The following is a 134,373-nucleotide window of genomic DNA, read 5'->3' as shown; positions in this document are numbered from 1 at the left end:
GTAGAAATTTCTCTTTTCCTTCAGGCTCAGCCCAGGGGAACTTCTCCCTTTCACAAGGCTGCTTAGAGCAAGCTAAAAGTAGAGAGACTACTACCCTGGGAGAACTATTCCACTCTCCCTTTTTGTGTTCTCATTAGACGCAGGAGGCCCTGGAGAAGAGGCCTGAAACATCAGTATCTCCACACAGGGACAAGCCTGGACTCTGAGCAGGAGTCAAGAAACAAAACAATAAAGAGAAAGTGTTCCTGCACCCAGAGTGGGACAGGTAGAACTGTTTGTTTGCTTGTTCATTTCCCTGAGGTAACTAGCAGAACCAAAATGATTTAGGGCCCCAACAGGAGGAGGCACAAGTCTTAAGTCAGTTTGGGGGAGGTTGTCATACCAGAGAAAGCCATAGGTTAATACAGGGAAACAAAACTGTCAGAAACACATAGAAGGACACACACACACACACACACACACACACACACACACACACACACACACACACAAACACACACACTAAAAGCAACCTGGATTGGCCACCACACACTCATACAACTGAACAGACAAAGGGAACCCAGTGTCATCTCACATGGTTACTGGACACTTGACCAGCAGTCATCTCTGATCTCTCTCCTATGAGTCCATACAGAAGTCACCTTAATCGGAATTACCTGCAGAGGTGGCAAACCAAGATACCTTCTAATTAATTTCATTTTGGGTTGAAGGTGTCAGATTCTTCAGATTCCTTAGGCAGAAATTCATCAAAAGACATCCTGGGTACATGGACCTCTGGCTGCAAACCCCCTGTGACTTCCCTGACCCCTGCATTCTTCCTTGCCCTGAGGAGCTCTGAGACACTTTTTGTCCCAAGGTCTTGCTCTGATATCTTGGTGGGCCCTGCAGAAACGTTGTGGCTACTACCATAAAACACTACTTGGATCTGAGTTTAAAGCAAGAGAAAGTCTTTATTAGCTGGCTTACAAATATACTAGGTGCTCAGTATCTCAGGGGAACAACGAGATGTTATCAGGGTGAGTTATTAAGCACAAAAATCATCTTCTGGGTTGATATATTTCGGTTAACAAGACAAGTTAGCCAGAAGCAGAACTACTCAAGTCAAAAGTAAGTTAGTATATTTAGCGACATTCTAGAACTATGGACTTTGATAAATTATGTCTTTGTTTTCATTTTGCGCAAGTGGTGCTTTCTACGTGCTGAGTTTTACAGGCTTAATGGCACCTCCATTAGTGAATCAGTTGTGCTAAGGTCTGAGGGACTACTAAGTTTTGGGCTCCTGTTACAGTAGTTGAACTGTGAAAGTTATCCAGTAGGGATGAAAATTATAGTAAAGTAGCAGCCTGATATCTCCCTATTCTATGACTCAGCTATATATTGTCTTTAGCAATACCATCTTTCCATCAAGTCCTGAAAGAACAAATACCATATTTATGTAAAAATACTTTATTAATACTTGATAATTTTCAAATTATATATCTCAGCCACATTAATCTCTGACTCTTCCAACCAAATCCTTCAAATTCACTCTCTTAGCCCCTCTTCATGTTATCTCTCTTAATTTGAAAAGAATATCTTGCAACATTTGTCCTGGTCCTCTGTCTCATAACAGTCTTATGATCTCTCTCCCACAAAGTTTCCTGATCTTTAAGTTTAGGCATTGTATTGTAAATGTATTAATTTTTAGTAGACACCCTACAGTTGGTTAAACACCATATTTTTACTAGTTATGACATCCTGTAATGATCAGTGTCTACCATATAAAGAAGTATCTTTTATACAGGGAGAGAGCTATACTTATTTGTGGATATAAGGTTAAGTTTAGATTACAGTTAGAGATTATACTAGTTAAGAAAACTGGCAGGAGTAGGTTCTTATCTAGAGTCCATGCCTTCTGCTACAGGTAGTTGTCAAAATGTACAAGCACAGTTACAGGCAAAGCTTCCTTTCTATGCCATCATATTTTAAGTCCAGTTTGGCAACTGTGAGTTATCCAAGGCTATCAGTTTCATCATTATACCTATCAGAATATCTGACTCTGCTTACTATAATTGTCATTCACTCTCCTTAAAGATGGATAGAATTATTGGTAGCTTTTCTTCATTATAAGGTTGTATGACTCCTTCTGTAACATTGGGAGCCAGTACTCAGGAGGGAGGCTTCCTGGTAAATAAAGATTGATCATTTCACCTACTATTTGAAGTGTGTGATGTGATCAGCAATAAGACCTTAACTACTTTTTCTAAAAGGCATGAAAGGCATGGGCAGCAGCCTGTATTTTGGAAGAAGTCTCTTAGACTCCCCTAAAAATTGCAATTCAAAACCAGGTTTTCATTGACTGGCAATGATTTTTAAATTATTATTTTATGGTATTCTAATGAAACCTATATTTCTAACCTTCAGGCATTAACAACAAAATAAGGAATGTCTCAGAAAGTAAAAATGTTTCAGGTACAAGTGAGGTTATCCGAGTCCAATTCCATAAAAAATTCATGAGTAAAATGTGTAATCTAGGGATCATGAGGAGGAGAAGAAACATACACAAGAAACCCTGGAAGTATGCAATAAAAATATTCAAAGAAAAAAAAAAGGCCGGGCGGTGGTGGCACATGCCTTTAATCCCAGCACTCGGGGGGCAGAGGCAGGCAGATCTCTGTGAGTTTGAGGCCAGCCTGGGCTACCAAGCGAGTTCTAGGAAAGGCGCAAAGCTACACAGAGAAACCCTGTCTTGAAAAACCAAAAAAAAAAAAAATTCAGGCATATGCAAGGGGAAGAGTAGAGCCTCTATTATAAAGAAAAGCAAAGCCAGGACTTCTTGTGGAAGTTGTCCTCTGTCTTAGACTCATAATATTAAATTCAAACATTTTCACACACAGTGGCACACACACACACACACACACACACTCACACTCACACATAAATTATACAAAAGTAATATACACTCACACAAAGATAATATTTTCAAAGTATCACAAATATAAAGATGAATCACTAATTCATTGGTATTCTATGATTAAGATATTATTTTGCTCACGTAGATCTCATCCATTTCTCCATCGCTGGGCAATCCATGCACCCTTCCTAGAGTCCTCCTTACTAGTTAGTCTCCCTGGAGCTGTGGGTTGCAATCTGGTTATCATTTGCTTTATATCTAGTATCCTCTTATGAATGAGTACATACTATGTTTGAAAATCTGGGTTATCTCACTCTGGATGATATTGTTTATTTCCATCCATTTGCCTACAAACCTCATGATGTCATTGTTTTTCTCTGCTGAGTAGTACTCCATTGTGTATATGTAGCACATAATGGAAGGCAAGGGTTGGGGGATGAGAGCTTAGAGAAGCAGGAGTTTCGAGCTGGGACGGGAACGGTGTGGGAGAGGAAGGAAAGAGATGCCATGATAAATGAAGACACCATGGGAAAAGGGAGAAGCAGAGTACTAGGGAGGTTCCCAGGAATCCACAAGGATGACTCTACCATAGACAATATTCAAGAGGGTGCCTGAGCTGGCATACTCTGGTAATCAAATGGCTGAATACCCTAACTGTCATGATAGAACCCTCATCGAGTGGCTGATGGAAGCAGATGCACAGATTTACAGCCATGCTCCAGGTGGAGCTCCAGGAGTCCAATCGATGAGAGAGGGGAGGGATTCCATGAGCAAGGAATATTTAGACCATGACTGGAAAAAGTACAGAGACAATTAGCCAAACTAGTGGAAATGTATAAACTGTGAACCCCATGCATAAACTGAGGAGCCCCCATGGTACTAGACTAGGCCCTCTGGATAAGGGAGATAGTCATTTAACTTGAACTGTATAGAGGGACCCCAAGCAGTGGGATCAGGACTTGTCCCTAGTGCATGATCCAGCTTTTTGGAACTTCATGCCTATGGTGCAGGGAGGAGGGGCTTGGACCTGCCTGAACTGAATGTACCAGGCTCTGCTAACTCCCCAAGGGAGACCTTGCCTGGTAGAAGGTGTGAATATGTGATGGGTTTGGGGGCAAGGCTGGGGGCAGGAGGAAGGAGGATGGGGAAATCTGGTTGATATGTAAAATGAATAGAAAATCTTTTAATAAAAAATCTGAAAAAAGATTATTTTGAAGAAGGCATGAGTCTAGTTGAAGAAAGACAAGAGGGATTCTATGAACAAAGGGCATCAAGATCATGATGGAGAAACATACAAAGACAACCAAACCAATCTAGTGGGAACTCATGAAATGTGGACCAATAACTGTGGAGCCTCCATGGGACTAGACTAGGCCCTCTGCATAGGGGAAACAGTTGTGCAGCTTGAGCTACTTAAGCAGCAACACAGCAGTAGGATCAGGATAGATGCCTGGTGCATAGGCAGTCTTTTTGGAGCATAGTGCCTATGGTGGGACACTTTACATAGTATTGGTTCAAGGGAATTGGCTTTAACCTGCCTCAACTGAATGGACCAGGCTCTGCTGACTCCACATGAGAGGACTTGCCTTGGAATAGGTGGGAATGGAGTGGACTTTTGGGGGAGTGGCTGGAGGGGGGCAAAGAAGGGAGGAGAGTGGTAGCTGTGGTTGGTATGTAAAATGAATAGAAAATTTCTCAATAATAAGAAAAGAAAAGAATAATGTTATCTTGGAAAGCTGAGTATCTTAATGGAGGATTATTTTTTTCCTCTAAATGTAGGAGTTAAACAACAAAGAACAATGCAGCAGGAGATACTGTATTTTGTAGATAACTTTTTTTTATATTCATGGGCAGTCAAGGGACTGCCAACTATAGGGGTCATACCTACAGAATCTTATTTATTCCAAGCAGGGTAACATAATGAGTTGAATTCCAGGCATTTAGTGGGAAATTTTTAATGAGGATTTTATATAAACATTAATATTTGCACTAGAAAACAATTGCACAAAATCTGCAGTTCTGTGTGGTCTGTAATTTACTCAGGTATATTTTTATTCAATTTCTGCAGATATAATTTTAAAATACACCAGTTGGTTCTGGCTCTGATATTTGCCATTGAGGAGATCAACAGGAACCCTCATCTTTTACCCAACATATGTCTGGGATTTGATTTCTATAAAGTCCCATATACTGAGAAAAACATTCTTATGAATGCCCTTATTTGGCTCACTGGCCTGAGTAGTCCCTACTGTAATTGTAACTGTGTAAAGGAGAGAAAGTCAGCTGCTGCAATAACAGGACCATCGTGAGCAAAATCTGCTCATATTGGGACACTGCTTCAGCTCTACAAATTTTCAGAGGTGAGGAGTTGTACGGGAGAAGAAACCAGATCTCCTTTGCCCACATTTCGTGGTATGCAAAGAAAAAGTGGGACATTTGGATTAGTTAGCTATTGATGACAAGTGTTCAGACAATTGGAGATGGACCTCTATTTCTAACACTTTGAAAGGAAAGAAAGGGGAGGATGAAGTAGACAAGGAGGATTAATAAAAGTGGAGGATAATCCCATAATATTATGAAAAAATTCTGTCAGATATATTAGCCTTCAAAATCAAGGTGAATCCACCATTGTGCTGACAGTTTCCACCTGTTTCTGCAGAGCATGGATTGTGTATAATGCCATTGTTCTTCCTCTTGTTTCCAATTGTTTTCTCTGCAGCTCACTGTTGGTCCTTTAGATCCTATCTTCAGCGACTGAGGTCAGTTTACTTCTCTCTACCAGATGGCCCCCAAAGGCACATCTCTGTCTCTTGCCATGGTCTCTTTGATGCTTCATTTTGACTGGACCTGGGTTGGTTTGCTTATCCCAGATGACCACAGAGGGACTCAGTTTCTATCAGATATCAGAGAAAATATGCAGAATAATCTAGTCTGCATAGCCTTTGTCGAAATGATCCAAAGCACCTGGAATTAATTTTAATACAAATACTGGAAAAGTCTTGGCATGGTCAAGGAATCATTGGCCAATATCATCATCATTTATGGTAACAATGATTCACTACAAGGTTTAATGAAAAATCTAGGGCAACAGATTTTGACAAGGAATGTCTGGGTTATGACCTCTCAATGAGACGTTACAAATATCGCTGATTTTTTCTTGCTAGACTCTTTCCATGGAAGTCTCATTTTTTCATGACAGCATGAGCAGGTCATTGAATTTAAAAATTTTATCCAAACAGTTAATCCTTATAAATACCCAGAAGACAGTTACCTTCCTAAATTGTGGATTTTGTTCTTCAAGTGCTCATTTTCAGAGCTTGATTGTCATCTTTTGGAGAACTGCCAACCCAATGCTTCCTTGGAATTCCTGCCTAGACACATTTTTGACATGGCAATGAATGAAGACAGCTACAATACATACAAGGCTGTTTATACTGTGGCCCACAGTTTCCATGAGATTAGTCCTCAGCAAGTACAAATCCAACCATTTGGAAATGGGGAAAGAATGGTGTTCTTTCCCTGGCAGGTAATATCCCTTCCTTTGTGATAGAGCATCAACAATGTGTAATTTTGTGACTTTTCAGAGTCACTAACTAGGTATCACATGTTTCAAAATTTTACGTGTGTGTGTGTGTGTGTGTGTGTGTGTATCTCCACAGGAAAATCTCCATTTGTTATCATATCTTCAAGGTCAGTGCAGATCTTTGCATGCATGTTGCTGAGATATAGGGTGCTAGTGGCAAAGAAGGAATGATTTGAGGGAATATAAATTTTTGTCACAAATATCCTTGAAATCTTCTCTTGGTGATATCTTCCATTAGAAAACTAAGAACTCTCTCAGTAAATGAAACAATGACATCTCATTACCAAAAGGTATCAGTACACAAATGATTTTGTCTAACTACCATTTAGTCATCAGTACCCACATTTTACTGACTGAACTTTGTGATACACTCTGTGTGTAAATGGGTATAAATTATTTTAAAGAAACTGAAATTTGCTTCAAACAATACTCACTGATTCCTTTCCTGAGTTTGCTTAGAGGATTTTCTTTTGGCTGACTCTCCTTCACAGGAAGAATAGCATTCCATTAACTTAGGTAACCATTGCTCACCCTCATAATATTGTATCCTACACCAGAGATTATGACCAGTGATAGTCACTTTATAATTCATTTCTGGTCAATCTTTCACAACACCTTTAAAATACGTTATTGTAACACGCTCAGCTTCATCCTTTCTTGAGAAATAGCCATGTGGGAGCCAACACGGCTTTAGAATTGAAGCAGAAGTTACATGATAATAAGTATGATTTTCTTAACTTTTGGAATTTTCCAAAGGGTCTTGGACTAAAAGTGAAAGTAGGAACCTTTCTGCCCAATGCTCCCCATGGTCAACAGCTGTCTTTATCTGAGCAAATGATACAATGGCCAAAAATATATTCAGAGGTGGGTTATGTGTTCTCTCAATGCATTAAACTTATCATAATAACACACACATATTCCCCAGGAATAACAACTACTGATTTTGAAATTAAATCCCACTAGCATAAAACTCCAAGTAGAGAAGGATAAAACGTAACTAATAGAAGATAGTCCTGTCATCCCTGATTCTTAAAAATGGAAGTTCTTAGCTTTCAATGCCTTTTAATATCCACTGATGCATGGGTTAGTTTTGTCAAGTTGACACAAATTAAGTACACCTGAGAAGTGGTACATGCAATCCTCATAATGTCTCACAGGACACATTGTTATAGAAAATCTCTACATTCACATCACAAAAATGAATAAGTTATATCTTCTTGCTGTGGTGAAACACTATCACCAAAAGTGACTTTTGGAATTAAAGAGTTTATCTGATTTATGGTTCTGGAGTTTCAAGTGTCCTTTATACTCAGGAGGCATGCCAGTATGTGCCATCAATGGAGAGATAGGTAGGAACCTAAAAAAAATTCTCAGTCTACATATTGGAATCAGAGAGTGAATACTGGAATTGTATGAGGCCTAGAAATATTCAAACTCCCACCACTGATATAATTCTGCCAATAGTCTGCAACTCTTAAAGTATCAGTAGCACTCAAGATAGCACCACCATTGAGAAAATATGTAGTCACATATCTGTGCTTATAATTGCCACTTTTATATCAAACCACTACACAATGTCTCTGTTAGAATTTCTTCACTGTATCTAAAACTGGAGTAGTTCATTTTAATTCCATGCTTAAAAATTACAGACCATAAACAATTATCATTTCTTTTATCCATCTCTTAAGTGAGAAAATATTATAGTGAGCATGTGTGTATGTTTCTCTCCTGCTCTGCTGCTACAAATACATACATACCCAATATAACTTAAGAGAGTGTTTCTTTTGGCTGACAGTATGAGAATGAAGCTCTTATATTTGGAAATTTATTGCCCCAGGAGCATGAGGTTTCTCATGACATCTTATCTTCAGTCAATACAAAAAAGTAAACATCACAGATCACCTTTTGCTCATTGTCATTCATTCTGAGGTAACAACCTATGGAATGGTGATGTTCACTTTTAGAGTGAACCCTTTAACCTTCCTTTAAGAATACTCACAAAAATACATAACAATTTCTTTACATGGTGATTATAAATCCTGTCAAATTGACAAGTAAGATTCACAATTGTGGTAGAAATAAAACTGTCTCAACACATTAGATAATAATTACAGAGACAAGATCCGTCTGGAAGGCCCACTTGCCTTTCTAGGTCATGGTTTCTATGACCTACCTGCATCAAACTTGTTCCTAACTCATTATGCTCCAAACACTCTAATAATGTGATAATCCTCAGACCAATTTTGTGTAGATCACAGATGCTCAAAATCCTTTTCTAATTTTATAGGAATAAAACTTGCAAATTTATTATGTGATATTAAAGTATTATTGAGACTTTCAAGAAACCATGAGCATTTGTTAACTTTGCTCCAATTTTTCTCAGATTCCTCATTCTGTGTGAAGTGAGAGCTGTGGTCCTGGATTCAGGAAAGTTTCCCTGGAGGGCAAGGCTGTTTGCTGCTATGATTGCACTCCTTGTGCAGACAATGAGATTTCCAATGAGACAGGTAAGCAGAAATCTTACAGATAATAGTTTCACATTTCCACAGGATTCTGCATTATCTTAAAAACTGAAAATATCCAGAGAGAAGTCAGACAAATTTATTCTTTCTCTTATTTAGGATATGAAATGTGCATCACCATGTCTTGAAATAGTGCAGAGTAGGCATTGAAATTTATATTTGATTTAAATTCACGATCAACTACAGATATTGTTTGTTGCAGGAAATCCTTTTGCTCTGTACTGATCAACATGCTTTTATCACACATAATGTAACATAGTAAAAAAAATACCAATATTGGATGTTTTTCCAACTGTATTTCAATAATGATTTTAACTCATCTAAGTGTATGATATGCTATCCTTATAATGATTATTCCCAGCAAGTCTTTCCATACAGAACAGAAGATTAGAAATTTGTGTTTGATATTCCCACTAGATAATTATGGACTGTACAGCATAACTAAAATTTCAAATTTCCTTATTGAATAGGATGATGATTTTTTTTGTTTCAATTTTGAGAAACAGTATATGAAATAGTATCCTCAAGGCAGCTTCAACAGTCTGTTATGGAGAGCTGTACCAAAACTGTAGCTAGAGTTTTCCTGCCTGGCCCACAGCCAGGACAAATGTCTCTCACCTGCCAGTCCCACAGCCGCTCAGACCCGACCAAGTAAACACTGAGACTTATATTAGTCACAAACTGTATGGCCAAGGCAGGATTCTTACTAACTTTTCTTACAGCTTAAATTAATCCATTTCTATAAATCTATACCTTGCCACATGGCTCGTGGCTTACCGGCATCTTCACATGCTGTTTGCCATCGTGGCAGCTGGCAGTGTCTCTCTGACTCAGCCTTCCACTTCCCAGCTTTATTCTCCTCCTTGTCCCACCTACACTTCCTCCTGCCTCACTACTGGCCAATCAGTGTTTTATTTACAAATCAGAGCAACACATTTGCCATACAGAACATCCCACAGCACAAAACCTAAGAGCTGCAATGAAATACAGAATCTCCATTCAGAAGAATATGTCATGAACATATTCATATCATATTTAATTGGGAAGAAAAATGTTTAAAAGCTAGTTGTTTCATATCTAATATTAAATTTGTGACCAGGGTGATACCAATTGTGAAATTTTTAAATAATTCCTTTTCTTTGAGAATTTCATGCTATATATACTCCCAAATCTTCTATTTATCTACCTATCTAACTTTTCTCTCACCTTTAAATAATTAAGAAAAACTCAGTCAATTCAATTTCTGCCTCCCAAATATTCTTTGGTTTAGTCACTCTGGTAGAGTATGAGCTAATTACCAATGGACACACTATTTTTAAGATAATCCACCTCTTTGTTTATTAAGAAAAAAACTTTTATTCATTTTACATACCAATCACAGGTTCCCCTCTTTCCTTCTCTCACCCCCCAGCCCCTCATTTGAGATAAACCCTGAACTTTGGTATTATACACAGACTGGATAACGAAGGATATAGTTACCTTTCCTAGAATTTGACAATTAACCTAAAATTTTTCTTTCAGGATAAAGATACCTTCGCCCATACCCAGCAGGAAGCAATTTCAAGAATACGAGGCCCACATTCCCAAAGAGGTGTTGTGGGATGGGTGTTTTTTTTTTGTCTTTTATTGGGTTTTGTGTCTGGAATAATTTTCATTGATTAGGGGGGTTGTTTACAAGTTGTTGTCAAGGGATAGGAAAAGGGCTAAGCAAAGGAAATTAGATTTAAGGTTCTTATTTAAAAAAAAAGAAAGAAAGAAAAGAAAAGAAAAAATGTAAATACTTCACATTGGATTGGATCATTTTATATTGTATACAAATTATATATATTGAAATTGATATTGTTAGAAAATGTTATATGTATATTTCTAATTGTACCGTTCATCTAACAATGTAATGCAATTTTCTGATCCTTGAATGTTGTTATTACCAACTATTAGGATATAAAGAAATGAAAGTTAGTAGTTAGACATTATAATAGAACTTGTAGTTATATTAGGTATATTTTCAAGATTGAGTAGATATATTTTAGATAGACAGGTTATCTTCAATCCCTTCAGTGATCTACAGAATACGGCATTTAAAATGTTTTAATAACTTAGAAATTTTTTCTTTTTTGTTACAACTATGAGACATGTCAGCTCCTGGCAGTACCAATCTACTTCAGAGAAAATATGGGCATTGAAAAAACTGCATATGGTGTTAACTTTCATTGTGGCAAAAGTTAGCCACTGGACAGCAAAGTATCCTCAAATCAACTGCTGACAAACAGGACAGACAGAACACGAAACAAAGGACTACTGATTCTTGTCAAAACAAGTGTGGTTATGGCTTTATCAAAAGGCATCTTCTGAGGCCAGGACAATATGGCACTATCCCTGAAGTGGTCTTCGCAATCCAGAAAAGGTACAGTGCCCTTTTCTTTGAAGGCAGCTTAACAGGCAGTGGGCCGATGGCTTCTGATGTGCAATGGGAAGGTAGTTGTAACAGTTATTTTTGAAGAGTAATTAAGCACACACCTCTCAACAGTAGAATGACATTTAATAGAGGGATGTGGAGAAGAATGGGATGCTGAGATGAAGCCACATACACACATAGCCAAGAAGAATGGACAGCTGAATTCAAAAAAACATCAACAATTTCCAGAATTTAAAATCCTGAATCATGACATGACACTAGTGGAACTCAGGTGTTTCTGGTATATAGACTGCTCTCACCCAATGTGAGGTTGAACTGTTGACCTTGTGTACATCCTACTTCACAAATGAGTCTGTCAGATACGCTAAGCCTATAGGCTGAAGATGATGCCCCAACACTGCGGAGAAACCTCAGATGATTGTCCAGGCAGCTGGCTGTTTCTGTCAACTCACAATTTTTTGGAAGTTGCTTCCTCTTTTTATTTTTTTTGTTAGCTAATATTATTTCCTTCTTGGGTTTCTGAGGGAGTTGAAGATTAGTTAGTTATAGTTGAAGATTAATTAGGATAGAAAGTGAATTAGATACAATAGAATAGATAATGGAATTATTTTCTCTGAATTTGTCAAATACAAATGAACTAGACATTGTTTAGGTATTTATTACTTGTATATATTGTATATAGTTATTGTACTTTTGTATATAGTTTTTCTTATGTTAGTTATAAGCTTTTTCTTTTTTTCTTTTTTATTAAAATAGAAAAGGGGAAATATGGTGATATTTTATTTGTATTAAAATGTTATTTGTATATTAATAAATAAAGTTGCTCAGGGGTCAGAGATATTAGCAAGCCATAGGAAAACAGGGCAGTGGTGGCATACGCTTGTAATCCCAGCACTTGGTAGGCAGAGCTGGGTAAGTCTCTGTGTATTCAGGGATACAGCCATTATTGGATACATATGCCTTTAATCTCAATACCAATCATGGAAAACCTAGAGGCCTATACAGACAGGCCATGAGGAGGTGGTCATGTGGTTGGGTTTACAACCAATGAGAAGGCAGAACAGGAACTCTATATAAAGACTTTTTTTATTTAATTTTTAAAATTTTTATTTTGCAATACAATTCAGTTCTACATATCAGCCACGGATTCCCTTGTTCTCCCTGCTCCCGCCCCCCTCACGTTCCCCCCAGCCCACCCCCCATTCCCACCTCCTCCAGGGCAAAGCCTTCCCCGCCGAATGAGATCAACCTGGTAGACTCAGTCCAGGTAGGTCCAGTCCCCTCCTCCCAGGCCGAGTCAAGCGATCCTGCACAGGCCCCAGGTTTCAAACAGCCAACTCATGCAATGAGCACAGGACCCGGTCCCACTGCCTGGATGCCTCCCAAACAGATCAAGCCAATCAACTGTCTCACCCATTCAGAGGGTCTGATCCAGTTTGGGACCCCTCAGCCATTGGTTCATAGTTCATGTGTTTCCATTCGTTTGGCTATTTGTCCCTGTGCTTTATCCAACCTTGGTCTCAACAATTCTCGCTCATATAAACCCTTCTTATTCTCGCTAATTGGACTCCCAGAGATCCACCCGGGGCCTAGCCATGGATCTCTGCATCCAGATCCCTCAATAGTTGGATGGGGTTTCTAGCACAATTAGGGTGTTTGGCCATCCCATCACCAGAGTAGGTCAGTTCCGGCTGTATCTCGACCATTTTTCTGACTTTTAAAAAGAACTCATCACCAGACTTTTAATCTTATTCTGTTGATTAATATTATTAACATATTATTAATAAACTTCAGTTGAATAAAATTTATGTCTATATATCTCATAAATATTGCTTCTTTTAGCTATCATGACACATTGTTACATCTATTGTCAGAGTCTAATTTTAAGTTATTGCCTCAGACTCTATTATTTCCTTCCCATTTATGTGGAGATATTTATTTTCTTTTGATTTTCTATTTTTCAATGGATGACTAACATGTGTAACTCCATTCTTTACTAAAGGCACATGATACATGTAAAAACACTACTATATATAGGATAACTATATCTATATCAAGATACTATGATGTTTTATGGATACATTGAATCAATAATCTCACCTCAAGTATTTGACATAACTTAGCTACCAAATTTTTGGATTTACACTTAATAATTATGAATTATGAAGGATTTTTCTTTGGTCAGTGTACCACTCCTAATGTTTATATTATTATATATTATGTATTTATTTACAATATATATTATCATATATATATATATATATGAGTGTGTACATGCTTGCATAGATATTCACTCAAGAAGTATTTTTTTAATAACAGCTTGAGGGTAAAGTATATTATATATCAAGTTGAGAAATCCATGGAAGAAGTTGCAGAAAGATTCTAAAATTCAGAGGTAATGAAATACTTACTGTAAGGGATTGGAAACTTACAGACACAACAGGGGAGTTGAATATATAAATTTTAAGTATGATATCATTCAACATGTGAAATTCAGGGAAGACCACATATCATTGAGTATGTAAGATTGGCAAAAAGTACTACCGTTAACTGAGAAGTTATTTGTCCTCATAGCTAGTCTAAGAGGAAGGCTCATTAATCTTCCCTGGGAAGGGGAAGCAAATGAGATCTCCATGAGTAAATTGGAAATGAGGAGTGGAAAATGGAGGGTAGGGGATGGGAGATGAGAATACAAAGAAACGGGATGGTCAAGCTGGAAGAGGGATGGAGTGGGAGAGCAATGAAAGAGATACCATGATCGAAGGAGACATCATGGAGATAGGAAGAGACAGTGTGCTAGGGAAGTTGCCAGGAATCCGCAAGGATGACACCAGCTTACACTACTGCCAACAGTGGAGAGGGTACCTGAACTGGCTTACCCCAGTAATCAGATTGGTGAAAACCCTAACTGTCATTATAGAGAATTTCTCCAGGAACTGATGAAAGCAGATGCAGAGAGCCACAGCCAAACACTAGTATGAGATCCAGGAGTCCAGTCAAAGAGTGAGAAGAGGGATTCTATGAACAAGGGGCATTAAGATCATGATGAGGATACCTACAGGGACAACCAAAACAAACTAGTGGGTACACATTCAATTTAGACTAACAGCTAAGGATCCTCCATGAAACTGGACTAGGCCCTCTGCATAAGCCAGACAGTTATGCAGCTTGATCTGCTTAAGGGGGCCCCTGGCAGTAGAAACAGGATCCATTCCTGGTGAATGAGCAGACTTTTTGGAGACCACTAACTGTGGTCTGACACCTCACATAGCTTTGAGGCCAGGGGAGGGGCTTGCATCGGCCTCTAATGAATATACCAGACTCTGCTAAGTCCCCATGGGAGGCCTTACCTTCTTGCAGGATGGAATGGGGGGGTCTTGGGGAAGGAGGGGTGTAGATGTAACCAAACTTCTTATTAAATAAGAAACACAGAACCAATGCAAAGAAGAAAGCCAAGAGGTCAGAGCTAAGAGCTAAAACCTTACCCTTCCTCCTGCAGTGGTCCTACCTCTCCGAACCAGAGCTACCCCTGTGTTAAAGTCTTTATATAGGGTGTTTGGCCATCCCATCACCAGAGTATGTCAGTTCAGGCTGTATCTCGACCATTGCCAGCAGTCTTTTGTGGGGGTATCTTTGTGGATTTCTGTGGGCCTCTCTAGCACTTTGCTTCTTCCTTTTCTCGTGTTGCTAGAAACCCCATCCAACTATTGAGGGATCTGGATGCAGAGATCCATGGCTAGGCCCCGGGTGGATCTCTGGGAGTCCAATTAGCGAGAATAAGAAGGGTTTATATGAGCGAGAATTGTTGAGACCAAGGTTGGATAAAGCACAGGGACAAATAGCCAAACGAATGGAAACACATGAACTATGAACCAATGGCTGAGGGGTCCCAAACTGGATCAGGCCCTCTGAATGGGTGAGACAGTTGATTGGCTTGATCTGTTTGGGAGGCATCCAGGCAGTGGGACCGGGTCCTGTGCTCATTGCATGAGTTGGCTGTTTGAAACCTGGGGCCTGTGCAGGATCGCTTGACTCGGCCTGGGAGGAGGGGACTGGACCTACCTGGACTGAGTCTACCAGGTTGATCTCATTCGGCGGGGGAAGGCTTTGCCCTGGAGGAGGTGGGAATGGGGGGTGGGCTGGGGGAAAACGTGAGGGGGGCGGCAGGGGAGAGAACAAGGGAATCCGTGGTTGATATGTAGAACTGAATTGTATTGCAAAATAGAAAAAAATAAATAAAGTCAGAAAAAAATGGCATTGGAAATCTGGAATGCATAAATCAATGTTAATATACTTCAAATACAAGATGAATTTTACAAATTTTCAACAGCAGAATATTGTAGGACTCTTTTATTTCATACTCTAAAACTGTTTCAATAGTTCTGACCTTTCCCCAACTGGAATGACAACTGTTCACTAGTGCAATATTCAATCCTGTAACAATAAAGTAATGCCTATTTACTAAAGCTTCCACAGAGAGAATCAAAATTAGAAAACAGAAAGCATTTTATAATGTTAAGAATTTTGAGAACCTATGTTTATGAAAAGAAATTTATCTTTGAAAAAATTAACAAGATCGACAAGTCCTTAATCCAAACTAACCAAAAGGCAGAGAGAAAGCATCCAAATTAGCAAAATCAGAAATGAACAGGGAGACATAACAAGTAGCATTGAGAAAATCCAGAGAATCATCAGGTCATACTTCAAAAAACTGTACTCCACATAACTGGAAATCTAAAAGAAATGGAAAATTATCTGAATAGGTACCACATACCTAAGTTAAATCAAGACCAGATAAACTATTTAAATGGGCCAATAACCCCTAAGGAAATAGAAACACTCATTAAAAGTCTCCCAATCAAAAAAAAAAATAAAGCCCAGGACCAGATGGTTTCAAAGCAGAATTATACCAGATCTTCAAAAAAGAGATGATACCAATACTCCTTAAATTGTTGCACACAATAGAAACAGAAGGAACTCTACCAAACTCCTTCTATTATGCTACAATTACTCTGATTCCCAAGCCAAACAAAGATGCAGCAAAGAAAGTGAACTAAAGACCAATCTCCCCCATGAACATTGATGCAAAATGCTCAATAAAATACTGGCAAACAGACTTCAAGAACACATCAAAATTATTATCCACCATGATCAAGCAGGCTTCATCCCAGAGGTGCAAGGGTGGTTCAACATACAAAAGTCCATTAATGTAATACACCATATAAACAAACTGAATGTAAAAAACCATATGATCATCTTACTAGATGCAGAAAAGGCATTTGACAAAATCCAACCCACTTCATGATAAAGGTCTTGGAGAGATCAGGAAGCAGGAAATATACCTAAACATAATAAAGGAAATTTACAGCAAGCCAATAGCCAACATCAAAGTAAATGGAGAGAAACTCAAAGCAATTCCACAAAAATCAGGAACAAGACAAGGCTGTTCACTCTCCAATACTTATTCAATATAGTATTTGAACTTCTAGCTAGAGCAATAAGACAACAAATGGAGATCAACTGGGTAGAAATTGGAAAGGAATAAGTCAAGCTTTCACTATTTGTAGATGATATGATAGTAAACATAAGTGATCCTAAAAATTGGACCAAGGAACTAATAGTAATGCTTATAAAAATGTTAAGCAATGTAGCAGGATACAAGATTAACACAAAAAATCAGTAGCCCTCCTAAATACAATTGACAAATGGGCTGAGAAAGAAATCAGAGATACAGCACCCTTTACAATAGCCACAAATGATATAAAATACCTTGAGGTAACTCTAACTAAGCAAGCAAAGGATCTGTATGACATGAAATTTAAGTCCCTAAAAAATGGAATTGAAAAGGATGTCAGAAAATGGAAAGATCTCCCATGCTCATGGATAGGTAGGATTAACACAGTAAAAATGGCAATCTTACCAAAACCATTCCAAAGATTCAATGCAATCCCCATCAAAATCACAACACAATTCTTCACAGACCTGGAAAGAACAATACTCAACTTCATATGGAAAAACCAAAAACCCAGGATAGCCAAAAGAATCCTGTATGATAAAACAACCTCTGGAGGCATCACAATCCCTGACCTCAAACTCTACTATAAAGCTAAAGTAATAAAAACAGCTTGATACTGGCATAAAAACCAAGATGTGGACCAATGGAATCGAATTGAAGACCCTGATATTAATCCACACACCTATGAACATATGATTTTCAACAAAGAAGCCAAACTGTACAATGGAAATAAGAAAACATCTTCAACAAATGGCGCTGACATAACTGGATGTCAATATGTAGAAGACTGCAAATAGATGCATATCTGTAACCGTACACAAAACTTAAGTCCAAGTGGATCAAAGACCTCAACATCAATCCAGTTACTCTGATCCAGATTGAAGAGAAAGTAGGAAGTAGTCTTGAACATATTGGCACCAGTGATGACATCCTAAAGATAACACCAGTAGCACAGACACTAAAAGCAACAATTGATAAATGGAAACTCCTGAAACTGAGAAGCTTTTGTAGGGTAAAGGATATGGGTAATAAGACAAAATGACAGCCTACAGAATGGGAAAAGATCTTCACCAACCCCACATCTGACAGAGGGCTGATATCCAGAATATACAAAGAACTTAAGAAACTAGACATCAGTTACATACTTTTTATGATTTTCAAAAATTATTGTGTTATACTAACTGGTTGAGGCATACAATTCAATTGTTCACTCAAGAATTAACCATTTTGTTTCAAATTTTGCAAGGTGTCTTAGATTTAAACAGTCCAAGACAGTTAATAGCTGAGGCTGAAAAAGAATTACTCCTGGTAGAGTGAAAATTACAAAATGCCTATGTGGATAGATTAGATCAAAGAAGTGTATTTTAATAATTTTACCTTCAAATCATTCCCCTACTGGACACATTATGCAATGAATGGATTTTCTTAGCTCACACAGCAAAAAATTAAAAACCTATGTAGAAAAAAGTTTCTCAACTAATCTTAAAGGGAAGATTAAGACTTCATGAATTATCAGGTATAGATCCAGTTGAGACTGTCATAGCCTATACTGATACTGAAATTAGGCAATTGCGGCAGATTAATGATGACTGGCAAGGAGCTTGCAGTAATTTCTTAGGAAAAATTGACAACAGATATCTAAAAAGCAAGTGAATTCAGTTTATAAAAAGAACTGAATGGATTATTTCCCACATAATAAAAAGGGCATGTATTTTGAAGGCTATTAAATTCTATAATGATGCAAATAAACTAGGAATATCTGGTTATAAGGCAGGGAACATAAGTAAATTTTCAAGGTCCATATGTTGCAGTTCAAAAATCCAGACTCTATGCCTTTCACATGGTTTCATTAGACTTTAAGGAAACTCACCATAAATACTAATTTTTCAATATGATGAAAGGTTTTATTGCATATAGAGACTGCTAAATTTATCCCTGATAATTCAGATTTAGCTTAATTATCTGTACAATTACAACAAGCAATTCAAGAAAGAGATTGACCATTTTATATTACCCATATTTGATCCCATACTGGATTGCCTGCACCATTAGCAGAAGGAAATGTGAAAATTGATCAACTATTGGTAGGATCTGTGCTAGAAGTCTGACAATTTCATAAGAAACACTATGTTAATACTATAGGACTAAAGAAAAAAATTCTATTACTTGGCAACAAGTTAAGGAAAGTATCAAAAAAATTGTCCTGCTTGTATTTTTTATAACCAAGTACCTTTACCTGCAGGAACTAATCCTAAAGGTACACAAAGGAATGAAATTTGGCAAATGGTTGTATTTCATCCAGTAGATTTTGAAAAATTAAAATATGTTCATCATACTATTGACACTTATTCTAGATCCCAACGGGCATCTGTCTTACATTCTGAAAAGGCAGATTCTTTAATTTCACATTTTTTAGAAATAATGACTGTTCCTGGCAGTGGTGGTGCATGCCTTTAATCCAAGCACTCAGGAGGCAAAGGCAGGTGGATCTCTTTGATTTTGAGGCCAGGCCAGCCTGGTCTACAAAGCGAGTTCCAGGAAAGGCACAAAGCTACACAAAGAAACTCTGTCTCAAAAAAAAGAGGAAGAGAGGAAAGAAAGAAAGAAAGAAAGAAAGAAAGAAAGAAAGAAAGAAAGAAAGAAAGAAAGAAAGAAAGAAAGAAAGAAACAATGGCTGTAATGGACTTACCAGCACAGATTAAGACTAATAATGCCCTAGCTTATGTTTCCAGTAAAGTGAAAAACATTTTTTGTGCGTTAAAGCCTTAAAAACATTACAGGGATACCATACAATCTTACAGGGCAAGCAAATGTTGAGTGATCTAATCACACTCTCAAAGAGATGCTTGTTAAACAAAAGGTGGGTATGAGGACTCCCAGAGACAGACTGCATAATACCATACTTACTTTAATTTTTTTTTTGTTTGTTTTTTCGAGACAGGGTTTCTCTGTGTAGCTTTGCGCCTCTCCTGGAACTCACTTGGTAGCCCAGGCTGGCCTCGAACTCACAGAGATCCGCCTGGCTCTGCCTCCCGAGTGCTGGGATTAAAGGCGTGCGCCACCACCGCCCGGCTTTACTTTAAAATTTTTAAACACTGCTGGGCAGTGGTGGTGCACGCCTTTGATCCCAGCACTTAGGAGGCAGAGCCAAGAGGATCTCTGTGAGTTTGCAGTCAGCCTGGGCTACAGAGTGAGTTACAAGAAAGGCACATAGCTACACCGAGAAACCCTATCTCTTAGAAAAAATTAAACACTAATGAAATGGCAACAACATTGAGTTATGGAAAGAATGGCTCAACTGAGTCATGCCATATATTATAAATGTTTTAACATAAAAAAAAGTCCAGGGAAAGTGTCAAGTTAGAGCGGAGGTTATGCTTATGTTTCCACAGGAGATAATAAACCGTGGATTTCATTGAAATTGATAAAAATTAGTCATGAGCAAGAGACATATCCAAAATGCTGCAGATGCAAGGATGCCTCTGCCAAAGCTGAGACTCAAGAGACCTTTGCAACAATGAATCCTCCTATTTAAAGAGTTTGTGTGACAATGGAGGGATGATGCTTTGTATGACTCACAAGCCTCTAAACACTACAAACATTTCTTTCTATGCTTTCCATGGTAATCATATAAAGAAAGGGAATGGATGATAATTACTGGGCTTTTATCCCCAATCCTCTAATTAAATTAGCAGTAAGTAGGGGAGATAATAATATTTCTATAATGGTTAATGAATTTCCTTGGGTACCTGGTCCTTAGGATAACAAGGTCCTGCTCAGCCAATGGAGGAGAGTAAAGTGATTGACAATTACACTTTTGGAGTGTAAGAAATTTCTATTTTCATGGAAAATGGAAATAAATGCCTAAATATAACCTATCAAGTATGGCTATCCATAATCAATACTACCCAAGATTATTTTAATAAATTTTGTATGCATAATTCTTCTGGTTTTAAAGGACTGGAGATTAATGCTACTAGTTTCATAAATATACTGTTCTATGAGTTGAGGGTTACAAACAAGGAATCTGACTGGGTACATTGGCAACAGTGTGAGAGTGAGAAACCTTGAATGTTAATTAATATCTTCAAAGGAGATGTCATTAACTGGAACCCTTCCAGATCTCCTCAATGAAAATATTATCACTCAGAGTTAAGATGGAAATGGCATAATTTTAATGGAACTGTGGAAATCAGTGCTTCAGTTAATGAACCTATTCAGTGGCATGGAGTTGAAATAGCAAGTCCTCTCCTGCAATTTGGCAATTCAATCCAGAATTACTTGTAGAAATTAGCAAGTGCCTTCAATTCTCTTACAGTGTGAGAAGGAAATTAAACATTAAAGATGATACACTCTATCTTTTAGACTAAATCTAAGCCATCCTTCTATGGCATGTTTGCCATTAACTTACTTGATGCTGATAAGGTCTCTACAATAGCACCTGAATAAATACAGTATCATTGTGAATGATGTACCCTTCATACCTTTGTTAATTCTAGTATGCTTTTAAATTTGACCTTTGAAAGTTTATATATTCTTAGGGCAAGGCCAGAAATTTGCATACCAGTGAAGTTGTCAAGGCCATGGCAAGACTGTCCTGTGATTCTATACTCACTGAAAGAATATTAAAAAGAACACATAGAATGGTTGGACTGGTCGTTGCAGTTATTACCGGAATCATTGTATTGATGGCTACAGCAGCAACAGCTGGAGTGGCGCTTCATAAAGAAATCCAAACTGCTGAATTTATTAAGAGACTGGCATAAACATTCAGAACAACTTTGAACTGAACAAAATAAGATTGATAATGAGATAGTAAAGGAATTTGCTGAGTTAAGACAAGCTGTTGTGTTGTTAGGGAATCAAGTAGAAATTTTGAAGGATCAAATAAAATTAAAATTTGATAGGAATGTTTCTCCTAATTATATCACTTCCTTAAAACTTAATGAAAGCAAGTATGATTGAGATAAGGATAAGAAGCATTTCTATTTGGTCACTCTAAATCTCTGATGCTTTATGATTTACAGAAAGAAATTAAAGAAACTTTTGCAAAAAAAGTTACCTGATATGAGAGAAATGGACATTACAGAAAGTCTAGCAGATACCACAGCCTCATTCAGCCTATGAATCACTTTAATATATTTCTCATCCTAGCAGGTGTTGGTCTTGTTTTAGCAATGAAGTCCATCAGTACCATAAGAATGGCATACAGTTCTGCCTTTTGTACAGAGCTGTATGGACTTTGTACCACTTTATTTAAGTCTCCTGATTTATATCCTGCTTTCCCTGATTTATTTGCATCAGTACAGAATTTGAGGACTCCAGAAATTGGCTTTTGTCGTACAATGTAAGGCTGGACCCATTCAGTCTTCTTTATGAATTCTATTCTCTTGCTTTTGGGATAATGGTTGTTAATGTCTCCCAAAAATTTACTGCAGGCTCTCTGCCAGTATTCATTATCTTTTCATAGTGATAACATTTCCTCATTAGTTAAAGGTACTATAATTTCTGCTGGGTCCATTCCTGTCAACTGGAGAAGTCTTACTTTACCTTTTTGAATCAAATCAGAGATCTTTGCTATATAAGTCTTTAATTCTTTATTTGGTTTACATGGTAGGAATATCCATTCCAAAATAATATCTTACCTCTGCATCAAAATACCTGTGGGGTAATGTCTGGAGGGAAATATGACAAGAATGCATTTATGTTTTGGATCCACATGATCCATATGTGCTTCTCGAATTGTCTTTCCTACTAGAGTCAATTCCTTCTCAACTTTGGCTAATAATTCTCTTGGACTATTTAACTCTTTGTTCCCTTCTAGAGCACTAGCCAAATTTTGTAGTCCATCTTTGGGTATTCCCATGATACCCAGTAAGCTGCAAATGCTTTCTAACAACTTTTGAAAATCATTAAGAGTCTTCAAGCGATCTCTCCTTAGTTGTACCTTTTGGGGTCTAATTTTTTGTACCTCTATCTTATATCCTAAGTAATTAATAGAATCTCCTCTTTGTATTTTTTCAGGAGCAATTTGCACTCCCTAGTGAGGTAAATCTTTTTTTACATCTTCAAACATGCTTTCTAATGTGTCTAACTTTGGATCAGCTAATAAGATATCATCCATATAGTGATAAATTATAGATTGTGGAAACTTTACACAAATTATCTCCAACAGTTTTTGCACAAAGTATTGGCACAAGGTAGGGCTGTTTAACATTCCCTGTGGGAGGAAATTCCATTGATATCTCTTGACTGGTTGACAATTGTTATAATTAGGTACTGTGAAGGCAAATTTTTCTCTATCATTTTCTTGTAAGGGTATGGTAAAGAAACCGTCTTTTAGGTCAATAACTATTATAGGCCATTCTTTGGGTAGCAGAGAGGGCAAGGGCATCCCAGTCTGTAGGGAGCGCATTGGCTGAATTACTTTATTAACAGCTCTCAGATCTGTCAGCATTCTCCAATTACCAGACTTTTTTTTAATAACAAATACAGGAGAATTCCAAGGGCTGGTAGATTCTTCAATGTGTTGAGCGTTTAACTGCTCTTGAACCAGCTGTTCTAAAGTGTATAGCTTCTCTTTTGTCAAAGGCCATTGTCCAACCCAGACAGGTTAATTAGTTAGCCATTTTAAAGGTAAGGCAGTTGGTACTTCTGAGAGTTCAACAGCAGTTGTGCTCTGTTTCTGTACAACCTGAATGTTTGGTGACTGTTTTTTATACCATGTCATGATATTATTCCTAAAAACATGCATTGGTCTATATTCCTTTTCTGAGAGTGTAGAAATTTTAATCTGCGTATTCCACTGTTTTAACAGATCTTGGCCCCAAAGATTTACTGCTACATTTACTACATATGGCTTCAGCCTTCCTCTCTGTCCTTCTGTCCCTATGCATTCAACCCAACTCCAGCTACAGTGATGAACCATAACAAAATTTGAAGTCAGTTCTTGTCTCAATAGGAACCTTCACTTCCTCTTATCTTCACTTTCTGTCTTCCTTCCTTGCTTTGTCTTTGCCTCTCTAATGCTATTTTCCCTGGTGTAATATTTGATCTTTTAGAAGCCCATGGAATATGTGACAGCTGTGGCCTTCTCCAGGAGTTATCACTTCTCTGAACACAGACTACATTCTTTGTAAAAATCCTAGGAAGTATAACTGCAGCAATATGTCCTAACACTCCTCTTATCCAGAGATTCTACAAAGAAAAATTCAACCATTCATGGTTCAAAATCAAAAAGTGTATGTCTGTATTAAATGTTGAACATACATGCACACACACACATATCTTGGTAATATTTTACATAATAATTATGATGTAAATATGTAAAAATATTGTTTTAATTTTTTATTAATGATTAACTAGCCACACATGTTTTTCAATTTTGTTTTTTGTACTTGTTTTGTGATAATCTAAAGGTGTTATATACCTATCTACAATCCAAAGTGTTTAGATAATCAAGGCAGAAAATCACAAATCTGAGGTATGCCTGGGTAATAGAGTAATATATCCTTTTCAAAATAGCAAACTCTGTCATGTTGCTATTCTTTCCCTTCATAGTCAGGAGTGTACTGGTGAACTTAGATTGTGATTGGTTTCTTTCTTGTAGTATCTTAGTTTGAGTTTCCACGGACTCTACTGGACATACTGAGAAAAAATATTTGTGCATGATTTATCTGAAAACAATTTTTCTAATCTAAAGAAGGAGATACCTATTAAAGGACAAGAGTCATATAGAACACCAAATAGACAGGGTCAGAAAAGAAACGCTGCATGACATATAAATAATCAAAACACTAAATATACAGAGCAAAAATACACTAAAAATTGCAAAGGAAAAAGACCATACCACATACAAAGGCTGACCCATTAGACTAATGCTTGACTTTTTGATGGATATTCTGAAATACAGAGGTACCGGTGTGGACATTATACAAATTGTCAAAGACCACAGATTCCAGCATAGGCTACTATACACAAAAAACTATCATTCACATCAACAGAAGATGGGAAACTTTTCACAATATAATCAACTTTAAGCAATTTCTGTCAAGAAATCCAGGCTGATAAAAAGAAATCATCAGTCTGAAGATAAGGTTTACTACATTCAAGAGGACAGAAATAATAAATAATCCTATAATAGTTCATCAAAAGAGGATGAAAACACACATCACAAGAACCAAATAATAGGAATCAATAAACACTGCCATTTAATAAATCTCAAGTTTATTGGTGTTACTTATTTATAAAAAGACACTGCCTGCTGGGCAGTGGTGGTACACACATTTATTCCCAGCACCTGAGAAGCAGAGGCAGATGGATCTCTCTGAGTTTGAGGGCAGCCTGGTCTACAAAGTGAGTTTCAGGACAGCTAACGCTGTTAAACAGAGAAATCAGTTTTCAAAAAAAAAGAAAAAAAATGAAATGCTTACTAACAGATTGAATTAGAAAACAAGATGCATTTTTCTGATGCTTCCAAGATATACACTTCACCATTAAGGCCAGTCATTGTATACTTTAAAAAGATTGTAAAATATTACAAGGAATGAACCTAAGAAGAAAGCAGGCATAGCTATTTTTATGTTATATGACAAAATAAGCTTCAAAACAAAACTCAGCAGAATACATTGAGAAGGACATATAAAATAATCAAAAGGAAAATATGGAAAGAACATACGACAGTTCTAAACATGTACACATCAAATACCAGGGAAGAAAAGTTTGTAAAAAAAAAAAACAGTACTACTGACAAAATCACACCATGATCCTATCACAGTGATACTGAGTGACTTCAGTGCCATGATCAAACAAATAGGTTGGTCTTCCAGACAAAATCTAAACAGAGAAACACTGGAGTTAGAAAACATCACAAATCAAATGGGCATGGCACATATGTGTGAAATATAACAACCAAACACTAAACAATATTCTTTTATCCAAGAGTTCATGAAACTTCCTCCAAAATTTACCACATGTAAAGAATAAGCAAGTCGATTGCAACTGTTCCCTGAGACAGAGCCTACCAGCACCCGAATAAGAGGTGATTATTTATCCTCATACACAAACACCCCATCTTCTAGGCTTTGGGCCCAGGGGCACAACCCTGCACCACTACACCACCATTCATTGCAGTTCCGGTTTAAGTTCAGTTGGCAGGCAGACCTCCTGCACACAGGTCAGACTATTACCATCCCCCATCAGACCCTGTAACCCAAGCACCACCTCCCTCAAATCCCACCCACCCTCAGAGACTGCAACTGTTCCCTGAGACAGAGCCATCAGTACCCAATTAGACTAAGAGTCCCAGTTTCAGGGCAGTTGGCAAGTAGACCTCCTGCAGGCAGGTCAGACTACCACCATCTATGACTGCAGCTAATCCCTTAGACAGAGCACACTAGCACCAGCTGAACTAAGAGCTGCTCCGTGAGATGAAGAGTCCATCAACATTGATTAGACCAAGAGCTCCCACTGGATCAAGAGTACCAATCAGACCAAGAGAGGCTCCCTCAGATGCAGACGCCACTTGCACCAAGTAGAAAAAGAGATGGGTAGACGCCAATGCAAAAACACAGTCAATAACATAAAAACCAATATGGCTCCATCAGAACCTACATCAGCAAGACTTGCACATCCCAAAACAGAAGAAACAGAAGATACCAACCATAAAAATGACTTTAAGAAGATATTAGAGATCTTAAAAGAGGAAATGAAAAATTCCCTTAAAGAAATCCAGGAAAAGTCAAACAAAAAATGGGAAGAAATCAGTAAATCCCTTGAAAGCCAAGAGAAAGCAATTAAACAAGTGAGGGGAACAGTTCAAGATTTCAAAAACTGAAGTGGAGACAATAAAGAAGACACAAACTGAGGAAATGCTGGAAGTGGAAAATCTGAGTAAATGAACAGGAACTACAGATGCAAGTAAAATCAACAGAATGCAAGATATGGAAGAGTGGATCTCTGGCATTCAAGACATGGTAGAGGAAAGAATTTCAACAGTCAAAGAAAACACTAAAGTCATGTCCTAAAATGTCCAGGAAATTTGAAACACCATGAAAAGACCAAAATTAAGAATAATAGGGATAGAAGAAGGAGAAGAATACAAACTCAACAAATTCATAGAAGGGAACTTTCCCAACCTGAAGAAGGAAATGCCTATAGAAATACAAGAAGTTTACAGAACACCAAATAGACAGGATCCAAAAAAAGTCTCCTCACCACATAATAATCAAACCACTAAACACACAAAATAAAGAAAAAAAATTAAGAGCTGCAAAGGAAAAATGCCAAGTAAAATATGAAGACAGACCCATTAGAATAACACCTGATTTCTCAATAGAGACTCTAAAAGCCAGAAGGTCCTGGACAGATGTTATGCAGACACTAAGAGACCATGGATGCCAACCCAGACTATTATACCCAGCAAAACTCTCAATCAACATAGACCGAGTAAACAAAATATTCCATGATAAAACCAGATTTAAACAATATCTCTCCACAAATACAGCCCTACAGAAAGAACTTAAAGGAAAAATCCAACCTAAGGAAGTTAGACACACTCATGAAAATGCAGACAATAGATAATCCCATACCAACAAATACCACAGAAGGGATATATACAACACTACCACCAAAAAATAGCAGGAATTAACAATAATTGGTCATTAATAACCATCAATATCAATGGTCTCAACTGACCTATAAAAAAAAACACAGGCTAACAGAATGGGTACAAAAACAAGATCCACCCATTTGCTGCATAGAAGAAACACACCTCAACTTCAAAGACAGATACCACCTCAGAATAGGAGGCTGGGAAAAGACTTTTCAATCAAATGGATTTAAGAAGCAAGTGGGTGTAGCCATCCTAATATCTTAAAATAAATTTCAAACTAAAATCAATTGAAAGAGATCAGGAAGGACACTGCATATTAATCACAGGGAAAATCCAACAACATGAAGTCTCAATTCTGAATATTTATGCCACAAATACAAGGGCACCTACATAAGTAAAATAAATACTACTAAAGCTTAAATTGCACATCAAACCCCATACACTAGTAGTGGGAGAATTCAACACCCCACTCTCACCAATGGACAGGTCTGGCAGACAGAAATTTAAAAGAGAAATAAAGGAATTAACAGACATTATGATTCAAATAGTCTTAATAGATATCTACAGAACATTGCACCCTAACAAAAAAGAATATGCCTTCTTTTCAGCACCCCATGGAACCTTCTCCAAAATCCATCACATGCTTAATCACAAAGCAAATCTCAACAGATACAAAAAATCAAAATAACCTCCTGTATCTTAGCAGACCACCATGCCTTAAAGATAGATTTCAACAACAAAAATTACAGAAAGCCTACAATCTCATGGAAAATGAATAATGCCCAACTGAGTCACCAATGGGTCAAGGAAGAAATAAAGAAAGAAATTAAAGACTTCCTAGAGATCAATGAAAATGAATGTACAACATACTCAAACTTATGGAACACCATGAAAGCAGTGCTAAGAGGAAAATTCATAGCTCTAAGTGCCCACATGAAGAAGTTGAAGAAATCTGACACCAGTGACTTAACAGCACAACTGAAAGCTCTAGAACAAGAAGAAGCAAAGCCGCCCTGGAGAAACAGAAGCCAGGAAATAATTAAATTGAGGGCTGAAATCAATAAAATATAAACAAAGAGAACAATACAAAGAATCAATGAAACAAAGAGTTGGTTCTTTGAGAAAATCAACAAGATAGACAAGCCCTTATCCAAATTAAGAAAAAAGCAGAGAAAGAACATCCAAATTAGCAAAATCAGAAATGAAAAGGGAGACATAACAAGAGACAATGAGGAAATCTAGAAAATCATCAGGTCATACTTCAAAAACATGTAATCCACAAAATTGGAAAATCTGAAAGAAATGGATGATTTTCTGGATAGGTACCCCATACAAAAGTTAAAGCAAGACCAGATAAACTATTTAAATAGATCAATAACCCCTAAGGAAATAGAAACAGTCATTAAAAGTCTCCCAACCAAAAAAAGTCCAGGACCAGATGGTTTCAGCACATAATTCTACCAGAATTTTCAAAGAAGATTTAATAATAATACTCTTTAAATTGTTCCACACAATAGAAACAGAAGAAACATTACCAAATTCTTTCTATGAGGCTACAGTTATCCTGATACACAAAACACAAAGATGCAACAAAGAAAGAGAATTACAGACCAATCTCCCTCATTAACATTGATGCAAAAATGCTCAATAAAATACTGGCTAATCAAATTCAGGAACACATCAAAAAAATTATCCACCATGACCAAGTAGGCTTCATCTCAGGTATGCAAGGATGGTTCAACATACAAAAATCTGTCAGTGTAATACACCATATAAACAAACTGAAAGAAAAAAAACCACATGATCATTTCATTGGATGCTGAGAAAGCCTTTAACAAAATCCAAGATCCCTTCATAATAAATGTTCTAGAGAGATCAGGAACAAAGGAACATACCTAAACATAATAAAGGCAAATTACAGCAAGCTGACAGCCAACATCAAATTAAATGGAGAGAAACTCAAAATGATTCCACTAAAATCAGGAACAAGACAAGGCTGTCCTCTCTCCCCATACTTATTCAATATAGTACTTGAAGTTCTAGCTAGAGAAATAAGACAAAAAAGGAGATCAAGGGGATACAAATTGAAAAGAAAGAAGTCAAACTTTCATTATTTACAGACGATATGATAGTACACATAAGTGACCCCAAAAATTCTACCAGGGAACTCCTACAGCTGATAAACTCCTTCAGTAAGGTGGCAGGATACAAGATTAACTAAAAAAAATCAGTAGCCCCCACAAATACAAATGAAAATGGGGCTGAGAAAGAAATCAGAGAAACATCACCCTTTACAATAGCCAAAAATAACATAAATTACCTTGAGGTAACTCTAACTAAGCAAGTGAAAGACCTGTAGTATAAGACCTTTAATTCTCTGAAGAAAGAAATTAAAGAAGATAACAGAAAATGGAAAGATCTCCCATGCTCATGGATAGGTAGAGTCAACATAGTAAAAATGGCAATCTTACCAAAAGCAATCTACAGATTCAATGCAATACCCATCAAAATACCAACACAATTCTTCACAGACTTGGAAACAACAATGCTTCACTTCATACGGAAAAACAAAAAAACCTAGTATAGCTAAAAGAATCCTTTTTAATAAAGCAATTTCTGGAGGCATCATGATGCATGACCTCAAATTCTACTATAGAGCTATAGCAATAAAAACAGCTCTGTACTGGCATAAAAACCAACATGTGGACCAATGAAATTGAATTGAAGACCCTGACATTAATCCATACACCTATAAAAATATGATTTTTGACAAAGCCAAAACTATACCATGGCAAAAAGAAGGCATGTTCAACAAATGGTGCTGGCATAACTGGATATCAACATGCAGAAGATTGCAAATAGATTCATGTCTGTTGCTATGCACAAAACTCAAGTCCAAGTGGATCAAAGACCTCAACATAAATCCAGTTACACTGAACTTGACAGAAGAGAAAGTAGGAAGTAGTCTTGAATGCATTGGCACAGGGGACTGTTTCATAAATATAACATTAGTAGCACAGACATTGAGAGTGACAATTAATAAATGAGACCTTCTGAAACTGAGAATCTTTTGTAGAGCAAAGGACATGGTCAATAAGACCAAACAACAGCCTACACAATGGGAAAAGATCTTGACCAACCCCACATCTGGCAGAGAGCTCATCTTCAAAATTTATAAAGAACTCAAAAAGCTAGACTTCAAAATACTGAACAGTCCAATTACAAAAATGGGCTACAGAGCTTAACAGAGAATTCTTAACAGAAGAGGCTCACATGGCTGAAAGACATTTAAGGAATTGCTCAACATCTTTAGTCATCAGGGAAACGCAAATCAAAAGAACTCTGAGGTACCATCTTACACCTGTCAGAATGGCTAAGATCAAAAACACTGAAGACAGCTTTTATGTTGGAGAGGATGTGGAGCAAGGGAAACACTCCTAAACTGTTGGTGGGGATGCAAACTTGTACAGCTTCTCTGGAAATCAGTATGACAGTCTCAGAAAATTGGGAATAAGTCTTCCTCAAGACCCAGTTATAGCACTCTTGGGCATATACCCAAGGAATGCTCAATCTTACCACAAGGACACATGCTCAACTATGTTCATATCAGCATTATTTGTAATAGCAAGAACCTGGAAACAACCTAGATGCCCTCAACTGAAGAATGGATAAAGAAAATATGGCACATATGCACAATGGAGTACTACTCAGTAGAGAAAAATGACGATATCATGGAAGTTGCAGACTTGAAGGGTGGGTGGGATTTGTGGGAGGTGGGGCTTGAGTTACAGGGTCTGATGGGGGATGGTGGTAGTCTGTCCTGTGTGCAGGAGTTCTGCCTGCCAACTGGCCTGAAACTGGAATTGCAATGGGTGATGCTGCTAAGACTACAATGCTGCTGCTTTGAACTCTTTTTTGCATCATGTGTTCACAAGAATATAAAGTTCTATTTTCAGGTCAATATAAATTATGAGTGAATATTTCCAGACACTATAATGTGAAAGTAACTTACCCCACAGTGAATCCTTCCCAAATTTGAGTTAATGCCTCTATAACTGTATGGCTTTAGAGAGCTTTTCCTGGATCCATGTGAGGAACATAAGGGTAATATGTTACAGAACTGTTAAAAACCATGTTATTTATTTTGGACAATAAACACAAATACATTTAAATATTGTGTGTTATATAAATAATCCATCATCAGTCTCAGATCAAACACCTAAATCCTGATGAATACCAGCAGAATATAAAAATATTGGATATTAATGTAAGAGTGGAAAAATTCTAATATAAAAGATGTATATGCAACAATGTTGTGAGAAAAAATGAAAATTTGTTGTCTTAACTCAGAATAGTTCAAATGTGGAATTTATTAGACTATTGCTTATGATCACTTCCAGTTTACAGATGAATTTCAGAATGTCAAAATATATATATATATACTATATATCCAGACTCATCAGTTTCAAATTTTTACACCACAATGCTTTAATTTCCATATGATTTCAATATTTTGAAAATTTACTGAAGGACACACCTCTAACAGCTGAATACATTTCATAATTCTCATAATGCTAGTTAAATAGAAGATTATTAACATAATATTGTGTGTCCAAGTGTATTTGTATTGTTACATTTTCTTTTGTATAACTTAAAACATTTAATTAGCAAATACTGCATACAGCAAGGCCATAATGGGAAGATTGGGATATGTGAATTTTTTATGCTAATTACTACATTAACTTTTAGTCATACATTTATCACCACTCTGCAAATGAGGGCTAAGAACAACAAAATATGTACTTTATCATTAAACAATATAGATTATGAACATATTCATCCTCCTTTGTTCTTCTCATTTTCAATCTTCATAACTGAAAGATTAAATCCCTTTAGGAGATTGGGAGACCAACTTAAACCACTGTTTTCTTTACCCCATGAGTTTGTCACTATAGAATGTATTAAATATTTGTAGAATTCAGCAATGTAAAGTATCTAGAACCCCATGTCTCTTTTCTGACTGATCCTCTTCCTCAGGGGTGTCACCCCTTCCTTGATAATTTTGACATACACTCAGGTTCTATCTCCACTCCCCTTTTGATAGAGTCAGTTACTCATTCTCTTGACACATAATTTTCCTTACAAACTCTACTTACACACTGCAATATGAAGCACATACACTAGGTTTTTTCTGAGTTACTGATCTTACTTCCATAGTTTTTCTGCCCAGGACTTGTGCTATATGGAAGCAGCCAATGCCTGAGATATGGCTGTGTGATACCAATGTCCCCACCCCACCTCAGTCCTGCAATTATCATCTCTCGTGTGAGGACAGCAAGTGTGCAGCTATGTGGAGCCAAGTGTTGGGACCAGCTGACCTGTCCAACAGTACCAGAACAGGGGAAAGAGGATTAAGAAAGAAAAGACAAGAGACATAAGACAGAATAAGAAGGGCTCTCAGTGAATACTGCAGCAGCAGCCCCTAATTTATTTCTCAAAGCCATTTTATACCCAAAGCAATAGGGGCAAAAGACCTTTTTTAACACCGTTCAAGGAACAAACAAGTGTAAGCACCTCCTTAGTTCTCAAAACATCTACTAACCACACTTTTGGTCCTCTTATTTGGACTTGAGGAGTAAGACATCTAGTAACCATGCCTTTGGCCAAGCATCCTGCTATTCAGCCTTGAGGAGGAAAACCAAATTGGAACTCTCTGGTCTTCAGATAAGGCAGAATCAAACTGCAAGCTTGAGTCACTGTAAACCCCCACAATTCCACCTTTTTTTATTTTCTAAAGGTTCCCCAACACCTCAGATGACTTTGCCTGTCTTAGGTTGCCTTTTTCAACCAACCAGTCTTACCCATCCTTGGCACAATAATTCCACAATTCATGCCCTGTCTTGGGTTGAAAAGTGGTGAAAAGGACTTAACTCTTTTTTGACTGCCAGGCTCTGCAAAATTTCAAGGGAGGGTGCATAGCTTAATTCCATGTAGTTCTGAACCAACTTTCCACTGAAAGTTCACAAGTAACTTGATAATAGGCAAGCAAATTATGCCTAGCAAATTATGCCTAGCAATACACATGCTCCTATGGCTGCAATACCTCATAATAAGGGGGTAAAGGATGACCAAGATGGAATAGCCATTTATATTGGTTAAGGATGTCTTCATCAGTTTTAGCTGCATCAAAACACAACTTTGCCTTTTTAACCTCATTAAATCTAAGGACACATTAGCACCATGTCAAATTCCTCTCAGATGATCTCTAACCTTTTCCCATTTAGTAGCAGTTTCATTGTCAACAGAAGAGGATACAAATATTATCAAGTTAGCATCATAACTAGTATGATCATTAACAGTGAACACATTATTGATTACATTACAATTCTCATAACTTACCTTAAAAAGAGGGTGCATTAACAAAAGCTAACACCTACACATTCAAGAGACAAGAAAATGTTCTTGTGGTGGGTGTGGTAGGATTAACTCCATGGTTATGAACCTACATTTTCCACTCTCCTAAAATTCAATGCATTGCTGTCACCAATTTGCAAAGGTACCTTTGATCTGTGCTTGTCCCTAAGTACCAAATATCAGCAGCAACACCTTTATCCCACCCTTCCGCATCAGTTTGGAGGATCTCTTCAGTACCTTCAATTTGGTTTCCTGACCAGTTTAGCACATATCTCTGAATTCCAGTTATATTTTACTGAAGAGTGTCTTTAGCCACCCATTGCCACAATAATAGTGAGCAATTGCTCCAATGAATCTCTTTCCCACAGAGGGGAAATCTCTGAGGCACCTGTTGTCCAGACCTTCTATTTCCTCTGGGCAACAGCAGGTGGACACTATACTAGAAAAAGCAACCTCTGCTTTCCAAGATATAGTGTGGATAAATGGACAAAGATCCAGTCACAGGTTCATTTTTGAAAATACAGATAGATGTTCTTCAGCCATACACAGAATAATTAAAACTCATGGAGGTCTGCAAAATTTATGTAGCAAGTTTGTCAAGAAGCAAAGAGTCATAACCACCACCACAATGTGGTGTTGTCTTGTGTCCCTTAATATGATGTGTCTCCCAGTAAAATAAAATTTGCCTGGAGATCAGAGGAAAAAAGCAGCCACTATATAGAACTCAGACAATAGAAGCACACACCTTTAATCCTATCACTTGGGAAGCAGGGATCTGTCTGAATCTATGTGAGCTCAAGGCCTCACTGGGAAGAGAGCCAGGCATGGTGGCACATGCCTTAAATTCAAACACTAATTAACCATGGAGGTTTGGAAGTCTGTAAATACAGTCAGGAAGTGACAGAGCTGATCAGGAAGAGGAAGGGGTGTAGCTGGACAGAGAGAGCAAATCAGTTTGCAGAACAGCAAGGCATATAGGCATGGGTAGATAGGAAGTCTCAACTTTTGGAAGCTGCACAGTTGATGAGATAAGAAAAATGTGGCTTTCTCTATTTCCCTGACCTCTCAAGATTTTACCCATATATCTGGCTCTGAGTTTTTTCTTTATTAAGACTGTGTAGAAATTCATCTACAGTAATCTGCTTTCTTTTTTCAGAATACAGGATATAATATGGGTGGAACAGGAACATAGGTTTAGTAAATCTCACTCCAATTCCTCTCGGGGAGCATCATCAGCCAACTTCAACTGTGACAGCATTCCTCTGTTCCACACACCACAACAAATGCTCAGGCAACCAATAAGCTTCATTTTTCTTCCTGTGAAAAACCGTAAACATGCCCTCGGCTCCATATCAAAACAGGGTCAGGGCCCTTCCATAACTCAGTGCAAGGATCCTTCCATTTCACCTGAGCAAAAGTTGCTTGAGTTCCATCATGCCAAAACCTATACATGACAGATGGCTCAAGGGAATCCACATTGAAAAAACTTAAAGAGGGTATGATTCAGTGCATTATGTGGTGACTGAGACTATAACTCCCCTCCCCAGTTTTAATTTTTTGAAGTTGTATCTTAAGCCTGTCGTGGGCTTATTGAACAATACCTTGTTCTTGAGGATTATAAGGAATGCCTGTTTATGCTAAATTTTCCATTGGTAACAAAATTTTTGAAATGTTATACTGGTATATCCCAAACCATTATCCATTTTATAATTATAGAAATCTGCATATATGAAAAACATTTTAAGCTATGAGTTATCACATGCTTGGTGCCCCAATTTGTCCAATGGTCATCAAAAACCTTGAATACGTATTGACTGCCACATGGACATATTTTAATTTGACAAATTCTGTAACATTAGTAACATCCATTTGCCATAAATAATTGGGAAGGAGGCTTTGAGGATTTATCCATATAGGTGGTACAGGAAAATATTGTGAGAAAACATCACATTGCTTAACAATCTGAGAAGCATTTTCCTTGGTAGGGACAAACAGTTTTCTTAAACTTCTCCTATTCTGATGATAAAGGGTATGTGACTGTTGAGCCAATTCTACCAGAGACAAGGCAATCATCTGTGTTAATTTATAAGCTGATGCATTACCATCAGCTAGTGAATCAAGAATATTGGAATGAGCCCTAATATGACTCACAAAGTATGGTAAGTTTCTTTTACTAATACTATCTTGTATTTGCTGAAACAGCATCCTAACCTGACCATTAGTAGTCCCAAAGCAGTGAACAGTCTCTATAACTTCAAGGGCTCTAGAAATAATGACTATCAGTATACAAATTAAATGAGCTATTTACAAAAAGCTGGAAACCATAGCTACAGCTCACAATTCTACTATCTGAGCTGAAACTGGAGCTGCTTATACTACATAAACTTTGCCATTAATAACACAAGCAGCTCTTTAATTGGAGTTTTTTCTCTTCCAAAATATCACCTAGAATCTATCTAGCTTTTCTGTACTAAATAAGCTACTGCTTCATAATAAGAGTACAACACTTGGGCTGGTGAAACAGCTAGATGCAACCACAAAAATGGCCTAATTTGCTGTAACACAGATGTTGAAGTATGTTGTGTAGGAAGCACACAGGTTTCCTATAGTTTCCCACAGTCAACACAGCATACTTGCTGGTGTTGAATGGCATGCTCCATCTGAGCCAGCACTTGTCTAGCAGCATCCATAAGGTATCTAGGGGAATTAGGATTGCTTTCCCATTAAGAATCTCATGGACGGGCTCAAGATCTCCCATAGGCAACTTCAAATAGGACATAGCATTTAAATATCCCATAATAATTTTTAAAAATCTTTCAAAGTTTGCAAGCTATTTTTCCTAATTTTTAATCTCTGTGGATTAATTTCCTTAGGATACAATATATGTCGCACATACTGAAAAGGCAGTTGTCTTTGCACTTTCTCTGGGACATTTAATAACCCTTCAGGGACAACGCCTTGCTGACACTGTAGATATGTTACAAGCTAAACTCTTTCATTTTTATGGGCAAGCAAAAAACTATCTTTAGAATGTAGTGGATTCCCCTGGGCATCCTTCTTTGATTTACACTCATTAGCCCAATGCTTCCCTCTCTTGAATCCGCAGCAGGTAATCCCCTCCTGTCAGGTAAACTTTGGCCATCTGTTTCTAATTCCTGGATGGCAAAGATTCTATCAATTATGGTGATGTTTTATTAGTACTGAAATATGATTTTATTTGTATGTTAATAAATAAAGTTGCCTGGTGCTTAAAGCTAATAGCAAGCCACAGCAGAAGCCAGGTGGTGGTGGTGGTGCACACCTTTAATCCAGATCACATGACAGACAGATCTCTCTGCATTCAAGGATACAGCCAGCATGGAGACACACGCTTTTAATCTCAATACCAACCATAGAAGACATGGAGGTTTGTATAGACAGGCAGTGATGAGGAGGTCATGTGGTTGGGTTTACAACCAATGAGAAGGCAGAACAGAAAGTCAATAAAAAGACTGATACACAGGAAGTAGGTTTCTTGCTGAGAGTAAGGACAGCAGTGGCAGGAAGGGTAAGAAGGCAGTTTTAAGTGTCAGCTCTTACTACTGCTCTGACCTCTTGGGCATTTAACTTTGCATTTGGCTCTATGTTTCTTATTTAATAATAAGACTGTTACATCTACAATCAATCATTGGTAACATTTGAAATCCTGTGTTTGGGAGTTTTCCTGTGTTCCTGCTGTTCTGCAACCACTGGGACAAGTGAACAGACAGAGGCTTATATTAATTATAACTGCTTGGCTCTTTGCTCAGGCATATTACTGACTAGCTGTTACACATAAATTGACCAATAATTCTTATTTATATTTAGCCAAGTGGCTTAGTACCTTTTCTCAGTTCTGCCTTGCCATCTTGTTTCCTCTGTGTCTGGCTGGTGACTCCCGACAGCCTTCCTCTTCACAGAATTCTCCTCATCTGATCACCCTGCCTATACTTCCTGCCTGGCTACTGGTCAATCAGCATTTTATTTATCAGCCAATCAGATAAACACATATTCACAACATACAGAACAATATCCCACAGCAAAATCCTTGCACATCTTCCCCTCTGCTAGCTGCTTCTTTAACACTAGCTTGCAGAGCAGATGCATGACTAAGGGTGAGGGTTTACCTTGTTTTGGAAGGCATTTGTGCCATAGCAGACAAAGGCACAACTTTTATACTCTGATTAATGGCCCCGAGGCAGTAGAAAGAGAAGTGCTCTGCTGAACAAAACAGACCTGCAGAGTCTCCATTTTTTTATGAAAGGAAAACTCCTAAATTTCTCAAGCCCTTCAGCTCCTTCTTAGTCTCATCACAAAATCTCTGCTTCTCAACATATGTGGTCAAAAGCAGAGGATATGAAAACTCATTATGCTAGGTAGTGGCTTCTTCCTCAAGCTCAGCTTCATCACCAGGATTGAATTGATCACCATCAAACAATTTTGTAAAGTAGTCTGAGTCTGGTGGATCCTCTGTTGCCATGGAGCATTTTGTTTCACTTTTAACCATTTCAGAGGGAAATACCTTCTGCTGTTTATGGCACAAATTAAAAGTGTCCCTGATAAGTGCCAACAGAATAAGTGCATCCATTGTGACATTCCCAGGCCCATGCCTATTATAATACTGTTGGATTTTGACTACAATTATCCCCCATGTGTCTGTGTCCAAGGTCTCATGCTTGGGAAACCAAGGGCACACTTGCTCTACAGACTATAAATTTCTCTACTGTCTGATGCCCTACTTTAGCTCCTCTGACTTTAAATTATCTTTAAGCAAATGTATAAACAGTTGTCTACTATTACCCTGCCCCATATTTACAATTTCACTCCTAAGTTACTCACTGCACTTCCACTTTAATAATATCTGAGTGCTCCATTCACCTGAGTGCCTTCATGGAGCTCCCCATTTTCAGATCCCCTGTTTGGGCACCACATGTCAGGACCAACTGACCTGTCCAACAGTACCTGAAAGGGGGAGTGTAGATTAAGAAAAAAAAGACAAGAGACAGAAGATAGAATTGGGAGTGCTCTCAATGAATACAGCAGTAGCCCCAAATTTATTTTGCAAAGCATTTTTTATACACAAAGGAGTGGGGGGGACAAAAGACCTCCTCATCATGGTTCAAGGAACAAACAAGCATAAACATCTGCTTATTATCAAAACATCTAGTAACCATGCCTTTGTCCAAACATCCTGTTATTCAGCCTTGAGGAGCAAAGACAAGCTTGAACTATCTGACCTTAAGTCAAGATGGAATCAAGCCACAAGGTGGAGTCAGTGTGGGCTCCCACAATTTCTCTCAATTTCCTCAGGATTTGTTGTAAAGTCATCTCTTTCATATCTAGCTTCATTAATTTAGATATCTCTCATTTTGTTGACTAATTTGTCTAAGGCCTTGTCATCTTCTTGATTTCTTTGAGGAAACAACCTTTCATTTCTTTTATTCTCCATTTGGTTTATGCTGTTGCTGTTTGTTTCTATCTCATTGATTTCATCCTTGATTTTCACAGCCCTGATTTGTAGTCCTCTTATTTCTTTTTACCTACCATTTTCAAGTATTATTTTTCTAGTGATTTCAAGTGTGTAATGAAGTTATTAATAAGAAATCACTCCAGTATTTTTATGTAGGGATTCAGTGCTTTGAACTTGCCTCTTAAAACTACCTTATTTTTTCCCATACTTTGGATATTCTGTGTTTTCATTTTCATTCTTGGTTTCTGTTTTGACCCACTGTTCATTCAGTAGTGAGTTGTTCAGCTTACATGAGTTTGTATATTTCCTGTTGGTATTGTTGCTATCCAACTTTAATTCATAGAGGTGGGACAGAGTCCAGGGTTTCACTTTTCTTATAACTGTGGAGACTTGTTTATTCCTTATTTGTGGTCAATTTTGGAGGAAGCTTTGTGAATTCTTGAAAAAAGGAATATTTGTTTGTGTTTGGTTGTTATATTCCATAGATATCTATCACATCTATTTTATTCATGATGTTATCTAACTCCAGTATTTCTTTGTTTAGATTATGTCTGGAAGACCAGGCTATTTGTGTGATTATGTTATTGAAGTCACCTACTTTCACTGTGTTCAGGTCAATATGTGATTTTAGCAAAAGTACTGTTCCTTTTACAAACTCTTGTGCCTGGCATTTGGTGCATACATGCTTAGAATTGTTAGATGTTTTCACTACATTTTCCCTTTGATTATTTTTTTGTTTTTGTTTTTAGAGACAGGGTTTCTCTGCATAGCTTTGCGCCTTTCCTGGGACTCACTTGGTAGCCCAGGCTAGCCTCTAACTCACAGAGATTCGCCTGCCTCTGCTTCCCGAGTGCTGGGATTAAAGGCGTGCACCACCACCGCCTGGCCCCCTTTGATTATTATGTAATATCTTTCTCAACCTATTCTGTTTAGTTTGGGTTTTAAATGTATTTTATCATATAATATAAAAATAGCTATGCCTGCTTTCGCCTTAGATTCATTTCCTTGTAATATTTTTATAATATTTTTAAAGTATGCAATGATTGACCTTGAATGTGAAGTGTGTATCTTGGGAGCAACAGAAAAATGCACCTTGTTTTTTACTCAATCTGTTAGTCAAAATAGGATTTTAGTAGAATTTTAGGCTCACCTGCCCCATAGTTAAAATGAATAAATTATTATTTTCAACATGTTTCTAGAACAGAAAATGTCTATAATGTGAGAAATTTTAGTCCCATTTTTTTACTATTATGTAGCTGGATAATTTTTCTCCAGCTCCCACCGCCAAGTCCAACCAGTTCCAGAGCCCACTTATAAAATAAACACACAGACTCTTACATTATTTAAACTGCTTGGCCATTAGCTCAGGCCTATCATTGTCTAGCTCTTACTCTTATATTCAGCCCATTTCTATTAATCTTTACTTTGCCACGTGGCTCGTGGCTTACTGGTCCTTTACATCTTCCTTGTCTTGGCGGTGGCTCCAGCAGGTCTCTCTTTCCTTCCTCCTTCCTCAATTCTCTTCTCTCCTTGTCCCGCCTATACTTCCTGCCTGGTCACTGGAAATCAGTGCTTTATTTATATAGAGCGATATCCACAGCACTTTTAGATTAAAGCTGAGAGTAAGAACAATTATCTTCATGCATTCATTGTCATTCAACTATAAATTAATGTATTCCATAGTTTTTATTAGAAGACAATCTTTTTTTTTCTCTCTATTGATTTTATTGTCCAGATTCACCTTTTCTCAAGCATCTTTACATTATGTTAAGGCCTAGCCTTAACACACATTCCCTTGGCTAATATATTTGGTGTAATCTCTCTCTTTTTTTATTCATTTTACATACCAACCACAGACCCCCCCTCTTCCCTCCTTCTGCTCCACCCCTGCCTTCCCCCCTCCCTAACCTACCTTGAACATGGTAAGTTCTTCCTCTTCTCCAACAATGTAAGTTCTCCCATGGGAGGACAGCTAAGTCTGGTACATTTGATTAAGGCAGGAATAAGCTGTTCCTGGCCACATCAAGGGTGAGCAGGGTGTCCTACCACAGGTAATGGGATCCAGAAAGCCAATTCCTGCACCAGGGATAGATCCTGATCACACTGCCAGGGTCCCCTCAAACAGACCCAGCTACACAATCATCTCCCATATGCAGAAGGTCTACTCTGGTTCCATACGGTATCCATACCTGTAAAGGAAAACTCTTTAAGAAAAAGTTTGTTGTGAATTGAAGGATAATTAATTTCATAACATATTTAATTACTTAGTAAGGAAAGCTAAAGAACAACATTAAAAATATAGGAGATACAAATCAACTTTTAATGCCAATTAATAGAACTGCATTGTTACTTTTCATACTATAGTGAAATTACATCATTTTTCCCTTCACTTCTCTCTGACTAAATGATACTGAATACCTATTTTTTCTCTATTGCAAACTCATGGACTCATTTTTTAAGTTGTTATTACATATATACATTCAAATATCTGTCAGTATATATTAGGAATATTAATTTATGCATAATTCCTATATATAATACATACCATATATAACATATAACCTATACATATACTTTCAATTATAACATATAAATTATGTAATATATGATTCATGTATATGAATACATATAAATGTATAATCCTAAATTGTATATGAATACCATTTTGTCTTACAAATCATTTAGTGTGTTCTGTGTAATGGAAGACTTTTTCTTCCTCTGTCAGCTTTACTTTGTTCCCTGTAATCCTTGTATGGTTGAGGTCTATTGAGGTTTGCCATTCACATCTGCATTCCCATTGTTGTGTTACTAGTTCAGCTAATATTTATGAAGTCATGTTGATCAGACATTATGTCTTTATGGATAATGTATAACATTCCTAAGAGACATAATCTCACAGCAAACTCGCAGGTCCTCAGGCACTTAGATTCTTTCTGTCTCACCTTCATCAATGAAACATGAACCTTAGGGGAGTATTTACTGTAAATGTATCAATTGGAACTGGGATCCAGAATTATTCATTTTGATCGCTTGTGGCCTTGTATAATTGTATGCATCTGTTTCAATATGACATATCTTTAAAAAGATCTGAAGAATAGACTTAATTGTATATAAGAACAAATATTTAGAATGTTTAGGGACTATGCTACTTTAGTAAAGTGAAGTTGTAGCTTCTCATCTGAGATCCAAGTCTTCACTAGTTGTTGGTTGTTGCTTTGGTTTCCATAACTAGGGTTAGTTTCCCTCGTGACAAGCAGAAATTATGTTCAATTACAGCTAACAATAGCATTTGTGAAACCTCCTAGCCTAGTATATACACATAAGAGCAAAAGAGTCACCACAGGTAAGACAAAACTCACAGTAGTAAAAGTCTAACAATTTTATAAAATTTTGATTTTATTTAATGATGTGGAAAGAGAAAATATTTTACTTCATATATTGTATGTATTTGTATGAAATGGTGATGAATTATGGAAAAAATATGTAATAATAAAATGGCACGTTGTAACCTATTCATGATTTTAAATGAACAGTATAAAGTAATTCAAGGAAAAGCAGTTAATTGGAAGAAGCATTCAGATAAATGATGTGCAAATGCCTAAATTAAAAGGGAACTGGTGGTAGCCAGCTAGACTTAAAACAGGTAGAAATGTGACATACGTCACATGAGGTCAAATAAGGGATCAATGTAGTTAGACCTAGTTAGTTCTGATTGACTGACATTTGACATAGGGTAATAAAATATAATTCATTGTAAGTCTACATTCTAACTTAGCATGCAACATATTATTCAATGACTGATGAAATATTATGTTCAAGAAGATCACATTTATATTTTGAAAATTCCATATTCTTCAGTATAATTATATAAACATGAATGAAAGCATGATAATTTAGTGAAGGGTCTTGAGACCTTCAGAAACAGATGGATGTTCTTGTACAAATCTGGTATATTAAAAGTTGAATATAAAATAAAATTTTGATCTATATATTTTACCACAGTTATTGAAAGACAAGATGAAACATTACTAGGAAACACTTTCAAAGTTTAAAACATGTGATTAGTACAATTGGAAAAGAGAATATACTTGATGCTTTCAAGCAATTTAAATCAGTAACATGAATCTTAGCAGTCTATATTATAGAAGAACATGGTGGAGTGGTGGGACTGGTCATCTTTAATCCCAGAAGAGGTGTTGTGAGGCTGTTCATCTAAGAAGAGCAGAGGCAGATGTAGGTAGATCTCTATTCATTCAAAACACCATGATATTCACAGAAGGTTTCAGACAAGGCCAGATACATACTGAGGTCCTGCTCTTATGAAAATACAACCTGTATTTCAAGTGTGGATAACTCCAAGAGCTCCAGTATAAAGAGGCTGTAGTACAATTGGATGACTCTAGACAAAAATTTTGCTGTAAGCAGATGACCATGTAAAAGCACAAAGAAGTGATCTCCTATGCCAATATGTTCAAGACCACTTCCTACTTCCTCTTTTATCAGGTTCAGAGTTACTGGATTTATGTTAAGGTGTTTCATCCACATGGACTTAAGTTTTGTGCATGGTGACAGATGTGGATCTATTTGTAGTCTTCTATACATTGATATCTAGTTATGCCAGCACCATTTCTTGAAGATGCTTTCTTTTTTCCATTGTACAGTTTTGGCTTCCTTGTCAAAAATTATATGTTCATAAGTGTGTGGATTAATGTCAGGCTCCTCAACTCAATTCCATTGGTCCACAAGTCGGTGTTTATGCCAGTACCAAGCTGTTTTTATTACTGTAGCTCTGTAGTAGAGCTTGAGGTCAGGTATTGTGATGCCTCCGAAGGTTGTTTTATTGTACAGGATTCTTTTGACTATCCTGGGTTTTTTGTTTTTCCATAAGAAATTGAGTATTATTCTTTCTAGGTCTGTGAAGATCTGTGTTGGAATTTTGATGAGGATTGCATTAAATCTATAGATTGCTTTTGGTAAGACTGCCATTTTTATTATGTTAATCCTGCCTATCCATGAGCATGGGAGATCTTTCCATTTTCTGACATCTTCAATTTCTACTTTCAGGGACTTAAAGTTCTTGACATATAGGTCCTTGATTGCTTAGTTAGTATTACCCCAAGGTATTTTATATCATTTATGGATATTGTAAAGGGTGATGTATCTCTGATTTCCTTCTCAGCCTGTTTGTGAATTGTATATAGGAGGGCTACTGATTTTTTTGAGTTGATCTTGTATCTTGCTATGCTGCTGAAGGCGTTTATAAAGCTGTATGAGTTCCTTGGTTGAATCTTTGGAGTCACTCAAGTACACTATCATGTACTCACTCACAAGAGGATACTAGATGCAAAGCAAAGATGACTAGACTGCTACTCACAACTCCAGGGAGGCTACCTAGAAAACAGAACCCTAAGAAAGACACAGGGGTTGCCCAGTGACAGAGAAATGGATAAGATCTACATGAGCAACCTGGACTTGAGTGGGGGTAATGAAGGGAAAGGTTGAAGGGAAAGAGAGTTTAGGGGAGCGGGAGATCCCAGCTGGATCAAGAACAGAGAGGGAGAACAAGAAGTAAGAGACCATGATAAATGAAGACCACATGAGAATAGGAAGAAGCCAAGTGCTAGAGAGGTCCACAGAAATCCACAAAGATACTTTCACAATAGACTACTGGCAATGGGAGAGAAAAAGCTTGAACTAACCTACTCTGGTGATAGGATGGTCAAGACTGTAATTGTCATGCTAGATATCTCATCCAATGACTGAGGGAACAATGACAGAAATCCACGGCCATGCCCCAGGTGAGCTCCAGGAGTCCAGTTGGCAAGAAAGAGGAGAGTTTGTATGAGGGAGAATTGTTGATACCAAGATAGGAAAAACCACAGGGACAAATAGCAAAACGAATGGAAATGCATGAACTATGAACCAATAGCTGAGTAGCCCCCAACTGGATCAGGTCCTCTGGATAAGTGAGACAGTTGATTAGCTTGAACTGTTTGGGAGGCATCCAGGCAGTGGAACCTGGACCTGTCCTCAATGCATAAGCTGGCTGCTTGGAACATGGGGCTTATGCAGGAACACTTAGCTCAGCCTAGGAAGAGGGGACAGGACCAGCCTGAACTGAATCTACCAGGTTGAACTCAATGCTCAGGGGAGTCTTTGCCCTGAAGGAGATGGGAATGGGGGTGGGCTGGGGAGAAAGCGGGGTTGGAGGTTTGAGGGGGGGGGGACAGGGGAATCCTTGTCTGATATGTAAAATTAAATTAAATTATAAAATAAAATTAAAGAAAAATAAAATAAAATAAAAAAGCACAAAGAATCAAACCCATACTCTAATTGCATAACACATATCTGCAGTAGAGATCAACTGGACTTCGTCTTTGAAATTCATGTCTTAATATGCGAACTATGTTGAGTTTTGAAATAGGTTTTGATTCCTTCCAGAATTTGGCCTTTTCCTGATGTGATGAACTGAGTTCTTATCTGGCCTTATTAAGATAATATAGCACTTAGGGACAAAAATGAAGCCAAGGAGGGCTGCACTAGAAGCCAAGATAGAGAAGATTTCCATAGCCACCATGACCTTCCCCTTGGTGCTGTGGTAGACAGGGAGGAATGTGATCCACACACAGAAGAACACCAGCATGCTGAAAGACAGGAACTTGGCTTCATTGAATGTATCTGGAAGATTCCGTGACATGAATGCCATAGTAAAACTCCCAAGTGCCAAGGAGCAGAGATATGCCAGTATACCATGAAAGGCAAAATCTGAGCCTTTGTTACACACAAGGATGATATGTCCATGTTCAGCATGAACATCTTGGTCAAGAAAGGGAGGAGAGGTCCCTAGCCAGATTCCACAGAGGACAAGGTGGATCAGAGTACATATGGGGATTATAAGGTTTGGAGCCTTTGATATTATTAACCACCTCACCACTCTCCTTGGAAAAGTAACCTTGAAGGCAATAACCACAGTGATAGCTTTGGCCAACACAGTGGCAAGAGCCACAGTGAAAGCACCTCCAAATGTGATCTGCTGCAGGATACAGGTTGTGGTGTTGGGACGGCCAATGAAGAGCAAGGAACATAGGAAACAGACAGTGAGTGTGATAAGCAATGTGTAACTAAGGGTCCTATTATTAGCTTTGACAATTGGAGTGTCTCTGTGCTTCACAAAGATTCCAAGAACCACAGTTGTGAGTACAGAGAAGCACAGAGCTATGGTTGTGAGAGACATCCCCAAGGGGTCCTCATGGTTAAGAAAACTCACAGCTTTCTGGAGGCAGTGTTTCTTCTCTGTCTCTGCATAATGACTCTCTGGACACTTCATGCAATTTTCCATATCTGATCATAAATGAAGGTGAGATTTAATTCAAGCTGAAGTTATCCCTTATATTCTAAGCCATTTTTCTATACTTTTTGACAGAACTGCTATCTACATCAGTTTCCTTTTTCTCAGGGAGAAAGAAACAAAAACTCTGTAGTGAACATTTTCATATTTATACCACCCGACTTCCTTATCTGATATTTCAGTTATTATTTATGTGAGCTTATAAAGTGTGTTGATCCAACTCAGCCCTCTTTCCTCTTGCTCCATTGCTCAACATCTCCCACTTTTACTTCCCAACTTATTGTGCTCTCTTATCTCCTCTTTTACATTTTAATACTCACTGAGTCTATTCAGTGATGCTAGTATTTACATATTATGGGGGCAACACCTGGAATATGGGCAATGTTTCAGAGTCCACACCCTTAAAGAAAAAGTGGTGTTCCTCTTTTGGTAGTAGTTATCAATTACTAGTAGCTTCTCATACAACCCATCTTCTTTATAGTGATATAAATTAAGTACACCTTACACTTTTCTCTCTTATATGCCATCAAGTCTCTTGTGCTATTGGTATATCTCTTTTGGAAGTTATTAGAATACCGAATTAAAATACATAACCATACTTTATTTCTGAAACCATATCATAAGTCATACCACATTATTAATTTAAATAGTGCAAAAGAGGGAGTATGCTCTTGAAATTATTTTCATAAAATACACTTTTTAAACATAGGGTCTCAATTTTCTTATCATTATAAAATGCTACCTGTTTTCTAGTATTGACTCTTCTCTGTGGAAGATTTAGTGAACAGGCAATACTATGTTGTAACAGGCTTGAGTAGTGCACTAGTGAATAGTTGTCATTCAAACTGGGGAAAGGTTAGAACTATTGAGACAGATTACGGTATGAAATAAAACAGTGTTATAATATTATGGTCTTGAAAATTCATAATATTCCTCTTGTATTTGAAGTACAAGAACAGTGATTTATGCATGCCAGATTTCCACTGTCTTTTTTTTCCATGATTTTAAAAAGAAACTCATCACCTGATTTTCAATTTTATTTTGTTGACAAATTTTATTAACATATTTTTGAATTCACTTTAGTAGAATAAAACTTATTTCTTTATACCTTGTAAATAATGTTTCCTTCAGCTCTTGTGACACATTGTTTTATCTGTTCGTCAGACCTACTCTCAAGGTTTATCCTCAGGCTCTGTTATTTCCTTCTCTTTTATATGTAGGTGTTCATTTTGTTTCAGTTTTCTAAGTTTTAATAGATGACTCAGTTCTATAACTCCATTCCTTACTAAAGGCACATGATACATGTAATAAAAACTACTGTGTGTGTGTGTGTGTGTGTGTGTGTGTGAATATGTGCATGCATATTCACTAAAACTCTGTTTCTTTTGAATAACAGCTTGAGGGCACAGTCTTTTACATCTCAATGTGAGAAGTGCATGAAAGAAGTTGCAGAAAGAATGTAAAAGTCAGAGGTCATGAAATACTTCAAGGGAATAGAAACTTCCAGACACAGCTGGGCAGTTCAATATATAAATTTGAGGTTTGATATCATGCATATAACTTGTGAAAGCTCAGGGAAGACCAAATATCATTATGTATGGAGAGTTGGCATAAAGTACTACACTGAACTGAGAAGCTATTTGACCTCGTAGCTGCTCTAAGGGGAAGACACTTTGAACTTTAAGAATGTGGCAGTATGAATTAGTCTTATTCTGTCAGGCACTACACTCCAAAGACATTTGGGTAGCAGAAACTGAATTCAATGAGTTTGTCTTAATTTTTTTAACAAGAGATAAAAGAAGATAGGTAGGAAAGTGGAAGTTTTAGGAGGATATTAATCTGATCAAAATACAAAGTACGAAATTATCAAAGAATAGAAAACATTTCAAAATTTCAAAATTTAAATAAACTTGGTCACAAATTTAGTAATAGGTATGGAAATACTAGCTTTTAAAGATTTTTCTTCCCAATGAAACATGCTGTGAATATGTTTATGACCTATTCTTCTAAATGGAGATTCCATTTTCCATTGCAGCTCTTAGGTCTTGGTACAACTCTCAGTAACAGACGGTTGGAACTGATTTGAGGATATTGTTTTATATACTGTTTCTCAGAATTGGAGCATAAAAATGGACATAATCCTATTCATTAAGGAAATCTGAAATTTTAGTTATGCTATACAGTCAATAGTTATATAGTGGGGATATCAAATACAAACTGCAAATTTTCTGTTCTTGCTGGGAAGAATCATTATAAAAATAACCTATCCTACATTTAGGTGAGTTATAATCATTATGAAAATAGAGTTAGGAAAACATCCAATTTGTGCACTTTATTACTATGTGTTAAATTATGTGGGGAAATAAAGCATATTGATTAGTACAGAGAAAAGGGGCTTCTGGAAGGAAACAATAGCTGAAGTTGATCATAAATGTAAATCAATTATAAATTTCAGTGCCTACTCTGCACTATTTCAAGACATGGTGATGAACATTTCATATCTTAAATAAGAGAAGGAATAAATTTTTCTGACTTCTCTCTAGATATTTTTCAGTTTTTAAGATAATGCAGAATCCTGTAGAAATGTGGAACCATTTCTGTAAGATTGATTCTTACCTGTCTCATTGGAAATCTCATTGTCTGCACAAGGAGTGCAATCATAGCAGCAAACAGCCTTGCCCTCCAGAGAAACTTTCCTGAATCCAGGACCACAGCTCTCACTGCACACAGAATGAGGAATCTGAAAAAAATGTGAGCAATATTAACAAATGCTCATGGTTTATTGAAAGTCTCAATAATATTTTAATAACACATAATTAATTTGCAAGTTTTATTCCTGTAAGAGTAGAAAAGGAATTTGAACATCTGTGATGTATACAAAATTAGTCTGAGGATTATCCCATTATAAGACAGTTTGAATCATAATAAAGTAGGGACAAGTTTGATGCAGGGAGGTCATAGAAGCCATGACCTAGAAGGTCAAGTGTTCCTTCCAAATGGATCTTGTCCCTGTGCTTGCTTTCTAATGTGTTGAGAGACATTTATTTCCACCATGATTGCAAATCTTGCATGTCAACTTGGCAGGACTTATAATCACCATGTAAACAAATTGTTGGGCATCCCTGTGAGTGTTTATAAAGAGAAGTTTAAAGGGTTCACTCTAAGAGTGAGCATTATCATTCTGTAGGCTGTTGTCTCAGAATTGAGAATGAGAAAAAGGTGATTCATGTTATTTTTTTCTTTTGACTGAGATTATAAAGTCATCAAGAACCTCATGCTCCTAGAGCAATAAATTTCCAAAGATAGGGGTTGAAGGCTCATACTGTCAGTCAAAGGAAACACTTGCTTAAGTTACATTAGGTACGTATGTGTCTTCAGTAGCAGAAAAGGAGATAACATACACACATGCACAGAATAGTATTTCAATTCAAGGTGTGGATAAAAGAAATGATAACTGTTTATCTTCTGTAATGTTAAGCATGGAATCAAGATGAACTACTCAAATTTTAGATACAGTGAAGGAATTCTAATACAGACATTTTGTATTGGTTTGAATTAAAGGTGGCAATTATAAACACAGATATGTGACTATATATTTCCTCAGTGGTGGTGCTATCTTGAGAAATATTGCAACTTTAAGAGTTGCAGACTTATTGGCAGAATTATTTCAGTGGTTGGGGATTTTGAAAATTTATGACCCTCACCTAATTCCAGTATTCACTCTCTGCTTCCAGTGTGTGGACTGAGACATTTTGTTTCAGGTCCCTGCCCATCTGTCCACAGATGCCACACACTAACATTCCTCCTGAGTATAAAGGACACTTGTAACTCCAGAACCATTAGTCAGATAAACTCTTTTTTTCCAAAAGTGAGTTCTGGTGATGGTGTTTGATCATAGCAAGAAAATATAACTTCTTCAGTTTTCTGTTGTGAATGTAGAGATTTTCTACATTTCTTTACATAATGTGAGACATTATGAGGATTGCATATACCGCTTCTCAGGTGTACTTAATTTGTGTCAAATTGACAAAATTTAACACATGTACCACTGAATATTAGCATGCATTAAAAGCTTAAAAACATCCTTTTATAAATTCAGGGGATGATAAAAAAACTGTCTTCTAGTAGTTATTTACTGTCTTTGTTTATTGGGAATGTTATATTACTGGGATTTAATTTTAAAAGTAGAAGTTGTTATACTGGGGGATATATTTGTAGTATTATGATAAGTTTAATGCATTGAGATAATATATAACCCACCTCTGAATATCTTTCTGGCCATTGTATCATCTTCTCAGATAAAGTCAACTGTTGACTTTTGGGAGCATTAGGCAAAAAATTTCCTACTTTCACTTTTAGTCCAAGACCCTTTGGAAAGTTCCAAAAGTTGAGAATATCATACTTATCAGCATCTAACTTCTGTTTCCATTCTAAAGCCATGTTGGCTCCCTCATGGATATTCCTCAAGTAAGGATGAAGCTGTAAGTGATGCAAGAATATGTTTTAATGTAGGTCTGAGAGTTTGACCACCAATGGATTATAGAATAACTCTCAATATTCATTATCTGTGGTGTAGGACATGATCATAATGTAGATATCATGGAAGTCAGCACTGGTGACCTAAGTTAATGGAATACAATTCCGTATCTGAGGAACAGTCAGCCTCAAGAACATCTTCTATACAAACTTAGGAATGGAATTGGTGAGTATTGATTGAAGCAAATCTCAATTTCTTTAAAGAAAGCTATCCCCATTTACACACAGAGTTAAACCCATAGTTCATTGAGTAAAATGTGGGTACTTATGACTAAATAGTAGTTAAAAGAAATTATTTATGTACTAACAACTTGGGATAAGGAGCTTTTATTGTTTCACTATAAAAATTCTTATGTTTCTGGTGTAATCATTACAATGACAAAAAATGTTCAGCTATTTGTGACACAATTTTTATATTCGTTAATATCATTTCCTCCTTGCCACAAGCACCTTATTCCTCAGCAACATTAACACAAAGATCTGCACTGACATGGAAGATAGGATAACACATGAAGAATCTTTTATGGATGGGCACAAACACACACACACACACAAACACACAAACACACATACACACTCACATACACACACATACACACACACATGCATACATGTATGTATATATACATATACTATATGTAAAACACTGAAATATGTAATAACTAGTTAGTGCCTCTGAAGACTCTCAAAGTTTCACATTGTTAATGCTCTAATAAAATGGAAGGAATATTACCTGCCAGGGCAAGAACACCATTCTTTCCTCATTTTCAGATTGTTGTATGTGTACTTGCTGAAGTCTCATCTCATGGAGACTGTGGGCCACAGTATAGACAGCATTGTATATATTGTAGCTGTCGTCATTCATTACCATGTCAAACATATGTCTAGGCAGTAATTCCAAGGAAGCATTGGGTTGGCAGTTCTCCAAAAGATGACAATCCAGCTCTGAAAATGAGCACTTGAAGAACAAAAACCACAATTTAGGAAGGTAATTGTCTTCTGGGTATTTATAAGGATTAACTGTTTGGATAAAATTTTTAAATTCAGCCACCTGCTCATGGTGTTGTGAAAAAATGAGACTTCCATGGAAAGAATCCAGCAAGAAATAATCAGCGATATTAGTAACATCCCACTCAGAGGTCATGATCCAGACTTTACTCGTCAAAATCTGTTGCCCTAGATTGCTCATTAAACCTTGTAGTGAATCATTGTCACCATAAATGATGATAATATTGGCCAATGTTTCCTGGATGGTGCCAAGACTTTTCCAGTATTTATATGAAAATGAATTCCAGGTGCTTTGGATCATTTCAACAAAAGCTATGCAGACTTGATTTTTCTCCATATTTTCTCTGATATCTGCTAGAAACTGAGTCCCTCTGTGATCATCTGGGATAATCAGACCAACCCAAGTCCAGCCAAAATGAAGCATCAAAGAGACCATGGCAAGAGACAGAGTTGTGCCTTGGGGGGCCATCTGGTAGAGAGAAGTAAACTGACCTCGGTCACTGAAGATAGGCTCAAAAGGACCAACAGTGAGCTGAAGAGAAAAAAATAGAAACAAGAGAAAGAACAATGGCATTATGCACAATCCTTGTTCTGCAGAAACAGATGGAAATGGTTAGTGCAATGATGGATTCACCCTGATTTTAAAGGCATATTTCTGTGAAAGAAATTTTGAGAAAACTATTGGCCTATTTTCTATTTTTATTAATCCTCCTTATCTACTCCAACCTCTCCTTTTTTTCCCAGGGACTGAAATAGAGGTTCACCTCCAATTGTCTTGACAACTGTCATTGATATCTAACTAATCCAACTGTAACATTTTACCTATGGACACACCTGAAATGTGAGCAAAGGAGATCTGCATTTTTATCCCATACAACTCCTCACCTGTGGAAATTTGTAGAGCTGAAGCAGTGTCGCAATGTGGGCAGATTTTGCCCACGATGGTCCTGTTATTGCAGCAGTTGACTTTCTCTCCTTTACACAATTATAATTACAGTGAAGCCTGTGAAGATTACTCAGGCCTGTGAGCCAAATAAGAGCATTCATAAGAATGTTTTTCTCACTGTATGGGACATTGTAGAAGTCAAATCCCAGAGATATGTTTGGTAAAAGATGAGGGTTCCTGTTGATCTCCTCAATGGCAAACACCAGGGACAGAACCAACTGGTGTATTTTAAAATCATACCTGCAGAGATTGAAAAAAAAAACATACCTGAGGAAATTACAGAGTACACAGAACTGCAGATTCCAACTACAAGACTAAAGCACAGATTCCAGAATTCCTAGGTGTAGCTGGGTATTTCAGTGTCTGTGGAAACTGCAATGATAATACATAAGCACAAAGTTGGAGAACTAAGCCCCTATTCTTGACTGAGGCTAAATGAAATACATTCAAGGTTTAAAATATATCTCTGAATTTGTCTCCAGCCCTAGAACACCCAGATGCCTCAAAACCTTTTCATTGTCAATGCATGACACAAAAGACAAAGGGGTTTTACCCAAATGTTGGGACCATGGAAATTCCCTGTGATACATCAGTTCAAATGATTGGACCCTGTAGCCATAGATTGACCTGTCTGTCAAATATGTGTGGAAAGTACTGCTAGCTTAATAAAATAATGCATTCGAGTTAAATGTGTTAAGATCTGATACTCCTAGTATCTAGGAAAAATGAGGTGTTCTACTGAGCAAAAAAAAAAAAAAAACCATCAACTGTTTAATGACTGTTTGGCCCAGTACAAGACTTTACTCTGGTTCAGTTTGTCATCAATCCAGCTATCCCTCTTGCCTGATGATAACCTACAGGTGCTCATACAAGACTGTTACAGATGAAAGATGAAACCAGGAACATGGGAGATGCAATACTTACTTTTAATAAAATTGTTTGTGCCTAAACCAGTAGCATCATTCCAGGTAGAGGAACTGATTGATCTTGCCAAGTATCTCATATAGGGAAAAGGAAACTCCACTACTATATACATGGACCATCAGTTGATAGAATTTTACAAGTGGGTGTGTCAACTGTGTGATCTTTAGAGATAGATGGCTTCTCACTGCTGGAATAAAAGGACATTAAAAAATCTTGGCCCTCCTAGGGGGTATGTGGCTTTCCCTAGAAATTGCTGTCCTTCATGGGCACACAGTTTAACTCACTGTCTGACAGCTGACACTAAAACTTATTGATGTTCTGATGACACATACCACAAACCTTGCTACATGAGACTACAGGGTAAAGAAAAATGGTCAGTACAAAACTATATGTAGTCAGGAGATTTCCTATGTCCTGGCCTGATGGCAGTTGGGACAAATCTCTCCCACTTGTATCCCCCAAGTAAACACACAGAGGCTTACATTAATTATAACTGCATGGCCATGGCTCAAGGATTTTGCTAGCTAGCTCTTATATCTTAAATTAGCCCATAACTATTAATCTATGTATCATCACATATTCTTTGGCTTTCCCTGCATCCCATTAAATTTGCTCCTTGAGTGGCTCGCTAGTGTCTCTCCCTGCCTTCTTCCTGTCTTTCTCTTTGAATTTCCTGTTGCCTCTAAGCTGCTTTGCCATAAGCCAAATGTCTTTATTTATCAATCAATCAGAACAACACATATTTGCAGTATAGAGAAAAGCATTCCTCCATCACCTATGTGTTGATGGAAGGTACCAGAGGAAAAGTTCATTCTCTCAGAAATAACTGGCTGGATTCTAGTAACAAACCTTCACCAGGCTATTCCCCTGGGTACCACAAAACTTTCTGAGTTGTTCAGACCAAGGTATGTTATAGCTATACTTGACACACTAGCATGGCATATCTCAGCGATATGCAAGGTTTGTCTTAAAATAAATTGAAAACAGAGTCATTACCCAGGATGCAATCTAAATGAAATACCAACACCCTGTCAAATGTTGGAAAAACTGACTTCAACCAAGATCTGCCTTGCTGGGGATGGGAAAAATACGTGCAACTTTCTTAAAGATACCATTTTTGAGTGCTTAGAAGTGTTCCTCACATAGACTAAAAGTATGCAAAGAGTAGCTAAAAAGCTCAGGTATAAATGGGTGCTCCAATTTTGCTTCCTTCTAGCAATATGGTCCAACAATATCCTGATTTTCATAACCCAAACCCACTTAATGAATAGCTATGGCTTTAGACATAGAGCAGAAACTAAACTGTGTATCTAGACTTCAGAGTTCTGAGCTGGCAGAAAGAATGAACAGGACATCAAATTATGGTGATATTTTATTTGTATTAAAATGTTATTTGTATGTTAATAAATAAAGTTGCCCAGGGTTCAGAGCTATTAGCAAGCCATAGGAAAGCAGGGGAGTGGTGGCGTATGCTTGTAATCCCAGCACTTGGTAGGCAGAGCTGGGTAAGTCTCTGTGTGTTCAGGGATACAGCCATTATTGGATACACATGCCTTTAATCTCAATACCAATCATGGAAAACCTGGAGGCATATACAGACAGGCCGTGAGGAGGCGGTCATATGGTTGGGTTTACAACCAATGAGAAGGCAGGTCAGGAACTCTATATAAAGACTTTAACACAGGGGTAGCTTTGGTTCAGAGAGGTAGGACCACTGCAGGAGGAACGGTAAGGTTTTAGCTCTTAGCTCTGAACTCTTGGCTTTCTTCTTTGCCTGGTTATGTGTTTCTTATTTAATAAGAAGGTTGGTTACATCTACATTTGGTGTCCAACGTGGTGGCAAGAGTTTCCACCTAAAAACTGAGAAAAAAGATTCTAAAACGGAGCTAAAAACAGTTCCTAATTGTCTCTCTCAAATGAGCGGCAGCTGCTGGTATGAGCTACTTGTGGGTTCCTGGTGTGCACGCTTGACCTGCAGTATGGCAGGAATGAGGCCTCTGCAAGTGGCACATTAAGCTGCAGGGTGGATTTAGCCTTTGCTAGTACAAAACAAAAAAGAAAGGTTTCTGGGCAACACACTGCTTGGATAAAAGCATAGAGACCCACGATAGCTCCCAGAGCTCGTGGAAAATGCCATGTTGGGAGGCTGAGGTGGCCAGAGCCAGCAGCCACAGCTGCTGCAGTTTAAAGCAATAGATTCACAATAAGACAGATTCAGATGTAATAGTTTAAAATGTGTGTAAAATATACGTAGGCTTGAAAGAGACAAAAAAAGTTGATATATACAGTTATATAAACAAACACATAGTTTTTTTTTTTTTTTCGTAGTTAAAGGGAGATTTATTTAATGGCATAACTTACAAATTAAGGGATAGGTAGGTCGCGGAGTCTGGGGAAGGTGTATCACAGTCCAGCGGTGTCCTCTGGAGCTCTGCTTGGTCCACCTCCACTATCCAGGGTCCCGCAACAGAGAGAGCACCCACCGATCCAGATCTCGGGTCCCCAGGCGCCTCCCTTGGCCCCGCCTTGTAGGCATGACATTTGCCGAAGACTCAATGTGGGTTGGAACTTCCAGATCAAAGCTGGAATGGCTACCCACTACATCTCCCCCTTTTTGTCTAAATAAGAAAATTCTAATCTAATACAAGACTATATACAAAGGAATGGTTATCAAATATTGTCCAGGAATAATGAGGGATAATGACCTAGATAAGATGGAAGTACAACCAATGCAAACAATATCAAGCAAGAAGCACATACTAAAACCTAGAGAAGTATAGAGCATAGGTAAATGGCATGTTACAAAGATCATTCCAAAAGGTGTCCTATCCTAAAGAACCTGAATCTAATACTTAATATGTTCTATCTACTAAGTTGTAACTATAACTGCTAGTCTTCAATCCCATCAAAGACCTGAGAAGGAATATAATGGTACCCGAGAAATGGTAGATGGATGCAAGCAACTTTCGGGAATCTTGCGAGAGTAGACCAAGACAGCTGGCAGCCTGGACAGTCACCTAATGTTTCTCAGCATTGTTGGTGCATTCAAATTGGCTACAGGCCTAAAGTATCTGACAGACCATTTTCAGAAGCAGGAATTCTGAAAGACCATCTTACCCTGTCTTGGCAGAGTACAGTGGTCGCTTTCCTGGTGTCCCGCTTGTCCAGAAAGGATAGCATTGCATTTGTACTGTCAGCCGTCGAGGCAAGGGCAGTTCTTTGCCCAGTAGGCCATTTTGTGCCAAGAAGACAAATTTCCAAATGGAAATGTTTTAGAAGCCCACCATTCTCTCGGGATCAAATTGGTGTAGCCAGGAGCAATTGTGTCTCACATCAACAGAATTCTAAGTTATTAAATGCCATATTCTCTAGGTCTATGAAGTGTTTGAAGATTACCTGTCCATCTGACCTATGTATCTGTAAATCTGGATAACCTAACTAACGTAACTATAGAGATGACAAGCATAGGTGACTATAAATCTATAAGTCTTATCTACCGAAATAACCTAAGGACTAAGGCTTTACGTAAGCAAGGTAAACAGTCTATAAGCAAGTACAAACACATAGTTTTAAATAATAAAGTCTTTAAAGAGACAAATAAAGTTAATATAAAAAATAAGCCACGTGAAGATGAATATTACACAGAGAATCTGGATTATGTTGTCTTTGGGAATTTTAACTGCAGAAAAACATTTGATTGTAAAAGCTGTTGAGTTATGCCAAGATGTATATTTTAAAGGTACCTTGACTTCAAAATTTGGATATAAGGATATGTTGCTTTGGAAAGTTGACCCTGCTTTTGTTCCCACAGAAAGCCAAAGGCAATGGATTTGTTCCAGATTAAGATACACCAGGTTTGACCAGCCAAGACCCCCTGAAGTGTCTCCGATGAAACCATGGCCCAGATGATCCAACATCCAGAATGGTTTCAAGGCAACTGGCTCAGATGATACAGCCTCACAGACTACTCCATGATCCTAAAATTTTCTTTGTGTCCCCATAAAATACAGCGCCCCCCTCCAGCAGGAAGTAGTAAGAGAAGATACACATAAAATTCCCAATATATATGTAATTTTACTTTGTTAAGGTTAAAACCTTCCTTTTCTGAAAAAAAAGGGGAAGTGCTATGGGATGTTCTGTATGGCAAATGTGTTGCTGATTAGTCAATACATAAAACACTGATTGGCCATTGGCTAGGCAGGAAGTATAGGCGTGACAAGGAGGAGAATAAACCTGGGAAGTAGAAGGCTGAGTCAGAGAGACACTGTCAGCTGCCATGATGAGAAACAGCATGTGAAGATGCCGGTAAGCCACGAGCGATGTGGCAAGGTATAGATTAATGGAAATGGTTTAATTTAAGCTATAAGAACAGTTAGCAAGAAGCCAGCCACGGCCATACAGTTTGTAACCAATATAAGTCTCTGTGTTTACTTTGTCATGTCCGAGCTGCTGTGGGACTGGTGGGTGACAGAGATTTGTCCTGACTGTGGGCCAGGCAGGAAAACTCTAGCTATATCAAATGAAACTCCAACAACATTCTCATTAGAGTCCAGAAAAAGATGGTTAGTTTTCCTCCTTACTGTGCCTCAGTTTACTGTTCCCTATATAGGGAGGAATTAACTACCCATGAGATTATATTTGTAAGAATTCCCCATCTGCTTCCCAGGCTCAGAAACAAGCAGTTGACAAAACTCTTTAATCATTCCCTTATCAAGTCATTAAAGGCCTTCCAGGTCTTCACACAGGCTAATCATTGAATTATCTGAGATATGCAGCCATCTTCTGAGTCCACCACCAATTTCACCTTGCTTAAATAGAGTGATATCACTCTGTGTCAAGTGAGTAGCCAAAGGGACACTGGAACTAATCTGTTAAGGACCCTACAAGTCAATCTCCCTACTCCTCTGGTGGTGAATGTAGGTGCTCTTACATCACAGACCCACCACACACAGATAAAGGAAGTGGAAGCCACAGATGCTATTCTCAAATGGAATGTCTCTGAACTATGGGCCCATTAATAATAAGGTTTCATTGGACCCCAGGTTCTTGCACTCCCTGCTCTTATACCTCTTACTGAATCTTGTGTTTTTCACTATATGTATGAACACAGGGTCACGGTCCAAGGCTCACTGCTCTCAGGGCTGGACCGGAGATTGAAGATGACAGTTATATGGAAGGTATTATCTAATGTGACTACAGACCAGCAGCCTTTATCTCATCTTGACCTTTACTTGCTGATGCCTACTTTAAGTGTTTGGCTGTACTGGAGAAATGAAGGACATGAGAGTTTATCTTTTCAGATAGTAATACAGAGTTTACGATTCCATGCATTCCCCAGGGCTTTGTCCCCTAGTTGTCAGCATCAAGGAGGTTTCCATTGTAAAACTGGAGAGTTCTAGAAATATGGATTTGCAAAGATTCTGGTCTTTGGGAAATAGGAATAACCTAAGAAGTCAGACTCTATTCTGCAGGTGGGACCTTAGGGATAGAGTTATATCATTCCCAGCCAAACTCAGCCAGAATTGCTGGTCATGCTTATACCATGCCCTCATACTACATAGGGATATGAATTAAACAGATTGTCAGTCCATTGACTGACATACTAAAGTGACTGGGGGTAGCCTTAATTAACATTAGGAGACTTACAAGGAACAAAGAAATCTAATATCCCAAATTTTTAACCTACACACTTTTCCTTATTAGGGTAGTTAATGGGATGATTATATATATATATATATATATATATATATATATATATATATATATATATATATATATATATATAATATTACTGGGCCTCTGAAACTATTTGGTGGACATATACAAATGGTTTGACTCAATTCCTCTTCTATTTATTTCCAAACTAAGTAGATATGTTGATCATAACTTCGAGGCATTAAAATTTCCTGTTTCTGAATTATAAAACAGATTTATTTGCAGAAATGTTACAAAATTGGAGAGGCTTAGAGTTCTCATGAAATATAGGAAAACATGTATGGATTTGGGAGAAACCCGGTTTCTCTTTACTAACTAATCAGGAGCAATTAGAAAAGTTTTTGGCATGGTTGTGAAAATATTTGCTCCCCCTGGAAACTACTCTGCTATCAGCACTGGGTGGGCATCTAACTCTCATTCTGATTGGATCATAAAATAAGTAGTCATGATTTGGTTCATTCCCTAAGAACAGTGGTGAATGTAGCAGTGACCCAGTCCTTAGTAGGCCTCCAGAGCTTAGCACAACTGACTGAATAGTGGAAGTGCCATTCAGCTTGTAAAGCTCAGCCTATGGACAGCACCACCTGATGAAAATGAAAACAACACACATAGTTTTCAGAAAGACTCTAAATGTATTAAACTTGCTTTTTGCTTCTGTAGTTCCAATTCTAGCTACCTGTTCTTGTTAACTGATGTATTTTAATACAGAACATTTTTTTGTACTTAAAAGCTCATCCTGAGAATATCTCCATGCTAGTGCCCTGGGATTCTGATCACCCAGTATAGTTGCAGGCCGGCTAAGAAAGATTTTCTATTGTGTTAAATCATGTTCCATAATTATTCTCTGGTGAATACCCTAAACACTAAATTGTATAAATGAAACCAGGAATAAAAATTAGTTGACATCCTCCAGTTATGAGCCCTGCAAGATACAAAAATAACTGCCTAATAAGACATGTCCTCTGATGCAATAGCAAAAGAAATATTACACGAATATTCAAATAATTTTCTATTTGCATCAAGGGCATGTTCCATGAGAAGAAATTCATTCATAGCATGGTTATTTGGAACACAAAAGAGACCATAAGCCCAAGGAGAGAATATAATAATATTATTATGCTAAATGGACATATAATTAGTGTGATTCTCAATAATATATTTTTCAAACCATAGATGAGAACATTGATCCATTTTTGTCATAGAAGCCTCTCCTTGTAGGTGTAAATTAACAGAGACCTTCAACTGATCATTTTGGAGAAAATGAAGCACTGGATAATGCTCAGCTTCAGATGAGGAACACACACTATTCTCAGACACAGAAATCTCAGTGATCTTTCAGAGGTTGTAGATAATTAAAAGAAAATTATTTTCCAGAAAAAAACAGAGTAATTGTAGATACAAATGCATAGTATCAGTGGCACCAGAGCTGCATATGTCATGCTAGGAAAAAAAACCCTCAAGAATAGAGAAGAGAGTTTTGTGTGAAATAACATCACTATCCTTGGGGATTTTGTACTTGATAGGTTTTATGATAGTCAGTTATTATTAAAGTTTTGAACTCCAGTAGGTTTACCACAGTCCACAGAAGGCTCCAGTTTTATGAGTAATACAACAACATAGACATGACTCTTTGGGGAAAAAGAAGAAATGTCAAATTTTGTGAACAGGAGGTTAGTATAAAAAAGCACATACTGAAGGAGTTAGGGGAGAAATGAATGTAATCAAAACACACTGTACTTAAGTTCTCAATTAATTCATGAAAGCATTTAAAAACCAACAAAAAAGCAGCCAGACACAAAAAAATGATAAAGAACGGCATGTACTGGAAGGGAATTGCGCACAACAGTCCTTTATAATGGAAACCAAGAAAAATAGTGGAAACCAAGAAAAATAGTGGAAACCCAGGTTTCTTTCTTAACAGAAAGATATGAAGGTATATATATATATATATACATATATATACATATATATATGTATGTATATATATATATGTCCACACATACAATGCATGCATTTTGAGAATTTCTTACATGTATGTCATCTTCTAAGCACATTATATTCATAATCCCTGTTATATTTTCCATGAAAAGACAGCAGAGATGCTCAAAGCCTCCAACCACTATGCAATGATAAGGGGATGAAAACTTTAATCACAAAATCTGATCAGTATTTGTTATATCTCTGCTTTTTTTCTATATATAGAACATCAAAAATTAAGTCAAGTTCATATATATTACTAAAATGTGGGTTTTTTGCAGCATGAATGCTTTATTATTAGGTTTTTAAAATGAAAAAGCACCAAGATAGGTGTGGAGAACATCATACCCATTTCTTGGAAGAGGACAATGGGAGAGAGAAGAAAGACAGCCACGCTTAAGTACGTGAGTTCCACAAACATGCAGGTCAGACAGAGATGAAGAAGCCACATTGCAGGAAAAAATGGCTTCAGAGAAAGAGAAAGGGAGCCCAAGATATCACTGAAGCATAGTGAGGATCTGTCCAGAATCCAAAAGAAAGAAATAGAAAGAAAAAAATGAAATTAGGATTTTCTGAATGAGCTCTCAGCTGTGTTCAAAACCAAGGAAAGTTATGACATACTCAAGTACATAAATGTTGTGATCTGGATATTCACTATTGTTATACATAAGAAAGTTTAGTCCTGTCTCCTATGTACTAGTTAAAATTGATTCTGGATTTTAATATATTTCATGGACATTAATTTTTAACAATTTTGACTAAAGTGAAAAACTTAAGAAATTGGCAAAAATGTTGAGAAATAAAAATAGAAGATTCTGTCTCTTCATAAATGTATATTAGTAACCTATGATGTGTAATATTGTCACTGGATGATAGCTGTAGAAGATGGACAGACATATTGAAAGTTTTAGAAATCTGAGAATATGTTGTAGGAATTATTGTCCCTGCATTGCATAATTTCAACTGGAAATCATAGATGTCATTATTTATTAATTCAATTACATTAGGTATGAGAGTTACATTGGATAATCTAATATTAATTTTATTAGACAAAATCAGTCTAAAATGGTCAAAATTATTACTGAATGTGAATATAGTGATAGATAGACACATATATTTCTGTAAGTGACACATTCAGGTAAATATTAAAAGAATTCCCATAGTGCTAACAATGACAGCCATCAGTACTCACTTCTGTGAAAACCCAAAATACATTCTTACACCACGTAGGCTGGTATGTCTCTGATTAGCTGTATGTGTGTTTCTTGCTGTGTTGTAAGATACCATGGCAGATTACACATTCTTTGTGAAACACCCTAAGAAAAGGGGAGCTAGCAAATAAGATCTCCATGCTAATGAAAAGTACCAAGTGAGGATAAACAAAGCACAGTGGATACAGCAGAATGGACACGAAAGAAGGGCTTTCATATAAACTAATGCAGTCCACATAGACCTTCATACAAGGATGTAGAGAGCATTCAAAGTTCACTGTGCCCATATGAAGAGAAAAGGCCACAGAGCTTCAATTCATGGAAAGAAGAGATCGATTATGATGCCACAGGCAGCAATAGAGGTAAGAGCTCAGAATCATGATATAGATAGTCATCAAGATACTTTCACTGCTAATACACAAAAGGAAGACAGATTGGTGGGAAACATGAAAGCTGACGTTACTGAGTTATGCTTCAGAAAATTTATAGATATATCTCTTTATTGCTTTTTTTCATTTTTCCAAGAATACAATGTACATATAGTTATGTGTATGTGATTTACTCTTAACTATTTGTCTTGAAAAGATAATAAAATCATTTATTGCTATTATTAAAAAGCAATGTTGATAAATCTTGGTCATTCCGAGTTAGGTTATTTGTTTGATTTTTTACATTTTATAATAAAAGTCTTATCCTGAAAGTTTCATGAACATGACTGCCTAAACATGATATGAATTAAGAAGACAATAATAGATATACCAAAGTGGCTGGGAGAAAAATCATAAGGTCTTATTTCTAGAAAAAGAACTAGAAGCAACTAAGGATTATCAAAAGTCAGAGAAATAGTCTTCTACAGAGAAAAGCAAAGCCATTGAATATCCAATATCAAATGGTCATCCTCAAAGCTATGCATAGGAGTATATTTATGTAGACTGATATGTTTGTAGTTAGGAACATGTACATATATGTACACATGTATGTTTATGTATTAATAAATTTTTAAACAGTCCATAAGTTTGGAAGGGAGGAAGAAGAGATTTGTGACAAAAATTGGAGGTAAGGAAGGAAAAGATAAATACTCCAAATATATTAAAATTTCAAAAATAAATGAAGTAATAAAAATTTTTAAAGGAAGCATCCCACAGCAAACTATTTTTGAATAAGCTGCAAGGATATGCTTTTTGATATGGTTGTGTGAAACTGCTCACAAAAGGGCATATATTTATAATAGAGGAGAAAAACTTCTAACATCCAAATTGTAAAAGATAATAATCAAATCATACATGGATTTTTGTCACATTATTAACATAAGAAATGTTTCGAGATTTGGGGTACTCTACTTTGACATATCTCATCAAAAACAATTTAAAGTCAATGGGAAAGATATGTTCTTCATCTCATACATTTCTAGAGACAGTACCAATTTAAATTGGAAGGATAACAGGCACCATGTATAACAGGGTGTGACATATGGAAAACAATATAGTTCACCTAGGGCCAAAACCTACCACTAAGTATGGGTTGAGTTTGATGTCAACACACACATGGTGGGAGGTTAAGTTGTCCTTCCACAGATGATCTTTCACCTACATGTGAGACCTGAGGCATGAGTTTGGACACACACAAAAATTGTGGTAAAATGCCTTGTAAAGTCTGTGTCATGTTGTCTCAAAAGGAAACTTATATTGATCTGCAAATTGATATATAATTTTATGTTTGTATATCATATCAATTGAATAGTTGTAATAGCCCTAATATAAAATCTGTTTAAAAATTTAGACCACAAAAAAACCAATGTAGTGAAGCAAAATTCCTGCCCACAGCTAAGATGTTTTGTAATCTTGATAATTAAGATGATTATTTCTAGGCATGTAAAAATTCTATGCATGAAAACAAACAAAGAAACTTAGAGAGCAGACATTCCCTCTCCGAAAACATATATGAACTCCCAAAGTGTAATAAAGAATGTAATCAAAAGTCTTACAAAATCATTTTATCTTTGAGATACACACACTTCTTGTTCCCCAACTTGTATGAAAAAATTAGGAAAGGTATTGTACAATAGATGATTTTGAGGGAAGAATGGAAAGGGAGAAAGACACACATATTACTCTTTGTAGTAACAAAAATATTTCCCTACCACAAACTTAATTTTATTTCTGACTTAGCAAGAAACAACCCTAATGGCCACAATTTTGTCATTGTGTCTTATGACCACATCCATGAAAATGAGATTAAAAACTTGTTAGAAATGCATGGGAAGACATGAAAAAGAGAAAAATGCTTCTGGTAGTAAAATATTAGTAAATAATTAATTTAACTAAAAAACTTTGAAGACAGGCATAGCTGTTTTGAAAACAAGAAACTATTGCCAACTTCTAAATCTGACACCCTTACTGCTAAATCAGTGGTATTTAGCTGATGCAAACTTGTTACTGTACCATCTCATCCCTCTAAAGTAACAACTTTTGGTGGCATCACCTCTTTTTACACGAGTACATAGACTTCTAGACTGTCCTGAAGAGCCAGGTTAACTTTGATAAAACCATCTTCCCTCTGATACCTAATATGAGAAACATGTGGCTGTAAAGGCATGGCCAAGGGTGATCCAATATTTCAATCGTCATATTTGGAAACAAAAATCAATAAACAAACAAGCAACCTTATTGCATCATCTTTGAGGACAGAAAATAAATGAAGAATAACATACAATTAAATAAGGAATTTTTGGATGGGAAGAGGGTTTTTCATGATAAAAATAAGAAGCATAGGAGCTTGAATACACATATCACCTGGGTCATTTGTAACATGAAATCTGAAACAGCATAAATGAACAACACTTACTGTATGTGAAAGTCGGTGTAAATGTTTGGTAGATAACGATGTGGAACTTTGTTGGCTGTGTACACAGTATGAACTGGGAGAAAAACACCAATGGTTACATCTCCTTCATGGTGAAAATCTTCTTTGATTCTGAAATAACACTCAGAGGAGTTATAGGCATATGCATGACTGTGATTAAACAAGATCCTGATAATAGCAACAAAAAGAAAACATCCCACCAACACACATGTTTGCTCAGACATAAGTTTGGTGAATCCAGATCTCACAGTGTCCAGCAGGTTTATCCTTAACTCAAGTGTTTGTGACCATATGCGCTTCTAACTTTGTTGATGGGTGAGGTTGTCACAGTAATGCAGAGAGCTGTCACACTCTGAGCACTTTCTTATACCTCCTCCACTGTCACTGAGAATTCTCGAACTCTTTCTTCCCTTGGGCTCTGCATCTGAGGTCCTGTGTTCAGGTGAAAAACAAGCTGGAAAATATGTTTATAGATTTTCTTCTGCACCTGTAGGCACCATGACTTCATCTAAAACAACAGGCAGTAAGAGCTCAGGGATGAACTCCTCATTGGATAATTTGGTCACAAGAATGAAGCAAGGAACTTTTTATATGGAAACAACTGAGATTGGTGTTAACAATCTACATAAGAGGATGACATTCCAAGTGTAGTGGGTAGAGAAAGGCCCAAAATCACATGATGGATGGAACCCAGCCAATTGATTGAGACATCATGATTTTCCTAACCAAAGGAACTCAGTGGATTCTACCTTGCTTAGTGTCCATGTCTCAGACATTCTTTGCTTCTATGAAACATCTATGTATGCATATTAATATAATGTCCACATCCAGTAAAATCCGTTTATTTATCACTTTGTGAAAATTAATAATCTTACTAAATTATTCAGTTCCGAATGGACCAACTATCTGAGACATGAAGTTTCCTGTTTAGATTCTATACTTTGAGCTACTGCACCTCTGCTGTCCTAGTTAATCTTCAGTAAATAATTGGGTAGATGTGTTGTTCTGATAAACACGTGTACCTAGTGCAGTGGGTTTACCAGCTACTTACCTTGTTGTGAGAACATGAGGATGATAGGAAATTCTTCTCTTTTATCTACAAAGCATAATAATTTAATAGCCTCTAAATGTACCCTTCACCTAATAAACCAAATGAAGCAGTTATGATCAGTGTTCTATTTCCTAGTTCACAGGATAAGGTAACACAGTGAAAGTCTTTTGTATTATGTTGTATAAATGAGTGGATGCTCCAACACATGAATAAGTTCTCTAAAGAAAGGATGGAAGAGTGGAGTGAATGAAAACCCACAGACACTTGTCTGAGGATTGATAATCATTATTATTTCTTTTTCAGTCATGTGCATTAGAAGACAAACTGAAACATCTCAAATAGTCCAGTTGGCAGTGAAATTAGTAAATCCCTCCATCACTTGTGCTTCAGGAACATAGAAAGCAGGAGGAACAGAATTAACCAAAAACAGAATATCTAGATGCTGTGTGAATGTCTTCCAAGGGATTGCTATTTATGCACAACACTATTTGGACTTTGTCACTTAGATCCTATGATATGTTGGTTTTGTTTTAGCATACTATATCTTCTTTTATATTTTGTTGTTACCTCTTAGAATCTCATACTTTTTAAATGAGAAACAGAAATCAAGTGGATCTCGATATGATGGAAGAGTGGGAGGGACTGGTAGGAGTAGAGGGAAGGAAAATTGATCAGGATATATTGTATGAGAAAAGTATCTGTTTTTAATAAAAGGAAGAAAACTAAAAAAGAAGAAAGCAAAATGCTTTCACCTTAATGGACTAGATACTTATTCTTGTTATGAATTTGCTTATCCAGAGCCTAATGCACATGTCAAAACTAACATTGAGTGCTTTCATAAGTATCTTTCACACCAGCATGGTATGTCAGACAGCATTGTCTGTGTGTGTGTGTGGGGGGGTTATGTGTGTGTTTTTTATCAATCTGTTTCCCCTCCCTCACCCCTTCACAGGTTCTCCTCTCATCCCTGTTCACCCAACAGACCCATCCATTTCTCCTTCCTTGTTTCTCTCCAGATACATGTGGGCCTCCTTTGGATCTCAGTTAGCCATGGTGTATAAAGTATCCATAAGACTGGGCACTTCTATCAATGCTAGAAGAGGCAATCAGAAGGTGGAACCAGGTAACAAGAGTCAGACACAGCCCCTCATCTCATTGTTAGGATTCACACAAGAAGACTAAGCTATACCACTGTATATATGCACAGGGTTTAGGTCAGTCCCATGCTAGAGAGATAATAGGAATCTTGGGGCATTTATTCAATGAGCTAGAAACCTAGAGAAATGGAAACTCCCAGGAATAGATGAGGGTGACCCTAGCCAAGTCTCTTAGCAAATCAGGATATGGAGACTAAACCAGTCACCTCCAGTAACAAGACACATCTTTCAGTGGAGGGACTAGGACACTAATAGAGCATTATTTGTTACAAAGGAAGTCTTTTCACTGGAAGAGAATTACAACATTAGGCCCATATTCATGGAAACCACTAGTTTAATATGTCCTCCACCATCCTTTATTAACAAGCATGGTATAATGGTAACATAGCTTTTCAAATTTAAGATACCATTTATGTGATGTTTGCACAAAGGGCTGTGACAGTGCTTTCTGGAAGGTGGTATATACAGGACGCAGTGTATTGTATGCTGTCTTTCTTAGCCATCAGTTATGGGTCAAGGAATTCTACTGTGGAAATTGCAATGTTTCCACTCAACGTTACCCAGGAAAAACATGCTTACTGCTGCAGTGACTTTTTTGTTTGCTATCCTAGAAAAGTGCTTTCAGGAGCTGGAGTACTTCTACCTGGAGACACAGTAAATATTTCTTCAAATTAGAACCTGGTATTTCACCCTGGTCAACTTGAGCTTTCAATGCTCTGATGTGAACGTGTTACTAAAAGATTAACAGAGCTAGGAGATGTGATTAGTCCACACTCCTGGGGAAAAACTTGGTTGTTTTTCTACAATGAAGGAGTAGAAGCTTATGTCTGATTTAAAGAAGAACCTTGTTCTGCTCATTCACACTCTTCATAATTGAAAGATTAAATCCTTTTAGGATATTGGGAGTTCACCTTAAACCACTGTTTTCTTTACCCCATAAGTCCTGTCACTATAGAGTATATTAAATATTTGCAGAATTCAGCTGTGTTAAATGTCCAGAACCACATGTATCTTTGCTGACTAACCCTATTCCTCAGTGGTGTCTCTCCTTCCTTTACAATTCTGATATACACACAGGTTCAATCCACACTCCCATTATGATAGGACCACTTACCCACAATCTTGACACAGGATGTCCTTTATGAACTTTCATTGTGGGCTATCTTTCTGTATGCTGTGAATAAGTGTTGCTCCCATTGGTTAATAAATAAAGCTGCATTGGCCTAAGGCAGGGTAGAATGGAGCCAGGTGTGAAATCCAAGAGAGATAGAGAAGAAAAGCAGGGGGAGGGCAGGTGCTGTGAGCTACTGCCAAGAGAATCAACACATGAGAAAACAGGTAGTGCCCCAAAGCCATGTGGCAACATATAGATAAATAGGAATGGATTGAGTTGAAGGAGCTAGCTAATATAAGCTAAAGCCATAAGCCATACAGTTTGTAATTAATATAAACCTCTGAATGATTATTTTATAAGTGACTGTGGGACCATGGGTAGTGCTGTGAGATGTTCTGTATGGCAAATGTGTTGCTGATTAGTCAATAAATAAAACACTGATTGGCCATTGGCTAGGCAGGAAGTGTAGGCAGGACAAGGAGGAGAATAAAGCTGGGAAGTGGAAGGCTGAGTCAGAGAGACACTGTCAGCTGCCAGGATGACAAACAGCATGTGAAGATGCCAGTAAGCCACGAGCCATGTGGCAAGGTATAGATTAATGGAAATGGATTAATTTAAGCTGTAAGAACAGTTAACAAGAAGCCTGCCACGGTCATACAATTTGTAACTAATATAAGTCTCTGTGTTTACTTGGTCAGGTTTGAGCGGCTGTGGGACTGTCAGGTGATAGAGATTTGTCCTGACTGTGGGCCAGGCAGGAAAACTTTACCTACAAATGGCGTCCAACGTGGTGGCAAGAGTTTCCACCTAAAAACTGAGAAAAAAGATTCTAAAACAGAGCTAAAAACAGTTCTTAATTGTCTCTCTCAAATGAACGGCAGCTGCCGATTTGAGCTACTTGTGGGTTTCTGGTGTGCACGCTCGACCTGCAGTATGCCTGGAATGAGGCCTCTGCAAGTGGCACATTAAGCTGAATGGTGGATTTAGACTTTGCTAGTACAAAATTAAAAAAAAAAAGGTTTCTGGGCTGCACACTGCTTGGCTAAAAGCATAGACCCATGATAGCTACCAGAGCTGACTGTAAACTACCACCACCATGTTGGGAAGCTGAGGTGGGCAGAGCCAGCAGCCACAGCTGCTGCAGTTTAAAGCAATAGATTCACAATAAGACAGATTCAGATATAATAGTTTACAATGTGTGTAAAATATACATAGGCTTGAAAGACAAAAAAAGGTGATATATACAGTTATATAAACAAATACATAGTTTTAAAAAATAAAGTCTTAAAGAGACAATAAAATTAATATAAAAAATAAGCCACGTGAAGATGAATATTACACAGAGAATCTGGATTGTGTTGTCTTTGGGATTTTTAACTGCAGAAAAACATTTGATTGTAAAAGCTGTTGAGTTATGCCAAAATGTATATTTTAAAGGTACCTTGGCTTCAAAATTTGGATATAAGGATATGTTGCTTTGGAAAGGAGACTCTGCTTTTGTTCCCACAGAAAGCCAAAGGCAATGGATTTGTTCCAGATTAAGATACATCAGGTTTGACCAGCCAAGACCCCCTGAAATGTCTCCGATGAAACCATGGCCCAGATGATCCAACATCCAGAATGGTTTGAAGGCAACTGGCTCAGATAATACAGCCTCATGGACTACTCCATAATCCTAAAATATTCTTTGTGTCCCCATAAAATACAGCGCCCCCCTTCAGCAGGAAGTAGTAAGAGAAGATACGCCCAAATTCCCAAATTATATGTAATTTTACTGTGTTAAGGTTAAAACCTTCCTTTTTGAAAAAAAAGGGGGGAGGAAGTGCTGTGGGATGCTCTGTATGGCAAATGTGTTGCTGATTAGTCAATAAATAAAACACTGATTGGCCATTGGCTATGCAGGAAGTGTAGGCGGGACAAGGAGGAGAACAAAGCTGGGAAGTGGAAGGCTGAGTCAGAGAGACACTGCCAGCCACCACAATGACAAACAGCATGTGAAGATGCCAGTAAGCCATGAGCCATGTGGCAAGGTATAGATTAATGGAAATGGATTAATTTCAGCTGTAAGAACAGTTAGCAAGAAGCCTGCCATGGCCATACAGTTTGTAACCCATATAAGTCTCTGTGTTTACTTGGTTGGGTCTGAGTGGCTGTGGGACTGGCAGGTGAGAGAGATTTGTCCTGACTGTAGGCCAGGCAGGAAAACTCTAGCTACAATTTCCAGTTGTCCATGTCTAATAATATTTCATAGCATTAAACTAGATGTGGCTCTCACGATGTACAAATACTGACACAGAATAGAATCATAGTAAGGAGAAATAAGTTTTATTTAACAAGCTACTCACCAAACATATCAAGAAAACATGAACATAATTGCTCTTGTTAGTGTATCATGATCTAGTATTTTTTTCAGAAATCTAAATTTTACACATGTATTTTTATTTAGCTTTGTAGATTGCAATGTGTTACCAAAACCTTGACAAACATATTGCATGAAGTAGGATAAACAGAACCTGAGTGAGTGTTTTTATGTACTTGACTAAACATAGATGCATTAAGGCACATACACAAATTAGAACACAAAAATTTATACATGCACACCAATGTTCTTCTGTGATGGTTGACCACAATGTACATATCATTCTCAGGCATGAGGGATTAATCAATAACCATGTATTGTGCTTCAGTCTATGTTTTTAATCATATAAGGTTCTTACAAATTTTTCATCCAGAGAACAGAGTGTCTGGATGCCATAGAATAGTGGACATGATCAGACAGGGACTCACAACTGGGAAACACCCAGAGATGACTATGGATGTGTTTACCAGGAGCTAGCTAGGATTATTCAAGAACACCAGAAACAGTTGAAAGAGACAAGCAATTACATAAAAGAAAACAAATGTAGTTTCTTCAAGAAGGATGGTCTTGATAGCCCTGGACTCAGTGCAAGATTTTGGGGAAGTTTTGTATAAACTGGGAAGAGTTCAAAAGTAGATTTTTTAGACTATTGCTTACTATCACTTAGTTCACAGATGAATTTTAGGATGTCAACAATTTTCCCTATCCATCTTATACATATCCAAACTCTTTTTTTATTTTTATTTTTTTTTTTGGTTTTCGAGACAGGGTTTCTCTGTGTAGCTTTGCGCCTTTCCTGGGACTCACTTGGTAGCCCAGGCTGGCCTCGAACTCACAGAGATCCGCCTGACTCTGCCTCCCGAGTGCTGGGATTAAAGGCATGTGCCACCACCGCCCGGCTCATCACTTTCAAACTCTTACACCATGGTGTGTTAAATTCCCTGTGATTTCAATATTTTGTAAACTGACTGCAGGGCACACCTCTAACAGCTGGCATCAGATGGACAGCATTTCCTTAACTCTCCTTACCTACATTTATAGAGAAAATGACCCAAGGGCCCCCACACTATGCACATTTGTTGAAGAGATTCAAACATTTTCTCAATTTATTTTGTTTTACATAAATTTATGTAAAGACATTTTTCCATCAACATATGGACAGTCCTTCTGGGAATAATTCCATTAATCTTAGAAATTAGTGCTAGTTTTTATTCTAAGTCCAAAACCATCATGCACACTACCAACACCAATATTAGTATATTTCATGTGCCTTATAATGCTAGTTAAAGAGCAGATTATTAACATAATATTGTGTTTCCAAGTGTACTTTTTTGTTTCAATTTTCTTTAAAACATTTAATTAGCAAATACTGCACATAACAAGTGAACAATGGAAAGATTTGGGATGTGTGAATTTGATATTTTAATCACTACAATTACATTCAGTAATACATCTATCACCAACTACAGTGACCTCTTTGCAAATGAGCACTAAGATCAACAAAATACATACTTTATCATGGTTCAGTAAAGAATGCTGATTATTGCTGTGGGATGGTCTGTATGTCAAATTGCTCTGATTGCTCAATAAATAAAGCACTGATTGGCCAGTGGCTAGGCAGGAAGTATAGGCGGGACTAACATAGGAGAAAAGAAAGAACAGGAAGGCAGGAGTCACTGCCAGCTGCCACCAGGACAAGCAGCATGTGAAGATGCCAGTAAGCCTCGAGCCACGTGGCAAGGTATAGATTTATGGAAATGGATTAATTTGAGATATAAGAACTAGATAGCAAGAAGCCTGCCACAGCCATACAGTTTGTAAGCAATATAAGTCTCTGTGTTTACTTCGTTGGGTCTGAGAGGCTGTGGGACTGGCGGGTGAGAGAGATTTGTCCTGACTGTGGGCCAGGCAGGAAAACTCTAGCTACAGATTATTGACTGCATTCATCCTCCTTTGTTCTGCTCATTCATGTTCTTCATAACTGAAAGATTAAGTCCTTTTAGGAGATTTGGAGATCACCTTAAACCACTGTTTTCTTTACTCCATAAGTCTTGTCACTATAGAATATATTACATATTTGCAGAATTCAGCAGTGTTAATTGTCCAGAACCACATGTATCTTTGCTGACTGAACCTATTCATCAGTGGTGTCTCTCTTTCCTTACACTTTTGATGTACACACAGGTTCAATTCACACTCCCACTTTGATAGGGCCACTGACCCACACTCTTGACACAGGATGTCCTTTATGAACTTTCATTGTGGGCTATCTTTCTGTATGCTGTGAATAAGTGTTTCTCCCATTGGTTAATAAATAAAGCTGCTTTGGCCTATGGCAGGGCAAGGGGGCCAGCTGTGAAATCCAAGAGAGACAGAGAAGAAAAGCAGGGGGAGGGCAGGTGCTGTGAGCCACTGCCAAGAGAATCAACACATGAGAGAACAGGTAGTTCCCCAAAGCCATGTGGCACCATATAGATGAATAGGAATGGGTTGAGTTAAGTTGAAGGAGCTAGCTAATATAAGCTAAAGCCATAAGCTATACAGTTTGTAATTAATAAAAGCCTCTGAATGATTATTCTATAAGTGACTGTGGGACTATGGGTAGGACAGATTCATCCCCACATTAGGGCTGGAGAAGACCAGAGAAACTTCTGGCTGCATTTGTTCCCCAACATTTTAGCAAGAATTTCCACCCAAAACCTGAGAAAAATTTTAAAAAGGGTTCTAAAATGGAGTGAAGAGCAGCTTCCTAGTTGTGTCTCTCAGGCAAGCCATAATACAAAGATGCCTCAGCATGGAGGCTTGAGCTACAGTATGGTGTGTTCAGAGTATGTGGACTTGACCTACAGCATGGCAGATTCCCACCACTGTACACGGAGATGTCTCCAAGCCATTCAGTGCACTGCGTGGTGGATTTAGCTTTTGCTAGTACAGACAAAGAAAAGGGGTTTCTGGGCTGCACACTGCTTGATGGAGGCATAGACCCACTGCTTCCTAGAGTTGGTGGTAAACGTAGCTCTGCCATGTTAAGAAGCCAGGAGGAGTGGAGTCAGCACCAAAGTCTGCTGCTTTGGTCCTAGCCACACTGCAGTTTAAAACAATGGCCCGAAGGTATAGAAAATCATAAAATGTATGATACACACACACACACACACACACACACACACACACATATATATATATATATATATATATATATATATATATATATATATATATATATATGATAAAATAAATTCCCTAAAAAGGAGAATAAAGTAATATAAAAATTAAGCCACACAAAGATGGAAATTACACAACTAGTCTGGATTGTGTTGTCTTTGGGATTTTTAAATGGGGAGAAATTTGATTATAAAGGCTCCTCAGTTAAACTGATATGTATATTTTAAAGATACCTTGACTTTAAAATTTGTGTCTAGGAATATGTTGCATTGGAAAAGAGGTTCTGCTTTTGATTCCACAGAAGATTAGAACCTGTAGATTGCTTCTAGTCTAACATGGTTTGATCAACCAAGAACCACTGAGGGTCGATAACGCGTCAAACACTACTACAGCCATATTTTAATTATAACTCTTAATTTTCACAGGATCGCCATAAGATTGCCAGAACTCCCAACCAACAGGAAGTAGTATTAGAAGCTATGCCCAAATTTCCAAATATTGTTTATAAATGTTTATTTTTATTTAAAAGTGGTTGATTATAAATGCAATCTCTTTCTAAAAAGAATAGGGGATACAGATATGATAGGATAAAAGGATAGATTATTGAACCTACATTTGAAGAGCAACAATTTGTTTGAAATGTTTTACATTGCTATGGATTTTGGTTTATTGATACAAATTTAAAGTTAATTTTGTTACACTGTATATATATATATATATATATATATATATATATATATATATATATATATTCCTGTTGAAGGTAATATGTTTATGTACCTCATTTAAAAATGTAATATGGCCGGGCAGTGCTGGCGCACGCTTTTAATCCCAGCACTCAGGAGGCAGAGCCAGGTGGATCTCTGTGAGTTCGAGGCCAACCTGGACTACCAAGTGAGTTCCAGGAAAGGCGCAAAGCTACACAGAGAAACTCTGTCTCGAAAAACCAAAAAAAATGTAATATATAGTTAAGAAATATGAATTATTAGACAATTGCTTTTTGGTTTTTCGAGATGGGTTTCTATGCATAGTTTTGGTGACTGCCCTGGATCTCACTCTATAGACCAGGCTAGCCTCAAACTCATAGAGATTCACCTGGCTCTGCCTCCAGATTGCTGGGATTAAACGTATGCTCCACCACTACCCAGCTAGTAGTCTAATTTATAGTCATGTTAGTTAAGTTTTTTTTAGATATACAAAGATATATTTCAAGTGAGTAGGTAATCTTCAAGCACTTCAAAGACCTACAAAATATGGCATTTGAAGTGTTTTAAGAACTTAGACTTTTCTGGACATTGAGATATATCTGCTCCTGGCAGCACCAATCTACTTCAGAGAAGATGATGGGCATTGAAGAAACTTCATATGGAGCTTGCTTTCTTTATGGCAAAGGTTAGCCCTTTGGGAAAAAAAACTGCACTTGCCTGGATTGCTTGATAGTACCTTGTATAACTTGGACATGCAGAACCCATTGGAAAATGAACACTGAATTTTGCAAAAACAAGGCAAGGTGGTTCTATAAGTTCTTGCTTTGCAGAGGGACTGCCTGACATTGTTCAGGAAACAGGAAGAAGTGACTGAGAAACTATAGGCCTATAGGCTGAAGATAGATGCCCAAACATTAAGGAGGAACTTTGAATGACTTTCCAGGCAGCCAGATGTCTCTGTCATTTATAGAATTTTGGATATTGCTTACAATGTACTTCCTGTTTCCTTAGGTAATATTATATCTTTTTGGGGTCTTTGATGGAGTTGGACTAGATAGTTATAATTATAGTTTTTCCTTAGTTATGATAAAAGGTAAATTAGATATAAAACTTTAGATTCACAAATATAGAATAAATGATGGAATATTTTCTTTAATTTTATGAAATACCAATAGATTAGATACTGTAACTGTAACTCTTGCTTGATAACTTTTGTTATATAAAACTTTACTGTTAAAGTTAAAACTCTCCTTCTTGATTAGACAGAAAAGCAGAAGTGCTGTGGGATGTCTTTCTGTATGCTGTGCATATTTGTTGCTCCCATTTGTTAATAAATAAATAGGTATTGGCCTATGGCAGGGCAGAATGGAACCAGGTGGGAAATCCAATTGAGGGAGAAAAGAAAATTGGGGTCAGGGCAGATGCTGTGAGCTGCTACCAGGAGAAGCAAGATGTGAAAGAATAAGTAATTCCACAAAGGCATGAAGCCACATGTGGATTAATAGGAATGGGTTGAGTTAAGTTGAAAGAGCTAGCTACTATAAGCTAAAGCCATAGGCCATAAGACTGTAATTAAAATAAGACTGAGTGATTATTTTATAAGTAGCTGCAGGACCATGGGTGGGAGAAATTCATCCCAACTGCAGGGCCAGGCAGGAAGAGAGAAACTTCCACCTGCAAACTCTACTTGCACAATGCAATATGAAGCATAGATCTTTTCTAAGTTACTGATCCCACTTCCAAAGTCTCTTTATCTGGGACATATGCTATAGGGAGGCAGCCAATGCCTGAGATATGGCTGTGTGATTCCATGTGTTTCCCCCCAATTATCATCTCACCTGTGAAGACAGCAAATATGCAGCTATGTGGAGCATATTGTAGGGACCAGCTGACATGTCCAAGAGTACCTGAATAGGGGAGTGAGGATTAACAAAGAAAAAGACAAAAGACAGAATATAGAATCAGGAGGTCTCTTAGTGAATACTGCAGCAGCCCTGAATTTATTTCTCATAGCCATTTTATACCCAAAACAAGGGGGGAGGACAAAAGAACTTCTTACCATGGTTCAAGGAACAAACAAGCATAAACACCTCCTTAATTATCAAAACATTTAGTAACCACACCTTTGACCAAACACCGTTACTTGACCTTGATGAGCAAGACATCTAGTAACCATTCCATTGACCAAACATCCGGCTATTCAGCCTTGAGGAGCAAAGCCAAACTTGAACTCTGGAACTTTAAGTCAATATGGAATCAAGTCACAAGCTGGAGTCACTGTGGGGGTCTCAAAATTCCCCCCTTTATTTTCTAAGTTTGCCCCAAACCAAGAAGATGACTGTGCCTGAATTAGGTTGCCTTTTTCAACTAACCAGTCTTATTCATCTTAGTCTTATGAATTCTATCATTTATTCACTGCTTAGGTAGAAAAATGGTAAAAAAGAACCTATCTGTCTTTAACTACCAGCCTCTGGAAAATTTCAAGGGAGGGTGCAGAGCTTAATTTCATGTAGCTCTGAACCAACTTTCCACCAAGAGTTCACAAATAACTTGATAGCAATAGACAAGCAAATAATGCCTAACAATACACAGGTTCCAATGGCTACAATACACTCTAATAAGGAAGGTTGAAGATGACCAAGTTGTAATGACCTTTTAAAATTGACCAAAGATTTCTTTAGCAGTTTTAGCTGCATCAAAATCCAACATTGCCTTTATAACCACATCAAATCTAAGGACTCAAAAGCATAACACCAAATTCCTCTCAGGTGAGCTATAACCTTTTTCCATCCCGTAACACTCTCATTGTGAAAAGAAGAGGTTACAAACAGTAATGGGTTAACACCATAATTCCAGTATGATTATTAAAAATGAATACACAATTGGTTAAATTACAATTCTCATAACTTACATTAAAAAGAGTGTGCATTAAGCCGGGCGGTGGTGGCGCACGCCTTTAATCCCAGCCCTCGGGAGGCAGAGCCAGGCGGATCTCTATGAGTTTGAGGCCAGCCTGGGCTACCAAGTGAGTTCCAGGAAAAGGAGCAAAGCTACACAGAGAAACCCTGTCTCGAAAAACCAAAAAAAAAGAGTGTGCATTAACACAAGCTAATACTGATCTGTTCAAGAGACAAGAAAAATGTGTTTTTTGTTGTGAGTGTGGTAGGAGTAACTCCATAATTCTGAACGTCTTATTTTACCTCTCCTAAAATCCAATGCATCACTGCCTCTGACTTCCAAAGATAACTTTGAGCTGCTCCAGTCCCCGAATACCAAATACCAGCAGCAAAACTTTCATCCTACTCCTCCTCATCATATTAGACAGCCTCTTCAGTACCTTCAGATTTGGTTTCCTGACCAGTCTAGGACATATCTCTGAAATCCAGTGATACTATACTGAAGAGGGGCTTCAGCCACACATTGCTTTCATAATAGTGTAGGATTGCTCCAACAGGTCTCTTTCCCATGGAGGGAAAATCTCTGAGGCACTTGTTTTCAGGCTTTCTATTTCCTTTTGGCAAAAAAAGATAAACACTATAATAGCAAAAGTGACCTCCTTGTCCCAAGATATAGTGTGGATAAGTGGCCAAACACCCAGTCACAGGTTTATTTTGGAAAAACAGATAGGCATTTCTCAACTGGATCCAGAATAATTAATACTCACAGAGGTCTGGAAAATTGTGTAGCATGTCTATCAAGAAGCTGAGAATCATTAACCATAACCATAATTTCCTTGCTTTTCCACACTAGAGAATGAAATATTGGGGGATCAGGAACATGGGTTCAGTAAATCTCACTCCAACCCCTCTGGGAAAGCATCCTCAACCACAATATCATCTGGATTGGCATTCTTTCTTCTGTAACACCACACCAAATGCTGAGGCAGCCATCTAGCTTCATTTTCTTCCTGTGAAAAAACACAAACATGCCCTCGACCCCATATCAAAAGAAGGTTGTGGCCCTTCCATAACCCAATGCAAAGGTCCTTCCATTTCACCTGAGCAAAAGTTGTTCGAGTGCCATCATGCCAAAATCTATATGTGGCAGATTGCTCATGGGCATTGAATTTCAAAATTAATAAAGAGGGAATAATTGAATGCATTATATAGTGACTAAGGATATAAGTCCCTCTTTTTATTTTTTGAAGATGGATCTTGAGACTGCCATGGGCTCATTCAACAATACCTTGTTCTTTAGGATTTTCCACTGGGAACAAAATTGCTGAAAAGCTTTACTAATATATCCAAAACCATTATCTGTTTTTATAATTTTATGAATCTCCATATATGAAAAACATTTTAAGAAATGAACTATCCCATGCTTGGTAGCTTCCCCAATTTCCCCAAAAGCCATAAAAAAACCTGAATAGGTATTGACTGTCAAATGCACAGATCTTAATTTGCCAAATTCTGCAACATGAGTAGCATCCATTTCCCATAAATGACTGGGAAGACGGACTCAAGGATTTACCTAAGGAAGGCTCAGGCAAATACTGTGGACACACATCACGTTGTTTAACAATCTGACTAGCAACTTCCCTGGTAACGCCAAATTGTTTTCTTAAGCTTCTGCTATTCTGATAATGAAGGGCATGTGACTGTTAAGCCTGTTCTATCTGGGACAAGGTGACCATCTGTGTTAATTTATCAGGTGATGTATTATCATCAGCTAGAGGGGATAGACGATTGTAATGAACCCTAATATAAACCACAAAGCATGACAGCTTTCTTTGATAAATGGCATCTTGAATTTGATGAAATAACATCCTAATATGATCATTAGTAGTCCCAATGCAGGTAAATGTCTCTATGAATTGAAGGGCTCAAAAATATAATGACTATCAGTATACAAATTAAATGAGCTATTTACAAAAAAACTGGAAAACCATAGCCACAGCTCAAAATTCTACTACCTGAGCTAAAGCTGGAGCTGCTTGTACTGCATAACCTTTACCATTAATGACATAAAAAACTCTCCCATTGACGGAACCATCAGTAAAAAACAGCATAGCATCTTTTATGGGATCTTTTATCACAACTTTAGGAAATATAAATGAATGCATTTGGGCAAATTGAAACAATCAATCAGCTGGAAAATGATTATCAAATTGGCCCCAAAACTGAGCAGAAGCATTTGCCCAAAAATCATTATATTAAAAGAAACAATCAGGTTGTTGTTTAGTAAACGGAATGTTGATCACACTGAGTTCTCTACCAAAATATCACTTAGAATCTATCAGGTTTTCTGTGTTAAACATGATACTGCTTCATAATAAGTGTTCAACAATCAGGCTGGTGAAACAGATAGATTCAAACACAATAACAGTCCATTTTGCAATAACACAGCTGTTGGAGTACGTCGTATAAGAAGCACATAGATTCCCCATGATTTTGCATAGCCAACACAGCATACTTGCTGATGTTGAATGGCATGCTCCACCAGAGCCAGTACTTGTCTTGCATCATCTGTAAGATAACTAGGGGAATTAGGATCACTATTTACTATAAGACCCACACTGAGGGTCTCCAGATCTCCCACAGACAACTTCAAATAGGGCCATAGCTATTGAATATCCCCAATAATTTTTGAAAACCATTCAGATTTTTCAAGGTATGTTTCCTAATTTCCATTTTCTGAAGTTTAAATTTCTATAAAATACAATATATGACCCAAATACTGAAAAGGCAGCTGTCTTTACACTTTCCTGGAGCAATTAACAACCGTGCAAGAACAAGAGTTGCTGAAGCTGTATAGATGCGGCAAGCAAAACACCTTCATTTTTATGGGTAAGCAAAATATCACTGATATAACACAGTGGGTTCGCCTGGCTATCCTTCTTTGACTTACATTTATTAGCACAATGCTTCCCTCTCTTGAATCCACAATAGGTAATCCTCTCACGACAGGCAAGCTTTGGCCATCTGTTCCAATCTCTGGGAGGCAAGGCTTCTATGAATCCCTGGGAAAAATTGAAATCCTTGCACATCCTTCCCTCTGCCAGCTGCCTCTCTAACACTAGCTTGCAGGGGAGATGCATGACTAAGGGTGAGGGTTTGCCATGTTCCTGGAGGACTTTGCACCATAGCAATCATAGACAAATTTTCTACACTGATAGACGGTCCCCCAGGTAGATCTAATTCTGCCACTACAGTAAAAAGAGGAGTGCTCTTCCAAGCAGAGGAGACCTGCAGAGTCTCCCATTTTGTGAAAGGGAAACTAGTAAATCTCTCAAGCCCTTCAGCTCCTCCTTTGTTTCATTACAAAATTTGTGCTTCTCAACATTCATGGTCAGAAGCAGAGCAGGTGAAAACTCCTGATTATGATATTTAGTGGCTTCTTCCTTGAGCTCAGCTTCATCACCAGGATTGAACTGATCACCATCAAACAATTTTTTAAAGAAGTCTGTGTCTACTGGCTCCCCTGGAGTCCTGGAGTGTTTTGTTTCACTTTTAACCATTTCAGGGGGAAATACCTTCTGCTGTTCATGGCACAAATTAAAAGTGTCCCTGATAGATGCCCACAGAATAAGTGCATCCATTGTGACCTTCCCAGGCCCAGGCTCATTATAAAGTTGTTGGATTTTGACTACAATTATCCCCCATGTGTCTGTGTCCAAGGTCTCATGCTTGGGAACCCAAGGACACACTTGCTGTACAAACTAAAATTTCTATACTGGCTGCTGCCGTACTTTAGCTCCTATGACTTTTAAATCTTTAAGCAATGTATAAACAGTTGTCTACTATTACCCTGCCCCATATTTATAATTTCACTCCCAAGTTACTCACTACACTTCAACTTTAATAATATCTGAGTGCTCCATTCACCTGAATGTCCTTCATGAAGCCTCCCTCCACCCCACCCCCTCTTTTTAAGTTCCCCTCTTTGGGCACCACCTGCCAGGACCAACTGACCTGTCCAACAGTACCTGAAAGGGGGAGTGTAGATTAAAAAAAAAAGACAAGAGACAGAATATAGAATTGGGAGGGCTCTCAATGAATACAGCAGTATCCCCAAATTTATTTTGCAAAGAATTTATTATACACAAAGCAAGGGGGGCAAAAGACCTTATCATCATGGTTCAAGGAACAAACAAGCATAAACATCTCTTATTATCAAAACATCTAGTAACCACGCCTTTAACCAAACATCCTGTTATTCAGCCTTGAGGAGCAAAGACAAGCTTGAACTATCTGACCTTAAGTCAAGATGGAATCAAGCCACAATCTGGAGTCAGTGTGGCTCCTACAAGTATATCATTATGTTTCTCTCAATTTCCTCAGGATCTGTTGTAAAGTCATCTCTTTCATATCTAGCTTCAATAATTTAGATATTCTCTCTCATTTTGTTGACTAATTTGGCTAAGGCCTTGTCATCTTCTTGATTTCATTGAGGCAACAACCTTTCATTTCTTTTATCCTCCATTTGGTTTGTGCTATTGCTGTTTGTTTCTATCTCAATGATTTCATCCTTTATTTTCATAGCTCTGATTTTTCAGTCTTCTTATTTCTTTTTATCTACTATTTTCAGGTATTATTTTCCTATAAATTTCAAGTGTGTATTATAATTATTAATAAGAAATCACTCCAGTATTTTTATGTAGTCATTCAGTGCTTTGTACTTGCTTCTTAGAACTGCCTTCATTGTGTCTCATACTTTGGATATGCTGTGTTTTCATTTTCAATCTTGGTTTCAGTCTTGACCCATTGTTCATTCAGTAGTGAGTTGTTCAGCTTACATGAGTTTGTACATTTCATGTTGGTATTGTTGATATCCAACTATAATTCATGGTGTAGGATATAGTCTATGGTATTATTTCAATTTTCTTATAACTGTTGAGACCTGTTTATTCCTTATTTGTGGTCAATTTTGGAGGAAGCTTTGTAAATTCTTGGAAAAAGAAATATTCTTTTGTGTTTGGTGGTTATATTCCATAGATATCTGTCATGTCTATTTGATTCATGATGTTATCTAACTCCGGGGTTTCTTAGTATTGATTATGTCTAGAAGACCAGCTTATTTGTGAGATTAGGGTATTGAAGTCACCTAGTATCACTGTGTTCGGATCAATATGTGATTCTAGCAGCAGTACTGTTTCTTTTACAAACTTTTGTGCCTGGCATTTGTTGCAATGCTTAGAATTGTTTTATGTTTTCACTATATTTTCCCTTTGATTACTATCTAATATCCTTCTCAACCTATTCTGTTTAGTTTGGGTTTGAAATTTATTTTATCATATAATATAAAAATAGCTATGCCTGCTTTCATCTTAGATTCATTTCCTTGTAATATTTTATAATCTTTTTTAAGTATGCAATGACAGACCTTGATTGTGAAGTGTGTATCTTGGAAGCATCAGAAAAATGCACTTTGTTTTTTACTCGAGTTGTTGGTCTGTACAGGATGTTAATAGAATGTTAGGCTCTCCTGTCCCATAGTTAAAATGAATAAATTATTATTTTCAACATGTTTCTAAAAAAAGTCTATACTGTGAGAAATTTTAGTCTCATTTTTTTACTATTAGATTAAAGCTGAGAGTAAGAAGAATTATCTCCATGAATTCATTGTCATTCAAGTATAAATTAATTTATTCCATTGTTTTTATTAGAGGACAACTTTTTTTACTCTCTATTGAATTTATTGTCCAGATTCACCTTTGCTCAAGCATCTTTATTCTTTGGAGGGGGCTACCCTTAACACATGTTCCCTTGGCAAGCATATTTGGTGTACTCTCTTTTTTTTTACTCATTTTACATACCAACCACAGACCCCTCTCTTTCCTCCTCCTTCTCTGCCTCTGCCTTCCTCCCTCCCCAACCCACCTCCAACAGGGTAAGTTCATCCTCTCCTCCAACAATGTAAGTTCTCCCATGGGAGGAGAGCTAAGTTTGGTACATTTGGTTAAGGCAGGAATAAGCTGTTCCTGGCCACATCAAGGGTGAGCAGGGTGTCCCACCACAGGTAATGGGATCCAGATAGCCAGTTCCTGCACCAGGGATAGATCCTGATCACACAGGGTCCCTCAAACAGATCCAGCTACACAATCATCTCCCATATGTAGAAGGTCTACTCTGGTTCCATGCAGAATCCACAGCTGTAGAGGACAGCTCTTTAAGAAAGAGTTTGATGTGAATTGAAGGATAATTATTTTCACAACATATTTAATTACTTAGCAAGGGAATATAAAGAACAACATTAAAAAATATATAGAAGATATAAATCCACTTTAAATGCCAGTTAATAGAACTGCATTGTTATTTTTCATATTATAGTGAAATTACATCATTTTCTCTTCACTTCTCTTTGACTAAATGATCCTGAATACCTATTCTTTCTTGATTACAAAATCATGGATACATTTTTTAAGTTGTTACTACATATATATATTGAAATATCTGCGAGTAAATATTAGGAATATAAATGTATGTATAATTCCTATATATGATATATACCTTATATAATATATAATCTCTACATATAATTTCCATTATAATATATAAATTATGTATTATATGATTCATGTATATGAATACATATAAATACATAATTCTAAATTGTATATGAATACTATTTTGTCTTACAAATCATTTAGTGTGCTTTGTCTCATGGAATACTTTTTCTTCCTCTGTCAGCTTTACTTTGTTCCCTGTAATCTTAGTGTGGTTGAGGTCTAATGAGGTTTGCCATTCACATCTGTATGCCTATTGTTGTGTTCTTAGTTCAGCTCATATTTATGAAGTCATGTTGATCAGACATTATGTGTCTTTATGGATAATGTATAAAATTCCTAAGAGACATAATCTCACAGCAAACTCGCAGGTCCTCAGGCATTTAGATTACTTCTGTCCCATCTTCACCAATGAACCCTGAACTTTAGGGGAGAATTTACTGTAAATGTATCAATTGGAAGTGGGATCCACAATTATTCAATTTGATTGCTTGTGGCCTTGTATAATTGTATGCATCTGTTTCAATATGACACATCTTTAAAGAGATCTGAAGAATAGACTTAATTGTATGTATGAGAACAAATATTTAGAATGTTTAGGGACTAAGCTATTTTAGTAAAGCGGCAGTTGTAGCTTCTCCTCCGAGATCCAAGACTTCACTAATTCTTGGTTATTGCTTTGGTTCCCATAACTAGGGTTGGTTTCCCTCTTCACAAACAGTAATTATGTTCAATTACAGCTAACAATAGCATTTGTGAAACCTCCTAGCCAAGTATATAGACATAAAAGCAAAAGAGTCACCACAGCTAGGACAAAACTCACAGTAGTAAAAGTCTAACAATTTTATAAAATTTTGCTTTTATTTAATGATGTGGAAATAGAAAATATTTTACTTCATATATTGTATGTATTTGTATGAAATGGTGATGAATTCTGGAGAAATATGTAATAATAAAGTGGCATGTTGTAAGCTGTTTATGATGTTAAATGAGGAGTATATACTCAATCAAGGATAAGCTTATAATTGGAAGAAGCATTCACATAAATGATGTGCAAATGCCCATATTGAAGGCAACTGAGGGTAGTCAACTAGAAGTAAAACAGGTGGAAAAATGACACACGTCATATGAGGGCAAATAAGGGATGCAGGTAGTTAGACCTAGTTACTTGTTCTGGTTGACTGACATTAGACATTGGGTAATAAAATATAATTCGTTGTAAGTCTACATTCTAACTTAGAATGCAACATATTATTTAATGACTGATGAAATATTATGTTCATAAAAGATTACATTTACCTTTGGAAATCCCATATTCTTCAGTATAATTACATTAACTTGAACGAAAAAATAATATAGTGAAGGGCCTTGAGACCTTAAGAAACAGATGGATGTTCTTGTACAAATCTGGTATAATAAAAGTTGAATATAAAAAAAAATTTGGATCTACATATTTTACCACAAATTTTGCAGGAAAACACTTTCAAAATTTAAAACAACATGTAATGAGTACAATTGGAAAAGAAAATATACTTGATGCTTTGAAGCAATTTAAATCAATAACATAATTCTTAGCCGTCTATATTATAGAAGAATATGGTGGGGTTGTGAACTGGCCATCTTTAATCCCAGAAGGGGTGGTATGAGGCTGTCTATCTCAGAAGAGCAGAGGCAGATGTAGGTAGATCCCTATGCGTTCAAAATATCATGATATTCACAGAAGGTTTCAGAAAAGCCCAGATATATACTGAGGTCCTGCTCTTATGAAAATACAAACTGGATTTCAAGTGTGGATGACTCCAATAGCTCCAGTATAAAGAGGCTCTTGTACAATTGGATGACTGTAGACAGAAATTTAACTGTAAGGAGATGACCATGTAAAAGCACAAAGAATCAAACCCATACTGTAAATGAATAACACATATTTTAAGTAGAGATCAACTGGACTTCATCTTCAAAATTCATGTCTTAATATGAGAACTATATTGAGTTTTGAACTAGGTTTTGAGAGGGTTATTCCTTCTAGAATGCGGCCTGTTCCTGATATGATGAACTGAGTTCTTATCTGGCCTTATTAAGATAATATAGCACTTAGGGGCAAAAATGAAGCCAAGGAGGGCTGCACTAGAAGCCAAGATAGAGAAGACTTCCATAGCCACCATGACCTTCCCCTTGGTGCTGTGGTAGACAGGGAGGAATGTGACCCAGACACAGAAGAACACCAGCATGCTGAATGATAGGAACTTGGCTTCATTGAATGTGTCTGGAAGATTTCGTGACATGAAAGCCATAGTAAAACTCCCAAGTGCCAAGGAGCAGAGATATGCCAGTATACCATGGAAGGCAAAATCTGAGCCTTTGCTACACACAAGGATGATATGTCCATGTTCAGCATGAACATCTTGGTCAAGGAAGGGAGGAGAGTTCCCTAGCCAAATTCCACAGAGGACAAGGTGGATCAGAGTACATATGGGGATGATGAAGTTCGGAGCCTTTGATATTATTAACCACCTCACCACTCTCCTTGGAAAAGTAACCTTGAAGGCAATAACCACAGTGATAGCTTTGGCCAACACAGTGGCAAGAGCCACAGTAAAAGCACCTCCAAATACAATCTGCTGCAGAATACAGGTGGCGGTGTTGGGATGGCCAATAAATAGCAAGGAACAGAGGAAACAGACAGTGAGTGTGATGAGCAATGTGTAACTAAGGGTCCTATTATTAGCTTTGACAATTGGAGTGTCTCTGTGCTTCACAAAGAGTCCAAGAACCACAGTTGTGAGTACAGAGAAGCACAGAGCTATGGTTGTAAGAGACATCCCCAAGGGGTCCTCATGGTTAAGAAAACTCACAGCTTTCTGGAGGCAGTGTTTCTTCTCTGTCTCTGCATAATGACTCTCTGGACACTTCATGCACTGATCCATATCTGATCAGAAATCAAGATTAGTTTGAATCCAAGCTGAAGTTATTCATTTTATTCTAAGACATTTCTCTGTACTTTTTGACAGAACTGCTATCTACATCACTTTCTTTTTTTCTCAGGGACAAAGAAACACAAACTCTGTAGTGAACACTTTCATATTTATACCACCCAACTTCCTTATCTGTTATTTCAGTTATTATTCATGTGAACTTATAAAGTGTGTTGATCTAACTCAACCCTCTTTGCTCTTACTCCATCCCTCAACTTCTCCCACTTTTACTTCCCAATTTAATGTGCTCTCTTATCTCTTCTTTTTACATTTTAATACTCACTGAGTCTATTCAGTGATGCTAGTATTTACATATTATGGGGGCAACAACTGGAATATGGGCAACATTTCAGAGTCCACACCCTTAAAGAAAAAGTGATATTCCTCTTTTGGTAGTAGTTATCAATTACTAGTAGCTTTTCATACAACCCATCTTCTTTATAGTGATATAAATTAAATACACCTTACACTTTTCTCTCTTATATGCCTTCAGGCCTCTTGTGCTATTGGTGTATCTCTTTTGAAAGTTATTAGAATACTGAATTGCAATACATAAACATACTTTATTTCTGAAACCACATCATAATTCATACCACATTATTAATTTGAATAGTGCAAAAGAGGGAGTATGCTCTTGAAATTATTTTCATAAAATACACTTCTTAAACATAGTCTCAATTTTCTTATCATTATAAAATGCTTCCTGTTTTCTAATATTGACTCTTCTCTGTGAAGCTTTAATGAATAGGCATTACTACATTGTTACAGGCTTGATTAGTGCACTAGTGAATAGTCGTCATTCCAATTGGGAAAGGTCAGAACTATTGAGATAGTTTTAGAGTATGAAATAAAACAGTGTTATAATATTCTGCTCTTGAAAATTCATAAAATTCATCTTGTATTTGAAGTCCAAGAACAGTGATTTATGCACGCCAGATTTCCACAGTCATTTTTTGTATGATTTTAAAAAGAACCTCATCACCAGATTTTCATTTTATTTTGTTGACAAATTTTATTAATATATTATTGAATTCACTTTAGTAGAATAAAACTTATTTCTATATACCTTGTAAATAATCTTTCCTTCAGCTATTGTGACACATTGTTATATCTGTTCTTAGGACCTACTTTTAAGGTATAAGCTCAGTCTCTGTTATTTCCTTCTCTTTTATGTGGAGGTGTTCATTTTTTTTTACTTTTCTAATTTTTAATGCATGAATCACATGAATAACTCCATTCCTTACTAAAGGCACATCATATATGTAATAAAAACTACTGTGTGTGTGTGTGTGTGTATGTGTGTGTGTGTGTGTGTGTGTGTGTGTGAATATGTGCATGCATATTCACTAAAACTGTGTTTCTTTTGAATAACAGCTTCAGGGCACAATCTTTTACATCTCAATGTGAGATTTCCATGAAAGAAGTTGCAGAAAGAATGCAAAAGTCTGAGGTCATGAACTACTTCAAGGGAATAGAAACTTCCAGACACAGCTGGTTAGTTGAATATATAAATTCAAGTTTTGATATCACACATATAACATGTGAAATCTCAGGGTAAACCAAATACCAATATGTATGGAGAGTTGGCATAAAATACTAAACTTAACTGAGAAGCTGTCTGACATCATAGCTGCAATAAGGGGAAGACATTATAAACTTTAAGAATATGGCAGTAGGAATTAGCCAATATTCCAACAGGGACTACACTATAAAGAGTACTTGGGTAGCAGAAACTGAATTCAATGAGTTTTTTTTTTAACAAAGGGAAAAGAAGTTAGGTAAGAAAGTAGAAGATTTGGGAGTGTATAAATATGATCAAAACATAGTATGAAATTCTCAAAGAATAGAAAACATTTCAAAATTTCAAAGTTGAAATAAAAATTGTCAAAAATTTAGTATTAGGTATGGAAATACTAGCTTTTAAAGATTTTTCTTCCCAATGAAACATGCTGTGAATATGTTCATGACCAATTCTTCTAAATGGAGATTCTATATTCCATTGCAGCTCTTAGGTCTTGGTACAACTCTCACGAACAGACCGTTGAAACTGCTTTGAGGATATTGTTTTTTATACTGTTTCTCAGAATTGTAGCAGGAAAATGGACATAATCCTATTCATTAAAGAAATTTGAAATTTTAGTTATGCTGTATAGTCAATAATTTTATAATGTGGATATCAAACACAAATTGCTAATTTTCTGTTCTTGCTGGGAAGAATCATTATTAAAATAACCTATCGTACATTTAGGAGAGTTCTAATCAATAATGAAATACAGTTAGGAAAACATCCAATTTGTGCACTTTATTACTATGTGTTAAATTATGTGGGGAAATAAAGCATATTGATTATTACAGAGAAAAGGGGTTTCCTGCAGGAAACAATAGCTGAATTTGATCATAAATGTAAATCAATTATAAATTTCAGTGTCTACTCTGCACTATTTCAAGACATGGTGATGCACATTTAATATCTTAAATAACAGAAGGAATAAATTTTTCTGACTTCTCTCTAGATATTTTTCAATTTTTAAGATAATGCAGAATCCTGTAGAAATGTGGAACCATTTCGGTAAGATTTATTCTTACCTGTCTCATTGGAAATCTCATTGTCTGCACAACGAGTGCAATCATAGCAGCAAACAGCCTTGCCCTCTAGGGAAACTTTCCTGAATCCACGACCACAGCTCTCACTGCACACAGAATGAGGAATCTGAGAAAAATGGGAGCAAAGTTAACAAATTCTCATGGTTTATTGAAAGACTCAAAAATGTTTTTTAATATCACATAATTAACTTGCAAGTTTTATTCCTATAAAAGTAGAAAAGGAATTTGAGCATCTGTGATCTATACAAAGCTGGTCTGAGGATTATCCCATTATTAGACAGTTTGGATCATAATGAGGTAGGGACAAGTTTGATGCAGGGGGGTCATAGAAGACATAACCTAGAATGTCAAATGGTCCTTCCAGATGGATCTTGTCTGTGCTTGCTTTCTAATGTGTTGAGAAAATTGTATTTCCACTATGATTGTAAATCTTGCTTGTCAAAATGACAGGACTTATAATCACCATGTAATCAAATTGTTGGGCATCCCTGTGAGTGTTTTTAAAGAGAAGTTTAAAGGATTCACTCTAAGAGTGAGCATCACCATCCTATAGGCTGTTGTCTCAGAATTGAGAATGAGAAAAAGGTGACTCCTGGTATTTACTTTTTTCTATTGACTCAGAATATGATGTCATTAGGAACCTCATACTCCTAGAGCAATAAATTTCCAAAGATAAGGGCTGAAGGCTCATACTGTCATCAAAAGAAACACTTGCGTATGTTACATTAGGTACGTATGTATCATCAGTAGCAGAACAAGAGATAACATACACATGCACGCTATAGTATTTCAATTCAAGGGGTGGATAAAAGTAATTGTAACTGTTTATCTTCTGTAATTTTAAGCATGGAATCAAGATGATCCTCTGAAATTTTAGAAACAGTGAAGGAATTCTAATAGAGATATTGTGTATTTGTTTGAATGAAAAGAAGCAAGTATAAACACAGATATGTGACTATATATTTCCTTAATGGTGGTGCTATCTTGAGAGTTATTGCAACTTGAGAGTTGCAGACTTATTGGCGAAATTATTTCAGTGGTTGTGGATTTTGAAAATGTATGGCCCTCACCCAATTCCAGTATTCACTCTCTGTTTTCCAGTGTGTGGACTGAGACATTTTGTTTCAGGTTCCTGCCCATCTCTCCAAGGATGCCACACAGTGACATGCCCCTTGAGTATAAAGGACACTCAAAACTCCAAAACCATAAGTCAGATAAATTATTTTTTTCCAAAAGTCACTTCTGGTGATGGTGTTTGATCATAGCAAGAAAATATAACTTAATTAGTTTTCTGTTGTGAATGTAGAGATTTTCGACATCAGAATATTCTGTGAGACATTATGAGAATTGCATATACCACTTCTCAGGTGTACTTAATTTGTGTCAAATGGACAAAATTTAACCCATGCACCACTGAATATTAGCAGAAAATTAAAGCCTAAAACGTCCTTTTTTAAGAATCAGGGGATGTTAAAGCATTGTCTTCTAGTAGTTAATTTTTGTCTTTGTCTACTGGGAATTTTATAGTACTGGGATTTAATTTCAAAAGCAGAAGTTGTTATACTGGGAAATATATTTGTATTATTATTATAAGTTTAATGCAATGAGATAATATATAACCCACCTCTGAATATCTTTCTGGCCATTGTATCATCTTCTCAGATAAAGTCAACTGTTGACTCTGGGGAGCATTGGGCAAAAAATTTCCTACTTTCACTTTTTTTCCAAGACCCTTTGGAAAATTCCAAAAGTTAAGAATATCATACTTATCATCATCTGACTTCTGTTTCCATTCTAAAGCTGTGTTGGCTCCCACATGAATAGTCCTCAAGAAAGGATGAAGCTGAAAGTGATGCAAGAATATGTTTTAATGTAGGTCTGAGATTTTGACCAGTAATGGATTATAAAATAACTCTCAATGTTCATAATATGTGGTGTAGGACACAATAATAACATAGGTATCATTGAAGGTCAGCAATGGTGACCTAAGTTAATGGGATACAATTCTACATCTGAGGAACAGTCAGTATCAACAACATCTTCTACACAAATTTAGCAATGGAATCGGTGAGTATTGATTGAATCAAATCACAATTTCTTTCAAAGAAATCTATACCAATTTACATACAGGGTTCATCCCAAAGTTCATTGAATAAAATGTGGGTACTTATGGCTAAATAGTGGCTAAAAGAAATCATTTATGTACTAACAACTTGAGAAAATGAGCTTTCATTGTTTCACTGAGAAAATTCTAAGGTTTCTGGTGTAATCATTACAATGAAAAATTGTGCAGCTATTTGTGACACAATTTTTATATTCATTAAAATCATTTCCTCCTTGCCACTAGCACCTTATTCTTCAGCAAAAAAAACACAAAGATCTGCACTGACCTGGAAGGTAGGATAACACATGAAGTATATCCTGCAGATGTATACACACACACATACACACATTCACACACACACTCACACACGTATGCATATGAATGTATATATACATATACTATATGTAAAATACTGAAATATGTAATACCTAGACTACTGCCTCTGAAGACTCTCAAAATTTCACATTGTTGATACTCTAATACAATGGAAGGAATATTACCTGCCAGGGAACGAACATCATTCTTTCCCCATTTCCAAATGGTTGCATTTGTACTTGCTGAAGACGCATCTCATGGAGACTATAGGCCACAGAATAAACAGCCTTGTATGTATTGTAGCTGTCTTCGCTCATTACCATGTCAAACATATGTCTAGGCAGTAATTCTAAAGAAGCATTGGGTTGACAGTTCTCCAAAAGATGACAATCCAGCTCTGAAAATGTGCACTTGAAGAACAAAAACCACAACTTAGGAAGGTAATTGTCTTCTGGGTATTTATAAGGATTAACTGTTTGGATAAAATTTTTAAATTCAGCCACCTGCTCATGGTGTTGTGAAAAAATGAGACTTCCATGGAATGAATCTAGCAAGAAATAATCAGCAATATTAGTAACATCCCACTCAGAGGTCATGACCCAGACTTTACTCGTCAAAATCTGTTGCCCTAGATTTGTCATTAAACCTAGTAGTGAATCATTGTCACCATAAATGATGATAATATTGGCCAATGTTTCCTGGATGATGCCAAGACTTTTCCAGTATTTGTGTGAAAATGAATTCCAGGTGCTTTGGATCATTTCAACAAATGCTATGCAGACTTGATTTTTCTCCATATTTTCTCTGATATCTGCTAGAAACTGAGTCCCTCTGTGATCATCTGGGATAAGCAGACCAACCCAAGTCCAGCCAAAATGAAGCATCAAAGAGACCATGGCAAGAGACAGAGTTGTGCCTTGGGAGGCCATCTGGTAGAGAGAAGTAAACTGATCTCGGTCACTGAAGATAGGCTCAAAAGGACCAACAGTGAGCTGAAGAGAAAAAAAAAGAGAAAGAACAATGGTATTATGCACAATCCTTATTCTGCAGAAACAGATGGAAATGGTTAGCACAATGATGGATTCACCCTGATTTTAAAGGCAAATTTCTGTGACAGAAGTTTTCAGAAAATTACTGGCCTATTTTCTATTTTTATTGATCCTCCTTGTCTACTCCAACCTCCCCTTTCTTTTCCAAGTGACTGAAATAGAAGTCCATCTCTAATTATCTGGACAATTGTCATTGATATCTAACTAATCCAAATATACCTTTTTACCTATGGACACACCTGAATTGTGAGCAAAGGAGATTTGCATTTTTATCCCATACAATTTCCTCACCTGGGGAAATTTGTAGAGCTGAAGCAGTGTCCCAATATGGGCAGATTTTGCCCACGATGGTCCTGTTATTGCAGCAGTTGTCTTTCTCTCCTTTTCACAGTTATAATTACAGTAAGGACTACTCAGGCCTGTGAGCCAAATAAGAGCATACATAAGAATGTTTTTCTCACTGTATGGGACATTATAGAAGTCAAATCCCAGAGAAATGTTTGGTAAAAGATGAGGGTTCCTGTTGATCTCCTCAATGGCAAATACCAGGGCCAGAACCAACTGGTGTATTTTAAAATTATACCTGCAGAGATTGAATAAAAACATACCTGAGGAAATTACAGACCACACAGAACTGCAGATTCCAGAAATCCTAGGTGCAACTGGGTATTTCAGTGTTTGTGGAAACTGCAATGCCTCTATACATAAGCACAAAGTAGGAGAACTAATCCCCTAATCTTGACTGAGACTAAATGAATGATATTCAAGTCTTTAAACATATCTCTGAATTTGGCTCCAGTCCTAGAACACCCAGATGCCTCAAAACGTTTTCATTGCCAGTCCATGACACAAAAGACAAAGGGGTTTTGCCCAAATGTTGGGACCATAGAAATTTCCTGTGATACATCAGTACAAATGATTGGACCCTGTAGCCATAGGATGGCCTATTTTTCAAATATGTGCGGAAGGTACTGCTGGCTTAATAAAAGAATACAATTGAGTTAAATGTGTTAAGATCTGATACTCATAGTATCTAGGGAAAATGAGGTCTTCTACTGAGGAAAACAAATTATCATCTGTTTCAGGACAGTTTGACACAGTACAAGATTCTACTGACTGCAACCTGAGTTCAGTTTGTCATCAATCCAGCTATTCCTCTTGCCTGATTATGACCTACAGGTGCTTATATGAGCACCCCAGACTGTCCCCAGATGAGTGATGAAACCAGGAACATGGGAGATGCAATACTTACTTTTCATAAAATAATTTGTGCCTAAACCAGGAACCTCATCCCAGGTTGAGGAACTGATTGATCTAGCCCATTATCTCATGTGGGGAAAAGGAAACTCCACTACTATATACATGGACCATCAGTTGATATGATTTTACAAGTGGGTATGTCAACTGTGTGATCTTTAGAGATAGATGGCTTCTCACTGCTGGAAAAAAGGACATTAAAAAATCTTGACCCTCCTAGGGGGTATGTGGCTTTCCCTAGAAATTGTTGTCCTCCATGGGCACACAGTTTAACTCACTGTCTGACAGCTGACACTAAAACTTGGTAATGTTCTGATGACACATACCACAAACCAGTGCTACCTGAGACTACAGCATAAAGAAATATGGTCAGTACAAAACTGTATGTAGTCAGGAGATTTTCTATGTCCTGGCCTGATGGCAGTTGGGACAAACCTCTCCCACTTGTATCCCCCAAGTAAACACAGAGAAGCTTATATTAATTATAACTGCATGGCCATGGCTCAAGGTTTTTGCTAGCTAGCTCTTATATCTTAAATTAGCCCATAACTATTAATCTATGTATCACCACATATTCTGTGGCTTTACCCATGTCCCATTAAATGTTGCTCCTTCAGTGGCTTGCTGGCATCTCTCCCTGCCTTCTTCTTGTCTGTCTCTTTGAATTTCCCCCTGTCTCTAAGCTGCCTTGCAATAAGCCAAATGACTTTATTTATCAACCATTCAGAGCAAAACTTATTTGCAGTATACAGAAAGACATTCCTCCATCACCTATGTGTTGATGGAAGGTACCATAGGAAAAGTTCATTCTCTCAGAAATAACTAGCTGGATTCTGGTAACAAACCTTCACCAGGCTATTCCCCTTGGTACCACAAAATTTTCTGAGTTGTTCAGACCAACGTATGTTGTTCTGGGATGGTCTGTATGTCAAATTGCTCTGATTGGTCAATAAATAAAACACTGATAGGCCAGTGGCCAGGCAGGAAGTATAGGCGGGACTAACAGAGAGGAGAATTGAAAGAACAGGAAGGTGGGGGGAGACACTGCCAGCCTCCACCATGACAAGCAGCATGTGAAGACACCAGTAAGCCACGATCCACGTGGAAAAGTATAGATTTATGGAAATGGATTAATTTAAGCTAAAAGAACAGTTAGCAAGAAGCCTGCCACAGCCTTACAGTTTGTAAGCAATATAAGACTCTGTGTTTACTTGGTTGAGTCTGAGCGGCTGTGGGACTGGCCGGTGACAAAGATTTGTCCTGACTGTGGGCAAGGCAGGAAAATTCTAGCTACAGTACATTATAGCTATACTCGACACACTAGCATGGCATATCTCAGCGATATACCAGCATTGTGTTAAAGTAAATCAAAAACAGAGAGTCCTCACCCATGAAGGTATCCAAATGAAAGAACAACACCCTGTCAAATGTTGAAAAAACTGACTTCAACCAAGATCTGGCTTGCTGCAGAAGGGAAATGTACTTGTAACTTTCTTAAAGATAATGTTTCTGAGAGTTTAAAAGTGTTCCCCACATAGACTAAAAAGTGTTCAAATAATAGCTAAAAAGTTCAGGCTTAAATTGGTGCTCCAATTTGGCTTCCTTCTAACAATAGTATCCAGCAATATCCTGATTTTCATAACCCAAACCCTCTTAATTAATAGCTATGGCTTTAGACATAGAGCAGAAACTTCACTGTGTATCTAGACTTCAGAGTTCTGAGCTGGCATTAAGAATGAACAGGACATCAAATGAAACTCTAACAAAATTCTCATTAGAGTCCAGAAAAAGATGGATAAGCTTCCTCCTTTACTGTTTCTCAGTTTACTGTTACCCATATAGGGAGGGATTAATACCCATGAGATTATACTTGGAAAAATTCCCCACCTGCTTCCCAGGTTCAGGGACAAGCAGTTGACAAAACTCTTTAATCATTACCTTATCAATTCACAAAAGGCCTTCCAGTTCTCCACACAGGCTATTCCCTGAATTGTCTGAGATACTCAGACATCTTCTGAGTCCACCACTAATTTCACCTTGTTTAAGTAGAGTGATATCCTCTGTGTCAAGTGAGTAGCCAAACAGACACTGGAGCTAATCTGTTAAGGACCCTATAAGGTCATTCTCTCTACTCCTCTGGTGGTGAATGTAGGTGCACTAACATCACAGACCCACCACACCCAGATAAAGAAAGTGGAAGCCATAGATGCTATTCTCAAATGGAATGTCTCTGAACTATGGGCCCATTAATAATAAGGTTCCATTGGTCCTCAGGTTCTTGCACTCCCTGCTCTTATACCACTTACTGAATCTTTGTTTTCACTATGGGTATGAAAATAGGATTACGGTCCAAGCCTCACTTCTGTCATTGCTGGAGAGGAGATTGAGGATGACAAATACATATAGTGATATTTTATTTGTATTAAAATGTTATTTGTATGTTAATAAATAAAGTTGCCCGGGGTTCAGAGCTATTAGCAAGCCATAGGACAGCAGGGCAGTGGTGGCGTATGCTTGTAATCCTAGCACTTGGTAGGCAGAGCTGGGTAAGTCTCTGTGTGTTCAGGGATACAGCCAGTATTGGATACACATGCCTTTAATCTCAATACCAATCATGGAAAACCTGGAGGTCTATACAGACAGGCCGTGATGAGGCGGTCATGTGGTTGGGTTTACAACCAATTCGAAGGCAGAACAGGAACTCTATATAAAGACTTTAACACAGGGGTAGCTGTGGTTCAGAGAGGTAGGACCACCGCAGGAGGAAGAGTAATTTTTTAGATCTTAGCTCTGACCTCTTGGCTTTCTTCTTTGCATTGATTCTGTGTTTCTTATTTAATAAGAAGGTTGGTTACATCTACATTTGGCGCCCAACGTGACAAGAATCCATTAAAAACCTCTTGGCTTGGTTTGGTGGCAGGTCCGGTTTCCGGCCTGGGCAGCCCAGCTCCCTAGCTCAGGCCCAGTCCTGACTGACCCACAGCTGGAGCTACTTGCAACTGCTACAAACAACTCAGGCCTGCCCTGCCGAACAGGGTCCCTGCCTGTAAAGCCAAGTCTTGACTCAGCTCAAGCGGGTATGCTTTCTTGCTCTCTCTCTCTCTCTCTCTCTCTCTCTCTCTCTCTCTCTCTCTCTGGATTCACACCTTGAAGACGAGGTGGCTGTTTTGAAATTCCCTCAGATTCTACTGTTCTATGCAGACTTGGTAAGTCAATTAACATATCTATTTGAAAGAGATTTTTTTTCTACATTAAAAGAAATGGGCTTTATGTGTACATTGGAAGAAAATTGGGCTTTGTTTGAAATTTTAGGCACTCTGACAATGGAACAACTATATGAGAAGGTTAATATTGATAGAATTATTCAGTTTATTACTTTTCTTATCCTCATTTTACTATTTAAAAAGATAGTCAATGTAATTGTCAGGATAACAGTCGTTGAGAAACTTGTTAAAAATTCAAAAATGAATTATAGAGAAATTCAAATTCAGACAGAAGAAATTAACAGTGAAGTTGTTTCAAAATTGGATCATAAGGTTACAGAAAGAAAGCCAATTTTCACATGATCACCCTTAATTTATCCAGTAGCCATACAGCAGCTACCTGATGAAGAGAATGAACAAAATACTTGTATTCCAATTAAAATGTTAGACTTAGGAAGATTTAAAGAGGCAATAGCATCTTATGGCATGCATTCCCCATATGTAAAGCAAATGTTAAACACTTGGTCAACTTGTAATAGGATTCTACCAAAGGACTGGCGGGATTTGGCACAGGCTGTTCTTGAACCTGGACAAAATCTCCAGTGGAAAATGTGGTTCAATAATGAGGCTAAATATATAGAAAAACAATGGAGGGATAACGGAATACAAATCTGCCAGGATCAGCTTATTGGAGAAGGCCAATATGCTTCAGTACAAACACAATGTTTATATGATGTCCAAACCCTAGTTCTATGTCAAACGGCAGCCTTGAATGCATGGGACAGAGTTGAAGAACCAGGAAGAAAACTGAGTCATTTACAAAGGTTATACAGGGCCCAAAACAATCTTTCACAGATTTCTTACAAAGATTGACTTCAGCAGTACAGAGAATGGTCCTGAATTCAGAGGCTAGTCAGATAATAATTGAATCTTTGGCCTTTGAGAATACAAATGCAGCATGCAAAAGAATAATCAGGCCATTATAGGCAAGATCTGCACCTTTGGGAGATTGGATTAGAGACACAGTTAATGTTGAGGCTTATGACCATAATGATATGTGGGTAGGAGAAGCAATTTCAAAAGGTTTGAGAAATGTTAGATGTTTTGGATGTGGAAAGCAAGGACATTTGAAAAGGGATTGTAAACAGGTCATTCCTAGTAATAATGTTTCTTCAAGGAACACTGGCAACAGAATGCCCCTTCCTTCTGGAGTATGCAGAAGGTGTGGTAAGGGAAAACACTGGACCAACGAATGTAGATAAACAAGGGACAGACAGGGTAATCCTTTGCCTCAAGCTTCGGGAAACACCCAGAGGGGTCTCAGGCAGGCCCCCACAGTAAATCCAGTTCAAACCTTTCCTGCAGTCGTAGAGGAAACCCCTACTCAAAGCAACTAAATAACCAAATGCCTATTGGAATAAATCATGTTGGTCGAGATGATGAAACAGAGAGAATAGGAAATTCAGGAAAAAACATAAAGAAAATTTTTTGGCAAACTTCTATTAATGAACAAAGACCAAAACTAGCAATAAAAATAAATGGTGTTTTGTTGCCTGGTCTCGTAGACACAGGTGTGGACATTACCATAATTGCGCCAGAATATTGGAATCCAACTTGACCTCTTCAGGAGGTAAACGTTCAACTGTTAGGAATTGGGACATTATCTCGAGTGAAACAAAGTGCAAGATGGCTTGAATGTATAGGTTCATAAGGACAGAAAGGGAAATTAAAACCATATATGGCTAACATAGCTATGAACCTGTGAGGTCGAGACTTGTTACAACAGTGGAATAATCAGATTAATATCCCTCTAATCTCCGAAACAAATCATAAACTAGTACATGTTTCTGAGAGAAATATTTGAAGATATTATTCTAATGAGTGCTCACCAGCCATCCATGTCATACAAAAACAGGGCACAACAACTGATAATCTCCCAAAAACACCAAGAGCTCTACCTTTAAAATGGTCAACAGACAAGCCTGTATGGGTTCAGCAATGGCCTTTAACAACAGAGAAACTCCAGGCTTTAGAAGAGCTAGTAGAAGAACAGTTAAATACTCATCATATTGAAGATTCAACCAATCCTTGGAATTCTCCTGTATTTGTTTTTAAAAAGAAATCTGGTAAATGGAGAATGGTAACAGACCTTAGAGCAATTAGCAAAGTAATTCAGCCAATGGGCTCTCTACAATCTGGAATTCCTTTGCCTACTCTGTTACCAAAAGGATGGCCTCTCATAGTTATTGATTTAAAAGACTGTTTCTTTTCAATACTTTTACAAGAAAAAGACAGAGAAAGATTGGCTTTCACAGTGCCTACTTATAATAATTCTCAACCGGTTAAAAGATTTCAATAGAGGGTTCTCCCCCAGGGAATGTTGAATAGCCTAACTATGTGCCAATATTTTGTACAACAGCCATTAGAAGTGGTACGTAAAAAATTTCCTAAATCTATAATTTATCATTATATGGATATTTTCTTAGTTGACTCAAATGCCGAAAATTTAGAAACAATGTTTGAAGAAGTAAAGAAAATTTTGCCACGGTGGGGATTACAAATTGCTCCTGAAAAGATACAAAGAGGAGATTCTACTAATTATTTAGGATATAAAATAGAACTACAAAAAATAGATCTCAAAAGGTGCAAATTAGGAGAGATCGACTACAGACTCTTAATGACTTTCAAAGATTATTTGGAGACATTTCTCATCTAAGAACTATTGTTGGGGTAAAAAAATGATTAACTGAATAATTTGTTTAAAATCTTAGAAAGTGACAAGGACTTAAATAGTCCAAGAGAATTATCACCTGAAGCTGAGAAAGAATTGGCCTTGGTAGAAAACAAAGTACATGAAGGGCACGTGGATCGTATTGATCCAAAGCTGGATTGCATTTTGGTTATTTTACCTTCTAGGCATTCTCCAACAGGAATATTAGTGCAAAGGGAAGATATTATATCGGAATGGATATTTTTACCAAATAAACCAAATAAAAAATTAAAAATTTATGTGGAAAAAAATCTCTGACTTGATTTGGAAAGGAAAATTGAGACTTCGTCAATTATCAGGAATAGACCCAGCAGAAATTGTCATATCTTTAACTAAGGAGGACATTAAAAAATTATGGATAGAAAATGAAGTTTGGCAAAAAGCTTGCAGTAATTTTTTGGGAGAAATTAACAGCAAATATCCCAAAAGCAATAGAATTTTTCTTATAAAGAGAGCTGATTGGATCTTGCCTCAAATTGTGCAGAAAAAACCCATATCTTGAGTTTGTACATTTTATACAGATTCCAACTAACAAGGAAAGGCAGGTTACAAATCAGAAAATTTAAGTAAAGTGGTTCAAAGTCCTTATAATTCAGTTCAAAAATCAGAATTGTATGCTATTCTGTTGGTATTAATGTATTTTTCAGAACCTCTCAATGTAGTAACTGTCTCTCAATATGCTGAAAGTGTAGTATTACTCCAGCACTTGGGAGGCAGAGCCAGGTGGATCTCTGTGAGTTCAAGGGCAGCCTAGACTACCAAGTGAGTTCCAGGAAAGGCTCAAAGCTATACAGAGAAACCCTGTCTTGAAAAACCAAAAAAAAAAAGAGTAGTATTACATATGGAGACTGCAGAATTTATCCCTGATGCTTCAGAATTAACTTCACTATTTATTCAATTACAAGATACAATCAGGAAAAGGAGTCATCCTTTATATATAAATTACATCTGATCCCATACTGGTCTGCCAGGCCCTCTAGCACAAGCCAATGATGAGATTGATGAATTATTGATAGGAAATGTGCTGGAGGCCTCAGATTTTCATAAAAAAACATCATGTCAATAGTAAAGGTTTAAAAAAGGATTTTTCCATAACCTGGCTACAAGCCAAAGAAATAGTAAAGAAATGTCCTACTTGTTCCTTCTACAATCAAATGCCATTACCAGCTGGATATAACCCAAAGGGTACTCAGAGGAATGAAATCTGGCAGATGTTGTGTTTCACTTTGCAGAATTTGGAAAATTGAAATATATACACCACACTATCAATACTTATTCAGGATTTCAGTGGGCAACTGCTTGGAGTTCTGAAAAAGCTGATTCTGTAATCACTCATTTGCTAGAAGTTATGGCCATCATGGGTATACCTGCACAAATCAAAACTGATAATGCTCCATCATATGTCTCTGTTAAAATGAAACAGTATTTTGCTTATTATAACATAAACTATATTACAGGTATACCACATAATCCTACAGGTCAAGCAGTTATAGAAAGATCAAACAGAACTCTAAAGGATATGTTAAATAAACAAAAAGGAGTAACAAAACCCCCCAGAAATAGACTACATAATGCTCTATTAACTTTGAATTTTCTCAGTGCCAATGAGAAAGGAACAACAGCTGCAGAGAGACATTGGATAATAGAAAAAACTACAGAATTAAATCAACTTATATACTTTAAGGATGTGCTGACCTCAGAATGGAAACCAGGATATGTGTTACATCGGGGACAAGGTTTTGCTTTTATTTCTACTGGAGAAGATAAGCTGTGTTTACCATCAAAATTGATAAAGGTTTGATTTGAACAAGAGAGACCTCTTGATTAGAGGAGGTGATAGTTTATCAACTATCATGAACATCCAATTTAAACTAACTTATACCAGTAACACATGACTTTTCATTTAATCAGATAATAACATGCCAAAAAGGAACATTCCCAAAAAACCTTGGGTAAAGGTTTTTGTTTTTGTCTTTTAGGAGAATGAAGGTTAAGGAATTTGAAGAACACTGGACAAATAAGACAACTGAAGAAAAGGGACAAATCATCTATCCCAGGAAACAAAGTGAAATGGCATATGGGTATGTTATCTAAAAAATTTTGTCTTCCTAAATGTTTGTTTCTGCTTTTCTTTAAAGATTTAACAGTATTGGTCTTCTAATAGTCCCAGTTCAATTAAATTTTAAAGATGACTTTGGAGTTGGAGAATGGCTCTCTCCTTCTTTAAACTCAAGTATGTTGTTAAAAGGAAAATACAAACTCCCTGTATCATGCCAGAAGAAAAGAGCCTTCTTCTGCTATGGGACAGGAGAAAAGCCAAATTAATTGAGGGACTATTCTATTACTAATCTCAACTCATTGATTCTATTCTGATTCTTTAAACTTTTCTTAAAGTATAAATTTTATATCAAAATTTACAAGATTAATATATATATATATACATACATATATATATATATATATATATATATATATATATATACATTTTAAACTTTGTTAAGATATAAATGGTCATATAGAGTGCTGACTAATTCTAAAAATCCGCATATATAGTATTTGTGTTCGAATCTCTTATCAGTTTTCTACAGGTAATCACGGCCAGGCCTAACATCAAGTGAAGACTCCAGGAAGAAGATGGGGCCCCACAACAACAACAATTCCATGTGTACAATAATAACATCACTAAGCTGACAAGCATCATATACAGTTCAGCTTTGAACTACAAAGTGCTCAGAGCAATTTTGAGAGAGCTAGCTGAGATGATCCAGTCTCAAAGACTACTTGAATAAGGATTTGAGATAAACCCTGAACTTCGGCATTATACACAGACTGGATAACGGAGGATATAGTTACCTTTCCTAGAATTTGACAATTAACCTAAAATTTTTCTTTTCAGGATAAAGATAACTTTGCCCATACCCAGCAGGAAGCAATTTCAAGAATACGATGCCCATATTCCCAAAGAGGTGGAATGGGGTGGGTGGTTTTTTGGTCTTTTAATGGGTTTTGGGTCTGTGATAATTTTCATTGATTAGGGAGGTTGGTTACAAGTTGTTGTCAAGGGTTAGGAAAAAGGCTAAGCAAAGGAGGTTAGATTTAATGTTCTTATTTAAAAAAAAGTAAGAAAGAAAAGAAAAGAAAAATGTAAATACTTTACATTGGATTGGATTGTTTTATATTGTATACAAATTATATATATTGAAATTGATATTGTTAGAAAATTCTATATGTATATTTCTAATTGTACAGTTCATTTAACAATGTAATGCAATTTTCTGATCCTTGAATGTTGTTATTACCAACTATCAGGATATAAAGAAATGAAAGTTAGTAGTTAGACATTATAATAGAACTTGTAGTTATATTAGGTATGATTTCAAGATTGAGTAGATATATTTTATATAGACAGGTTATCTTCAAACCCTTCAGAGATCTATAGAATATGGCATAAAATGTTTTAATAACTTAGAAAATTTTTCTTTTGTGTTATGACTATGAGACATGTTGGCTCCTGGCAGTACCAATCTACTTCAGAGAAAATATGGGTATTGAAAAAAACTGCAATTGGAATTAACTTTCATTGTGGCAAAAGTTAGCCACTGGACAACAAAGTATCCTCGAATCAACTGCTGACAAACAGGACAGACAGGACACAAAACAAAGGACTACTGATTCTTGTCAAAATAAGTGTGGTTATGGCTTTATCAAAAGGCATCTTCTGAGGCCAGGGCAATATGGCACCATCCCTGAAGTGGCCTTCACAATCCAGGAAAGTTACAGTGCCCTTTTCTTCGAAGGCAGCTTAACAGGCAGTGGGCCGATGGCTTCTGATGTGCAATGGGACAGTAGCTGAAACAGTTATTCTTGAAGAGTAATTAAGCTCAAACCTCTCAATAGTAGAATGGCATATAATAGAGGGATGTGGAGAAGAACGGGATGCTGAGATGAAGCCACATACACACATAGCCAAGAAGAATGGACAGCTGAATTCAAAAAACATCAACAATTTCCAGAATTTAAAATCCTGAATCATGACATGACACTAGTGGAATTCAGGTTTTTCTGGTATATAGACTGCTCTCACCCAATGTGAGGTTGAACTGTTGACCTTGTGTACATCCTACTTCACAAATGAGTCTGTCAGATACGCTAAGCCTATAGGCTGAAGATGATGCCCCAACATTGCAGAGAAACCTCTGGTGACTGTCCAGGCAGCTGGCTGTTTCTGTCAACTCACAAGTTGCTTGCATGTACTTCCTGTTTTTATTTTTGTTAGTTAATATTATTTCCTTCTTGGGTCTCTGAGGGAGTTGAAGATAAGTTAGTTATAGTTGAAGATTAATTAGGATAGAAAGTGAATTAGATACAATAGGATAGATAATGGAATTATTTTCTCTGAATTTGTCAAATACAAATGAACTAGACATTGTTTAGGTATTTATTACTTGTATATATTGTATATAGTTATTGTACTTTGTGTATAGTTTTTCTTATGTTAGTTATAAGCTTTTTCCTTTTTATTAAAATAGAAAAGGGGAAATATGGTGATATTTTATTTGTATTAAAATGTTATTTGTATGTTAATAAATAAAGTTGCCTGGGGTTCAGAGCTATTAGCAAGCCATAGGAAAGCAGGGCAGTGGTGGCGTATGCTTGTAATCCTAGGCAGAGCTTGGGTAAGTCTGTGTGTGTTCAGGGATACAGCCATTATTGGATACACATGCCTTTAATCTCAATACCAATCATGGAAAACCTGGGGGCCTATACAGACAGGCCCTGACGTGGTGGTCATGTGGTTGGGTTTACAACCAATTTGAAGGCAGAACAGGAACTCTATATAAAGACTTTAACACAGGGGTAGCTCTGGTTCAGAGAGGTAGAACCACTGCAGGAGGAAAAAGAGGTATGTGAAAAAGATTGTAGGTAAGGAAGGAAAAGAGAAATACTCCAATTATATTACAATTTCAAAATAAAATGAAGTAATAAAAATTTTAAAACAAGCATCCCACTGCAAAGTATTTTAGAATAAGCTGAAAGGAAATGTTTTTCGATTTTGATGTATGAAATTGCTCACAAAAGGGCATATATTTATAGTAGAGGAGAAAAACCCCTAACATCCAAATAGTAAAAGATAATATTCATATGATACATGGATATTTGTCACATTATTAGCATAACTTTTTGAAGATTTGGGGTAATGTAATTTGACATATCTAGTCAACCAAAATTTAAAGTCAATGGAACAGACATGTTCTTCATCTCATACATTTCTAGAGACAGTACCAATTTTAATTTGGAAGGATAACAGGCATTGTGTATAATAGGATTTGTCATATGGAAAAAATAGAGTTTACCTTGGGCAAAAACTCAGCACTGAGTATTGAATGAGTTTGATGTCAACACACACATCGTGGGAGGTTAAGTTGTCCTTCCACAGATCATCTCTCACCTGCATGTAAGACCTGAGGTATGAGTGGGCATGGACACACACAAAAATTTTGGTAAAAATGCCTTGTAAAGTCTGTATCATGTGCAGTCGAATAAACTAAGTCAAGTTGCCGCAAAAGAAAACTTACATTAATCTGGAAATTGATATATAATTTTATGTTAATATATCATACCATCTGAATAGTTATAATAGCCCTAAAGTAAAATCTGTTTAAAAGTTTATACCACACTTAAACCAATGTTTTGAAGCAAAATTCCTGCCATAGCTAATACATTTTTTAACCTTGGTAATTAAGATGATCATTTCTAGGTATGTAAAAATTCTGTTCATGAAAAGAGACAAAGAAACTTAGAATGCAGACATATTCCCTCTTTGAAAATATAAATGCACTCTCACAGTGTAATAAAGGATGTAATCAGAAGCCTTACAAAATAATTTTAGCTGTGAGATACATACACTTCTAGTTCCCCGACGTGTATGAAAAAAATTAGGAAGGGTATTATACAATGGAAGATTTTGAGGGAGGAATGGAAAGGGAGAAAGACATGCATATTACTCTTTTCTAGTAACAAAAATATTTTGCTACCACAAACTTAATTTTATTTCTGACTTAGTAAGTAACAACCCTAAGTGTCCACAGTCTTGTCATTGTGTCTTATGACCACATCCATGATAATGAGATTAAAAACTTGTTAAGAAATACATGGAAAGACATGTAAAAGGGAAAAATGCTTCTGGTAGTAAAATATTAGTAAATAATTAATTTAACTAAAAAACTTTGAAGACAAGCACAGGTGTTTTGACAACAAGAAATTATTGCCAACTTCTAAATCTGACACTCTTACTGCTAAATCAGTGGTATCTAGCAGATGCAAACTTGTTACTCTACCATCACATCCCTCCATAGTGACAACGTTTGGTGGCATCACCTCTTTTTACATGAGTACATAGACTTCTAGAGTGTCCTGAAGAGCCAGGTAAGCTTTGATAATACCATCCTCCCTCTAAAACCTAATATGAGAAATATGTTGTAATCGCATGGCCAAAGAAGATACAATATTTCAATTGTCATATTTGGAAACAAAAATCAATAAACAAACAAGCAACTTATTATATCATCTTTGAAAATAGAAAATAAATGAAGAATAACATAAAATTAAATAAGGAATTTTCGATTGGAAGAGGAGTTTTCATGATAAAAATAAGAAGCATGGGAGCTTGAGTACACATATCACCTGGGTCATTTGTAAAATGAATTCTCAAACAGCATAAATAAACAACACTTACTGTATGAGAAAGTCAGTGTAAATATTCAGCAGATAAGGATGTGGAACTTTCCTGGCTGTGTACACAGTATGAACTGGGAAAAATACACCAATGGTTACATCTCCTTCATGGTGAAAATCTTCTTTGATTCTGAAATAACACTCAGAGGAGCTGTAGGCATATGCACGACTGTGATTAAACAAGATCCTGATAATAATAACCAAAAGAAAACGTCCCACCAACACACATGTCTGCTCAGACATAAGTCTGATGGATCCAGATCTCACAGTGTCCAGCAGGTTAATACTTAGCTCAAGCTCTTGTGACCATATGCACTTCTAACTTGTTGATGGGTGAGTCTGTCACAGTAACCCAGAGAGCTGTCACACTATGAGCACTTTCTTATACATCCTCCACTGCCACTGAGAATTCTGGAACTCTTTCTTCCCTTGGGCTATGCATCTGAGGTCCTGTATTCAGGTGAAAAACAAGCTGGAAAATATGTTTATAGATTTTCTTCTGCACCCGTAGGCACCATGATTTCATCTAAAACAACAGGCAGTAAGAGCTCAGGGATGAACTCCTCTTTGGATAATTTGGTCACAAGAATGAAGCAAGAAATTTTTCATAAGAAAACAACTGAGATTGGTTTTAACAGTCTACATCAGAGGATGACATTCCAATTGTAGTGGGTAGATAAAGGGCCAAAATCCCATGATGGATGGAACCCAGCAAAATGATTGAGACATCATGATTTTCCAAACCAAAGGAAGTCAGTGGATTCTACCTTGCTTAGTGTCTCTGTCTCAGAGATTCTTTGCTTCTATGATACATCTATATTTGCGTATTAATATAATGTACACATCCAGTGAAATCCATTTATTTCTCACTTTGAGAAAATTAATGATCTTCTAAATTATTCATTTCCAAATGAACCAACTAACTGAGACATGAAGTTTCCTGTTTAGATTCTATGATTTGAGCTACTGCACCTCTGTTGTCCTAGTTAATCCTCAGTAAATAATTGGGTAGATGTGTTGTTCTGATAAACACGTGTACCTAGTGCAGTGGGTTTACCAGCTACTTACCCTGTTCTGAGAACATGAGGATGATAGGAAATCCTTCTCTTTTCTCTATAAAGCACAATAATTTAATAGCCCCTAAATGTACTCTTCACCTAATAAACCAAATGAAGCTGTTATGAGCAGCGTTCTATTTCCTAGTTCACAGGACGGGTTAACACAGTGAAAGTCTTTTGTATTATGTTGTATAAGTGAGTGGATGCTCCAACACATTAATAAGTTCCCTAAAGAAAGGATGGGAGTGTGGAGTGAATAAAATCCCACACACAATTGTATGAGGATTGATAAACCTTATTATTTCTTTTTCAGTCATGTGCATTAGAAGACAAACTGAAACATCAAAATAGTCCAGTTGGCAGTGAAATTAGTGAATCCCTCCATCACTTGTGCTTCAGGAACATAGAAAGCAGGAGGAACTGAATTAACCAAACAGGATATCTAGATGCTGTTGAATGTCTTCTAAGGATTGGTATTTATGCACAACACTATTTGGACTTTGTCACTTAGATCCTATGATATGTTGGGATTTTTTAGCATATTATATCTTATTTCATGTTTTGTTGTTACCTCCTAGAATCTCATACTTTTAAAATGAGAGACAGAAATCAAGTGGATCTCTATATGATGGAAGAGTGGGAGGGACTGGTAGGAGTAGAGGGAAAGAAAATTGATCAGGATATATTATATGAGAAAAGTATCTGTTTTTAATAAAAGGAAGAAAATTAAAAAGAAGAAAGCAAAATGCTGGCACCTTAATGGACGAGATACTTATTCTTCTTATGAATTTGCTTATCCAGAGTATAATGCACATGTTAAAACTAACATTGAGTGCCTTAATGAGATCCTTACACACCATCATGGTATTCCAGACAGCACTGTTTTTTTTTTTTTTTTTGTATGTGTGTGTTTTCCCAGTCAGATTCCCCGCCCTTCCATCTTCACAAGTCCTCCTCTCATCCTTGTTCACCCAACAGACTCATCCACTTCTCCTTCCCTGTTTCTCCTCCGGATACATGTGGGCCTCCCACGGATCTCAGTTAGCCATGGTATTTAAAGTTTCAGTAAGACTGGGCACTTCCTCTTCTATCAATGCTAGAAGAGGCAATCAGAAGGAGGAACCAGGTAACAGAGTCAGACACAGCCCCTCATCTCACTGTTAGGATTCACACAAGAAGACTAAGCTATATCACTGTAACATATATGCAGAGGATTTAGGTCAGTCACATTTAGGAGAATACTTAGAGAGACAATTGGAATCTGGGGACAACTCTTTGCTGAGCTAGAATACTAGAGCACTGGAAACTCCCATTAATAAATGAGGGTGACCCTAGCCAAGTCTCTCAGCATTAGAGGATATGGAGACTAAACCTGTCATCTCCTGTGACCAGGCACATCTTTCAGTAGAGGGACAAGGACACTAATAGAGCATTTTTTCTTACAAAGCAACTCTCTTCACAGTAAGAGAATTGCAACATTAGGCCCATATTCACCGAAACCATTAGTTTAATTTGGCTTTACCATCCTTTATCAGCAACCTTGGTATAATGGTAAAATGGCTTTTCAAAGGTAAGATACCATTTTTGTGGTGTTTGCATAAGGTCTGTGATAGTGCTTTCCAGAAGGTGATATATGCTTTCAATCAGGATCCATTATATTGTATGCTGTCTTTCTTAGCCATCATTTATGGGACGATGAATTCTAGTGTGGAAATTGGAATGTTTCCACTTAACATTACCTCTAGTACCCAGGGAAAAATGCTTTTTGATACAATGAATTTATGGATTGCTGTCCTAGAAATGTGCTTTCAAGAGCACTTTTTCAGTGTCCTCCATTCCAACTCCTCTACCAAAAAGTACACACTATAGAGAAAAAAAGATCAATTTTTTTATTTGTTTATCTATGCCAGAAAAGTATAATGCATACTTCTTAAAGATTATATAGTTAAGTAATTGACCATTTATTTTTCTCAAAATATACTAAGTCTTCATTCCTATTGGTAAGAAAAGACTTATGAATGTTGGTAAATCTGAAAGTTGGCAAGCATTTCCAACTTTAATATAAATATGTCAAAAATCAAACAGTAAAGTGTTTTATAAAAACCAGAAGCAAATAATTATGCTATTAGTGCATAAACATGCTTACTGAAATGTTATACCTACATTGATATTGTTATAGATATATAGTAGACAACCTAATAAAATTCCAATTTTCAAGTATATATTGTATGATGTGTGAGGTTCTATGATGGTATTAACATATGAAATGGATGTGCATTTTTTGTAATTCACATTAAAAAACCAAGCCAATCACATTTTCAGTAATTGTAAGAGAGAAGGACTGTGCTACATACCTATTGGAAGAGATATTTTGACATTTTGGGGAAGAATTTTATCCACCAGATATGAATATATTTACCATATTTGTCACCAAGATTGCTCAGCCAGTTGAAGATATTTCTGATGATTTAGACAAGCTGAGTTTGATCCCAGCATACCAATCATGGTAGAAGAGAATCTGCTCTTATAATTATACACTGACCTACACTTGAGAGACAGTACATGAATGTGTGGGGAAAAATCAAACAAAAATAATGAATAATAGAAATAATTTACAATGTATCTGACCAAAATTCAAGTCACTTTGTACCTAAAAATTAGATACCTTATATGAAAACCCTATATTTATTCACGTCCATGACTAATAAATTTTATACCATCTAAAGAATTGTAACAGTATGAAAATAAGTCTAATTAGAAATATAAACCATATAAAAGCTAAAATAATTCCCATGACTCTAGTCCTAAACTTAGGGTATTTTATATTCATGATGATGATGAATATTCTTATGTGTGTAAAAAATATTGAAAGCAATTGGAGAGCGAGAAAGGAATAGAGAGATGGGGGCAAGAAAGAGACAGAGAATGAGATGGGTATATATATTTGTAAGTCCACCAGGCAAAACATGTGCACCACACAAACATGCAGTACCACTGAAACATACACATGCCACCTGAACAAGGTGTTGGACTTCTGTGTATCTCAATCAACATATCACATCACCTAGATACACTTTTATTTTTGTTTTGGCACTGTTTAAGACAAAAAAGAATGTTTTAGGTGCTTATTCAGATAACACTGAACAAAGAAAGTGCACCTTATGTACATGCATTTGGATGCACAGATTAACATGATGAAGTTTTTTCACCTGTATGGAAGTAAAAAATCATAATAACTGCAGAAAAATAGAGCTGAGGACCAGAATTTTAATCCAAATTCATCATAATCATAAATTATAACACCATACATTTCCCACATTTATTATTTAGCATATATATTGGTAAAGTATAGGATTAGACCCTCCATGATTGTAACACCCCATTGCTGAAGATACTTGCATCTTTAGGATGAAATATAGTTAATAATGTTAAATGATCATTTTGATGTGTACTTGGACTGTATTGAGAAATTTTGCATCTATGTTCATAAGGAAAATTGGTCTGTAATGGTTTTTATTTGCTGTGTGCTTATTTGGTTTGGACAATGAATTAGACAGTGTTCCTTTCTTTATATTTTGTGAATTAATTTGAGGAGTATTTGTATTATGTCTTCTTGGAAATTCTGGTAAAATTCTATACTAAAACAATCCGGTCCTGGAGAGTTTTTCTTTTTCTTTTTGGTTCTGAGAGCTGAAATGATTGCTTCTCTTACATGTTAGAGATTTTTTTTAAAATAGTTTGTCTGATCTTGATTTAACTTTGGTAAGTGGTATGCATTGAGAAAATTATCCATGTGTTTTACATATCTAAGTTAAGTGGAGTCAAGGTATTTAAAAAAAGTCTTTATGATTCTCTGCATTTCCTTGGAGTCTGTTGTTATATCCTCCTTTTCATTTTTCAGTTTGCTAATTTAGGATTTTTTTCTCAACAACTTTAATTAATTTGGACAAGGATATTTCAATCTTATCTTTTTTTTCAGGAACCAAGTTTTGTTGCATTGACTCTAGGATTTATATTTGTTTTTGTTTCTATTTTATTGATTTAAGCCTTGAGTTAAATTATTTCTTGTTCTCTAATTTGGGGTGTGATTTCTTCTTTTTTTCTACAGATTTCATGTGTACTGTTATGTTAGTAGTGTGATACATCTCTGTGCTTTCTTCATGTAGACATTTAGTGCTATGAACTATCCTCTCAGAACTGCCTTCACTGTTTCCCCTACCCAAATTTGGTATGCTTTGTATTTATTTTCATTCAATTTTAGAAAGTCTTTAATTTCTGTCTTAACTCCTTTTTCATTCAGTAGTTAGTCCTATATTTTCCATGTGTTTGTCAACTTTCTTCTGTTTCTATTGTTGTTGATTCCAGATATAACCACAGTGCTCAGATAGGATGCAAGGTGCTGTTTCTATTTTCCTTGTATCTGTTGATACTTGCTTTGTGTCTGAGCACGTGGTCAATTTTGTAGAAACTTAGATGAGCTACTGTGAAAAAGGTATTTTTTGTGCATGTTTAAGTGAAAGGTTCCAAAAATAACTCTTAGATCCCTTTTTTTAAATGTCAGCAAGCTTCAGTATTTTCTGCCTAATTTTTGTGTGCATGCCTGGTCCATTGATGAGAGTGGGGCATTGATTGTAGTCTTCCACTATCAGTGTTTAGGAGTCAATATTTCACTTAAGACATAGTAGTGTTTTATTTACATACTAGTGTATCCTTAATTTTAGTGCATAGATTTTAAGAATTGCAATGTCCTTTAGGTGGAGTATTTCTTTGATAAGTATGTAGTGTCCTTCCCAATTTCTTCTCAAGAATTTTAATTTGAAGTGTATTTTATCAGATATTAAAATGGCTACACCTGAGTGCTTGTTAGGTCCATTTACTTGAAATATATAGTTCTGAATTTTTTACTTGAGCTAGTATCTATCCTTGATGTAAAGGCATGTGTCCTTAATGCAACAGAGGAAGGATTCTATTTTCACATCCGTTCTATCAGTGTGGGTATTTATATTGTGGAATTGAAATCATTGAGGTTGATAAATGGTAATGACAAATGATTGATGATTTCTGTTATTTTGTTGTTGTTGTTATTGGGGTGTTTGTGTTAGTAGTTCTGGATTTGTGTGTGTGTGTGTGTATGTGTGTGTGTTTGTGTGTTTATGTGTGTGTGTGCATTTTTATTCTTTTGATTCACTTCTTTGGAATTATTTATTTCCTGTGTTCCCTAGGGTGTGATAAACCTCTTTAGGTTATATTATTTCTCTAGGGACTTTTGTAGGACACTATTTAGAAACAGTTATTTTTAAATCTTAGTTATATCATTGAGTGTCTTATTTTGTCCATCTATGGTGACTGTAAATTTTACTGGGTATAGTAGTCTGGGTTGGGATCAAAAGTCTCTTAGAGTCTCTATAATATTTGCCCATGACTTTCTAACTTTTAAAGATTTCCCAGAGAAGTCTGGTGTTAGGCTCTTCCTTTATGTGTTAATTGGTTAATTTATTCTATTCCATTTCAGCTTTTAATATACTTCTTTGTTTTATGCATTCCGCATTTTGATTATTATGTACACAGTGAAATTTGCTTTTTGGCCCAGTCTACTTGATGTTCTGCTTGCTTGTACTTTTTTTGTATGTTTGTTTGTTTTAATGACATGGTTTCTCTGTGCTGTTTTGGTGCTTGTCCTGGATCTTTCTCTGTAGACCAGGCTGGCCTCTAATGGCAATATTTCACACTAAATGTTATTGTATCCTCTCTTCAATCACACTGGGACACTGTGTACATGCTCATGTTTCATTGCCAATCTGTAGTCATATTTTGGAATAAATTGTTGTCTATTTAGAGTGTTATTGGTCACAGGAAAGAAAACAAAAGAGTAAGTATAGAAGAAACACTGGAAATTCTCACAGCTCCTGACAAAAGACAGCCTCAGGTGCAGATGCTGTGCCAGTCCAACTCTACCATGTCTGTAGCTGTCAGATACACCGCTGCTGCCCAAATCTGTTCAAAATTACAAATGATGACCACATCAGAGTTCTCTCCATTTCTTCCACCATTTCCAAATCCACAAAACCATAAAATGAGAAGAGCATGAAGAGACTGGGATATTTGTCTTCCTGATGACAACCATCTAACTGGGGGATGGGGAATAGCACATATTTTTACCTTGCCTTCAATTGATACAGATGGATATAAACACTATTTCTTTTTTCTTTTGGTAATTTATATTTCTTCAACCAAGATCTCTCTGTCCTATTTATTAAAGTATTTAGCAATTCCATAATTCCTGGAACTCAATGTATTTAATTTTTTATTTCATGATTTATACATTAATATGCTCTAAAATCTTTTTGTAACAAGGATTTTATGCTCTTTTGCTGTTATATTATTATTGCATTCATTTATTTATTTTGGGGAGATGCTTTCTTTTACGAGTTTGGAGGTTACAAATCAAATGTTCTCTCCATTCCACATGAGCGCCACCAAAATTGAACACATGATCAGGATGATGATTGATTCAGTGAGTGAGTTTTGCTGTATTTCTTTTCTCTCTGGTTTTTAGGATACTCTTCAAAACATTGGTGTCAGCTCTTTAAAGGTTTCACAGAAGTCAGCAAAGGACCCAACCAGTCCTCGGCTTCTTGTGTAAAGACAATTATGATGGTTCTTCAGTCTTCTGTAATTGCTTATACTTTTTGGAGTAATCAAATTAGTTCATATGTATCAGGAATTTGTCTACTTCTATATTTTTCACTTTTTTTAGAATTAAAATTATAACATGTTCTCTAACAATTCACTAGATGTTGTTGGGATCTGCTAGGACACTTGTTTTCACTGAAAATTTTATAATCCTTGTACTTAGTTCTCCTTCAGTTTTACAAATGGCTTCTCTTAGCACAGCAATCTTGGCTCTAAGTCGTCTTGTTATCTTTTTTATTTAATAATGTACTTATTTTGAGACAGGGTCTCTCCATGTAGCCCTAGCTGCCATCCACTTATCTTCCAAGAACAAGCTATCCTTGAATGTATAGACATCCACTTCTCTCCGACGTCCCAGTGCTTAGATTACAGCAGTGCTCCCCTCAAGTGTTGAACTACATCTTTCCATGTCTTGCTGCTAACTAGATGCTAATGAGAAACCTAACATCCTTCTGTTGTATTTTCACTTGCAGAGTGATGTCATTTCTCTTTATATCTTGTTGTTTGTTTTATTAGTTATGTATTTCCCAATATCTGACTACAATATGAGGAAAAGAGTTTCTTCTCTAGCCATAACTGTCTGGACTCTAAACACTTCTCAAGCTAGAATGTCCATTTCTTTCTCTTCATTTGGGAAATTCCTATCCCTTCATTAAACACAATCTCTCTGATAGCTTTTAACTTAGTTTTGTTCTTTTGATCATATCCTAGAAATGCTGTGTTCTTTATTAACATTCCTTTCTACTATTGGTTTTTTAATGTGGTATTCTATGGCTTTGTTGTCCATCTTTCACCCTCTTACACTGTCAAGTCTGTTTTGCATTGTGCTTTCTTATTTGATTCAGTATCTCATGTAATTCCACCATTTACTTTTGAAATTTACTTTACCTAGTGCACTCTATATTCTTGAATTTAGTGAATTGGGTGATGATTAGTCAGGAAGAATTTTCTTTTGTGCTGTGGTTCCTCTTTATGCTGTTGATTGTTTTCTTTGTGAAACACATGAGTTTCCCCTTTCTATCACTACTTCCTGAAGTATTTCCATACTACTCAGGAAGTCACTGCCTTTACATCAATGCTCAAATGAATCTCTTTTCCTAGAGTAGTTTTAAGTTCTTGAATTATGTTATGGTATTTCATAATCCTAAATTGAGTTATTCACAAGGTAATTGGTGAGGACTTAGTTAAGCACAGTGCAGGTGGACACTGACTTTTATAGCTTCTTCTCTTCCTAATGCACTCTTTTCTGAAAAGCATTGTTTAGATTCCTTATCAAGAATCAGAGGAATATACTCAATTAGGCCTTTGCTTTATGAACTTCTATTCATACCTCATTCATTTATGTGTCTGCTCTTCTTGCACCATCAAGGACTACTTTTTTGGTAACTAATTTTCCTATGGCAGTAAACACAGTATATTTGATTTTAAATACTGTGGTAACTTTGCTACTACCTTTCTTGCTGAGGATTGATTTGAACATTTGGAGGTTTGGGGAACTGCTTTATGAAATTTTGGACTAATTTTCTGTATTTTTGAAAAGAATGCACAGGAATTTCTATAGAGATTGGAATCAACTGACTTATGTAGCCACGTGAACTGTATGATATTCCTGGGCCATGAAAAAGGGCAGTCTTTGGAAATACTTAGGTTGTCTTCAATTTCTGTGCTCAGTGTTTCATAGTTCTCATTGGTAAGTCTTTTATCTCCTTGTGTAAGCTATTTGGGTTTCTTAGGCTTCCTGAAAATATCATGAGTGGTGATTGCTGGGTTTTGGTTTTATTTTGCTTTGTGTTGTCTTCTTGTTTATTCTTAATATTTCTTCTTGCAGATTTTTTTTATTTTCATTCTTTGGTTTTTTTTTTTGACTTTTTATCTCTTCAGTCTGTTACTTTACATTTTAGATAGGATTTCTGTGTGTTTATTCATTTGACCTTTCAATTGGTCACACGCTCCATATTCTTAATGAAAATTAAATGTTTGTAAATGGGCATCTTGTTAACTTGGAGATCAGATACTTACATTCACAAAGATTCTGTTTCATACTATGACTACTTTGAATTCCTTTACTGTTACAGGCTGGCATTATCTCCCCTGTTGTGATATTTAATTTGTAATCTAACAAAAAAAGCTTGCCTGATAATCACAAGGATTAGCTAGCCGCTAGCTAGTTAACCACAGAGGTCAGTAGGTCTGTGCAGACGGACAGGAAGTAATACAGCTGGGCAGAAGGAGGAGGTAATTAGGCAGGGTGGAGAGAGGAGCTTGCTTCTTTAGGCTGAAGATTTCATAGGCGTAAGTAGTAGTGGCTTGATGTTCTGCCTCTTTGATCTTTCAGCTTTTACCCCAATATCTGGCTCTGTTTTTTTTTTTTAATTATGAAGACATTTAGCATTTCATGTTACATCTAGCAACCAAACATTTGTGGAATGATTTCAGTAAAAAGCCACTTTTGGCCTTGTAGGTCCCTGGCACTGGCCAAGTTGCATGTAGCCAGAGTCTTCACACTATGTGAGCCAGAGGCTCTTTGACTTCTTCTCTCCTCTAGGGTTGTGGGCTCTTTCTGGATCCCCACATCTGACTGCTACCACACTAGGTAGCTGCTTTGAAACTCACTTGGGCTTCTACTGCTCTGCTCAGAAGCAGTCAGCCTCACATCAAAATCGTCATTGTCAGCAAATTTGGTGAGTCAATTAAGATTTCTTAAAAGGAGGAATTAGTTAACAGAGAATTTTTTCACACATTAAAAAAGGGGAAACATTTTTACAATGGAGGGAATTTGGTCTCTGTTTGATAGCACATTAAGTGATCTGAAAATGGAACTATTAAATGAGAGGATAATTAATGTTGATGGGATTTACATAGCATCAATTATGAATATTATTTGTTTGATCATTTTAGATTTATCATTTAAAAAGTTGGTTAAATTGAATAAAAACATAAAAGTTTTAGAAAAACTTGTTAAAACAGATCATATAGAAATTCAGACCCAGACAAAGGAATTTAAAGATGAACCTATCTCAGCATTGCATTGTATGGTTACAGAGAAACAGCCTAAGGCTTTTAAACAGCCAAACTTGATCTATCCTGTAGCCATACAGAAAGTGCCAAATACTCAAGGCTATGTACAAGCTGGTTGGACTCCTGTGAAAATGTTAGATTTGAGGAGATTCAAAGAAGCTATAGTGTCGTATGCTATGCATTCTCTGTATGTGAAACCAAATGTTAAACTCTAGGTCACTTGTAATAGAATTATTCCTTGAGAATGGAAATATTTGGTTTTAGCTGGTTTAGAGGCTGGTGACCATTTACAATGGAGGAGATAGGAGAAAAATGAGGCTAAGACCATTGAACAATGATGTAGGGCTAGAGGTATGGAAATTTCCCAAGATCAACTTCTTTGAGAAGGTGATTCTGTTGATATACAAAAACAATATTTATATGATGAATACACCCTAATTTTATATCTAATGGCAGTCTTGAATACTTGGGACAGAATTGAAGAAGTAGGAAAGAAAATTGAGTCATTTACAAAGTCATACAAGGCCCAAAAGAAACCTCAACTGATTCCTTACAAAGGCTGTCCTCAGCAGTAAAAAGAATGATACCAAACTCAGAAGCAAGACAGATAATAATTAAATCTCTGGCTTTTGAAAATGCTAATGCACAAGGCAAAAGGTTAATTAGGTCATTAAAGCCAAGATCAGCACCCTTGGAGGAATAGATCTGAGATACAATGAATATTGAATTCCATGACCATGATGATACTTGGATAGAGGAGGTGATTTCCGGAGTCTTGAGGAAAAATAGTAATTTCATGTGTTTCAACTTTGGTAAACAATGTCACCTCAAAAGGGACTGTAAACAGGACATTTCTAGAAAAAAGTTTTTTCTAGGAACAATGACAACAGAATGCCCCTCCCTTCTGGAACATGCAGAAGGTATGGTAAAGAAAACACATTGAACTAATGGATATAGAACAACAAGGGACAGTCAAGGTAATCCCTTGCCTTTGCCATTGGGAAATGGCTTGATGGGCCTCTTGCAGGCCATCATGACATATTCAGCTCAGTTCCTTCCTCCATCATAGAAGAAACCTCTTCCAAGAACCTGAGTGAGTGTTTTTATGCACGTGACTAAACATAGATGCATTAAGGCACATACACAAATTAGAACACAAAAGTTTATACATGCACACCAATGTTCTTCTGTGATGGTTGACCACAATGTACATATCATTCTCAGGCATGAGGGATTAATCAATAACCATGTATTGTGCTTCAGTTTATGTTTTTAATCATATAAGATTCTTATAAATTTTTCATACAGGGAACAGAGTGGCTGGATGCTATAGAATCGTGACTCATGAGCAGAAAGTGACTCACAGCTGGGAAACACCTAGAGATGATTATGGATGTGTTTACCAGGAGCTAGCTAAGATTATTCAAGAACACCAGAAACAGTTGAAAGAGACAAGCAATTACATAAAAGAAAACAAATGTAGTTTCTTTAAGGAGGATGGTCTTGATAGCCCTGGACTCAGTAAGTAAGTAAGAAGATTTTGGGGAAGTTTTGTCTAAACTGGGAATAGTTCAAATGTAGACTTTTTTAGACTATTGCTTACTATCACTTAATTCACAGATGAATTTTAGGATGTCAACAATTTTCCCATCCATCTTATACATATCCAAACTCATCACATTCAAATTCTTACACCATGTTGTGTTAATATCCATGTGATTTCAATATTTTGAAAACTGACTGCAGGGCACACCTCTAACAGCTGGCATCAGATGGACAGCATTTCCTTGACTCTCCTTACCTACATTTATAGTGAAAATGACCCAAGGGACCCCTCACTTGTTGAAGAGATTCAAACATTTTCTCAATTTATTTTGTTTTACTTAAATTTATGTAAAGACATCTTTCCATCAACATATGGACAGTCATTCTGGGAATAATTCCATTAATCTTAGAAATTAGTGCTAGTTTTTATTCCAAGTACAAAACCACCATGCACACTACCAACATCAATATTAATATATTTCATGATTCTTATAATGCTAGTTAAATAGCAGATTATTAACATAATATTGTGTTTCCAAGTGTACTTTTTTGTTTCAATTTTCTTTAAAACATTTAATTAGCAAATACTGCACATAACAAGTGAACAATGGAAAGATTTGGGATGTGTGAATTTGATATTTTAATCACTACAATTACATTCAGTAATACATCTATCACCAACTACAGTGACCTCTTTGCAAATGAGCACTAAGATCAACAAAATACATACTTTATCATGGTTCAGTAAAGAATGCTGATTATTGCTGTGGGATGGTCTGTATGTCAAATTGCTCTGATTGCTCAATAAATAAAGCACTGATTGGCCAGTGGCTAGGCAGGAAGTATAGGCGGGACTAACAGAGGAGAAAAGAAAGAACAGGAAGGCAGGAGACACTGCCAGCCGCCACCAGGACAAGCAGCATGTGAAGATGCCAGTAAGCCTCGAGCCACGTGGCAAGGTATAGATTTATGGAAATGGATTAATTTGAGATATAAGAACTAGATAGCAAGAAGCCTGCCACAGCCATACAGTTTGTAAGCAATATAAGTCTCTGTGTTTACTTCGTTGGGTCTGAGAGGCTGTGGGACTGGCGGGTGAGAGAGATTTGTCCTGACTGTGGGCCAGGCAGGAAAACTCTAGCTACAGATTATTGACTGCATTCATCCTCCTTTGTTCTGCTCATTCATGTTCTTCATAACTGAAAGATTAAGTCCTTTTAGGAGATTTGGAGATTACCTTAAACCACTGTTTTCTTCACGCCATAAGTCTTGCCACTATAGAATATATTACATATTTGCAGAATTCAGCAATGTTAAATGTCCAGAACCACATGTATCTTCGCTGACTAACCCTATTCCTCAGTGGTATCTCTCCTTCCTTTACAATTTTGACATACACACAGGTTCAATCCACACTCCCATTTTGATAGGGCCACCTACCCACACTCTTGACACAGGATGTCCTTTATGAACTTTTGTTTTGGGCTATCTTTCTGTATGCTGTGAATAAGTGTTGCTCCCATTGGTTAATAAATAAAGCTGCATTGGCCTATGGTAGGGCAGAATGGAGCCAGGTGTGAAATCCAAAAGAGATAGAGAAGAAAAGCAGGGGGAGGGCAGGTGTTGTGAGCCACTGCCAAGATAAGCAACACGTGAGAGAACAGGTAGTGCCCCAAAGCCATGTGGTGACACAAAGATAAATAGGAATGGGTTGAGTTAAGTTGAAGGAGCTAGCTAATACGAACTAAAGCCATAAGCCATACAGTTTGTAATTAATATAAGCCTCTGGATGATTATTCTATAAGTGACTGTGGGACTATGGGTAGGACAGATTCATCCCCACATTAGGGCTGGGAAGGACCAGAGAAACTGCTGGCTACATTTGGTACCCAACATTTTACCAAGAATTTTCACCCAAAACCTGAGAAAGCTTTTAAAAAGGGTTCTAAAATGGAATGAAGAGCAGCTTCCTAGTTGTGTATCTCAGGCAAGCCATAATACATAGATGCCTCAGCATGGAGGCTTGAGCTACAGTAGAGTGTGTTCAGGGCATGTGGGCTTGACCTACAGCATGGCAGATTCCCACCACTGTACACAGAGATGTCTCCAAGCCATGCAGTGCACTGCGTGGTGGATTTAGCTTTTGCTAGTACAGACAAAAAAAGGGGTTTCTGGGCTGCACACTGCTTGATGGAGGCATAGACCCACTGCTTCCTAGAGTTGGTGGTAAACATAGCTCCGTCATTTTAAGAAGCCAAGAGGAGTGGAGTCCCCACCCAAGTCTGCTGCTTTGGTCCTAGGCACACTGCAGTTTAAAACAATGGTCAGAAGGTATAGACAATCATAATATGTATAATATCTGTATATATATTTAAATAATAAAATAAAGCCCTTAAAAAGGAGAATGAAGTAATATAAAAAATTAAGCCACACAAAGATGGAAATTACACAGCCAGTCTGTATTGTGATGTATTTGGGATTTTTAACTGGAGAGAGACATTTGATTATAAAGGCTTCATTTAATACAATATGTATATTGTAAAGGTATCTTGACTTTAAAATTTGTGTCTAGGAATATGTAGCTTTGGAAAAGAGGTTCTGTTTGTGTTTCCACAGAAGATTAGAACCTGTGGATTGCTTCTAGGCTAATATGGTTTGATCAACCAAGACCCCTGAAAGGTCAATGAAGCCTTAAACACTACTACAGCCATATTTTAACTATAACTCTTAATTTTCTCAGGATCCCCATAAGATTGTCAGAACCCCCAACCAACAGGAAGTAGTATTAGAAGCTGTGCCCAAATTTCCAAATATTGTTTATAAATATTTATTTTTATTTAAAGGTGGTTTATTATAAATTCAATCTCTTTCTAAAAAGAAAAGGGATATATATATATATATATATATATATATATATATATATATATATATATATATGATAGGATGAAAGGACAGATTATTGAACCTGCCTTTAAAGAGCAACAACTTGTTTGAAATGTTTTACATTGCTATGGATTATGTTTTTTTTTGCTAATAATTTAAAGTTAGTTTTGTTACACTCTATATGTATTTTTATTCCTGTTGAAGGTATTATGTTTATGCATCTCATTTAAAAATGTAATATACTGTTAAGAAATACAAATTAATAGTCAATTTGTTTTGGTTTTTCAAGATGGTTTTCTATGTATAGTTTTGGTGCCTGCTCTGGATCTCAAACGATAGACCATGCTAGCCTCAAACTCACAGAGATCCACCTGGCTCTGCCTCCAGAGGACTAGGATTAAAGGCATGTGCCACCACCACCCAGCTAATAGTCAAATTTATAGTCATGTTAGTTAAGTTTTTTCTTAGATATACAAAAATATACTTCAAGTGGGTAGGTAATCTTCAAACACTTCAAAGACCAACAAAATGTGGCATTTGAAGTGTTTTAAGAGCTTAGACTTTTCTGGATATTGAGACATGTCTGCTCCTGACAGCACCAATCTACTTCAGAGATGATGGGTATTGAAGAATCTCCACATGGAGCTTACTTTCTTTATGGCAAAAGTTAGCCATTTGGGAAAACAAACAACTAACCAAACAAATGTTCTTGCCTGGATTGCTTGACAATATGTTATATAACTGGACATTCAGGACCAATAGGAAAATGAACACTGAATTTTGCAAATCAAGGCAAGGTGGTCCTCCAGGTTCTTGTTTTGCAGAGGAGACTGCCAGACATTGTTCAGGAATCAGGAAGAAGTGACTGAGAAACTATAGGCCTATAGACTGAAGGTAGACACCCCAAGATTAAGGAGGAACTTTGGATGACTTTCCAGGCAGCTAGAATTTGTCATTTCTAGAATTTTGGAAGTTGTTTACAGTGCACTGCATGTTTACTTAGGTAATATTATATCTTTCTGGGGTCTTTGATGGAGTTGGACTAGATAGTTATAATTATAGTTTTTCCTTTGTTATGGTAAAAGGTAAATTAGACGTAAAAATTTAGATTCACAAATGTAGGATAGGTGATAGTATTTTTTCTTTAATTTTACCAAATACAAATATATTAGATATTGTAACTCTTGCTTGATAACTTATGTTACATAAAACTTTACTGTTAAATTTAAAACTCTCCTTCTTGTTTAGACAGAAAAGGGGAAGTGCTGTTGGATGTCTTTCTATATGCTGTGAATATTTGTTGCTCCCATTTGTTAATAAATAAATCTGCATTGACCTGTGGCAGGGTAGAATGGAGCCGGTGGGAAGTCCAAGTGAGATAGAGAAGAAAAGTGGGGTCAGGTCAGATGCTGTGAGCTGCTGCCAGGAAAAGCAAGATGTGAGATAATAAGTAATTCCACAAAGCCATGCATCAGCATACAGATAAATAGGAATGGTTTGAGTTAAGTTGAAAGAGCTAGCTAATATAAGCTAAAGCCATAGGCCCTAAAATAGTAATTAAAATAAGCCAGGCTGACTACTTTATAAGTGGCTGCAGGACCATGGGTGGGAGAAATTCATCCCAACTGCAGGGCCAGACATGATGAGAGAAACTTCCAGCTACAAACTCTACTTGCACAATGCAATATGAAACACACAACACTAGATCTTTTCTGAGTTACTGATCAAACTTCCAAAGTCTATTTATCTGGGACATGTGCTATAGGGAGGCAGCCAATACCTGACATATGGCTGTGTGATTCCATGTGTTTCCCCCCAATTATCAACTTACCTGTGAAGACTGCAACTATGCACCTATGTGGAGCATGCTGTAGGGACCAGCTGACCTGTGCAAGAGTACCTGAATAGGGGAGAGAGGATTAAGAAAGAAACAGACAAAAGACAGAAGATAGAATCAGGATGGCTCACAGTGAATACTGCAGCAGCCCTAAATTTATTTCTCATAGCCTTTTTATACCCAAAACAAGGCTGGGGTGCGCAAAAGACCTTCTTACCATGGTTCAAGGAACAAACAAACATAAACACCTCCTTAATTATCAAAACATTTAGTAACCACACCTTTGACCTAACACCCTGTTACTTGGCCAAGACCAGTCCTTTAGCCAAACATTCTGTTATTCAGCCTTGAGTAGGAAAGCCAAATTTGAACTCTCTGACCTTAAGTCAAGATGGAATCAAACCACAAGCTGGAGTCCTTCTGGGATCTCACAATTCCCCTCTTTATTTTCTAAGGATGCCTCGAACGTCTCAGATGACTGTGCCTGTATTAGGTTGCCTTTTTCAACTAACCAGTCTTAACCATCTTAGTCTCATGAATCACATCATTCATTCACGGCTTAGATAGAAAAATGGTAAAAAGGACTCATCTGTCTTTAACTACCAGCCTCTGGAAAATTTCAAGGGACGTTGCAGAGCTTAACTCCATGTAGCTCTGAACCAACTTTCCACCAAGATTTCACAAATAACTTGATAATAACAGGCAAGAAAATAATACCTAGCAATACACATGTTCTTATGGCTGCAATATACTCTAATAAGGGAGTAAAGTATTCCCAAGATGCAATGACATTTTTAAATTGGTCAAGGATGTTTTTAGCAGTTTTAGCTGTATCAAAATCCAATATTGCCTTTTTAACCACAACAAATCTAAGGACTCAATAGCATCATACCAAATTCCTCTCAGGCGAGCTCTAACCTTTTTTACCCAGTAACACTTTCATTGTGAAAAGAAGTTACAAGAATGATGGGTTAACACAATAACTCTAGTATGATTATTAAAAATGGACACACAATTGGTTAATTATGATTCTCATAACTTATAATAAAAAGAGGGTGCATTAACACAAGCTAATACTGATCTGTTCAAGAGACAAGAAAATGTGTCTTTTTTTTGTTGGTGTAGTAGGAGTTATCTCCATAATTCTCAACGTTTTTATTATCCCTCTTCTAAAATCCAATGCATCACTGTCTCTGGCTTCCAAACATAACTTTGAGCTGCTCCAGTCCCTGAGTACCAAATACCAGTAGCCAAACTTTAATCCAACTCTTTCTCATCATTTTGGAGGGCCTCTTCAGTACCTTCTAATTTAGTTTCCTGACCAGTCTAGGACATATCTCTGAAATCCAGTGATACTATTTAAAGAGAGTCTTCAGCCACACATTGCCTCCATAATAGTGTTAGATTGCTCCAACCAGTCTCTTTCCCACAGAGGGAAATCTCTGAGGCACTTGTTTTCAGGCCTTCTATTTCCTTTCGTCAACAAAAGATGAACACTATACCGGCAAAGTAACCTCCTTGTCCCAAGATATAGTGTGGATAAATGGCCAAACACACAGTGACAGGTTTATTTTGGAAAAATGGATAAGCTTTCTCAGCTGGATCTAGAATAATTAAAACTCACAGTGGTCTAGAAATTTGTATAGCATGTCTATCAAGAAGCTGAGAATCATTAACCATAACCATAATCTCCTTCCTTTTTCATACTAGAGGATTAAATATTGGGTGATCAGGAACATGGGTTCAGTAAATCTCACTCCAACCCCTCTGGGAGAGCATCAGCAAACACAATATCATCTGGACTGGCATTTCTCTCTTGTGTACACCACACCAAATGCTGAGGCAGCCATCTAGCTTCATTTTCTTCCTGTGAAAAAATGCAAACATGTCCTTGACCCCATATCAAAAGAGGGTTGTGACCCTTCCACAACCCAGTGCAAAGATACTTCCATTTCACCTCAGCAAAAGTTGTTCAAATGCTGTCAGTCCAGAATCTATATGTGGCAGATTACTCATGGGCATCCATTTTCAAAATATTTAAAATAAAGATGGAGTAATTGAATGCATTATATGGTGACTGAGGATATAATTCCCCCTTTAATTTTTTTTTTTTTTTTGGTTTTTCGAGACAGGGTTTCTCTGTGTAGCTTTGTGCCTTTCCTGGAACTCACTTGGTAGCCCAGGCTGGCCTCGAACTCACAGAGATCCACCTGGCTCTGCCTCCCGAGTGCTGGGATTAAAGGCGTGCACCACCACCGCCCAGCCCCTTTAATTTTTTGAAGATGGATCTTGAGACTGCCATGGGCTCATTCAACAATACCTTGTCCTTTAGGATTATAAGGGGAGACTGTTTTATGCCCAGTTTTCCATTGGGAACAAAACTGCTGAAATTCTTTACTAATACATTCCAAACCATTATCTTTTTTTTAATAATTTTAGGAATCCCCATATATGAAACACATTTTAAGCAATGAGCTATCCCATGCTTGGTAGCTTCCCCAATTTTCCCAACAGCCATCAAAAAAACCCTGAATAGGAATTGACTGTCAAATGCACATATTTTCATTTGCCACATTCTGCAACATGAGTAACATCCATTTGCCATAAATGATTGGAAAAACAGTATCAAAGATTTACCCTTAAGGAAGGCACAGGAAAATACTGATGACACACATCACATTGCTTAACAATCTGACTAGCAACTTTCCTGGTAATGTCAAATTGTTTTCTTAAACTTCTGCTATTCTGCATGTGACTGTTGAGCCATTTCTACCTGGGACGAGGTGACCATCTGTGTTAATTTATCAGTTGATATATTATCTTTAGCTAGAGGGGCAAGAAGATTGCAATGACCGTAATATGAACCACAAAGCATGACAGCTTTATTTGATAAATGGCATCTTGAATTTGCTGAAATAACATCCTAACCTTACAATTAGTAGTCCCAATGTAGGAAACAGTCTCTGTAAATTGAAGGCCTCTAAAATATAATGATTATTGGTATACAAATTAAATGAGCTATTTACAAAAAAAACTTGGAAAACCATAGGCACAGCTCAAAATTCTACTAACTGAGCTGAAGCTGGAGCTCTTTGTACTACATAACCTTTACCATTAATGACATGAGCAGCTCTTCCATTGAAGGAACCATCAATAAAACCAGCATAACATCTTTCATGGTATCTTTTATCACAACTTTAGGAAATATAAATAAATGCATTTGGGTAAATTAAAACAATCAATCAGCTGGGAAATGATTATCAATTTGGCCCCAAAACTGAGCAAAAGCCATGGCATAAAAATCATTATATTAAAGTAAACAATCAGCTTGTTGTTTAGTAAAAGGAATGTTGATCACACTTAGATCTCTACCAAAATATCACTTAGAATCTATCCAGGTTTTCTGTGTTAAACAAGCTGCTGCTTCATAATAAGAGTTCAACACTCAGGCTGGTGAAACAGCTAGATTCAAACACAATAATGGCCCTTTGTGCAATAACACAGCTGTTGGAGTACGTCACGTAGGAAGCACATAGATTCCCCATGGTTTTGCATAGTCAACATAGCATACTTGCTGATGTTGAATGGCATGCTCCACCTGAGCCGGTACTTGTCTAGCAACATCTGTAAGATACCTAGAGAAACTAGGATCACTATTTACTATAAAAATCTCACTGAAGGGCTCCACTGTGTACACTGACAACTTCAAATAGGGCCATAGCCATTGAATATCCGCAATAATTTTTGAAAACCATTCAAAGTTTGCAAGCTATGTTTCCTCATTTCCATTTTCTAAGGTTTAATTTCTTTAGAATACAATAAATGTCCCAAATACTGAAAAGGCAGTTTTCTTTCCACTTTCCTGGAGCATATAACAACTTTGCAAGAACAAGAGTCGCTGAAGCTGTATAGATGCGGCAAGCAAAACTCACTTTTATAGGTAAGTAAAATACCATTTATATAACACAGTGGATTCCTCTTGGTATCCTTCTTTGATTTACATTTATTAACCTAATGCTTCCCTCTCTTGAATCCACAACAGGTAATCGTCTCCTGACAGGCAAGCTTTGACCATCTGTTTCCAATCTCTGGGAGGCAAGGCTGCTATTGATCCCCGGTAACATTTAAAATCCTTGCACATCCTCCACTCTGCTAGCTGTTCTCGAACACTAGCTTGCAGGGGAGATGCATGACTAAGGGTGAAGGTTTGCCATGTTCCTGGAGGACTTTGCACCATAGCAATCATGGGCAAATTTTCTACCCTAATAGACAGGCCCCCAGTAGATCTAATCCAGCCCCTACTGTAGAAAGAGGAGTGCTCTTCCAAGCAGAGGAGACTTTCAGAGACAAAATTTGTGCTTCTTAATATTCATGGTCAGAAGCAGAGCAGATGAAAACTCCTGATTATGCTATTTACTGGCTTCTTCCTTAAGTTCAGCTTCATCACCAAGATTGAACTGATCATCATCAAACAATTTTGTAAAGGAGTCTTGTCTGGTGGCTCCTCTGGTGGCATTGAATGTTTGGTTTCACTTTAACCATTTCAGGGGGAAATACATTCTGCTGTTCATGACACAAATCCAAATTGTCCCTGATAAGTGCCCATGGAATGAAAGCATTCACTGGTACCTCTCTAGGCCCATGTTCATCATAATGCTGTTGGATTTTCACTCCAATTCTCCCACATTGTCTGTCCGAGGTCCCATGCTTGGAAAGCAAGGGCACTCCTGCTTTACAACCTCTAAATTTTTTTCTGAATTTGCTGCTGCCTTACTTTTTAGCTCCTCTGACTTTTAAAATATCTTTAAGCAAATGTATAAACAGATGTCTACTATTACCCTGTCTCATATTTACAATTTTATGCCCAAATTACTCATTGCACTTACACTTTAATAATATCTGAGTTCTCCATTCACCTGAGTGTCCTTCACGAAACCACCTGTTTTCAGCTTCCTTGTTTGGGCACCACATATCAGGACCAGCCAACTTGTCCAATAGTACCTGATTAGTGGAGTGAGTATTAGGAGAGAAAAAGACAAGAGACAGAAGACAGAATCAGGAGGGATCTCAGTGAATACTACAGCAGCCCCAAATTTATTTCTCATAGCCTTTTTATACTCAAAGCAAGGGGTGCAAAAGGCCATCTTTCTCACCATGGTTCAAGGAACAAACAAGCATAAACACCTTCTTAATCATCAAAACATCTAGTAACCACACCTTTGTCCAAACATCCTGTTATTCAGCCTTGAGGAGCAAAGACAAGCTTGAACTCTCTGATCTTAAGTTAAGATGGAATCAAGCCACAAGCTGGAGTCAGTGTGGCTCCCACAAGTATGTCCTCATGTTTCTCTCAGTTTCCTCAGGATCTGTTGTAAAGTCATTTCTTTCATATCTAGCTTCATTAATTTAGATATTCTCTCTCATTTTGTTGACTAATTTGGATAAGGCTTTATCATTTCTTGATTTCTTTGAGGAAACAACCTTTCATTTCTTTTAGTCTTCATTTTGTTTATGCTGTTGTTGTTTCTATCTCATTGATTTCATCCTTGATTTTTATAGCCATGATTTCTAGCCCTCTTATTTCTTTTTATCTACCACTTTCTTTTTTTTTTTTTTGGTTTTTCAAGACAGGGTTTCTCTGTGTAGCTTTGTGCCTTTCCTGGAACTCACTTGGTAGTCCATGCTGGCCTCGAACTCACAGAGATCCACCTGCCTCTGCCTCCCGAGTGCTGGGTTTAAAGGCGTGCGCCACCACCGCCCGGCTATCTACCACTTTCAAATATTGTTTTTCTAGAGAATTCAAGTGTGTAATGAAGTTATTAATAAGAAATCACTCCAGTGTTTTATGTAGGCATTCAGTACTTTGAACTTGCTTCTTAAAACTGCCTTCATTGTGTCTCATACATTGGATATGCTGTGTATTCATTTTCATTCTTGGTTTCTGTCTTTACCCACTGTTTATTCAGTAGTGAGTTGTTCAGCTTCCATGAGTTTGTATATTTCGTATTTATATTGTTGACATCCAGCTTTAATTCGTAGTGGTAGGATATAGTCTATGGTATTATTTCAATTTTCTTATAACTGTGGAGATTTGTTTATTTCTTATTTGTGGTCAATTTTGGAGGAAGCTTTGTGAATTCTTGGAAAAAGGAATATTCTTTAGTGTTTGGTTGTTATATTCCATAGGTGTCTGTCATGTCTATTTGATTCATGATGTTATCTAACTCCAGTGTTTCTTTCTTTAGATTATGTCTGGAAGACCAACCTATTTGTGTGATTAGGGTATTGAAGTCACCTAGTATCACTGGGTTTGGATCAATATGTGATTTTAGCAGCAGTACTGTTCCTTTTACAAACTTTTGTGCCTGGCATTTGTTGCAATGCTTAGAATTGTTGTATGTTTTCACTATATTTTCCCTTTGATTACTATGTAATATCCTTCTCAACCTATTCTGTTTAGTTTGCATTTGAAATTTATTTTATCATATAATATAAAAATAGCTATGCCTGCTTTTGTCTTAGATTCATTTCCTTGTAATATTTTATAATCTTTTTAAAGTATGCAATGACAGACCTTGATTGTGAAGTGTATATCTTGGAAGCATCAGAAAATGCACCTTGTTTTTTACTCGAGTCGTTGGTCAGTACGGGATGTTAATAGAATGTTAGGCTCTCCTGTCCCATAGTTAAAATGAATAAATTATTATTTTCAACATGTTTCTAAAAAAAGTCTATGCTGTGCGAAATTTTAGTCTCTTTTTTTTACTATTAGATTAAAGCTGAGAGTATGAAGAATTATCTCCATGAATTCATTGTCATTCAAGAATAAATTAATTTATTCCATTGTTTTTATTAGAGGACAACTTTTTTTACTCTCTATTGAATTTATTGTCCAGATTCACCTTTGCTCAAGCATCATTATTCTATGGAGGGGGCTAGCCTTAACACATGTTCCCTTGGCTAACATATTTGGTGTACTCTCTCTCTTTTCTTTTTACTCATTTTACATACAAACCACAGACCCCTCTTCTTCCTCCTCCTGCTCTGCCTCTTCATCCCCTCCTCCCCAACCCACCTCCAACAGGGTAAGTTCATCCTCTCCTCCAACAATGTAAGTTCTCCAATGGCAGGACAGCTAAGTCTGGTACATTTTGATAAGACAAGACCAAGCCATTCCTGGCCACATCAAGGGTGAGCAGGGTGTCCCTCTTGACAAGCAGTAATTATGTACAATTACAGCTAATAATAGCATTTGTGAAACCTCCTAGCCTAGTATATAGACATAAAAACCAAAGAGTCACCACAGCTAGGACAAACTTACAGTAGTAAAAGTCTAACAATTTTATACAATTTTGCTTTTATTTAATGATGTGGAAATAAAAAAAATATTTTACTTCATATATTGCATGTATTTGTATAAAATGGTGATGAATTCTGCAGCCATGTGTAATTCACAGAGAAACCCTGTCTTGAAAACCAAAAAAATCATCAGAGAGAAATAAGGCATCCATGTAGTTAGAACTAGTTACTTGTTCTGATTGACTGACATTTGACATTGGGTAATAAAATATAATTCATCGTAAGTCTATATTCTAACTTAGCATGCAACATATTATTCAATGACAGATGAAATATTATGTTTAAGAAGATTACTTTTACATTGTGAAAATTCCATAATCTTCAGTATAATTACATAAACATGAATTAAAGCATGATATTTTATTGAAGGGTCTTGAGACCTTAAGAAACAGATGGATGTTCTTGTACAAATCTGGTATATTAAAAGGTGAATGTAAAATAAAATTTTGATCTATATATTTTACTACAGCTGTTGAAAGACAAGACAAAATTTTACTAGGAAACACTTTCAAAATTTAAATCATGTGATTAGTACAATTGGAAAAGAGAATATACTTGATGCTTTCAAGTAATTTAAATCAATAACATGAATATTAGCAGTCTATATTATAGAAGAATATGGTGGAGTGGTGCGACTGGTCATCTTTAATCCAAGAAGAGGTGGTGTGAGGCTGTCCATCTCAGAAGACCAGAGGCAGATGTAGGTAGATCCCAATGCATTCAAAATATCATGATATTCACAGGTTTCAGAAAAGCCCAGATATATACTGAGGTCCTGCTCTTATGAAAATACAAACTGGATTTCAAGTATGGATAACTCGAATAGCTCTAGTACAAAGAGGTTCTAGTAAAATTGGATGACTGTAGACAGAAATTTACCTGTAAGGAGATGTCCATGTAAAAGCACAAAGAATCAAACCCATACTCTAATTGCATAACACATATTTTCAGTAAAGATCAACTGGACTTCATCTTTGAAATTCATGTCTTAATATGAGAACTGTTGAGTTTTGAACTAGGTTTTGAGAGGGTTATTCCTTCTAAAATGTGGCCTGTTCCTGATATGATGAACTGAGTTCTTATCTGGCCTTATTAAGATAATATAGCACTTAGGAACAAAAATGAAGCCAAGAAGGGCTGCACTAGAAGCCAAGATAGAGTAGACTTCCATAGCCACCATAACCTTCCCCTTGGTGCTGTGGTAGACAGGGAGGAATGGGATCCACACACATAAAATCACCAGCATGCTGAATGATAGGAAGTTGGCTTCATTGAATGTGTCTGGAAGATTTCGTGACATGAAAGCCATAGTAAAACTCCCAAGTGCCAAGGGGCAGAGATATCCCAGTATACCATGGAAGGCAAAATCTGAGCCCTTGTTACACACAAGGATGATATGTCCATGTTCAGCATGAACATCTTGGTCAAGGAAGGGAGGAGAAGTCCCTAGCCAGATTCCACAGAAGACAAGGTGGATCAGAGTACACATGGGGATTATAAGGTTTGGAGCCTTTGATATTTTTAACCACCTCCTCACTCTCCTTGGAAAAGTAACCTTGAAGGCAATAACCACAGTGATAGCTTTGGCCAACACAGTGGCAAGAGCCACAGTGAAAGCACCTCCAAATACGATCTGCTGCAGGATGCAGGTTGTGGTGTTGGGACGGCCAATGAAGAGCAAGGAACATAAGAAACAGACAGTGAGTGTGACAAGCAATGTGTAACTAAGGGTCCTATTATTAGCTTTGACAAATGGAGTGTCTCTGTGCTTCACAAAGAGTCCAAGAACCACAGTTGTGAGTACAGAGAAAGACAGAGCTATGGTTGTGAGAGACATCCCCAAGGGGTCCTCATGGTTAAGAAAACTTGCCGGGCGGTGGTGGCGCACGCCTTTAATCCCAGCACTTGGGAGGCAGAGCCAGGCGGATCTCTGTGAGTTCGAGGCCAGCCTGGGCTACCAAGTGAGTTCCAGGAGAGGCGCAAAGCTACACAGAGAAACCCTGTCT

At 37.0% G+C, this 134,373-nt stretch overlaps 2 protein-coding genes across 2 annotated transcripts; both read right to left on the bottom strand.

Annotated features, from left to right (window-relative positions):
- Positions 1-45,846: 45,846 nt before the first annotated feature.
- On the bottom strand, positions 45,847-82,058 carry LOC128124294 (vomeronasal type-2 receptor 116-like). The gene is made up of 7 exons (XM_052760455.1): positions 81,706-82,058; positions 65,953-66,138; positions 53,221-53,521; positions 52,061-52,867; positions 51,052-51,270; positions 49,408-49,531; positions 45,847-46,784 (listed from the first exon to the last, which is right to left on the bottom strand). Exons 1-7 carry the CDS (start codon positions 82,056-82,058, stop codon positions 45,847-45,849), a joined length of 2,928 nt encoding a protein of 975 aa, XP_052616415.1.
- Positions 82,059-86,962: 4,904 nt separating this feature from the next.
- Positions 86,963-108,217, bottom strand: LOC128124293 (vomeronasal type-2 receptor 116-like). The gene is made up of 6 exons (XM_052760454.1): positions 107,976-108,217; positions 94,301-94,592; positions 93,146-93,952; positions 92,166-92,384; positions 90,524-90,647; positions 86,963-87,891 (listed from the first exon to the last, which is right to left on the bottom strand). The coding sequence occupies exons 1-6, from the start codon at positions 108,215-108,217 to the stop codon at positions 86,963-86,965; spliced, it is 2,613 nt and encodes an 870-aa protein (XP_052616414.1).
- Between the last annotated feature and the right edge of the window lie 26,156 nt (positions 108,218-134,373).

Source organism: Peromyscus californicus, unplaced genomic scaffold, assembly GCF_007827085.1.
Source record: "Peromyscus californicus insignis strain IS unplaced genomic scaffold, ASM782708v3 Scaffold_4__1_contigs__length_199733344, whole genome shotgun sequence".
NCBI lineage: Eukaryota > Metazoa > Chordata > Mammalia > Rodentia > Cricetidae > Peromyscus > Peromyscus californicus.
Note: the sequence above shows the minus strand (reverse complement) of the source record. Positions and strands in the feature narration are given on the sequence as shown.

Coding starts and splice junctions, on each gene's coding strand:
- LOC128124294 (XM_052760455.1), bottom strand. CDS start 82,058: ATGGATGCACTTATTCTGTGGGCATCTATCAGGGACACTTTTAATTTG. Junction 52,868..53,220: donor AGCTCTACAAATTTCCACAG/GTGAGGAGTTGT, acceptor TTTTCTCTTCAG/CTCACTGTTGGTCCTTTTGA. Junction 46,785..49,407: donor TGAGATTTCCAATGAGACAG/GTAAGAATCAAT, acceptor ATTTATGATCAG/ATATGGAAAATTGCATGAAG.
- LOC128124293 (XM_052760454.1), bottom strand. CDS start 108,217: ATGTCTGAGCAGACATGTGTGTTGGTGGGACGTTTTCTTTTGGTTATT. Junction 94,593..107,975: donor TACACTGACTTTCTCATACA/GTAAGTGTTGTT, acceptor CAATCTCTGCAG/GTATAATTTTAAAATACACC. Junction 90,648..92,165: donor GGCCAGAAAGATATTCAGAG/GTGGGTTATATA, acceptor CATTTTTCTCAG/ATTCCTCATTCTGTGTGCAG.